Source organism: Apostichopus japonicus, chromosome 5 (genome assembly GCF_037975245.1).
Source record: "Apostichopus japonicus isolate 1M-3 chromosome 5, ASM3797524v1, whole genome shotgun sequence".
Taxonomy (NCBI): Eukaryota; Metazoa; Echinodermata; class Holothuroidea; order Aspidochirotida; family Stichopodidae; genus Apostichopus; species Apostichopus japonicus.
In genome coordinates, this window is record NC_092565.1 from 12,137,222 (window position 1) to 12,256,550 (window position 119,329).

The 119,329-nt window shown below is 37.5% G+C and overlaps 5 protein-coding genes and 1 pseudogene across 12 annotated transcripts; 2 read left to right on the forward strand and 4 right to left on the reverse strand.

The window, feature by feature from the left end:
• The first annotated feature begins 22,521 nt into the window (after positions 1-22,521).
• On the forward strand, positions 22,522-38,734 carry LOC139967677 (cytochrome P450 26B1-like). The gene is made up of 7 exons (XM_071971676.1): positions 22,522-22,991; positions 28,276-28,479; positions 31,798-31,941; positions 32,768-32,905; positions 33,943-34,158; positions 34,301-34,732; positions 35,317-38,734. Exons 2-7 carry the CDS (start codon positions 28,279-28,281, stop codon positions 35,668-35,670), a joined length of 1,485 nt encoding a protein of 494 aa, XP_071827777.1. The 5' UTR covers positions 22,522-22,991; positions 28,276-28,278; the 3' UTR covers positions 35,671-38,734.
• A 3,236-nt stretch (positions 38,735-41,970) lies between these two features.
• LOC139968162 (ficolin-2-like) lies at positions 41,971-46,681 on the reverse strand (annotated as a pseudogene).
• A 137-nt stretch (positions 46,682-46,818) lies between these two features.
• Positions 46,819-51,152, reverse strand: LOC139967678 (ficolin-1-like). Its single transcript, XM_071971677.1, has 5 exons — positions 50,937-51,152; positions 49,806-49,848; positions 48,968-49,113; positions 47,893-48,154; positions 46,819-47,581 (listed from the first exon to the last, which is right to left on the reverse strand). Exons 1-5 carry the CDS (start codon positions 50,985-50,987, stop codon positions 47,334-47,336), a joined length of 750 nt encoding a protein of 249 aa, XP_071827778.1. The 5' UTR covers positions 50,988-51,152; the 3' UTR covers positions 46,819-47,333.
• Positions 51,153-53,281: 2,129 nt separating this feature from the next.
• Positions 53,282-66,972, reverse strand: LOC139967672 (DNA helicase B-like). 2 transcript variants are annotated; one of them, XM_071971661.1, is made up of 9 exons: positions 66,818-66,972; positions 64,374-64,630; positions 63,378-63,764; positions 61,413-61,624; positions 59,434-60,664; positions 58,668-58,752; positions 56,706-57,327; positions 56,288-56,437; positions 53,282-55,096 (listed from the first exon to the last, which is right to left on the reverse strand). In XM_071971661.1, exons 2-9 carry the CDS (start codon positions 64,579-64,581, stop codon positions 54,389-54,391), a joined length of 3,603 nt encoding a protein of 1,200 aa, XP_071827762.1. In that variant the 5' UTR covers positions 64,582-64,630; positions 66,818-66,972; the 3' UTR covers positions 53,282-54,388. The 2 variants fall into 2 exon arrangements, with proteins under 2 accessions (XP_071827762.1, XP_071827763.1); XM_071971662.1 differs by lacking the exon at positions 66,818-66,972 and having other exon boundaries at positions 64,341-64,476.
• A 2,222-nt stretch (positions 66,973-69,194) lies between these two features.
• Positions 69,195-93,761, forward strand: LOC139967675 (uncharacterized). Of its 4 annotated transcripts, none has more exons than XM_071971667.1 (10): positions 69,195-69,465; positions 72,904-73,111; positions 77,622-77,764; positions 78,679-78,787; positions 79,448-80,641; positions 82,194-82,257; positions 84,334-84,464; positions 85,422-85,480; positions 88,626-88,709; positions 91,416-93,761. In XM_071971667.1, the coding sequence occupies exons 1-10, from the start codon at positions 69,411-69,413 to the stop codon at positions 91,553-91,555; spliced, it is 2,187 nt and encodes a 728-aa protein (XP_071827768.1). In that variant the 5' UTR covers positions 69,195-69,410; the 3' UTR covers positions 91,556-93,761. The 4 variants fall into 4 exon arrangements, with proteins under 4 accessions (XP_071827768.1, XP_071827770.1, XP_071827772.1 ...); XM_071971669.1 differs by lacking the exon at positions 69,195-69,465 and adding an exon at positions 71,377-71,544; XM_071971671.1 differs by lacking the exon at positions 69,195-69,465 and adding an exon at positions 71,563-71,704.
• Positions 93,762-94,810: 1,049 nt separating this feature from the next.
• LOC139967676 (uncharacterized) lies at positions 94,811-115,358 on the reverse strand. 4 transcript variants are annotated; one of them, XM_071971675.1, is made up of 10 exons: positions 115,178-115,358; positions 111,301-111,483; positions 107,435-107,554; positions 105,940-106,117; positions 105,092-105,274; positions 103,953-104,298; positions 103,418-103,492; positions 100,854-100,930; positions 100,421-100,587; positions 94,811-96,295 (listed from the first exon to the last, which is right to left on the reverse strand). In XM_071971675.1, the coding sequence occupies exons 1-10, from the start codon at positions 115,191-115,193 to the stop codon at positions 96,117-96,119; spliced, it is 1,524 nt and encodes a 507-aa protein (XP_071827776.1). In that variant the 5' UTR covers positions 115,194-115,358; the 3' UTR covers positions 94,811-96,116. The 4 variants fall into 4 exon arrangements, with proteins under 4 accessions (XP_071827776.1, XP_071827774.1, XP_071827775.1 ...); XM_071971673.1 differs by having other exon boundaries at positions 105,940-106,123; positions 115,178-115,355; XM_071971674.1 differs by having other exon boundaries at positions 107,435-107,557; positions 115,178-115,354.
• Positions 115,359-119,329: the final 3,971 nt, after the last annotated feature.

The following is a 119,329-nucleotide window of genomic DNA, read 5'->3' on the forward strand; positions in this document are numbered from 1 at the left end:
TTTTTTCGCTTCCGTACAAATCTTCACAAGAAGCAAAGCTCCAATACGTTCCATTTCGCTCCTGCATAGGATACTAAGAGTGAATAATTATCTGTGTAAACTGAATATCAAAGATTCTTCATTTTGTACCTTTTGTAATGATAATGAGGAAACATTAGATGACCTATTTTGGCTTGGTACTCAATATGTTAATCTATTTTGGAAGGAAGTAACTAATCTGGTTGAAAGTTAAGTACAACATTTATTTTGGTTTAATTGAGGATATTAAACACCCTATTCATTTCTTCATACTCCACGCTAAATATCTTTTTACCAAGATGAAAGAGCTATCAGCAGAAAACTCAACATTTTACAGCAAATTTAAATTTATTTTAGAGCTTGAAGAGTCCATTTGAAGGAAGCACAAACAGGGGTGAGGGGTGGAGTTAGGTATATGGGAGGGGTGAGGAGGACGCAATAGAAGATGTGGAGTGCGGATAAGACCATCTGTCCTCTGAACTTGGGTACCCCTTGCCTTCATCCGTATAAAGGGGATTATCAGGAGTCTTCTTACTACAGCATTTATTGCCACACACTGTTGTTTTATTGATCCGATCGGAAACCACATCATATCCAAAAATAGAGATGGATCCAGAATTCAGGATATAAAGAATGGGTGTGGCCCTGGGGAACATTGAATTGAACTGCCGTGGAGGGGAGGGGTGTCTGGATCATCCTCCCCCGGGAAAAACATTTTTAGACCGAAAAATTATGTTTTCTGAGGCAAATTTAGACTGGTATGAATGCAACTCTTGCATTTTGTGCGAGGTTGAAAGTCAAGAGGGCGGGTAACCCCCACACTCTCACTCTGTATCCCGTGCCTGCACATATCGTTTTCCCCCCTTTGCGGTACTACATCATACCCGCTTGGAGGCCATGTATATATATATATATATATATATATATATATATATATATATATAACTGCATCTATGTTATCTGGAAGGTCATGATTATGTTATATCCATGTTGTTTGCCCGTTGGGTGAACCCAATCAGCCTGTGTGTGATATGAATGACATATAGGCCTAGGCCTAACAGACGTGCCCATTGTTCTGCTGAACGATATCGATGAAAAATTCACAAAACTTATCTCGATTCTTCCGTTGCATTATACTTCATGAATTGTAATATTTATATAGGTTGTTTATCTGTGTGTATGTCATACGGTAAGCTATTTACATATATGCAGTTTGCAACCTGGTACGAAAATGTTTACTTTTATTATCAATATTCGAATGGATTTCCTTCTCTATAGTTCGACAAACTTTTAACACATAACAGTATGCAGACGACACCGTGATTGTATAACGGATGGTCCTTGAAAGTTCCAGTCAGGAAGTTGTCAAAGTATTGAAAAGGTTCTTTCAGGTGTCAGGGCTGAAGGTGAAGTTTGAAAATCGTTTTTATCCCCGATATGACCCCTTTATTGTATTCATCTATCCAGATTAATTTCCTAACTTTAACTTTTAGTATTTGACGCGTATTTTGGTATTTCATTCAGGCATCATAAAATATGATTTTTTTTTTCTGTTTTAATGATGCTCCAAAACTCTCGAGAGCAAAGGGGTATCCTTCAAAGTTCATCTTGACGTGATCTAACTCCTCTTATATAGGCAAAATTTTAACAATCAAGACCTTTGCAATCTCTCAACTTGTATAGCCTCCATATACTGTATTACCCCCCCCCCCCCCTCCCCCTGACAATTTTCTAAAACATTTCATTATGTTATTTTTCAATTTTATCTGGAGTAATAAGCGTGACAATGTTAAACGGACTGTGTTATGTGACTCTAAGAGTGTAATGGAGGTTTGAGTATGTGATATACGTAGTAACGTTCGCTGTAAGTCTCAAAACGACATGCAGGGTTTAAATGTTTCATGGAGATCAAATAGACCATGGAAAGATCTCGTTGGGTATTTTCTAAAACAGTACGGTGATAACTTTCTGTTTAAATGTCATTTTGCAAAAGGTGACTGCAAAACTTCAAATACGTTTATTAGACAGGTATGTGACGCCTGGTCATGTTTTAATTTGGTTAACCTCGAAAATAAAAGATGGTAACCAATATGTTTTACACAACATTAAAATTGGTAACAAAGTCACTGACAGTATAATATCTCGAGACAAAAGAAAGCCTTCTTAGTCTAACGATAATGAGGTAATGAGTTATGATAGCAGCATCAATAAATTTGATTTTTCCGTTCAAGAATTATTTCTGCAATCCCACGGCATTGGCAAACCAATATCATTAGCAATAAAACCATGTTTAACACTCAAAGCATAATGCAGTTTCCTACAGTACTTAGGTCAACGACTTATGTTTATAGAGCATTAATGAAATGTAAACTTTCTAAGCCTTTGCACCATTTAAAAATGTATATATATACGACGAGTCATATATACGATAAGACAATTCGAATACCTGCAATATGTTGCAATTGGTTTAACAGCTTAAATCCACACTCCATATTTAACAATGCGTTATCTGGAGAGTTACCATAGTTTGAATTATAACAATTGTATATGTAACACTTATCACAGATTTTACTTAGCATGCATTTAATTACAGAACAGTCCTTAAATGCTTATATCTGCAATATATAATGTCACATACAGAAATTAAGAAAAAAGTCCAAAGGGGAAAAATTGGGAAAATTTCTTGCATCAATAAAACAGATTTTCTCTCACCACCTCCACCTCTCTCTGTAATAAATAAACTGTCTTGAATGGAGAGAACAACGTTTATAAAGTGTATTTATTGTGTATTCCCCCCAGCCCCCCCCCCCAGGCGAACCCCATGCATATATGATTTCAAAAAGTGTATTTAGAAATATTCGGAGTTATTTAACATAAAAAGTCTCTCAATCTGGATCGCATCGGTTTGGCATTGAAACACGTGCTGGCGTTCCACATGGCCGAGGGAACTAACGGGCTCTCATAGCAAAGATCCCAATCTATTAGATTAAGCTATATAGTATATGATATAACCATGAGGGACTTGTTATGGAATAACAACTCCCCTGATATAACCTGTAACTAGCATTAGCTGTTTCTGAACAAAGATTTAAACAGACCAACTGTACGAAGCGAAATTTGAAGAAGTAAATTTCTAGCTCTATGAAAAAAATAATTTGAGCAAGGTGTAAAGTTGTTTTTCATTTTCAAGTAAACGACCAAGTCTAGTGTAACAATAAGATTGAGTTGACATTAGTTGTGTGAACCCTTACTGCTAATAAAATGAACCTATATGACATCATAGAGAGTCTAATGTGGGTTTACGCAGAGATAGGCTGCTTGATGAGTTGCATTAAACTTGATCATTTTAGCTAAAGTCAAACACAATGATACTGTTGTGATTTGGGAACAATGCTCGGAAACACTTGGGGGGTATCTGAACCCATTAGATTAAGAAATCACCGGTCCAGGTTGGACCGATGCCGCAATGCATGATGGATGGTTCATCAAATGATTCGAGTAGCTCCCTCCCTCCATACATGCAGCAATGTTCTAATTTGCCCCCTATTCATTCTTGTTTTGTGTGATAATCTCATTCAAAATCTGTTGACAGTTTTCGAAAAGCTCTTTTCATTTCCAAGATTTGAAATTTTCATAAATCTGGGAAACTCCTTAAACATGTGCAAATTATGACGTAGAGTATTTCGCTCATCAAACTTTCTTATTTTAGCACGTTATATGTTAACCTCTAATTACAAGCCCACATATACCATTTGAATAATGTTGATGTTCCTCTTTTCAAAGAAACAAATTAAATCACTCAGGCCACAAACCTGTGTTTAGTGTCCTTGACACGAAGGTTGTAAAACAAAGAAATAACATAACAGAAAATAAGACAGCCACTCCTTTTACATTATCAATGTGCATAATTAGCTGATGTTTATTCATAAATGAGAATAGGATTAAGAAAAATCTTGTAAAATGGTCAATCTCTTATCGATTTCTATGAGAGTTGCAGCTATATGCATTGTTTCTATAGTGCCAGTATAGACCGCTATAGCTATAATTATTGTAGTGCGCATGCGCCCTACAAAGTTGGGATTCGTAGCCCGCTCCCTCATCTACATGACTGGCTGGTGAATGTCAGCTGAACATACACTCTTCATAGCAATCTCAAATTCACAGGTTCGCTACGCAGGAAAAAATCTAGACTCAGGTTAGCAAAGAAATGTGGCGGCGAACAGTTTATTCTGCACACGTAAATAAAATAGATCTCCTTGAGCAACATTCTTCTTCAAAACAATACGTTAAATTCTCTACTTTGGTTCGTTATTTTCAAATTGAAAAAGACTGGTAACATTTGAACGCGTTTGAGTTCACAACATCCTGCAAAAATGTTGCAAGCAACAAATGTTAATCGTATTAAGCCGCAACGACTCGGCGTTATCTGTTCTACTTCGGTTATTGCAACTACTATGGCCGTGTATGGCATATACTACGTGTTTGGATGATGACAAAACCAGGGCCAGGAAATCGACGAGGCAGTTTTAACAGACCGGAGGTTGTTACATTTTCAATGATAGACAATATGCCTACATGTATTCGTTAGATTAATCGACTTTTAGGCCTTCGGTGCAAATCACCGTATGTTCGTAAACTTTTTATGTTCGTAAACTTCGGCGGAGTGTATAGCCTAGTGGTTAACGCCGGCGTCTCCCAGTCATGAGATCCCCGGTTCGATTCCCCGCCCCGCCGACAGCAAGGTGTGTCGTCTGGCAAGGGTGTTGTTCAATAACAACTTCCCGACATGGACGTTAAATGGATGTGTGCCGAGAGATTGGCTTCGGTCAGCTTGCGCAGTCTATAAGCCTCCATGGCTTCTTTCGCGAGTTCCTGCTTGCGGGAAGATCACATATACATACATACATACATACATACATACATTCGCTAACTAGGAGAGGATACAGTAACGTAAACATGTAGTTCAATTTGGCCAATCACTGTCCAGGACTCTGCGTATTCTCTATCACGTCCGAAATAGGCGTGTTTCGTGATTGGCAGCTATAGTTCTGATGGTTTTAGACATCATTTATTCGTTTATATTGCATACACACATGCTAGCTAGACTTTATTATAAACATAACACGATATATACTAGCCTCGGTCTACGTTGAGGGACCAAACGCCGAACTGGCTTCTTCGTGACCGAAAAACACTTCAAAAGGGTTGAAATAAAAAAAGACCCTAATTCCATTAATTATGAACAACTAACTAACGTTGACCTACACCACGCACTACAATGACATGTGTTTGTATACAAATACAGTTGCTCTAGTTTATTTTGTCTTTGCTATATAGTCCATTGACCGTTGATATAATAATAGACCTGTTATCTACAAACGTTACCGTATCTTTTAAATTTAATCCATCAAGGAACGGGAGAAAATAAGAAAAAAATGTATTGTTTAAGTACTCGATAATTAGAAACAACCAAAGGATTGCAACCTTGCACATGTAGAGATGACTTAGTTATAGAATGAGGATTACAAATATACATTCATATTTTATGATTTGAGCAGAAAGACATATATTTACAAGCCCCAAAATATGCCCAAATATCCATCATATTGAGAGGATCTACATGTATTTAAGCAATAAGTCAAAATAATAATAATAACAACAAAAACAATAATAATAGTACTATTAATAATTATAATAATCAAAATAATAAATAAATTAAATAAAAATCATAAATAAATAAAAGTAATAAATAATCATAATAATAAGAAATAATAAAATAAGAAATAATTTATTTGTGAATAGTGGTCATAAAACACTTATTGCAGCTTATTTTGCAGCATAGTTTTGACGTGTTTTCTTTATCCGAGACACCAGGGACATCTGATGTGATATTTAAGAGGTAAACAAGAACTTCAAGGCCAAAAATAAAAACTGAACTAATACACATGTGATAAATCAATTCAATGTATGCACATTGTCTGTTCGTTTCCATTCATGTAACAATTCATAAAAATAAAAATGCTTGGTTGACTTTGACCCTGCCTGCATGGCAAGACAAACAAAATGTAACCACTGTTAATATATAATTGTTTACGTTACATAGATAGCTGACGCAGTCTAACTATCCGTTTAGTACGTCAAAGTTGAAAATACACAGAGAACGCATAGTAATGTTATGAAACTTCTTCGTCTTTACACATTAAGCAAAGAAAAAGGCAGCCTAAAAGGATATCTTCACGATTCGCAATGATGGGGCGGGCGGGGGGGGGGGGTGGTTTTCGGATTCAGTACCCTCTCGGCCTATACGCAGCATATAACTCAATATAAGGAATAGTGAGATTTTGAGTTTCTGGCCTCTTTACTCTAATCAGGGAGTTATTTTGGGTGGGGGGGGGTGCAAAACATATAGGTTAGGACGTTCTTGCAAGGTAATCACATACTGAGGGATACTTCTACACTGTCGCAGCGGTTTATTTTGCGTTTGCAACAGTTCACGATATAGAAGTTCCTTATGTATGAAAACTGTCTATTCTAGACTGATCCACGATATATATAGTAGTTCCTTAATTATGTATGAAAACTGTCTCCTCTAAAACTAGTCCACGATATATACAGTAGTTCCTTAATTATGTATGGAAACTTTCTCCTCTAAAGCTCTATGACGGTGCTTGGGCGGTTGTATAACCATGGTTGCTTTGTGTAACTTTTGCTCTGGAACAGGGCAGGGGGCTTGGGGAATTACAAGAACCAGTTCTATAAGTCGTTGGTTGTGATTATGATTCTTATCATAACAACGTATGAAGAGTTGTCAGAGAGATCTCTTGTTTTTCTTTCATCGATAACTACCAACCTGTTCATGCACGTGAACTTTTTACCTTCTACGTTGTTTATCTTCTGCTATGTGAAGGATTGAGGAAATAAAAGTTGTTTGTTCCACCCTTCGGGACCAGTTCAACAATCTCAGGATTAAATTACATCGAATTATAATGGCGGAAAGCAACTATGGGATTGTAAATAATTGTCGATTTGTAACTTCGTTCTATAAAGTTTAACCTTCACAGTTGTATTGAGGGGTTAAATCGAGTGTCATATCGAGGTTACAGAATTACAGTACATCTTTTGCTGCTTGTTTCATCGTAAAATTTGCCCCACCCCTATCCAACTTAAGTTCCGGTTTACTCAAAGCTACATCATGTAACAATATATCCAATATTTTCTGTAATTATCAGTCATACGAAACTAGCTTTGCTTTTTAGATCATGCATATAGAAACTTTAAAAACGATGTATAGAGCCATATATACCGCGGTACGTATACCTCTGAACATTAAAGTGTAACATTTGATAAACTGACCCCCAACAAATTCTGTAAAGTGACAGTTCTTCTGGAAAATTAAAAATGACCGATATCATGTGTGATCCTAATGCAGGCTGGTTACATAAAAAAAAAGTTTTTTTTCCGCCTTTTAACCCGACAAAAACCGGTTCCGTTAGGTTATGTATTGTTAGGGTCTATATATTGCGCCCTCAGACAGTGGCCTTTTTAGCGAAGTTGGTATTTTTCCCCCATAAGATTTGGAAATTTACCAAAAAAGTAAACAATAGCTATTATAAAGCTATAGAAATAGTGCATTCTCTTTGCCTTTTCATGGCATAGCAAATGACCCAAATAAGAAAAACAAATTATGCCAATCTTCATTATCAATAGATATTGTTTTTAAGTTATCCTTCACTGTAATATATTTGAGTATTAGTCTTGTGCTATTTTCACTCCTTAAAGAGACACGAATCGTCTAGTGTTATCAGCCAATAACGAACGGCTATATGGAATATCATAGTACTTACCAGTCAACTTTACGCTTTCCGTCCAATCCGTGGTCTTCAATGATAAAGTTCAAAGATAGGGAACTAGGTCATATTAATTGCAAAAGGGTTACCGAAACGTTCTACTGAAATTAATGATTGATGATACGCAAGTCGCAACCAATCACCGCACGCTATTCAAGTCGTCTGCATACATGTGTGATAGATTTAAGTCAACATTTACTTAGCTTGATGAGTAGTACTTGACGAAGCGCGTTCAGCGTCTCTAAGTAAACATATAGCAACAGTCTGCAGGTTCCACAAATGACATTATCTATCTTCTCAACACTCATCTAAATAGAATAAACATGCAGAGATTGACATTTTTTCAATGCGAGCTATGTAAAAATTTGAAGTTTGTCGGGCGGGAGAACTCACCTCGCCCTAGATCACGAATGGAATACTGCTGTGAAATTCTCGGGGAGCGATGTAGTCACGCGTGCGCTCTAAATTCCTAAATGTACTAGTTTTGTTGACAACCAAATTACTAGGTTAGTAATGTACACCATGTGAATGGATTTCCAAGGAGGGCTACTTTGGACTGCTCAAGACATCAGACAAGTGAAATATCGACAAAAGACAACATACAATATTGCGGAATATTGGTATAACTCGATCGTCTGTTATCAGGCTTAATTTAAATATGTAGGTCACGTGCCGATGAGCGATGATGTGAAAAGCAGACTCCCTGCGGCAATAGCTCAACTGTAGACATCCCAGTTTTGTTTTTGAACGAATTTGTTTTTGAACGATATGATACACACACTATACTAACATCACAGATTTCTGCAAAGATGTTGAAATAATCTTCCAATATCATAGTTGGATGGACGGATGGACGGACGGAGGGGGGGGGGGATGGACGGACGGACGGGCGGATAGACGGATACGACACAACTATATATATGAAGATCCGCACTGTTCATCTAAGGAAGTTGTGGCTCTCAGTTTGATCACGACCTCTACTACGACAAGACGGTAAACTGCATACTGTATCGCAGGGAAATATGACAACTTTTACAACAACGTTGTTCTTCAAAGGTCATGATAAGGTGACTAGGTTTCGTAACTTGAGGGGTTATCTTTTGCCTTTGGTTGAAACCTTTCAGATAACTGTATATGATAACTTTAACATTTTTCTGTATACAACTAAGTTAACCCAACAGTTTATTTATTAAACCCTCGTTTTTGCAAACAAAACAACCCAAATAGTTTCCTTCTTCGTGTCTACAAAATTTTACGCCCACACTACGGAAAGGTCATCTGTATAATAATTATATTGGTTGGCGTTTACTACGATTTATGGGCTGCTTTAAATGGTGATCAAGAGAATTCGTAAATTGTTCGGTTCATTCTAGGTAACTTTTGTCTTTTCCTTTGCTAAAATATGTGAAAACGGAGATTGTTGTGTTCAATTAAGTGTATATTACTTTAAAAACTTAGAAACACGCATTGACAAAGACCTCCGGTATAGAAGTAGCAAATATTGTACTTTATGAAAGTAGCGGTCGTTGACTGTTCAACTTGGTTAATAGTGGAATGCGGGGGGAGGGGTAGGGGCTTGGTGGATTGATCAAGTGAGAGGTGCGGTGGGGAATGGGAGAGACTCTCGTACAATCCTGTACAAGAGACAATGATATACAGGTTAATTTGGTTGGTTATGCAACAGCAATAATGACAACTCTGCGATACTTTTTATACTTATTCATAATGCCATTACACCTGCTATGAAAAAGATCGGCCCATTGTGACGACTCTAATTTCAATTCATAATTGTTACTTTTTATGTCGCTTAATTTTAATAAATCTGGCAACACTTTGATGCAGATAGCATAATTACGTTTTCAAATAAACAATTAATACTGGGAAATAACATATAAATATTGCACCATCTTACATCCAGGGCCTTTATAAAATATTAAAGTTTACCCCGACCAGTGCCCCACCCGCCCACTTTCAAACATCAAATCCCTCCCCGCCCGCCGGACAATGTGAACACCACCGTTAGTGCATGGTTCTGATTTCAGAGGTGTCTCTTGAGGTTGTATGGTTTTACTGTAGTCATAAAACGCACCGAGCAGCTGATTCAATCTTTCAAATCTCTCTCTCTCTCTCTCTATTTATTTTGTCAAGCAGCACTGTGAAATAATCCAACGAGTGTCAGTAGAATGTCCCGTAGGCTACACTGCTACGTATAAAAGTTGCACTTCTTTATGAGGAACAAACACAATAACATGCAGGAATGTCCTAACTCCAGCTGCTTTTTCTTTTTGAAGGGCTCCTTATAATAATGGGAAATATTCCCTTTTAAAGGTCACAACCTTTGCACGCTATGACGCAAGTCTTTAAGCCACCCCATCCGCCACATGCTGTCCGCTAATCGACCCGATCTATGTTTTGCACAGCAACCATTCTGATAAATGTTTAGAAGTTATTCGAAAACACCATTCATGTTCTTTATTACAGCTTTTCTAGTAAATAATCATTTCAAATAATGAAGCAAATAACAACATGAAAATGAAATTTCGATATTATTCTTAAATGTGTTTTATATTCTTGTGGAAAGTGTCCGGGGAGCAAATGTTGTAACTCGGGAATGGATTGATTTCATACTTCAGATTAGCATTACTCTCATGAGACAAGATCAAAAAGGTTTTATGCTATTTCATTTAAAATCCAGTACAATTCAAAATACAAACAACTGCTTTCAAATCATTTTATAAGAAGTATGTCTCAGGTCTCAGATAAGATTTCGATAACAGGTTGTCAATTTTTCATGGAAAAAAACGGTGTTGAAATTCATATTTACCGTGGGCATTCGTGCTTTATGATTATAAGGTAGTGATGGGGGGGGTATAGGGTAGTGATGGGGTGGAGTCATGGCTATAACCCCGTAGAAAAATGTTGAAGTAGTACTCGTCGGTGCTTCTGAACACAAAATCCCGTGGGTATTTTCTTTTCTTTCATTATTTTCTTTGACCATTGTGTTACTTCCGTCTTCAAAGTAACCACTTTGACATTTTATTGCTATGTTTGTTATTTTTATTCCAGTTACATTTACCTTTCAGAGTCATCTTTCCTGGTGACATAATTGTCAAGTACAGCTGAATCAGCATGATGATACTTATGCATACCTTACATAATAATAGCCATTGTGCGGAAGACATTCCTTTGCGTGCTAACACTTTACCTAACTTAATCTTTACCCCTCTTTTATCTTCTTCTAGTCTCATGAACTTTTCAACCTTTACAAGAACAGTCAAGCCCATGGATATGTTCTTCGCATTTTTTTTAAAAAACTTTTGTTTCGTTCTACGTCAGTATTCACCGACTTTCTTTCTCTTCGGCCTCCCAGCAGACGTAAGAGAAATAGTTCTACCAGCATCCTATTTCAATAAATTCTTGCCCTGTCTCTGAACCTTTTCCTGCACTGCTTCCAATGAATAACATACTTACATGTATGCATGGGATTAACATATATAGTGCCAATGTCCCATTCAACCAAGCGGCGTCCTTGTTATCGTAGAATGGCTAAAACATATTTCCCTCGATATGATTATCTATTATAGGTCACAGATATATCCGGCCTGTTCTTTTTTTTTTTTTTTTTTTTTTTGCTAATGTATTTTCTTGGAGGGAGGTTCGCACCCCTCCATATTAATCAACGCAGAATGTTCAGGGGAATCCATAAAATGTTTGTTATTCCATCGGTGATATCAGTGGCGTAGGAAGGTACTTTTCAGTGGGGGGCTGAAGACTGATGGCCGGCCTGGGGGAGGGGTCTAAGGGGAGGGGTGTCCCCCTCCCCTTTGGAATTTTTTGCATTTCCAGGTGGCCTCAGATGCAATTTGGTGCAATATAGCACACTTCAACACCCACTCCATTTTGTAAACTTAATTTTGTATTTTCACCTGGCCTTAGATGCAATTTGGGGCTCCAAATGAGATTTTTTTCTCATTTGGAAATGAAAAAGGGGTTTTCTGACTTGCGGAGCGGGGGGGGGGCGGAATGATACTTCCGCCCCTCCACATTTTTCACTGGGGGGGCTGGCGCCCCCCAGCCCCCCGGTTCCTACGCCCTTGGGTGATATTAAGGAGGCAATAGGATGATGCAGTAATAGCCCCTCTTTGCTGTCTCAGTTGCCATAGCAACGGTTGTCATTTCCTTAAGTAGTGAGTTTCGGTGGCAGGCTCACAATAGAGATGTATGACCCAAACAGAACTGCAGAAAATAATACGTTACAGAGAGCAGTACTGACATGATGGCACCAGCACTACAGTAAATATATAAGCGCTGGCAATTGTCACGGAAATCAATTACGAGATTTCCAATATCTAAGCACAAAGCTGAATTAAATTGGAAATAACGACTTAAGTTCTAAAATATGATTTCAAGTTAAGATTTCTTTCTTTCTTTAAGGCTGGGCATTCTAAAATAAAAAGAAATGCATCACCCAATTTGTAACTAATCCATAAATTACATATCCGATCATGAATTACAATATATATCCTGATATTTTCCTGAAACGATCGGAATATTAGTATTTCTGCAACGATATCTGCTTAAATAGTTACGGCCACGGTTCCGGAAATCGAGGCTTTTCAGAAACTTTTCGAAATTCAAGGCTGTTCTTAAATATTCTGTAAACTTTACAATGCGAATTACTATTTACGTCCGGCGAGTCAATTCTGTTTATATATGTTACTTAGTCTTAACTTAATTGCATTACTTAACCATGTTTTGGATAGTATAAGGTCAGCAGTGCCATGAACTTGGTGTGCTTTGTTAGGCAGATTCAAAACATACGACATATCGGCTTCTTCAAGAATACTTTTAACGTTACTTAAACCAAGGAGAGGAATAGATATACTTTCTTCGTATAGAGAACCTAAAGGAACTTGTAAATCAAATTGCGATGATAAAGTGGTCTCACTACTATTTGCGGTTCTACACCAAAAATTAACCATTCTTGCTTCAATTGTTTTAGTCAGCTTATGGCGTCCCTTATTCACTACATGCAATACAATTCGGTGTATACTTGATAAGTTTCAGAATTTGTTTACAGAGTTTTATATGAAACAGCTTCAACTTGACTAAAATGACCACAACTCCAAATCTCGCCGTATTCATTGAGTAGATCAGGGAGAACTTCCAGTTTATCAAATATCTGAACTTGTAAATCCAATGGTAGCTGTAGGTTCCAAGATTTACTCAATAGACTGTAATCTAAGCTTGGTTTACTTGTTTATTAATAGACTTTGAAAATCTATAATTATAGTTAAAAGTATACATCCCAGATAAGAATAAACCTCAACAACGCCTACGTGTAAGAACGTGGTTTAAACCTAATTTTGTCACTTGAAAATGCAACTAGTTTAGTTTTAACTGTGTTTACAGTCATTGCCAGGTATCGCAATACGTCTTGACCCCATGAAGTGCATTTTAAAGTTTGGTCTCACTTTCAGCTTATACAATGGTATCGTTTGCATATATAGTAGTAGTGTAAACAGTTTTAATAAAATATCAACATCGTCAGTACTAAATGCATATTTCATGGACGAGGAAAGGATGTTTTAAACCATTGTAACAGTGAGTAGTGACTCAAATGTCTGTCCAAATCATTGAGAAATATTACTGAAAGCTTGCGCAGATGCTATCTCACGACTAGCTTTTTGTTCATGAAGGGTGTTTGCGATGATATATACGCAACTCCGTGGGCTGCCTCTGGACTAGAATGAACATCATGCTATTGTTACAAGGAGATTGGTGAAAGACATATGTTGTGGAGAACGAATACAGGAGAACAGTAATCTGGGTTGTTGGGACTCAGGAGAGGGTGGTTAAAATACGGGCTATTTGGACGCTCGTGGTTTTAAAGGCATTGAAGACTCACCCCAAACCGCGTGCCGCCATCTGAAAAAGTTAACTTTCCATTGCTTGCAAGTGAAGTTTTCTTCTTGTCGCTACAATTTGCAGACAGTAATGAAACGTGTTACCTTGTTATCTTTCATCTGGACGTGAGATGTATATCGCTGCTATGTACACTGTGTTGTGGGTATTGACCGTAGCTGCATATATTGACTGTACACTAGTGTCTAATTACCGACAGTAGCAAGTTGTGTGTGTATTTTCTGGGATCGATGGTGGTGTCTAACAATTCTGTTACACCTCATTCGAAACTAGGCAGATTACCGGCATGAGACGTTACTCTGTGCGCGAGTCTTCAATCCTTTAACGGCATACCGTGACGAAGAAGGCTGGTAGGCCAAGGAGGGGGGGGGGGTGCCAATCTGGAAGTTAAAGATCGGCGGACGTTTTTACAGTTTGTATTCCCTTATTAATTGATATAGGCTACATGTAAATATTAGACCATATATTTATGCGATATACGCATATCACTACTATAGTATACCGGCAACTATAGGCTCACAATATTACCACGATGTACCATGGTGTCCTGGGTGAATGAGTACAATTTAATTTCCATATAATTCTCCAACACCAGTCTAGCACCCACCACCTCCTAGTTTACTGGCTTGATCCGCTCCCCTGGTTGGCATCTTTTTGGTACTGGCATATTTGTGCGCATTTACTGATGACAGCGTTAACTCTAGTACGTATGCTACGTACATTTCGTATTTATACGTATAGAAAAAGAAATAAATAAAACCTCCGTCTCTGATAAGTGGTATTTCCCCCTTTGCTCACTTTTCTCCCTCTTTTACCCATACCCCCCCCCCCTTTCCACTGAACCACAATGAGTCTGTACATTTTCTACATTGGAAAGATTTAGTAAATGCATGCGTCATGGAAATGAGAATACAATATTCTTTATCCCATATTTTCTTAGACCCCTGCGTATATATCCGACCCCCTCGCCACTCGAGGGCTATACCCCCCCCACCTCTCCTGACTATCTCTTATCAGGCGTGTCTGGAGATTCATTAATGCACGAGGACTTTCCTTTCTTACTGTAACCTCCCCCACCCCTCCCTATCCCCCACATCCCCTTTGGGAATATGTAATTAGATAAGAAATCAAAGCTAGGATTTAAATTTCTCCATCTTTGAATTGTTGGTTTACTGTATCTTGTAGTGAAGGCTACTGACTGTATTGATGCGTATTTATCACGCCACAACCGCTTGTTTGGATAAACTTTGATTGTAATGGATGACCTTAGAAATAAACTTAGTTTCGACAGTTACATGATGACCATTCAAGTGAACTAATATCAGCATAGATTCTCTGTAGAATGGTCCCCAATTTAAATACAGTTCATTTAGTGATGCCATAAAATGAATCGTTCAATTTTACACACACACACACACACAAATCATAGTCGTATTCCGCGATAACAAATTCTGAGCGATTTCTCATGCCGAAAGCAATTAACTAAATCACATGTTGACCCACATTTCTGCCCGAACCTTCTTCATTCAATATGGTTACGTGCCTGAACAAAAGCAAATGCGCAGATTCTTTGACCCTAAAGTTCACTAGCAGACTTAAAACGTTCCGCCACAGACACTTTTGGAACAACTCCTGAGGAGAAACATGTGGATTGATAACAACTCTGGATGCATAGAACCTTACACCCCCATCTTGGATTTATGGATAGCCTCCTTTCAGTCTTCTTTGAACAACCTCCTTTTCCTTTCGACCTCTGTGAGCCTTGAATCCGATGTTGTTCTATAGGGTATTCCACCCTCCCTCCCTTCCTCCCTATAACAAACAGCTAATATGGCGAAAAATGTTTGTAGTGTGCATGTTACTGTGACACATGTGACTATAAAATATGATGAACAAGCGTGCAAACGAGACTATACATAGGCCTACACAAAAGTCCAACCAGGGATTAGTTCCCTATATGGTCCAACAGAACTGAGCTGAAGTTAGTCGTGTTTCACAGACAGTAGATTTCAACTTAGTCTTAACTTTCACAAGCGGTTCCATAACACTGCATTCACGTTTTGATATGTGTAAAAAAAAAATTAACCAAACCAGCCTATTAAAGAATTACTTAAATTTACGGCTGTTTCTGTTTCTTTACAGACTTCCGTTTACAGTCATCCATGAACAACAACAATTTATGAAGCCAATGTTCTCTGGAGGTTTATTATTTACCTCTAGGAGAAGAAAGAAAGTAGCATTTAGTGATAGAGGTCTTGCATGGTTGCTCCTGTTAATCCAAGAGTTAGACATGAATCAAGTACAAGGCTAGGCTTACAATAATTACTAGACTGTACATTTCCTGGTAATTGCCGCATTAAACGAAACACTGACAAGAATTTATGGAGCAGCAAATATTCTTATCAATATTTATTGTTTGTCCTGATAAATGTGAAATCACCGGCGCTTTCTAAACGATTTCCATGGAGTGTTTGAGGCAGACGAGGAGGGGTTGAGAGGGGGTGGGGGTTCGGGATGGTCCAAGGTGGTTACCTTGGAAACGATGTAGGTGCAATAATCAAATCACCTCTAATTTATAAATATTATCATCATCATCATCATCATCATCATCATCATCATCATCATCATCATCATCATCATCATCATCATCATCATCATCATCATCATCATCATCATCATCATCATCATCATCATCATCATCATCATCATCATCATCATCATCATCATCATCATCATCATTATAGTTTTCTTATCCAATGTGATATTTCTAACCTGTATTATCCTAAGAGAAAAGGAGGAAGGAGGGGTTGCGGGGCGTGGGGGGGGGGGGATTGGCGGTCTGTCTACTGACTTGGTAGTGGGTCTATTTTCCACTTTTGGTGCTAAATTCACAGCGGTCTCTCAACATGTAGTAGTCGTGACCGGTATCCCAAACTCATCTGACTATTTGGTACGCCCATTACGATGGGAAACCAATACCTCCCCTCCTCCCCCTCATCCCCATCCCTTCCTAACATCCCACTCCCGGCCAGTGATATGACCTTTTCAACTCCCCAACCGATATTATTTTAAAGCATGCATGCCGAAGACCTGTCAATGAAGGAATAAACTATCGTTCGCTTCTTGGTGATGGTTAACACCTCCTATACCAGTGTAAATTACCAACGATTCGAGTGACATGCATGGCTGCTGTGTTGCTAAGAGCTCTCCCCACTCCTCCCTCTCTCTCTCTCTCTGTCTCTTTCTCTCTTCCTCACTGTCTCGCTTCAAATACACATATACCACATGCCTATATATTTTATATTTTGCATAATATTCTCAAGTACAATTGAGTGAAATATACACAATTGTAAAATTTATGGTTTGTTTACGATTCTGTTTTTTTTTTCTCACAAGGACATAACCTTTGTAGGACAATAGCAATTCCGTAAACACTCATCTATATGTGCGATGCCAACTAAATCGAAAACAACACAAATAATGCGACAGAAGATATGAATGACTGTCTACGTGTCAGAATCCATGGTATATCGTTAACGTCAATAGTACCTTGTATCAACAAGAAATAGAACAACGAAGTATTCAAGTAGGGGGTATACATTTGGACTGAGTGGATATATCAATGCTCATCCCCATCCTCACCCCTCCCATTCCCTTCCCCTCCCTGCCACCCAATGTCTCACTCCTTTCATTGCCGGCGTATTTTAGTGTTTCAAGCCCTGGTCGTTCCTCTCTGAAGCATAATGGCAAAGAAATGAAGATGTTTGTAAACTTTCACATATAGGCCAATTGATGTACGTTATAGGCCTAGATGTAAATCTTCATGTCCTCATATATTGGTCCAGTTAGAACAGGAAAAAGCGCTTAATCTGTATCTGAATTATTTTATAAAAGTATTTGAAATTTGTTTATATTCGATGGCATGATTTGTTATTGTTGTTGATGATGATGTTTTTAATGCATGTGTTTAATGTTTTTCTTTGGTCTGAAACCACAGCTGTTGTCATTAATAGCTATATCAACTAAAGGAAGGACACATATTGTTAAAAGTAAACTCACATTACTCGATGAATCCAATGCTTTTACAAGTTTGTTGGTTGGTTTACTACTCTCCCCCCCCCCCCCACCTCTCCCCCTCTCTCTCCACCTCTCTCCCTCTCCGCCCCTTGAGTCGCAACTATACCGCGCTTCCGATATAAGTGATCAACTAACCGCAACTTGAACACGTGTCTTTCATCCCTACAGATGAACAGTTGACGTCATGAATCTGTAGGGAAACATCAACAGATTATATTGAAATACCACGTTCATTACCCCATGCACGTTCATCTACGTAAGACTGTTTGGTGACGGACAGCAGACATAAACCTTAAAGGAACAGTTTGTGATATAGTACTGGCTTGACCGTCCGATTAATGTTTGTTTGTCTGTTGTTTGTGCGTGCGTGCGTGCGTGTGTGCGTGAGTGTCTCCTTTGTAATGTATGTTAACTTGAAATTACAGCTATAATTATCGATCCAAAATTAATTGATAAATGCAGACAAAATGTTAACGTTATATTTTCAAATCATCAAGTCAGCATTATTAATCCACGATCAAGAGATATAAGTTTGGATTATAGATATAAAAAAAACGCTATCATGCTGTTCTTTTGTTATGGTTACTTAACAGTTCTAGTCATTTTATAAACCTATAGCATATAAAGCTAAAATGTACACTATGTACTCTCAAATTGGAATGACTCATATTTGATTAATGTGTCAAAATAATTCTCCATTTTGTCTCAACCTTAGCTTCTCAATGGCCCATTTTTTCTTGCACTCTTGGAAAACTTAATTCAAGTCTATAATTCTTTAATTACAACATTCAACATCAACGACAAAGCTTTCCTCCTTTAACATTGTTCATTTCTCAAAGACAAATCAACTGAATCTGTCCTTTATATGACCCGGCCTTAGATTAACTCGCCTCTGCATTGATCCTCATCGTGGGGTGCAAATATGCAAACATAGGTTCTCCCGGTTTGTCAGTGATGCATCGACAAATGCGCGTCAAGGGAGTTTCCTACGTTATTCACATGACAGCTATCAGCATTTGTTATTCGACTGACATTTACCGACTCACTGTGATATTTGGTTTGGACTTTCCTTCGATCTAATACTCCATTTGAATAAGATAATTTCATTGCGTCTCTGTTCTTACCTCTTGTTTCTCAATTAACATATTCAGGGTAGTTCGGCTGGAAAAAGAAACCAACTAGGAAGAAAAAATAAAATAATAAAATAGGCTCATTCAGTTCGCATGTATGGTGATTAACGAAAACACTATATGAAAAAACCTTTCTATGTTTATATATTAAGCGAGCAACTTTAAAGGTGTTTGTATATTCTATCCTACAGTGCTGTAGCTGCATAAATGAAACATTCATTGGTTTCCAGATATAAAGGCAGCCAGTTGGGACAAATTATTTCCTAATGCTAAGACCTCTTTAAATTGTCCTCCAATATCATGCTCTCAAAGCACTGGTATCGACAGCACAATCAGTTCCTTACCTTGGTCTGATAGAAACATGATATTCATACTGCTGGTACTGACAAAACGAGTGCTCTGAAGCGGGACATGACACTACAGTATAGAAAAGAATTGTCCCAACTGGGTGTGTAAAGGATACGCCACATGATACGTATCAGTGGTCACGGAGCTAATACAAACATGTGAACAATAACTTTTGTATCAATACATGTACTAAGAGTGACAACAACAAAAAAATATAAAAAGAAACAACAACAAGGGTGCCCTCTCATAAAAGACATAATCAACTGCGAATGAAAAATAAAGATTAAATTCATTAATTAAAACCAATATTAAGACATTTTTATTTTAAAAAAAATTGCAAGCATCCGACCGGGTTTATTTCTAGGGACAGAACAATATTGGAACTGTATGTATTTCAAGTTGATTCGATTATATCAGAAGTGAACTTGAGGCACGTCCTACTACCACGCTCTCCACACCTTGAACCCCCCCCCCCCCTACACCTCCTGATGACATTTAGCCTTCAGTTTTTCAGTTTAGAGTAGAGTATTAAGTTGGGACTAGAGTGGGGTGAAATGACTTACTTTCCCCTTATTTTTTCTCTTTATATATTTCCATTTTGAAAGTAAACAATAATGTTACTAAAAGTCAATGCATGCAGTCACTTCAGACTTACTCAAGTCGTTGAACTGAATATATTGAAGGAACCCACTCAATTTTGTATTTGCTGTTTGCGGTAGTTGTCGCTTACAGTGTGGATGGTTGAGCTTGCCTGCAATTTAATCAGCTGTATTCAACAAAATATGCATGGATGTCTCTCTTGATGCTTACTACAGTTAGAAGCAATGTTCTTCTATAGTAATTAAAACAGAGTCCATCTTTTCATCTGAGAGGAGGGACCTTTGCAGAGCCATAAATACGCACTCCCCCCCCCCCCCTTAATCTCAGTGTTAACTAAAGACAACATTACAAAGTACTCCACACAAGTAGGTCTATACATATTGTTTCATTTTCAAATAAAGACTTTGAAACGGGCAAAGAATTTTCCCCAGTGAACGTTGTTTATACTTATACAATAAAACTTGACAGATTTACCAAATGTCAATACATCCTATTATCATGCAAACATTTTGTCAAACCTTCCATACCTATATCGCCGTGTAATTTGACACCCGAGGTCGATAAAAAAGTTATTTGATAACATGGTGTTTCTATTTAGTGTTTTGATTCCGTTGCTTAGCACACCGTTTGATCAAGGCGGTACCTTATGCATACTTTTACACTGCATGAGAATAGTTCACAGAGAGGGCAGAAGAGGATCAAGCGGTTCACTGTGTAACGTCGAACAGGTTCCGATGTCAAAGCTTATTCATGTCACACGCTGACTGTCTGTCATACTACCCTTCATCTGCGCATGTCCGACACCTACTACTATTAAGAATGATCGGCACCCAAGTATTGACCTCCACTATTGTACTCCTTGTAACCGCGTAACAGCGCTATGACAAGACAATTTCACAGGGACTCTCATAACAAGAATAATTGAAACGTTGCAATATTGGAGTTTTGAACTAGTTTTCAAGTATACCAGAAGTGAAAAAAGTAAAAACTGAAATGTACTTTTGATACAAAATGTACAACTGCAATAGGCCTATGCATGTACGGGAACACAAAAAAGCAAAGAGCAACACACGGGTCATCCAAAAAGGGGCACAAAAACACCCGTTTGTTAAACACCTATGCTGTCCGAAATCAATGTTATTATAAAGAGAGGCGGGTGCCTGGGCGGTGAGGTATCAATCTGTTCTTGAGAAGTTGAGGAGTTGATATACTTGAACTCTGACGTAAACTTGGGACCAATGAAATCTTACAAACAGATCAGGACATCTATAGTATGAGAGCAATATAACCTTTTTATATCAGTTATACTAAGCCTTGTTCACTATACAGTATAGTCTACATAGTAGCTTATATTGTCAAATTAATTGTGGACACTCGAGGATGCCAAATAAATAGTTTATCACCGTCCTCATAGCACGTACATGATAACTTAATGGTTTTGAATATGATGCGTTTAGGGGCTTCACTGACAATATGCACTGTAGGGCCTCACAGTTCATTTGCAAGGATTTCAATAATCAATAAGTCTCTTGTAAATTTGTGCTAATGGTCATACCGTATGTGGGCCCTTATAAGGCATGTGGCGTCAGCACTCTACATTCCCAATCCTGTTGTAAGTGTAAAATAATAAGAATAATTCGGTCTATAAACCTTTGTTCAAACTGATATTTTACCGCTCTGAACTTACACAGTAGACTATTAATTGAGAGCCCCTGCAGTGTTATAGGGTGCTCTCACCTTCTGTAATCGTGTTACGATCCCTCTCACTCGACTGAGATCATTTGCAATAATCGAACTTTCCCAAAAGTTTGTACGTGAAGCGGCATACTGCACCAATTACATATAGACCCCCCCCCCCCCCTTCTTTTCTTACAACTTTTCTAGACATTATATCTTGACAAAATGTTAGCATTGTGTCGATAATACAACCACCCAATATCCCATCTGACTGTTAGTTTATGTCGATTCAGTTTACAAAAAGACTATATTTGAACATAAAGCAATCATCAGTTCTGATGTGCGTTTAAAAGCCATTGCTCTTAATGTTTACAACCATTCACCACTACTCACATATATATTATAGCAATGATATTGTCGGGAGAGGAACATAGGGGGTCATAAATATTGAATGATTAGTCAAGTTGTTTGTAGTGCACTTTATGTTCCCATCGGCTTGTCTTCTAGTTTCATATCACATATCAGTGACCTAAATCGCTGAACCTTCGGGATGTCAATGACTGCATTGTATCTTCATGCACGTTTTACTTTTTCTGTTTTCTCGTGTTACGTTAACAAGACGCTCTTGTTACAGATTCAAATCGTGATCTTGATTATTTTTATACACAATCTGGAAGTTGCATATTTTTTTTGTTGATGTTCTATACACAGCGTTGTCTATACGCATCTGGTATCGTTTTTACAATTATTTTTCAATGGTTGAATTCTTCTTTGGAGTTTCATGGTTCTCCATAATTATTCAGCATTTTTCTGTTTCGTGTTTTGTAACTCCGCCCACAATCAAATTGACAATCTGTAAGCAAACAATGCAAGTGATCGAGTTGTAAGTACTCTATCAGTAGCGGTCATAAGGACACAAGTTCACGTACATCCCCCGTAAATAGTACACACCACGTACCACAACTTGCAGATTGTGAATATTTTTGTTCGTTCGTTCACTCTGTATAGTTTTATTGAATAATATAAGATAGAGTTTATTATTTTCTATTCACATTTCTACTCGACTGCAGTTGCCGGTAAACATGTGGACAAGTTGAGTTATATAAGCCTGCCCCCGTTTAGGTATAAATTGGAGGTTCACAATATCCACACTAACAGTGCGGTCTCGGCTCTCACGGTGGCGTGTCAAACTTTGTCTGCATGCAATACAGGAAAGAAATGCAATAGCTATCGGGGACATTCACAAGATCGCTGAAACTGCTGTTCACACTTCATTACCATTTGATGAAAAGTCGATATTGCCATCTTCATCCTTGCTGCTTTCGGAAGTGTTCTTGTTTTATCGACGGAAGAGTCACGTTCTAACAAAGTAAGTACACTTGTGCGTATTGTAAACCTGTATCCATATAAATTGTGGTACTATAGGCCCTACATATATAGGCCTACCTATTCCAGAGGCAGCGGATTTTCATTAATCTACTTGTTTTATTGTTTGATGAAAATATCTTCATTAATTTGGAAGCACAGACTATCATAGTTAGATGTGCTTTGCACTTGTTCAAGGTAACGTTCCTTATATATGCATCATGTAGCCTACATAAGTTTCTTCCCCGTTGTGCCAGTCTTGTTTTTTGCTGTTGTTTATTTTATAATTAGGAGTGCTTTAATGCGAAGTGATACGGTCTTTTGAGACTTTTTCTAATTTCACTTTCTTTCCAGAAATGTCAAAACGTCAGTAGATCTACAAACATTTGCTTCATTTTGTTGAGAATTTTCAAGATGTTAGAGATGAAAATTTCGCAGTAATGGTATAATCGATATCATACTGGAGGTAGGGGAGGGGAGGGAAGGGGTACACTCTATTGTCAAATAATATTGCCAGTTGCAATAGTCACGTGGTAGTTTTAGGGTACGTATGTTGAGGCAGAAGGTATAAATTCATTAAAAAATCAAGTATAGGCTGCGTTTTGTGACTTTTACAGCTGACTTTGCAATTGTAAACTCCCGGACTTATATATATGTATAAATATATATATATACCACTTGCCCATATTTGTAACCTATCATTTAATACAGGTGTCTTTCCAGACAAGTTAAAAATTGCTAAAGTCTTACCAATATACAAAAATGGCCAGAACAATGCATATGAAAATTACCGGCCAATATCGTTACTCTCTTGTTTTGCGAAACTTATAGAAAGACTATTGTTTAATCGTATTTGTAGATTCTTGGACAAACACAACATTCTTAATAAACAACAGTACGGATTTCGATACAATCACTCCACTGAGCTCGCCCTGGCAGATGCAATTGATAATCTCTACAGTAAACTTGATCAACGTAAGACTTGCATTGGTGTATTCCTAGACTTAAGTAAAGCGTTTGATACCATTAATCATTCTATTTTACTGAATAAGATGCACTTTAATGGTATAAGAGGTACTACTCTGAATTGGTTCGACAGCTACCTATCTCACCGTTACCAATTTACTGCGTATAAGTCACATAACTCTGATCTTGCCCAAGTCCCTTGTGGTGTACCACAGGGATCTATCCTGGGACCTCTGTTATTCATTATTTATGTAAACGACATATGTCAAGTGTCCAACATTGCAAAAGTTACTTTGTTTGCTGATGACACCACTATTTTTTTTGACTCTGACAACATTAGCATCCTACCTATTACTGTATCTAATGAACTAGAAAAGTTTAGTAACTGGTTTCGGTCAAACAAGCTTTCTATCAATGTCAACAAGACACACTACATTGTTTTTAATTCATCCAACAACCCTCCTCAAGTTCACAACATTAATATGAATGGTAAACCAATTAACAATGTTGACTACATAAAATTTTTAGGTGTATATATTGATTCAAAACTAAGTTGGCAACAACATATTTCAGCAATCTGTTCTAAGGTCGCAAGGAACATTGGTATACTCGCTATAATAAAACATTTCCTACCGACACACATTCTAAGAATGATTTATAATACGCTCATTCTACCTCATCTGTCCTACTGTTCTATTATTTGGTCTGGTGCTAACATAACTTGTCTTGACCGTCTCAATAAACTACAAAAAGGCGCAATACGTAACATAACACATGCTGCATTTCGTCAGCATACTAGTCCATTGTTTAAAAGTCAAAACCTGCTGAAATTAAATGATATTATAAGGCTACAACTTGCTGTATTTACGTATAAAGCATGGCATGGGCTACTTCCGGGTTCCTTTCATAATTTCTATACAATTAATGTAGAATTATACAATTATAATACCCGAAATAGACAAAATGCTCATTGCAACTTCTATCATACGAAATTAGGTACACGCAGCTTTCGCAACCGGGCAACTAAGTTATGGAACTCATTAAGCAATACCGTTAAATCTAAGGCTACAAAGAATTCATTTAAGAAATGTTTAAAAAAAGAATTGATATCATCATATTAAATTATGTAAATGAGTTATTTACTTCAGCAGTTTCTGTACATAATGTAACAAACATTCAATTTGTATTTATTAATTTATTTTTTTTTTTCTTTAGGGAGTCTTCCACTTTGTTAAGCTTTTAAGCTTTATGGAAGACTTCCCTCCGCTTTGTACTTCTGTGGAAAAACAAATAAATAAATAAATAAAATAAATAAATATATATATATATATATATAGGCTATATATATTTATGTATATAAATATAAATATATATATATATATATATAATTGAAAATTTAATGAGTTGGAAAATCCAGAACAGTGAAAAAATGTTCTAGCCTCCACCGTGATTCGAACCCGGGCCTCCCGCTTTATATGCGAACACCCTAACCACTAGGATATGGACGCTGATTGTATGTCCAGAGTTTCGGAACCGGTATGTAAGGTCCTTTTTCCATTGTAGGCTGTATACACACACGCGCATTGATTACTGTTTCGGAAAGCATATATGTAAAAACCTAGATATCACAATATGTCGCAATGGCAATAGCTAGTGACTTATATGAATAAATCATTCATTTATCAATTTACTTCCCTTCCTTCCTTACTCTCTTTTGGGGAAATTCTCCAAAATTGGTAAACCAATGATGATTTGACAAGAAGCGCCCTTCGCATCAATATTCTATGGGCTTTCGTGTAAACTTGAATTCAGACACGTGTTTGTCGATCACGTGGCATGTTACAAATAATATTACCAAGGCTGCAAGTGAATTAATGAATAATGCTTTCTATACATAGCTGTATTATCAGGGTTTGTGTGCAATGGTTAGACGGAAGGATATCACAGTGATACACACGTAAACACAGACACACGCGTAAATGCTGCGCAAATCATGTCCAAAGAGATACATGTGATAATAATAATAATAATAATTATAACACTTATATGGTGCCCATTATTGCACGTAAACATACATTCAATGGCACCTTACAAAATTACAACCCTGGTCATTGGTAATTTGACACACCTACACACCAAAGTGTGCACAATTCAATCAATCTCTCCTGGGGCACCACAGTGCACCACAACCACGTGTCCCCCGGGGGACTTCCCATAGGGTGCAGCCACAAACCGGCGCACGCAACTATATTTACAAGTTACCTCGTAGGTCCCCATTTATACACCTGGGTGAAGGGAGCGATGGAGATAAAGCGCCTTGCCCAAGGACACAACGCAATGATCTGGCAAGGGCTCGAACCTGTAATCCTTAGATCACAAGTCACTGCCTTAACCACTTGACCACAACCCCCCCCCCCCCTACGCGTGTTTATATAATGATACATCATTATATAAACACGCGTAGGCATACTTATATAAACGTATACACACACACATATATATATATATATATACAAGGGCGTAGGAACCGGGGGGGCTGGAGGGGCGCCAGCCCCCCCAGTGAAAAATGTGGAGGGGCGGAAGTATCATTCCGCCCCCCGCTCCGCAAGTCAGAAAACCCCTTTTTCATTTCCAAATGAAAAAAAAAATCTCATTTGGAGCACCAAATTGCATCTAAGGCCAGGTGAAAATACAAAATTAAGTTTACAAAATGGAGTGGGTGTTGAAGTGTGCTATATTGCACCAAATTGCATCTGAGGCCACCTGGAAATACAAAAAATTCCAAAGGGGAGGGGGACACCCCCTCCCCTTAGACCCCTCCCCCAGGCCGGCCGTCAGTCTTCAGCCCCCCCACTCAAAAGTACCTTCCTACGCCACTGTATATATATATATATATATGAACATGTCACATAATAACACACGTACATAAGCATGCCGGCACAAGAGGGTGAGGTTCGGATGAACCAGCACCCCCCCCCCCCTTCATAAAAAAGTCGCCAACACCAAACCACTTTAATGTGTATAGATTGATCGTTCAAATCACTTTAAAGTAATTTTCAGATAAAGTCTGCCATTCTTCATTCGGCGGCCGACTATACATGAGTACGTCACAAATTTCATTGGTTACACAGAAGTTTGTTTACATTGAAGCTTAAAACTTTTGAACTTATATACCTATATATATATATATATATATATATATATATATATATATATATATATATATATATATATATATTTATAGCCCATTATCACTTAGCCATATGTGGATTTACTATGTATTATCTCATTCAATAAGGTCAAAGTCCTTTAAAATCTATATTACTAGGATAACGACCTGGGCTAAGCTACCATGCTCGTTGTGCCAACACGTGTCTATATAAGCAGAGACTAGTGAGTCCCACCCAGTGTTATAGAGATTTCGATCAGCGAATGCATGGTTTATGTATGGGGTTGAAACATAAATTATCAAAGAATGTTCACGCGTACTTCGGCGTGTGAATGTGGATAATATACACTATATCATTACAGTGGTATGACATAGCACTTTTTCGACAATGGATTAGTATATAGGTGAATTACATTCTATGAAGGCCTATAATAGTTCGTTTATTATAGTTTGTAGAGTAATATTTTTTATAATATAACTATAGCTATAACCAGGGAGTTGTTATGGACTCCCTGCTATAACTTGCATTTTTTTTATTCTCTATACCGCACATATTGAGTTGAACGGCGATCTGAATTTCACAACTGGCGGGGAAACGCAAGAACCTTTAATTGTATATAATTAGTTAAGACTAGGCCTATATACTAAAACCGTAAGCACGGAACTCCGTGATCATTTCTGTTCCTACTAATGACTCTTCATTTGGTATGATGGATATTTCTTGTACAATAATTGCTGAATAATCGTAAGATAGAGTATGACTCGACGGATCAGAAATCAGCACGCAGCTGCATGGCCGTGACGACATCAAAATACTACATTATCATCATACAAAATGACCAGCCTAGCTGACGAGGGAAGACTTGTGTTGGTGGGTGCATTTGGGTGGGGGAGGGGTGGGGTTGGTTGTGAGAGGGTAGGGACCGACAGGGAGTTCAGAAATGTCACTTGAAAGGGAGGACGAGATTATGTTCTTGTAACTGACGAAGTTTGTGACAACTTTAACCAACGTTTTCGACTATATAGTCCATATTTCTTGATGGAAGCAAATTGTCGCCATTCTCCGCTTTATTCTTTCCCTATTGAGTAATCATGAATACAATGTATAGTATAGTGAGTATAGGCTAAACTCGTTTATGCGTCTACCTTACAGTTAATGATGACGATGATGAGCATACTGTCAGCCTTACTGGACACTTGCAAGCCATTGGTTTTGACATCATTGCTACTGTGGCTAGTCACCCGTCTGTGGCATGAATATATCATTGCGACCAAGGATCCCTCCTGCAGTGCTCCCCTTCCACCCGGTAGCATGGGGTTGCCATTCTTTGGGGAGACACTGTCATTCCTAGCAAAGGTAAGAGGAACATTCATGTTTGTAAAAAAAATGGGTGTATATGTGGATTGCGACTATAGGAGGTTGTGTGACATAATACTCAGCTTTTTAAATCCAATGTTAGCTGACAGGTCCACGCAGGGAAGGAGCCAATCAAAGGGAAACTTTCCCCCTATATATACTTAAGCCCCCCCCCCACGCCCATCCCACCGCGTCCTCTAATCCACGAGAAACGACCCCCTTTTATATTTGTATCAACTTGAGTGACCAAAGTTTGTGATTTAGTTTGTGTGAGTCGATCCACAATTTCTGATAGGAGCAAACCTTCGTTTGCGCAAAGACACATTTAGAAGCTTTGCAGTAGCTCTTTGCCTTTTAAAAACATATTTCATTACTCATGAAAAAATTACTTAAGTAAAATGGTTAATGGACTTGTGTGTGCCATTTCTGCTCGTCAAATTATAAAGTCTCAGTTAAAAGGCCGGTGGTTAGGCTCAACAGTTAATAATAATCATATATAAATAATCAGCAGTTACTTTTACGACGCATAAGCAACCACAGATGTGGGAGAAACCAGAAAGGGTTTATGGATTACAACTTACTTCGTTCGGGTGGTTTCCAGTTCAACATTTTAACTCAAATTTGGAATCTTTTCAATTTAGGAAGTCATTTCAGATAGGAAAACCCGTAAATTGCTCTTGGATGATAAACCCATCTTACTATTACCCGGCCGGGTATTGAACCCGGAACCCCCCCCCCCCCCCCCGTTTGCTAAGCTTATACTTGCTTCAAGTGCCAGCGCCTTTATCCACTCGGCTAGTGACAGCACCGGTACAAAATCAAACTCAAAATCAGTTCCACATGTTTAATGTCAAATAGGCTAGGTCTAGGATAAAAGTTGATGTTTTGTTCTGAATAGAAGCAGTCGATCTTCAAATATTAATTATCTCTCATAATAATGCCCCGAAAAATTCTTAACAAACCCCTATCCCTACCCCTCCCTCCCGTTGATTGTTGAACCGTTGAGGCGCATTTTGCCATAGCAACCAACTATACTCTGAAAACACATTGAACAATTCTGCTGCTTTGAACGTAACAATTCATGAATAAATATTACAGAAATAATTGGGGCAAAACGAACCCAGTTAAACATAACCCCTGCAGTATAGCTCCATCGAATTCCCTCCTGCTTCGCCATCACATGCTAACTTGGACGCCACGCAACGGATCTTCAAGCCAATAAGATTAAAAATAAAGTCTTTACACAACCAGACAAAACAAGAAAAGGTATACACAGCTGTTCAGAAATGATTGCAAAAGAACATGCTTGCCAAAAAAAAAAACACAAATCTCAAAGGACTAACAGAAGGATCAATTTATAATTCCCCGGCTTCGCATCTAGAAAAACACAGTGTTTTTTTAAATATTTATTTTATACAATTTATACAATTTTTAAATACAAAAAAAGAAGAAATATTTGTCTGAGAAAGCACAAACAGACGAACAACAAATAGACAAGTTGGGATTTGTAATAACTACCACATGCTTCTTCTTTTTCTTGTTTATTTGCTCTTATTTGTTATTGCACTTGACTTTTCGATCGTTAGATTGACTGTAAATGAAGAACAGACTAAATAGTTAAAAAACAAAGTGTATCGTAAAACGATAGTGAATGTCTAATGACTTTAACCTCATTCTTATTCATGAGCTCATGACCATGAGCTCCCTTCCCATCCACCTCCCCCCTCCCACCCCGCATGTTCTCTCCTATCTGTATTATACTGAATCAGTATTATTTTTTCTCACAATCTCCATCGTGATCCCCATCGTTATATAAACATTTCCCTTAGCCTTTATACACGTCTAACCTAATGTTACTGCAAGGATATTCCAAAAGATATATATTGCCATTTCTAAATATATCTTCAAAAATGGCACCACTAGAAAATCTTGACCTTTCGTTTTACACCAGTCAGCTAAAATACGTGCTTCCACGTAAGTTCAAATGGCGGTCAAGATGGCGGCAGAGCGTGACCGATTAAACTATAGTACGTCAGAGGATATCTTCTCAGAGCGGTCAATCGGAAGTTGTTAGACACATTCTAAAACTAGTATTGAAACGGTGACGGAATGAGACGGGAAAGGGAATTCTGAAAATTACATATCACTGTCTAGCCTTTAGATTAGTTTCCTGTAAAAAAAAAAGCTTCCTGTAAAAAAAGGGACATAGAGAACGTTGAAAACAAAATAGAATTAACTTGTAGTAGCTAGCTGAAAGGCGTACACAATATTTTGACCACGGTGGGGGATAGAGGTGAGGGTGTAACGGCCAAAACAAAAATCAAAATATGCCTACTGCCCCTAGATATATATGACTCCTGGCAGAAGATCTCCTTTTTATGTGACCAGGAGCGCAACTACATATATTTCTGAAGGAGCCCCACAATAACACAGGGGATCCGTATACCATGCATTTACGCTGTGCAACTTAAATTGACAAAAATTCTTCAATGTTTGTAACACATTTATCACAGGGGATGGTTTAGCCCTTCTCTTAGAACCCTCCCCTCGACGGCACGGATATCTAAGCACCCCCCCCCCCACCACCAAGTATAAACATCGTGGTTGCGCTCCTGTTTGTTAACAAGTTCTAATAGAAGCTTGCTTTCCTGCCCATGGAGCAAAATAAGATTAATAGAGTATTAAAAGCAAAGTCAGTAACAAGAACCATCGAGAACAAATTGTGCCCCATCAAAATATATATCACCGGGACTGTACCCTGTCTTTCTGCACCCGTCCTTTTCCCTTCAGTTTATATTCAAGTGGGGAAAAACATTACTCTTTAATCTATCTATATTTTTTCCGGATTCTTCAGTTTTCCGAGCCCCTCATTAACGCCGGACCCGGGGCTATGTAGCATTTCATATGTATTTTTTAACATAGCCTATACATATAGACAAAGCCTATAGACGAAAATGACCTATATTGTAAATATTTATATATAATCTCTGTCTTGCGTGTTGTCTAGAGCAATGTCTGAACTTATTCTACACGTTTCCGCCCTTCATTGCTTCACGTTCCTCAAGTGCATCCTCTCATTTAAAAACCGTTCTTAGATTTAGGCGACTTAAATTATTACTTCCGTACGTCACCGCATGCTGTTTGAGTACACGTAGTTGCATCTATTATGACATTTCCAGAATCATACTTATATCACATTAAATGGTTATTTCATTTCTTGTTTCTTGTTGATATATATTTATACATATGTATATACGTACATATATATATATATATATCAATATATATCAATATATATGGTATGTTTTCTTTGCCCAGGGTTCACAGTATTACGAGGATAAGTTCAAGATTTACGGTCGTCTATTTATGACCCATCTCTTGGGTGCGCCTACCATTCGAGTACGGGGATCGGACCACCTGCATAAAATACTTCATGGCGAAGATGACATTGTGTCTTTTGAGGTAATGTTACATCATTCGGTTACCTAATCGTAACACGATTCATTTATTTCTATTCAGAAGCTGTTCAGGTCATTTGAACTAATCCTTTGATGAGAACAACAAAGTTTGCCCTGATTCTTATATGCAAATTAGGTTCCACCATGATTATGTCTACATCCGCCGTGAGGTTGCAAGCGTTTGGTTTAGCCTTAGGTTATATACCGTGCATCAATTTATCAGTTATATTATGCCACAATTCTTTTACGTGTTGAGAGAAACCATATTGGGAACGTCGAGAGGGTTCAGCACATGCAGCTTGCGAAACTATTCTATCCGTCCATCATGCCAGTGAATTGACACGTGACAAATATAAGTTTATCAAAAAAAGTTTGTTCCTACAAAATTGTACGTTGCATAACAAGGTTGCATTTGTTAATTGATATTCAGAATGCAGCGTCGTATAGGCGTGTTTGGAGCCCAAATTTGTTGGTTTTTGTAAAGAGGAGGTGGAATAAAAAAATTGTAAACAAAAATATGCCCTTAAATGGAAAATGTGGATTCTCTCAATCTCCGGAAGCCTTACAAAATAGTTTGATTTTATAATCAGTTTCCTTGAAATTATGGCCGTAGGAGAGGTAAAGGAGGATGAGAGGAAGGGTTGAGAGAAGAACCCTTCCTTGGTTTTCACCTCAATAGTCTCATTTTTGTAGCCCACAATTAACATTTAAATAATTTGATATCTAAGATTGCAAATGAAAAAATAAACAGGGGGAGAAAGGAGAACGGAAAGTTTCCGTGATTTCTCCGTTCTATGTTCTTACCTGGAATATATTTCTCTTTCTTCTAGTATCCGAAGGCTATCACGGGTATCCTTGGTAAAAACACCCTAGTTCAGGCCAGAGGACAACACCACGTCATTCTACGTAAGAGGGTAGCAACTGCTTTTACCCACTCTGCCTTGGAAGGATACCTACCTCTTATTACAGTAAGTACAAAATAATGTTACAGTCAAGGCTAGTATCTAATGAAGAAACATCTCCACCCCCTCCCAATCCCTCCCCTCCCTTCCCTTTTTACAGCACATTTACATATACTAAATCGCTCATGCGTTTTCTGTTGTAGATACTCCCGGTAAGCGAACTTTAACAGGGATTTATAATTCGTGATTTTTTATTGTTTTTTTTTGGCATAGCTTCACACACTCTGTCCTACTGGGAGATGCTGGGGGTCAGGTAGTATAAGTTGCCGCAATACCATGCAGCCAAGTCTTTGACACGCGAGTAAATATACTACGATGGTGATCATTGGGCTGTTCATTATCACACAGTTAGCCAGGGGCGTCAATCTCATATTTGGAAATGACTAAACAAGGATAAAACTGAAGGAGTGTGCGCCTAGCGCACACTGTTAGTGCGTTGGCTCAAAGCCTTTTTGGGGGTGGAGTTCAGGGGCCAGCTTTATGGCCCTTGATGGGGTCCAGGGACCAAAGCTCCTGCGGGGGCCCAGGGGCAGACTCACATCTAGAAATGTTCAAGTTTGCTTGTGTTTGGTCCGTGCATTCACAATTATGTCAGTCATAAATATAGTTTAACCAGGGAGTTTTTCCATAACAACTCCCTGGTTTAACAAAAGGCCCCATCTGACAAGTAATTAGACTTAAAATTAAAAAAGACTTATCTATTAAACATCCGGGTGTCATGATTTATAAAATTGAAAATTTTTAAGCAGTAGTCGAACTCTTCACCGGAAGCATGTAAAAAAATCCCCCACCCTCATCCCCACGCACGCCACACCTGATATGTATTTCAAAGTGTGTTGCGATGGCAGAGGGAGAGAGAGAGAGCGAGAGGTGTAGGGAGAATAGTTTTTCGTTAAATATGTTCTCGAAGTCACAATCAGTTCTAGCCTTGATACAGATGTAACCACATCTCATAAACAAGCACATTTATGAAGGTTTAAGTTTCCATACGCCAATTTAGGGTTTTCTCACTTATTGGTGAATTTGACTTCATTTTTCTACAGGAGCCGATAAAGGACGCTATTGAGCACTGGTGCAACCAGCCACGCACCATCACTTACCGTTCGATGCAGGAGCTTGTATGCAAGTTGAACGGCTCCATACTATGTGGCTTTCATTATAGCGATACCGACGTCGCCGAGATAACGGAGCTATTATTTCAAATCGATAACGGTATATTAGCTCTACCAATCGACCTACCGAATACAGCATACAGAAAGGTACGTAATGTCCCGCACCTCTCAATATCGAGTCCTTTTCAAACCGCGATGTGTGACGGTATCTATCTCGTCTGTGTCCATATTCCAATCCTAATTAAAGTCATTTGGAAATTGTTTTTCTTCTATCTATTGAATTACTTAGGCCATGCAAGCAGGGAAAAAACTTCGAGAAAAGATCGCCGACAGGATACGAATGAAAGAAAACTTATCAACCCAAGAGGACGACCAAGATGTTCTACGGGTGCTCATGGATGCCGACTTGTCTCACTTTGGTAGTAAAGGAGAGAGTCACGAAATCGTGTCCGACAATGCATTCGATTTGCTGATTCTCGGCTTCGGTACCTTATCAAGTGCATGTACTTCGGCTGTATTACAGTTAGCTAGACATCCTCATGTAGTTGAGAAGATCAAGGAAGAGCTGGAAGCAGCCAGGATCTTAGACCCACATGTACCCATTATCCACAAAAGCCTCACAGACTGCAAGTATGTGAATAATGTAGTCAAGGAAATACTGAGAAACAACCCACCAGTACCGTCCAGTTTCAGAAAGGTCGTAAAAACCTTTATTTTAGATGTGAGTTTAATCCCGCTTTATAAACAACCATATAAATATATATATATATATATATATATATATATATATATATATATATATATATATATATACACACACACACATATATATATATATATATAATATATAGGCCTATATATCCTATTTATATATATATATATATATCCTATATATATATATATATATATATATATATATACACCCATATATATATATATATACACACACATATATATATATATATAATATATAGGCCTATATATCCTATTTATATATATATATATATCCTATATATATATATATATATATATATATATATATTTATATACATACATACATATATATTTATATATATATATATATATATATGTATATATATATATATATATATATGTATATATATATATGTACATATATATATATATATTATAAATAGTTATATAAAAATATTATATCAAATTGTCTAAGCTATGATTTAATCATAATCTGTTGAATATTTGGTGCTGTGCAATGACGATGCCTGAGTACTGGTCAGGTGATGACCAGTGGTTCCTCATCGTGCTTCATATTCTTGGTCTCCACAGGGACTCCAAATACCAAAAGGTTGGACGGTTCTCTACAGCATTCGAGACACTTTGAAGTTTTCAGAACACTACAAAAACAAAGACATTTTCGATCCAGATAGGTATTCACCAGAAAGGAGGGAGGACAAAAAAGGAGGGCGTTACAACTATCCTGTATTTGGAGGTGGGCAACGCGCATGTCCAGGAAAATTCTTGGCGACCATGATTTTGAAAGTTCTTATCATTGAACTGGTGCGTTCTACAAAATTTGAATTACTCGAACCTGAAAAGGTTAAGATGAGAAGCATCCCGGTTCCTCATCCAGTCGATGGACTGCCAGTTAAATTTACAAGCACCCGTGATCTGGTTATTTAGTATAGACGTATATCAAAATATATAGAAAGTTCCAACCAGCTGAATGTAAAAATATGCACAAGTGTCGAAGTTCAAAAGACCGCTTTCTGAAATAGGGCGAGGCGAACCAATGTTCAGACTTGGGTTCAATTTTTGTCCAGCAGCTATAATGTAACCGGCTATACGAAGCTGCTTATTCAATTTCGTCGTCTTACAATGATGGCAGTTATGCCTGGCTTGCGGTGCTGCGGAGTCAACATGCAGAATATGTCATCGGGTTGTGGCGAATACAGACGGAAGAATATGAGGGGCAAAATGTTAGAGCAGGACCAATGTTCATAGAACTATAAACGTATGTTCGCTCTCTCCCGTCCCTCTTCCCGAGAAGGGGAACTTCACCTCCCCCCCCCCTTCTTGCTGGTTGCAACAATGCTTATATAAGTTTGTATATAAGGGAGTGGCTTTTTCTTTTGGCTATAGGTCCAAATGTTTTGGTATTTTATTAACATACCATTATTGTTGCAAATGAAAAAAAATCCTTCAATATTATAAATCATGGAATATTATACAAATAATGAATGGTTATGAGTGCAATAATGCAAATATTTCATGAGTTGAAAGATGGAATGTTCCATTCAACGAGGCGAAGCCGAGTTGAATGGAACAAATTACATCTTTCAACTCATGAAATATTTGCACTATTGCACGAATGGAAACCATGCATTATTTGTTTTATACAACATATTATATTATGATGGGTAAAATGCACTCATACAACAGATTGTTTTGAACAGACAGGTTTCTCTGCTCTCTTACCATTGAAAAACGTGCTACTAAAAAAGTATAACCCATGGTTCTATTTCATAGAGTGGAGTAGAGCGGATTTTGCATGCAATCAATGAGCAATTGACCAATGAAATGACCAGAATACAATTAGGTGTTGTATAAAGGCCTATTACTAATGCATTCCAGGTATTTCTCGACAAAAATTTCATTGGGAGCAACCGTGGATTTACGATCATCGGTTAACGGAGACGAAACCAACCTTATAGGCCTAACATGTGGGCAACATATACAGGATAATTCGCCATTAAACCGAAAAGAAACATGATATATAGCCACAACATGTGCGGAGCAAACTGATCCTCGAATAATCGAACTGAAAGAATTACTTTCGTAAGGGCTCAGTACATGTGTTCGTAAGTTAACTTCGTAACCTACGGGTCGTCTAGGTGTCGGAAGAAACCTGATATTCAGCCCAAAATATGTGGTATGTAATGCTTTTTAGGCTGGTCCAATCATTTAGGGAAATAAATTTGGCAATTGGACAAGAAAAAAAAATTCTAAAGAGATACTGTGCCAAATTATGTAATTTTGTGTTTAGTAGGACCTATGCATAATTTTAAAGGAACGGGATAGCGGGAGGGACATTTCGCCATGCAGAGAAGTCGGTTTGTTGGCGGTATATTGTTTTACCCAAGATAATAAATGATATATGTCGACATATCCGGGAAACTGTTGCTTTAACGCAATTAAAAGATTTGAATTAGTCCGCGTAGATTAAGCCATAGTAATTTGGCCTAGTAATATATGTACACATGCAATGCTTTACCAAATCACCAGCCAAACAAATGTTGGTGGTCGACCAACAAACCACCCCCCCCCTCCCCTGCCTTCCCATTCCTCGGGCTTAGAGACTTATACTCGCACTGCTATACTCATAACAACATTAATCTGACTTGTATTTGTCGTTCTCATGATGTTTAACCCATCCTACAAGTCTGCGAGTTACACTTTTTGGTTCCTTTCCGATGTACTTGCGATCTTTCATAAAATATGTATGTTACTAAACATGAGTTTCAAAATCATCAGCTTAATCCTCCAGTTACTCCAGTTTTAAGTATGTATACATAACAATTATATTTAAAACATTGTATTCGAGCTTTTTTGGTAGCATGGCATTTTTGTTTTTAGGATTTCAAAATTTGAGCTTAAAGAAGGTTCATTTATAGACTCTAATATGTTGCTGTTTTGTATTCAGAAATCATGACGATTATTATGTCGGTGAATAAAACTATTATCAATTAATAGTATGAAAATATCTTTGAGGACATTCACACATTTGGTCGACTTTGGGGCATACAAAAAATAACAATAGATGGGTATAAATAATTTTACAATCATTTTAGGGGCGATATTTTCGTTCTGAAATGACGAACGATCTTCGAGGACTGCTCCCTAAAAAATGAACTATTGATGGCTTCATTTTAGACTAAAATAAAAGCTGTGCTCACAAACGGACAGTAATAATTATTCGATATTTTGAATATATTTTACCTTAAGCTATGTACTTGATTTGTATAACTTTTGGGCCAGATAAAGATAAATAATATTAACATATATTTTTCATTTTTGCTTTTATTTTGTAAATAAGCCATATATATATATATATATATATATATATATATATATATATATATATATATATATATATTTATTACAGGGTTATAGCCACGCCGGCCGGCGGCGGCCGGTGGTAACCGCCACTCACGCCTGCCGGCCGGCATTGGAAGTGAATAAACAGTCCACTGGCCGGCACACAAAAATAGTAAAATGCTTGTGAAATACAACAAAAGTAACAAATTTATCTTTCCCTTGCCGTAAACCATGATAATAACGTCACCTTTTTCTGTTATTTACCAATTGTAAATCTGAAAAGTAGCAAAAATCCCACCAGGACCCCCGGCCGTGAGATGCGAGAGCTTCGCTCGCTACGCTCGCTACGCTTCGCAAATTTATTTAACCAGCACTCACAATCTCCTAGCTATAACCCTGTATATATATATATATATATATATATATATATATATATATATATATATATATATATATATATATATATGTGTGTGTGTGTGTATGTATGTATGTATGTATGTATACACTGCTCAGAAGATGTAAGTTTAATTGTCCATTATTCATTATTGTATTAAATATGTGAAGGGAATCGATTATATATTGCTTGTATACCTTTGTCAACTTATATATTGACGAAAGAAAAAATATATTATACTATATATTTTCGTTACATTTTTGTCGCGACATGAGCTTTCTATTTTTCTTTCCTGTTTTTATTTTTGTCATTTCGCTACTCACTGTCCATGACGTCACTTAAAGACATCGTTCATATGCAATTGGTAGGGAGGGGTAGAATCTCAAAGAAGTCAAAGAAACTGTTCTCTCGTTAAAAGTGGAGGGTCAACCTCTTCAATTTTAAACTGGTTGATATGTTAATTCTTTGGACTGTTAACCGTTAATCGAAAACCCGGAAATTGCTTGCCCATCCCGATCCCCTCTGGATATTACACCCCCCCCCCCCCCCTCCCGTGCGAACGTTCATAGATTCCACGACCTGTTGTGTCATTTCACTGGATTTTCCTGCACGAGTCTCCAATTTCATTTAGAAGCGCAGAAATAAACAGTTTTGTTTTATCGGCGCTATGTTGTTATCAACATTTTTGATGACGTATTACTACGGTAGCTGCTAGCAAGCATGTCTTGCAGGAAGGTCAAATGAGCGATGATTTAGGCAACATATGGGATAAAAGACCAGGTTTTAAACTGTGGCTGGGTCTTTGAATTTGCAGTCTATTAACTCGGCCCTAATGTGTTACACACCCGTCTTCTATAGATTCCACAGCCTGTTGTGTCATTAATGAGTTCCGTACACTGGATTTTCCTGCACGAATGTTCAATGGCGTATGCGGTGTCGATAATGCTAATGCATGAATACAGAGCCATGCTTGCTTGTACATTATTATTATTGAACAGTTAATTGCGTTAACTTCGCATAGTTTTACTTTATAGTATGCAAATTGATCGTTTTGGGTATGTTTTATCGTTTCCATTATAATGAAGTAAAACCCGAGGGGGGTAATGATCATATTCCATCGTCTCCATTTTGATTAAAATGTCGGATATCTAGCAGAAAACAGAGCCGTATATTTCTGGCAGGAAACAGAGCTGTATATAGAGATAGAGACCCTATAGTAGGAAGAAACAAGTGAGAGCGCCATCATTTCAGTAACTTTCCCTGAATCCCAAAACTTGATTATGACGTAATATTTTTGGGCAAATGTCTGCTAAAGTGGGAGTGGAATGGACTTGATCCATTGTGCAGGGGAAACAATGTATGAAAAGGAACACAGGTATTACGTTTAGTCTATAGTATAATGAACGTAACTTGAACAAAGGAGTCAACCCAGTCAAGGCTGGAGGTGTGATAACGGCTTTCACTGCCGTCTGACTCATGTGTAGAAAGAAAAGAGCTTAACAGACCTGTCCACGGACGTCGATCTTAGTGAATAGAGGGATCAGGGGCCCTGCCTACGGGTAGCACCGGGGCACTTCAAAAATTGCTAATTGAGGTATATAACCAATACAGTTGACACGATAGTTTGAATAGGTTATTTTTCCTTCAAATTATCGAAAGCATTACATGTCGAAAGAATAAGAAAACATCAGTAAGAATTTTCGAACATCATTGTTGAAAAGTTATACACATCGACCGTACTCATAAAATTATTGGAATAGGTACAAATAATTCGCTTCCTGAAACGTAACAATGATAGGAACAGGCGAAGAAGGGGGTACGTCTTACAGCAAATTTGTGTATGCTTCTAGTCAAGCACACTGCATTTGTATTCATGGTGAGCTTAATTGGTATTGGTAAATAGCCCCTCCAATCCGGAGGACACGGATCGACGTCCCTGCACAACAGGGAATTTTTATACTTCAGTTCTAATTTTCGACTATTTTATCCCAAAATTTCCACGATATTTGTAAATCTGTACATTATAGGTCTAATACAGTGCAAGTTGACCCCCCTACACACACACACACACACACACATTTGTGAATTCTTAGAAAAGGCCCTGCCCAGGATTGTAACACCACTGAAAGTGTGCAACGTTTGTTCATGAATTATAAATCTCTTACAGAAATTCAAATTTTCTGACAAAAGCCGTCCATATTATTATTACTTATGAGAAAGCACGACACATTGTTCACAGTGTGTCGCAACTATGGAATTTTTCGGCCACCGTATCTAATATCTGCGGGGGATTTTTTGGTACTATATTTAACTTTCACTTAACTATGCGATAATAGACTAGAGTTCACTAGACATTTATCACTCCTTGCAGAAGAGGAGCCCATTGAAACAACGGTGCCACAAGCAAGTGATTATCGCATGCAGTAACCTATTTGACCTATTCGGACAGGACGCATCGGGTAACACTTTGTAAGTTTAAGGTGGAATAAACTAAGGGATTTAGTCTATTTGGTCAGGATAAAGCACACGATCGTGACTGTTAAATATATAGTCAAATGTCGACCCAAAGTTTTAGTCTAACATTAACAGTACAACAGCAACATTTAACATAACATAACATAACAATTAATATTTATATAGCGCTATTCCATCTAGATCATAGCGCTTGGCGCATTTATGTAGGCCAAACGGTAGGCACATTACAGTGGCATGCTAGGCTACAGAAGGCCTCCCGAATTTGAATAGTACAGCTATAGGAATAGGTTCATGATATTAACAGGGGGTTAAGCATAGACAGTACTAGCCATGCAGTTTGTTGCAACTTACATTTATCTAGCGTTATACTTCATTGTGTTACATATTATACTTTTCATTCGACTGCTAAGTATTGCTGACAAAGGTCCCAGGGGGACCGGAAATTTCAAAATATTTTCTAAAGCTTTACACCTTATTTGTCAAATTATGAGTCATATCTTATGGTATATATATATATATATATATATATATATATATATATATATATATATATATATATATATATATATATATATATATAAATATATATATATAAATATATATATATATATATAAATGAAAATCGTAATGAGTTGGAAAATCAAGAACAGTGAAAAAACTTCCAGCCTCCACCGGGATTCGAACCCGGGCCTCCCGCTTTGTACGCGGACACCCTAACCACTAGGCTATGGACGCTGACTGTATGTCCAGAGGTTCTAAACCGGCAAGGAAGGTCGTAATTCCACTGTAGGCGTTTGTCACCTGTATCGAACAATACTAGTTCTGTTTTCGGTGACATATTTTGCCTTACTCTATAGAGATCAAACATGATGCTAACCAACTCGAAAATCATTTGTGATTCCTAAAGCCGGATCTCGAAAGGATATATATATATATATATATATATATATATATATATATATATATATATATATATATATATATATATATATATATATATATATATATATATATATATATATATATATATATATATATTCATTGTAGAATCTACTTCTAGTATCATTACCATGGAACTGAAAAGTATTAAAATAAAGAAGTAAGAGCATTTTTAGAAAGAAAACTGCACATCATGATATCATTTCTAAACAAGTTGTTGTTGCTTTAAGGACGACGTATCTTCATCTCGGTTACTTGAGGGAGTAATGATTCCTCGCCACGCATACCAGTTAATGCCGTTGCCGTAGGAATCATGTTCCCCTCCAAGGTATAGTCCATTCAGATTTGAGGAGTGGCAAGCATTATACCACCAGGCACCGCTATACGCCTCTGCACAGTTATTGCCCGCCGAAGGATCGTTGTCCGAGTCTTTGGTGGAAAAGGCTCGGCCGTTTTGCTGAGAGAATGAATCACCTGGATGTTGGAAAGGAAAAATCGGAGAGAATGTGAGAGAGATATTTGTCATTCATATCAAAACAGTACATAAGAAAGAATAGAAACAAATATTTCTCGTTTATTAAATATGGTGTTCAGTCTTGGCAGCTAACCGATTAACCTGTTAATATATTTTTTTAATTGTAAACGGAGGTTTCCTTTCCTCCTTTTCATTTTGTCTTTTTGCAGACGTCCATGCTAAGGATGTTAACAGTACAGCTTAGTAACTTGTCTTGGTCTTACCTGCGGTTACACTGAATCCGCCAAGAAGTAGTTTATAGAGATTTGTCTCGTCTCCAATACGAAAAAAGTTTGGCGAAACGAGTTTCTCCATCAAAATCAGCCACATCAACCCGCATCTCGTATGATCCTTGTGCGGTCAAATAAAATAGTTTCTCGTTTCCAATCTAAAATTCAGAGTTGACGTTCCCGAAACCTTCTCGGTATTCACTCCATCCTCGAAAAAGATCCAACCGAACCGTCAAGACGTCTTTGAAAAACCTATCAGAAGAAATCTACAAATATTATACCCTTTGCATATAAAATGTTATTACCATGAAGTTTCATACATATGTAGCCAATATGGCGTTCGTAACGATTGTTGAGGCCAAGAGATTATTGCGAAATCAGTAGGTATGACGTTTCTGAACCATTCAAGAAATCCATAATTGCCAGCCTAACACTGTTTGTTTGACCAGCGGTTCCCAGCATGAGGATATGGAGCCCCGGATTGGGGGTTAATGAGCCGATTTTGGGAGGCTATTGGACTGTTGCTGATAGAACTAATTGGTAGAAAGGAAGTAAGATTCACTAAAGCTATATGATGGTCTTATCGTCCAGCCACCCCCGTCAGTGTCCATGTCACAGTATATATAGAAGGGTTCGGGATAGGTCGATGGCTGGATGGCGTAAACGCCACTCTTACACACGCCTTTATCTTTGATATCCATACAGTCTTTGGGGTAACGTTGATGGTCGCCTTGCAAAAAAAGCAGTAAATGTATTCAGCCAAAGAAGCAAAATGTTAATGCGACATAATTAATGTAAACCTTTGCGAAATTCTTTACTTATTAAAGGAAAGAATTTTTACACCACATCTCTGACTAATGGACAAGGTTGGCTGTATGAAAGATTTGTAACGAACAGTTACTACAACTGTACAGGTAAAGGTAAATAGGCTGCAGCCCGGATGATTTTTCTTTCTTCTTTTTTATAAATCTATAAGTAAGAGGGTTTGTTGATGAGGGCGTAAAGACAATGAAGTATTTCCAAATGTCACAGCCTTCTATGGCAATTTACAGTAGGATTATTTGAATGAAAACGCTGGTCTTTTACAGAAAATTGTTGTTTAAGTTTTGCAGGTTGGTTGCGGCTTATAATGACAAGATTAACGTTAACCATTGTCGGAATTCCACCGGTGTCGAAGGGTTGGCGATACAGTTTATGAAAAGTTGTGAAAATATGTCTCAATTGCTCAAAACAATAACAGTGGGAGTTAAATCCAAAACCTGACCTCAGATGACCTTTCACATGTACAAACAGATAAAAAAATAGATTGTTGTGTTTACAGTGTCAACCTTCTCTGTTTGAGGCATATGTATGCGTGTACAGTATACTCGTTGCTTACATTGTAACAGAAATTTCAAAAGAGGTGTACAAAAATGTTGAGTAAATCTGTCCCCACGTTTTCAAAGTTAAGAGAAGTCAAAGAGAAGGTATTCGTTTCGATATGAAATAAGATTTGGAAGATGAAATGTTTGAAGCTGTTTTTCCTCCCTTACTAAATACAAGAAGACGTTAACGTTAATACCAAAGTGTCGCCTTTATTGTTGTCACCGTTCTTTACCGACGGGCTTACCCGTTACATCCCTCTCCCGTTTGGCCGCGTCCCAAAGGGGTTGCAGCTTTGAACTTCTCCACCTCATTGTAGTTAATGAAATGTAACTCAGTTGTGCCCACCAAAATAAGCTCCACCAAGCGGATAAAAGCGATACGGAAGCTTCGTATGGACTTTGATATAATGAAAATCTTAATTGGTGTTTCTTTCTACAAAGGGGTAAAAACTCTATAAAAAGGATTATGTGTTTATTCCAGAGTCTGTTAAAAATACTTTGTATTTATTTCAGCCATGTTTATGGACAATTAGGATGATTTTCGAGGTTAAAACTTGGCTTCCACACCACGGAGTAGCAGCTCAGTAAGTGATTGAGTGTGGAACTTTTATAGTTTCGTTTTTTGATGGAAGTTTAGAATTACATATCGATAACTTATGACTCTAATAGACCTGTTTATTTATTTAAGATTATGTTAAGTACCCTATGTATGAATTTCAGCTACATTTATAGACAAATAGGGTGTTTCCCGGGGTGGAGACATTAGTTTTATTCAATATCAGACATTTATCATATTAGAATAAGTTAGGATATAGCAGAAGTTTGAAGCCTTTTGCAGGGTGGTACTGAAGCCCAGCATCCTTGCATAAACCATATGAGCCAATACAACATTGGGACATTTAATTCAAGTAAATATCAGACAATATCAAATTAGAGTAAGTTAGGATATAGGATAGGTTTGATGCCCTTTGCAGGGTGGTGGTGTAGCCCAGCCTCCTTGATCATCGGTCAGGTGTGTAATACAGCTGACCTACAAGGGGAAAATAATGGTACATATGATCTTAGGTAGAAGCCTGAGAAGCGTTGCTGTATAGAAAAATGTGCGAGGGGTGACGATGAGTGTGGGAGGGGTGACGACAAGGGCGAGGGTGTCGACGAGTGTGGGAGGGGTGACGGCGAGGGCGAGGGGTGACGACGAGGGCAGGGGGTGATCACGAGACAAGGGCGAGGGGTGACCACGAGGGCGAGGGGTGACGACGAGGGCGAGGGGTGATCACGAGACAAGGGCGAGGGTGACCACGAGTGTGCACGGGTGACCAAGAGTGCGAGGGGTGACAACCAGTTCGAGGGATGATGACGAGTGCGAGGGGTGATGACGAGTGCGAGGGGTGATGACGAGTGCGAGGGGTGATGACGAGGGCGAGGGGTGACGTTCCAAAGAACCATGTCTTAAGTATCAATTGTCACATACTCTCAAGGCTAATAACTTAATTCCTCTGTTTGGAAATGTATGCGAGGCACCCCTAATTTGATTTTTTATTGCATTGTCGTAAAACTGAAAGAGGAAACTTCAACCAATTACACTTCATAAAAGTTTCAGCGGGGGTTGGTGGGGGGGGGGGCATGCCTACCCATTTACTGGATCAGAACTGGTGTGTTCATATTGGGTCAAGGGCATCCATTTGAGAAACCTGAGGTGTCAATTCAAATGGTGCTAGTTTTAGGGTCCAAAAAGCTTGCTTTTTCCAAACCCCAGCCCTGCCAGTTGGTTACTAAGCCAGTAGATAGTGTTGCCTCAGTCCGTCACTGGCTCCAATCAGATTAACTCAAGTTGCTTGATTAATGGTCTATACAAGAGGTCCGCAATCTTTTAATCTTGGACTGCTGACTTGATGTTGAAAAAAAATGATAATAATTATAGCTGCCAAGCACCGGAAAATGTAGATAAATTTAGGCAACTTCCTGAAAAAAATCTTGTTGTTGCTGCAAGCTACCAAACTTTGTTTGCAGAACATTTTCCATCCACGGATTGCAAGCAACAATGTAGAAATGTTAACATCCATAGGGAGTATCACCACAGAGTCCCATAATGGTTGAGATCTCTGAGATCAGCAAAATGTCAGGTCACTTTGTCAGAGATGGCACTCCTCAGGTTCCTCACAACTCTCTTTACAGCTTGTGTATTTCGGTAAAATTTTGATGGTTGTGGTTAACTTTTTCGGACCCTTATTGTCTTAATGCAGATCCCCTTAACAGACAGCAACCATATTGCACGGCTAATCTAGGGGTCTACTGTCCCTGGGTTGAGAAACATGGGTCTTTACAAACACGGCATGCAACTAATTTCATGTGGCCAATAGTAGGGATACATTGATGACACTTTTTTTATGAAATTTAAATTTTGATAACTTGTGAAAGGTGATTGATTTTATGCACATTAAAGATAGCTCTACAATAGTATTACATTCTCTGCCGTTAATAGTTTACGTTATGCACAAATATTAAAGTAATACAGATTTGATGTGGATTCTGCCTTTATCAATGTTTTTCGCCGTGTGAATGGGTGCGTAAAATTATACTGTGATATAGAGCTAATTTAGTTGCCCCCAATGAGATTCAATGCATTCTCACTGGTAACTTGAACAAATTTGCAAGTATAAAAGCTTCCAATATTTTGTGGGAGATGATATTCAAATGGTATAGAAGGCAGAACTAGGAATGAACTGGCTGAACACAATTTTAAGTACTATTCACACATTTGATGGGGCACGATGTATACTGTACGCCTTTGTTTAAATAACAACCGAAGGCAAGGCATCATTTAGAAATATTTTATTGATTTGTGTTTTGGTTTTATTGAGCAGACGCTCAATATAACAGAAAGTTCAATTTATCTTTAAAATTTCATATTAATTTTTAACTACAGTTGAACTAATGTAACGAATTTTCACATTGTGTACCCATTGACGCTTCACCATGTTGTCACAAGGTTCTTTAAGGAACTATGCAACTGTTAATACCTTAACTATAGGAAGCAAAATATGGAGTATCAAATGTTATCCCATCAGTTACTCATGTAATCTGGTTTGGAGAAATGTTATGTTTCTCTGTCACTTTTTTGAGACAAATATACAGTATGTAAATAGTACCTAAAATTTAACACATAGGTCATTGTAGAATCTACTTCTAGTATCATTGCCATGGAACTGAAAAGTATTAAAATAAAGATGTAAGAACATTTTTAGAAAGAAAACTGTGCAACATTATATCATTTCTAAACAAGAAAAAGGAGAGAAAAGATGGTGTTTATTCTGGCTGTTGTTGTTGTTGTTTTAAAGACGACGGATCTTCATCTCGGATGTCTTGAGGGAGTAATGATGTCCTCGCCACTCGTACCAGTTCATACCGTTGGCGTAGGAAGCGTGTTCCCCTCCAAGGTATAGCCCATTCAGATTTGAGGAGTGGCATGCTGTATACCACCAGGCACCGCTATACGCCACTGCACAGTTACTGTCTGCAGTATCGTTGTCCGAGTCTTTGGTGGAAAAGGCTTGGCCGTTATGCCCAGATAATGAATCACCTGAATGTTGGAAAGGAAAAATCGGAGAGAATGGGAGAGAGAGAAAGATTTGTCATTCATACATTAGACATCGCAAAGAGGAAAGTGGCAGGGAAATCAATCATAACAGTAAATAAACAAGAACCAAAACATATATTTCTCGTTTATTAAATATGGTGTTCAGTCTTGGCAGCTAACCGGTTAACCTGTTAATTTTTTTTTTCATTGTAAACCAAGGTTAAATTTCCATTCCTTCTTTGCATTTTGTCTTTTTGCGGAAGTCCATGCTAAGGATGTTAACAGTATAGCTTAGTAACTTGTCTTGGTCTTACCTGCGGTTCCACTGTATCCACCAAGAAGTAGTTTATAGAGATTCGCCTCGTCTCCAATGCGAAAGTAGTCGTATCTGGCGAAACGAGTTTCTCCATCAAAATCGGCCACATCAACCCGCATCTCGTATGATCCTTGTGCGGTCAAATAAAATAGTTTCTCGTTTCCAATCCAAAACTCAGAGTTGACGTTCCCGAAACCTTCTCGGTATTCACTCCATCCTCGAAAAAATCCAACCGAACCGTCAAGACGTTTTTGAAAAACCTTTCAGAAGAAATCAACAAATATTATACCATTTGCATATAAAATGTTATTACCATGAAGTTTCATACATATGTAGCCAATATGGCGTATGTAACGATTGTTGAGGCCAATAACAAACTGATGAACATGGCTCGTTCCGGAAATGATATACTTGGTCGTGATGATTACTTGCATCACTGCAGGGTCTGTTCCAGTAGGAGGGGGCAGGGGGAGGGGGCAGGGGAGGGGGTGAGGTTACTTAGTGCTTCCTCGCTCGGAAAATGAATAAACTATTTCTAAATGGTTAAAAAAGACTTCTTGATTAACAATTGTATCGGAACCATCAAAATGTAACAAATGAGAATTAAGTCATGGTAACAAATTTCATATCACGGATTTACCTTTTATAGTCCTTTTGACCTTGTTCGTTTCCAAACCTGGTTCTTCTGGATCTCTACTTATTGGGGGGTTTTACATCTATATTGGCGTGTATTGCATCAGCCTTTAAGATATTATTAACCTCTGAAAATAGCAGGTGACATTTCCATCCATGCCCATTTCCTCCCTTGCCCCTCCTCTCCTCCAAACGAAATTTAGAATGGAAAAGATTATTGCGAATAGCGAAATCAGTAGGATTGACGCTTCTGAACCATTCAAGAAATCCATAATTGCCAGCCTAGCACGTTTTGTTTGACCAGCGGTTCCCAACATGAGGATATGGAGCCCCGGATTGGTGGTTAATGAGCCGATTTTGGGAGGCTATTGGACTGTTGCTGATAGATATAATTGGTAGAAAGGGAAGTAAGATTCACAAAAGCTATATGATGGTCTTACCGTCCAGCCACCCCCGTCAGTGTCCATGTCACAGTATACATAGAATGGTTCGGGATAGGTCGATGGTTGGATGGCGTAAACGCCACTCTTACACACACCTTTATCTTTGATATCCGTACAGTCTTTGGGGTAACGTTGATGGTCGCCTTGCAAAAAAGTAGTAAAAGTATTCAGCCAAAGAAGCAAAATGTTAATGCGACGTCATTAATATAAACCTTTGCGAACTTCTTTACTTATTAAAGGAAAGAATTTGTACATCACATCTCTGACTAATAGACAAGGTTGGCTGTATGAAAGATTTGTAACAAAAAGTTACTACAACTGTACAGGTAAAGGTAAATAGGCCGCAGGGATATTTTTTTAGTATTATTTTATAAATATATAAGTATGAGGGTTTGTTGATGAGGGCGTAAAGACAATGAAGTATTTGCAGGAGAGAAGCAAAGATTTCAAATGTCACAGCCTGCTATGGCAATTTTACAGTAGGATTATTGAAGAGAAAACACTGGTCTTTTACAGAAAATTGTTTTTTAAGTTTTGCAGGTTCGTTGCGGCTTATAATGACAAGATTCACATTATCCATATTCGGAATTCCACCGGTGTCGAAGAATTGGCGATACAATTTATGAAAAGTTGTGAAAATATGAATAAGAAATAATCATCTGAACATATATATAAACATCACAAGTACTTTACAGGGCAAATTTTGAAACCTATCATATAAGATACATGATAACATTAACATAAGAATCAGTATATTGCAGTTGCTGTTATTTTTCATTATTATCTTCGTCATCATAGGCCTATTATAATTATTGGAAACATGTAATAGACTTACCATGATCACTCCCGTGCCATGACCCACAATGATCCGCAGTACTCTGCCAGAGAAACATTAATTAAGATAAATATGGGTAATATGTCTGTCTGGGAGATGGAAGAGGACCAATGTTTGTCTCAGTGTTTGTGTGTGTGGGGGGGGGGGAGGGGGCTAATCCGTCAATGGGCATTGGGGCACGTGGCTTTGATAAGAGAGAGGGGGCCACAAATGAACCCTCTGTGGATACCGTGGACACGCATTTCCAGATATTTAAATATATATATTTCAAAATTCAAATACACGGACACAAATGACTCAAACTTGGACTTAAAAAGGAAAAAAGCCATGACTTGGAACCAGACGTGAGTACCGAGGATTAGGACTTTCGACTGCAACACTGGCTCCTAGTGTAGTGAGTACTCGTAATCACTTTTAAGAATCTCCCAAACCTAGACTTCATGGTAATTTCTTGTGATATATAGATTCATCCACATCATAAGTTTACAAACTATAACCAGAATAATGAAAGTTTACTAAAGATAAAGGAATATGTTTTTTTTTACAAGATTACTACAGATAGCTCTTTATAGACTACATATTTCCATATTATATTATAAAGTAAAAATAAGGTTTTCATCAAAGATAATGAAAGATAATGATATATACCATTAGAATTGGCGAAATATAGCACCGGACCTGATTGAAATGATATATACCATTAGATAATGATATATACCATTAGAATTGGCGAAATATAGCACCGGACCTGATTGAAATGATATATACCATTAGATAATGATATATACCATTAGAATTGGCGAAATATAGCACCGGACCTGATTGAAATGGCTCCAGCATAGGAAGCCCAACAATTAACGTTTATTTAGTTATAACACTAATTTGCAACTAAACGACCAACTGATCAGAATTAAATGTGTAGCCCTTCTCTGCATTAAAGATTCGACAGAGACCGTAAAAGTATGACATTCATCTTGTACCCCTTAAGCGTATGACGTGCATTGCAGAGTAACAATGATGATGACCTAAGGAGTTGGGGTGTTTACCCCAATCCCATCCCATGTTGCACCCCAGCATGAATAGCTCTAGACAGTAGACTGAGTTCACTTAAATGAAAACGAAAGGTCTTACCTGCTTAAGAACAAACAGGATACCGATAAAGACCAGTCCAAATATCTCCATAATGACTTTAGAGTTCTTTCTTTTTCACGGTCTTGTGAAACAGGCTCTCATGTAGTTTACAATGATATTAACGGTGACTATTCCTCAATCTTATACCGATCAAGAAATGAGAAAAAAATATAAATAACCTTAGTCAATCTAATTTGTTCTCAAGTTCCTTTCGCTAGGTGTCACTAACCCGTGAATCAGTGACACAATATCCATACAAAGGAAGTAGATATATGTCATTTGATGCTCTTAGCACTGTAAACGTATCCCACAATGCTTGTAGATCCATAAATGACATCTGATACACTATAACACTAAAAGAAATATGATGAATTCAATAACTTAGTATCAATATTTTTAGACCTTGTCCTTGACCTGTTTTCATTGGTTTCTTCAAAGTTCTGTTATCGAGTTTCTTTGTTTCAAACCCGCAGAAAAAATAAGACCTTGCTTCAAAGGTTTATGTTTTGGGTTTTTTTTTTCTGTGGAAGACCCCATCGCTCCACATGGGTTTCGCCTATAGTGACCAGAGTGCAACACCGCCTCCTTTATCAAATCCTAGATTCCTTCCTGGTTTTGTCCTATTGGGACTCATCAGGCGAAGGAAGGAATCAAACCCCGGATCTTGTGTCACAGACCGAAGACCGTACCTCTCGACCACAGGGATTCTACTGGTGTGTGAATGCGTATAAATTGGCTTTGTATAACTGTCATTATTGAGAGCGTATTACCCAAGTGTTATGATTTTACAGAGTGCTTCTCTGGAGTGTTATTCGTTATTTATTTACTATATAGCTGTCATATCACTTGCTACACATTCATTTCTTATTTACGACTTGCCTTGTCTATAAAGAGTGGTTATTCTGTGTAGATTGTCAGATTCAAGCACCAATCATTTTAGATTGAAATAATAGCTGTGCTTACAAACGGACAGTGATAATTATTCGATATTTTGAATATATTTTACCTTAAGCTAAGAACTTGATTTGTATAACTTTTGGGCCAGATAAAGATAAATAATATTAACATATATTTTTCATTATTGCATTCTATTTTGTAAATAAGCCATATATATATATATAGCTATATATAATATATATATATATATATATATATATATATATATATATATATATATATATATATATATATATATATATATATATATATATATATATAGTTTAGGAAGAGTTTTACATTTGTAGAACCATATAAACGAGCAAAATAAAACGAAACAGTTGATGAAAGTCATGGTAGTGTATATTCAAACGTTTTCGAAGATTTCCCATCTTCCTCGTCAGGAAATAGATAACAATATAGTCACTTATGTATAGACTTTAGTGCATACGAAAGTTGTAGTATTAATGTTGACTATCCATGTTCAAAGATATAGGAGGTTCTAAAATAAGTTGAGTATATATGACGATCCATGTTGAAATAGTTGATTGTTTAAAACGGGTTTGAGTTTCTTGATGTACAGTGCCTCCTTAATTTTAATTTCAAAGTCTGTATAGCCGCTGTAAGACTAAAAGACATCTGGCTACAAGGGTCAAGGAGCACTTATCTGACAAATCTGCAATTTATGCGCATATCACTCACTGTATAGACTGCCGAACAGCTAACATCACCAACTTTAGTGTCATAGAGAATCATGGTTGCTTAGAATGGAACTATGGTTTGAATTTTAGACTGTTTAGTTGTGACACATATACATATTTAAGCTCTGTAGACTTTTTTGGAATATTATGTCTGCCAGTGGCGGGAGGGTGGGGGTTCAGTCCCAGATATATACGCCTGTTCTAAAGGATTGGAAAGGTCTGTATATGTCTGTCTGTGGGTTGGTCTCTCGTAAAGTATCAGTATGGACTTGCATTACACAATATTTCATGCATTGCAAATTAGGATTTGATGTTTCTGAGCTGCTGTCCTTTTTGCTGTGGCTGTTGTAAATATTTTCCAACATAAGTAACCTTATTTCATTCACTTGTGTGGTCTCACCAAATTGCTTGTATAAGTTTTCTTACACAGAACATATTGTTCCTATATGACAAACTGTTTACTATCACCTGTGTAATACTTCTATACATGATACAAACAGGACAACATTATACCCAATGCTTTAAGTTAACTCACCCCCCCCCCCCCCCCTCATGCCAACCCGTCTTTCTTTCGGTGAATTAGTTATCCACATTTATATATGAAAGATCCACGTTTCTTGGTGGACAATGGTAATGCTGACTGTGTCTCATGACAATATCTCATTGTGCCAGAAATATAATATCAAAATAAGCTCTAAAACACGCTGGTATTTTTACACAAGAAAATTGTATTGCATATAACAATTATTGCACAGTTACAATGATCGCCAATGGGCATATGCCGTTTAGTTGGCTTGAGAATTACAGTAAAATGTGACGACAATATTTTAAGCTTAAAATCACCTGAACTGGAGGCATTGATAACATCATTATGTGTCTATATTATATAGATAAAACATTGGTTTCTAAATTCTAAAGTAAGTCATTTAAGCATGATGGCATCACTCACTGCTGTTGCCAGGTGCAAATTTCATCAGACTTCATCATTTTACAATATCAAGCCTTATCTTATCATCTAGGTCCACCAGAAATATACAGCATAATTAATTCTGCAACAGAAAAACTTTCGATTACATACATTTTTATACTAAATATGAAAACACAGGTTATCTATGGGTGATTTCCTAGATATGACAAACATATAAAGAAATATGTAACTATTCTTTCTGCATTGGTTAAGATTTCAAAATTTATACAAAAGCAGCTATATTTATTTACTTGTTCACTACTTTATAACCATATATCAAAACGACACACCATGATAACTTAATCTTTGCGTGATTTTGTAGATATCATAATACATAAGAGAAAAAATCATATTTCTCATCTTTGATTAATGTTACAAACTTCATAAAAATATGTACTACCCCTTATATTTCTTTACTGTTTTTAATTTAAAAAGAATATAAAAAATTGAACATTGGAATACTTATTCCCAATCTTCCATCACAACAGTTCTTTATAATCTTCACAAAAGAAGAACATATCACTGCTTCGATCCCATTTAGGCTTAATCTTAATCCCATCTAATCTCATCTTAATCCTAGCCAATAGTTTTCTGTGCTCAAGCCATGTATTATTTCTCACACAGTTATTAATTATTATTGTTGTTAGTGTTCATGATTTATGTTTAATTAGATCAGCCCAATTAAGCTAACTTTAACAAAATGAAAAACTTCTGTTTAGTACAACATGATTATTTATTATGCAATATACAAAACATGAATGATGAATAAAAACAGAGTGTAGCTCTGGCTTTGTCTGTGAATGTGGCTGCCTTATAACGATAGGTGTCTTGGGAGCATAGTTTCTAATTTATGTCTTTGGAGATTTGTAGTTGACATATTCCTTGTTTAATTTATCACCTAGTCGCTTGCGTACGCCTTTGCCCTTCGGTGATAGCAGAGTCGGTCTTTCATGTTCTGAACCAGGTCTCGAAGCAGGGCCAGGACTGGAAGTAAGGCCAGGACTGGAAGCAAGGTAAGGACTGGAAGCAGGGCCAGGACTGGAAGCAGGGTAAGGACTGGAAGCAGGACCAGGAGTGGAAGCAGGGCCAGGACTGGTAGCAGAGCCAGGACTGGAAGCAAGGTAAGGACTGGAAGCAGGGCCAGGACTGGAAGTAAGGCCAGGACTGGAAGCAGGGCCAGGACTGGAAGCAGGGCCAGGACTGGAAGCAGGGCCAGGACTGGAAGCAAGGTAAGGACTGGAAGCAGGGCCAGGACTGGAAGCAGGGCCAGGACTGGTAGCAGAGCCAGGACTGGAAGCAAGGTAAGGACTGGAAGTAGGGCCAGGACTTGAAGCAGGGCCAGGACTTCCCGCACTTTCCGCTGCCAGAGCTTTCCTGAGAAACACTGTTAGACCAGTGTTTCTCTTGTAGTCGGTCTTGACAGCTTTTCTCAGATCTTCTCTCGAACCGATCACCACCACTTCTTCTCGACCTCGGGTCACGGCAGTGTACACATGCTTCCACGATTCTGTTGTACATCCTGACATCAGATAGATTACAGTTTTAACCTCTGACCCCTTTAAGAAAAGATACACAATTGGGAGTTGTTAGGTCAAAGGCTGCTGATTGACTCATGTTTGATTTAAACATTTTAATCTATAATTATTTAATCCTACAATGTTGTATATGTACAGTTAATATCCTGGTTGCTAAATCATTAATGTAGACCCATGAGTAGTGTAACTATCTTGACATCCCAGGTCAAGCTCACCGTACACTCCCGGAGGTAACTAATTCAGGTATAAAAAAATGAATAAGCAGCAAATTTACAGATGATTTCACAGGCTATTGAAAGTTTGTGAGAAAGGGGGAGTTTGTGGGAAAGGGGAAGTTTGGGGGAAAGGGGAGGTAGGGAGGGAAGCCGATGAGGCCATCAGTTGAACCCAAGCAATATTTAAATTGGCATCAATTAGTGAAAATCAACAAAGACAACCAAATTTTCTAATGACGGCTAGTATTGCAAGTATTTACAATCTTGCTTCTATTATGTACTTCTTTTTACTCTCTTAAAAGTCAACCATGCAATAAGAAGAAACAAGTCCTCCTCCTCACAAAGTCATTGCAAAAGCTGAATAAGCAGAATAGGTGAATTGTAATGGTATAAATGAATTGCATATTTTGACTGACTGTTCTAGATAATATAATCTCCTTGGTTGATACAGGGTGGAAATGAAGAACAACAGACTATTGCCCCCCTTCCCCCCACTCAAACTATATATATACATATATATATATGTTTTATATATATATATATATATATTTTATATATATATATATGTTTTATATATATATATATATATATATATATATGTTTTATATATATATATATATATATATATATATATATATATATATATAAATATAAAACATATATATATATATATATATATATATATATATTTATATATTCCTTACCGGTTTCGAACCTCTGGACATACAATCAGCGTCCATAGCCTAGTGGTTAGGGTGTCCGCGTACAGAGCGGGAGGCCCGTGGTTCGAATCCCGGTGGAGGCTGAAAGTTTTTTCACTGTTCTTGATTTTCCAACTCATTACGATTTTCATTTATATATATATATATATATATATATATATATATAGATTGATATATATATATATATATATATATATATATATATAGATTGATATATATATAGATATATATAGATATATATATATATAGATATATACAAGTAGAAATTTAATTACCTGGTATGTATGGATAGTCCTACACCAGGCATGCTGTGCTTTTCCCAGTTTACAGAAACTAGTAAAATCGACTGTCATCAGCCTATCATCTAGATCATCCAGCTCAGCTATCTCCTTTTTAGATTCCTTATTTCCTTGAATGCCATGCATCTACAAAGATTTAAAATCATTGATGAAAAGTTGCAGCTTTAGGGAGGTGATTCTTCACTTCTTAAAACGATTCATAAAGTACTGAACAAAAGAAAAGGAGAATGGTACATTTGAATGGAAAATGAAGTGGGCATTGACCCTGTAGTAGGGTCAGATGGGACGCAGTGCTAAAGTGTAGATAGGAGACAGGTAAAAGAGGAGTCAAGTATAAGATCATTCATTTTCTCTAAATTATCAAACTTTTCAGGTGGTGGTACTATTCACTTACCTTCTTTATTTTGAATATCTCTCCATTACGTAACTTTATGCTGTCATCATCTTTGTCTCCCAACCCCTGATTCGTCTTGAACACAACATTTGAATCTGCGTCGCCATTAGCTCCTTCCACCTTCCACCTTCCAGTTTCAACTTTCTGATCGTCATTAGGATTTGCTCCATCCTCATCCTTGATCGTTCTCTTGAGTGCTTGGGTCATTTCACTGTCCAAATCATCTGTGATTGGTTCCTGGTTCCTTCTACTCTGAATGTCTCCCTCTATGATCTGAGGATAATCCCTTATATCTGTCCAATTGTTGTTATCTTGTTCTTGACTCCAGTCTCCAGGATCATCCATTCCAGTCGTATCTGGATCATCTTCAAGATCACAAAACATCCGAGCTGCTTCTGCTCCATCAAATCTCTCCTTCTTTTTCTCGGTTGTAGAAATTTCAGTAGTGGCAGTCTTATTAGCTTCACATTTTTTCCCTTCCGGAAGATGAGACTTGGGGACCAAGCAGTTCTTACGACAGCAGATTTTATCGTTCGGTTGAAATATCAGCTTCCCGTTCTGATGAGGGTAGTGACCGTTGTAGTGATTACAACATATGTCATTAACAGTTGTCACCAATTTTCTGGTAAATGAATATACATGTGTGTTTGTAATCCACATAATGTTTGTACTGCACATAAACTGGAGATAGTATAGGTTTATTCTTAAACAGTTGCTTTCATAAAGCTTTTATCAGAGAACTATTTATCCAGTATCGCATTGCTGAATGGTGACGTGTTATACAAGTGTGAAGATGTATAGCCATTTTCTACACAGGAACTATGGTATTCAATGAGAGAAAATAACTCAGAGACTTCAAAAACGCTACACAGATCTTAAACGCTAACTTATGCCCAATGAAGATGACAAGCTTACCTGTCTCCTCACAACCTCAGCAGTATAGTTCTATCATGCCTAGAATGAATTGGTAACCTTTGGACACTGTGCGTCCTCTTTGTCCATACCTCTCTGGTCAATGCCCATGACCCTTCTCCCTCTACCACCCAAAGTGCTTAAACGTGCTTACAGCGAAGTCAATATTGCAACACCAAATTATTCAGATTGAAGATGACCAATATAGTACGCTACGTAAAATATGGTACATAATAGTTGCACCTACCCCCACCCACCTACCCCATAACACCCATGAACACGATCATTTGATTAAACAATTCTGTTTTGTAGAAACAGCATTCTTAAGTTTCTCATTTTAAGTGGTTCCCCACTCATTAACATGCATGCTATCTTTACCAAATTGATAGATATCACCACTGGAACTGAGACTTGGATATCATTGTGGCAAGAATCAACTCAAACCAATGTTACAGTTCTTGAGACTTTTGTGCTTACCAACTAGTTAAACTATAGCAAAAATCTCATTTGGCCATGGCACTGATGAATCTTTATTCAGCCGAACTGAACAGCTGGACTGACACAAACTACCAATATACCTATCCCAAATATGTAGTCAATACAAACTGGTATAACAGTGTTTTCGTTTTTCACTTTTTAATTCCCACCCGCTCATATGTTGTATTTCTTCTCTGCCTTTTGGCCAAGATGTTGTGATCATGTTTAAAGGGTACACTGTAGGACACTCAAAACACTTTAACCTGATCATGTGTAACATCTATTCCCTTTCCAATGGACTGGTGATGCTCACTTGTTGATCATATATACGGTCAAACAGTCACGATGTGTGGGGGACTGTGGGTGGAGAGTGGATCAAGTTCTTTGGTTTTCATAACCATAACTGCGGTCATAGGGGTATCGTTCATTTAAGCAAATACCACCTTTAAAGGCTTGCAAGTTACAGTTCTTTAGATTACATGCTTACAAGCATCACACATACACACACACAAACACACATGATAAAAACTGTCCCTGATGCCTTCAGCATGTAGGAACTAAACATTGACATACCTCGTGAAGGTTATTATCTGCGAGGTAGCATCGTCTTTAATGCCCTCCCATTTACTGTCTAGAAGATCCTGGAGACGAGACAAAGCTATGGAAGAGATAAATGGGAAAAGAAAAGAATAACAATTAAATAACATTATTAACATCTCACTTACTGTCTAAATGGTGCTGGAGATGTTAAGAAGTTATGGGAGAGATGAGTGGTTGGGTGGGCAGGAAAATGGGAAAATATGAAAACTGAATGAACTTTCTGTACACTGTACAGGATAGTTTATTCAGCTATCAATGTTAAACGAGAAAGCCTTTGGAACTAGTAGTCACATCCTGTGTATACTGTTTTTGTATATTTTTTAATATATTCAATTTAGGGTATATTTTATCCACACTGTTCTGATTCCTTGAATGATGACTTGAAAGAATTAATTCCGTTGCAAAAGTTTTCAGACTTATTAATTTTGATTTCAAATGGCCTTTCACTATCAAAATCAAAATGGCAATTTAGCTGGTAATTAGCTTCAACAGTTTCTTACATACAAAATTGCTATGTCTACATACATACATACACACACGCTTAAATAAACACATACACGCATACATGTACACGCTTATACACCCACACATACATACACGCATACATACATCTGTCATAAACACCTAGGTCTATGGGTCAGGCTGGTCTATGTTTACTTTCAAAAGTAGCTGACTTTCTCAACATTGTACACATTTGCTCTGACATTATAATTAAATTGACTACACCAAACAAACTTACCCTCCTCCTTGACATCACGCACATCTGAATCAATTCTCAAAAGATGAAAACGACAGCCACTTTCTTTCGGCAGTGTGTATGTCTCTTCGTCAAACTTTGGCATTTTCATCCTACTGATTCTCTTGGCATTCTTCACGATACTTTTCCCCCCTTCGTCGACGCGGTGATTCGTTTTCAAGTCTACGCCCAAGCCTTGTTCTTCGGCTATTTTAAACGTGTCTTCGAAGAAATTTCCGGGCTCTATGGACGGCAGCTGCCGAATGTCTCCGACCAGTACTACCTTACAGAGACGGGAATCTTTGAGCAGGATTTCGAGCAACCTCGCAATGATTGTCACGGCAACCATGCTGCACTCATCAACTACTAGCATTTCAGTGGAGGCAAATTTCCATTTTGCCTCACTGTACTCATATTTGACTGTTTTCTTCCAGACCATGTGACTGTATATGACACTATGAATGGTATGAGATGATAGGTCACACTTCTTACCCAGAAGAGAAGCAGCCTTACCAGTTGGTGCTGTGAGCAGAATTTCTGGCTCTTCAGAGATATCGTCAGGCGACAATTTCCTATCTAGCTCTTCAGAGCTGACATTAGGTAACAATTTCCGTTCTAGCTCTTCAGAGCTACCATCAGGCAACAATTTCCTTTCCTGCTCAAGTTTACGGTGCTGGAAGTATGTTGTTACCAGTTTTGCAATCACAGTCGTCTTCCCACAGCCACCCATACCCGACAGTATTGTCAACGGTTTGGAGCGGATATATTCTACAGCTGTTTTCTGGCTATCATCTAACCCCTCCCAGTCTTCGGCATCTAACTTTGGAAGATACATCCCGTCATGTGACCTATCTTCACCGGTTATAATCTGTTTCATATATTTGGCAACTTTCTTTTCAGCATCCCAGTAGCGCCAGAGATAGAGCGACGGCAAATCTTTTGATGTCGATGTGTTGTGTCGTGGTTCGCACCTTGCTGCCCTGACGGTGTCACGGCAGAGAAACATCTGCGTCTTGCCTCTGTCTTTACATTTATGCTGAACGAGACGAGTCAAGTTTTTCTTGCCGGGACAATGAATAAATGTGTGTCCATTTCTTCTGCAGTAGGTCTTCAACTTGTCATACACAGTAAGGTTGTCCTGCATAACTTTGTCCAATTTTAAGAAGACACCGGACCGTTTAAGATCGTTTAGCCTGGCTTCACAACCACTAACATTGTACTTGCGGTGGAGAACCTGTCAAGATATACCAATAACATAATAAGATGCATTAATATCTCCTTTAACACCTTGTGACTGTTGACTGTTTTTAGTCATTAAACACATCATGTTGACATGTTTTACTTTAAAAAAACATCATATAATCATATAATTAAAGTGTCTTCTATGAAAAGATCACAAAAGAACCAAGAGAAGGCATCTTTCCAACAGAAGAACCTTTTGCCTTATTTTCTCTCTCTCTTATGATGTGACAATTACTATATAAAAATTTTAAAAATAAACATTTCCACATAACGTGGATCTCTTAGTCCATGTTATGTAAGTAAGGTAGCAAAAATCACACATACAAAAGAGAAAAAAAGAAAAAAGCAGAAAAACAAAAATGCCTGGAACAGTTTCATAAATCTTTTCAAAATATCTCTCCCAGCTATTCTAATGTTTTGTTCTTTCCTCTCAGGCAAGTTTGAGCTAGCAATTAAAGAATCGTAAGTCACAGAAATTTACATGTGACACTAAAAAAACCATTAAATATTGTTGTTTTCTATAAAAACGTGGCACACTGGCAATGTCAGTTTAAGTAAATTTATTCACATGAAATGGATAACATTCGTGTACAATCTGGACATTATACGGACCATAAATGATGAAAGATTTCAATAGCAAGATAATCCAAATAACACCTCCCTCCTCCTCCTCCTGTAAAACTTTTCTTCCAAAATACTAAGAAACAGGATTTTTATTATCCTTTATGGCTAGTACTCACATAGCTAAATGCAAATTCCCAAGGGGTTTTCTCCACAGCTTCACTCAACGCTTCAAAGTTTGGTCCATTATTAGACATTTCCCTTTTCTCCTTCTGAGGCTTTAAATTAAAATTATGAGTTAAGATGCTGAAAGCCTTCTTGGGTAGGATAGATGGCAGAGTCCAGAATAACCGAGGATAATCTGTTGCCCGTTTGATCAACTTTGTGTGGTCTGCCAGCAAAGAAAGACCACATAGTTTAGATATACAGTAGTAATATCCTAAAAGCCATCAGCTTAGAAGGCAAGAAACCCTTAAAGGGTGTGAAGACTCGCGCACAAAGAAATGTCTCATGCAGGTAATCTGACCTAGTTTCGAATTAGGTGTAACAGAAGTGTTAGACACCACCATCGATCCCAGAAAATAAACACACAGCTTGCTACCGTTGGTAATTAGACACTAGTGTACAGTCAGTACATACAGTTACGGTCAATACCCACAACACAGTGTACATAGCAGCGATGGACATCTCAGTCCTAGATAAAAGATAACACATTTCATTACTGTCTGCATTTAGTAGCGACAAGAAGAAAAACTTCACTTGCCAGCAACGAAAAGTTAACTTTTTCAGAGCGCTGCATGCAGTTTGGGGCGAGTCTTCAATGCCTTTAAAGCAGCATTTTGCGTTTGGTCGCCGTTTTCTACTTTTTTGACATGTCCATCCATTTTTTTACATGTATCAATCACAAAACAGCAAACTAAGATATTAGCCAAGTTTTTTTCTTGCCAACAATGTTACTTGGCGAGTAATTAAGGATATTTGCAGATAATGAGAAGAGTGTCCTCGACAGATTCTACAGTTAAAATTAATCGCATACAGTTCCGCCAAACCCACTAGTTTGAATTCAACCAATCAGAGATGCAGGTTTAGTTGTGAGCCGTTGCTAAAAATAGATTCAAGACTTTGCGTTGGTACAACCAGGGAGATGTAATGGAACTCCCTGGTACAACTGCAATATAAACTGTACACGAATCAAGCATGGTGTTGTATTGGTCGATGACGTTTCGTAGTGTTTAAATATTCATATTATGGGCGAGGTTTATTGGGTTCTAACAGTAAATATCTTGGAGAAAAACAAAGTTGAAAGTTGCAAATTTTTCGACTTTTATGCCACCATGTGAAGTAAGATTTAAATAGATAAGCTAGTTATGTATGTAGTTAGGGCATAGTGGAGTCAGTGAGGTTGAGAAAAATCATAGAAAAGGACGCAAAATGCTGCTTTAAATGGATTGAGCAATGAATAAACATTCAGATAAATTGCTAGACAAACAAGATATGGTCACCATCTGCTGTTTCTTCATTAACACAACTGCATGCCATTTATATTTCATGATATCAGACAACAATAAAATACAAAGAAATTGAAAAATAACAAACATTTTTCAGAGCTGTTTTTTTTAAATTGTGTTGAATATACTGGCACAAACTTGTGGTGTAATTCTCCATCCCTACAGTTTCTGGCAAATTCAAAAAAGCAATGATGACGGCATCAGTGTTGCAGTATTATTAACATTTTAGGAAATAAGGAATCTTCAATTCAAAGCCTCGCTACGCATTCCATTATAAATACGGGCAAACCGATATGAACGTTTGCTTAGCTACCAAACTAATTTAACTGCAAGGCATTGGCAAGGGTTGCATTGGTTATCAATTTATGTGGGTGAGGGGTAGGGGGGTGTTAAGATTCATAAACTCTGGATTAAGATTAAACACAATAAGAAAGACATTTTCAGCATCATAATGACATGTGTGAAATTCAAAGCAAACTTCTGCCACCAAAATTACCCTCATTAATATTTGAATTCACCCCCCATTTCAAACTTTTATCTCTATAGCCTGTTTGTTGCACACAAATCATTTAAAAGATGATGATTTTTATTTGACCACACACATTTGCAGTCTATCCTACTAACAACTGTACATACCTGATCTGGAGGAGTACTGCGAGAATAATTCAACCGCAGAGAACTCTTGGTCTGTTTTACACACCATCTGTTTCAAAGACTGTGGTAACTCCAAAACTTGTTCAACAGTCAAAAATATCTTGCGGCTTTCATCGTCTTTCTTGGACACCCTTACAATGACATCTATGATGCTCTGGAAAGGTTGTTGGTTTTCACTAGTCATTAGCTTTTGTACATACTGAGATATCATCGGTATGTCCCATGTCTTCTTTATTCTGTACTTTGGAACGTCCTTCACTTTCTTTGTCTTTGAGTTGATATTTGCTTCAATCTCCCACCAGGAATCCGTAAATAGGAATGGCCCGATGATGGTTATCCTCTTCTTGGCAATTTGGTCATAAAAGTCAACTGTTTGAAAACAGAAGAAATGTCTCAGTCTACTTTATAATGCGGTGACTCAGGATGAAAGTTTTAATTCCATATATTACAAAACCTTTAAAACAGAGAACTACAAACTGTGCAGGTTTAATATGCAAGACATAGAGTAATATTTATAAAGTTTGGTCCATCAATCGAAACGATTTCGACTGAGTAGTTAACACAAGAGACCGTTGACTGTCAGATCCTCAATTTATTCAAGAAAAAAACTTCAAAGGTGATAGGAAAACAAAGACCACTGCTGTGTCAGATAACAGTACACTTACGAAATGGTATCTGATAGTAGATCCTACTATGATAAAGGGTAATTTATACATCTAGGAAGGTAAAGAACAGTTTTTTTCTTTCTTTATTTGATCAGAGATAACACTCTGGTTACATTTTAGTCTTCAACTGAAGTGTTTTTTTTTTTGGCGTGACCATTTACTAGTTGCTACATGTAACCATTTAAGATCCAGAAAATGTTTCATCTGCTATTTGAAGGTAAAAAACAAACAACTAAGAGGTATCTCATGTTTTGGCTAAAAAAAAAAATTTTATATTTACTTTGAGCACTAGCCATATTTCAGTTTACAGTACCTTCCCTTCCAGAGACAAGTTGTGACTTTGACTGGAAGGCACCATTTTCAACAGCTCTGATATCATCCATTTCCATGAAATCATCTTCAAGTTCTTCCTCGTCATCAGCATCATCACCCGACTGATGACATTCAGCTTCCGAAACTTTGGATTCTTTCTGGACAATGCAGATGATAGACCCACAAATTGTTTGCAATGACTCATTCATCCTGATTAAATGACTTTACTAGACCAACACCAGAGTAGAAGATATTCACCTATAAAAAGAACAAAGGAACATCTGTTAGAAATATATTTTACATTTATATATATATATATATTAATAAGAGCTCCAATTAAAAAATATATACAATATATATATATATCTATATATATATATCTATAGATATATATATATATATATATATATATATATATATATATATATATATATATATATATAATATTGAAATTGTATTGAGGAAAATCTAGAGCAGTGAAAAAACTTCCAGCCTTCACTGGGATTCGAACTTGGTATATAATTGAAATCCTAGTGTTGGAATATCAAGAACAGAGAAAATACTTATTAATTAATTAAAGTATAAAACCCTGACAGCTCTCACATGGTTACTTTGGTAAAAAATTGGCATCAAACCCCTACCTCATGCGGAATCGCAGCATGTTATAGCAAATTTTAGAGTTGCACAATTTGCAAATTTATTATAGGAAAGCATTGTAATTATTATTATGTATTGTTTGTACTAGACATAATAACCTCTGAAAGAATCAAGTACCCTGAAGCAATGGTTTAGGAGCAATTCATCACTAAAAATAGCACATTTTTTTAGTGAAAAGGACAAAAATTGAATATTTTGACACTTTTAAGTTGACCTAACTCCACAAGACAATATTTTTGTAGCCTAATTTTTTATTTTCCTGTTCTATGGGATAGACTCTATAAGCATCTGTAATAAAAAGGTAGTAGAATGTTAAATTGCTGAGAAATGAGACTTCAAAAGTCAAGAAAATGCCAAAATGCCACAGTGACGACAAATTGTGGAATTTCAAGGTGTGATATATCGGCCAATTGTAAAGCAATGCAACTGAAATTTTCAGAATATGCTTATTTCATGGTGGTCCAATCATACAAAAAATATTTTGGAGAGGGTGCAGCAACAGCCATCCGTGATTTGACACGGAATGACCCATATATATATATATAAATATATATATATATATATATATATATATATATATATATATATATATATATATATATATATATATATATAAATATATATATACATATGACATTCCAACTCACATGCATTTTGCGTGTGACACATTTCCAGCCCTTCACACCCTACTGTATGTGCACTTGATCACATGCAATCCACAAACAATCTCCGAAAAAACCGTCCTGAAAGATGCTTATAAGGCTACATAGGCCTACCTCTACAACACAAAGCAACTTTGAGTACTTACACTTACAAGAGTAGTGCGCTTGCCATGGTGGAGGAAAACGCTGGGTGGGAGAGGTGTTAGTACTAGAGTTTGAGAAGTGCGCTTCAATTTTTTAAATGTTCAATTATGTTGGCAAGTGATTACTTTCATCGATTCAAGAAAAGTCTTTGTTGAGACATGTCATGCTTGTTGAGTTCAATAATATATGTATGATGAAATTCTCAATATAAAATTACTCAGAGAAACTGAAAAAGAATGCACCATTTTGCATCTTGGCAGTGAAATATACGACAGGGGGACACCCCCTCCCCTTAGACCCCTCCCCCACTGCCGCTCTTCGTCTTCGTTACGGTGACACATCCGCAAAACGGGACAATATCTCACCACACACACGTCAAGAGAGTAATTAGTTAAATCTGACACGAGCTGATGACACTCATAAATTTTCCTCAATGTTGGAAAGTCTGTATATATATATATATATTTATATATTATTAGAAAAAAAACCAAAGAAATAAGATATGACTCATAATTTGTAAACTAAGGAGTAAAGTTTTAGAAAATATATTGGAATTTTCGGTCTCCCTGGGACCTTCGTCAACATTACTGAGCAGTTGAATGAAAAGTACAATATGTAACACAATGAAGTATGACGCTAGATACATGTAAGTTGCAACAAACTGCATGGCTAGTACTGTCTATGATTATCCCCTTATTATCATGAACCTATTCACCTATTCCTTTAGATACGCAATGTACTGTTCAAATTGGGTAGGCCTTACTTTCTGTAGCCTAGCATTCCAGTGTAATTTGGCGTAGGCCAAAGTGTAATTAATTTAAGCCTATCGTTTCATTCGTTTGGCCTACATATATGTTACTTTTGTACTCTGTTAGACTAGAACTTGGTGTCGACATTTGACTCCATATTTAGCAGTCACGATCGTGTACTTTATCTTGACCAAATAGACTGAATCCCTTAGTTTATTCCACCTTAAACTTACCAAATTTTACCCGATGCGTCCTGTCCGAATAGGTCAAAATAGGGCACTGCGATAATCACTTGCTTGTGGCATCGTTATGATCGTTGCGGTTTCAATAGGCTCCTCTTCTGCAAGGAGTGATAAATGTCTAGTGAACTCTAGCCTCTTATCGCATAGTTAAGTCAGGGAGCTGCTGTTAGAGTAGCAGCTCCCTGGTTAAGTGAAAGTTAAATATAGTACATAAAAAATCCCCGCAGATATTAGATACGGTGGCCGAAAAAATCCATAGTTGCGACACACTGTGAACAATGTGTCGTGCTTTCTCAATCGCAATAATAATATGGAAGGCTTTTGTCAGAAAATTTGAATTTCTGTAAGAGATTTATAATTCATGAACAAACGTTGCACACTTTCAGTGGTGTTACAATGCCGGGCAGGGCCTTTTCTAAGAATTCACAAATGTGTGTGTGTGTACGGGGGGGGGGGGGGGGCGGGCAGTTAACTTGCACTGTATTATACCTATAATAATGTTTATATGATTTACAAATATCGTGGAAATTTTGGGATAAAATACTCGAAAGTTCGAATTGAAGTATAAAAATTCCCTGTCGTGTTGTACAGGGACGTCGATCCGTGTCCTCCGGATTGGAAGGGCCACTTACCAATACCAATTAAGCTCATCATGAATACAAATGCAGTGTGCTTGATTAGAAGCATACACAAATTAGCTGTAAGACGTACCCCCTTCTTCGCCTGTACCTATCATTGTTACGTTTTCATGAAGCGAATTATTTGTACCTCTTCAAATAATTTTATGAGTACGGTCGATGTGTATAACTTTTCAACAATGATGTTCGAAAATTCTTACTGATGTTTTCTTATTCTTTCGACATGTAATGCTTTCCATAATTTGAAGGAAAAATAATCTATTCAAACTATCGTGTTAACTGTATTGGTTATATACCTCAATTAGCAATTTTTGAAGTGGCCCGCTGCTACCCGTAAGCAGGGCCCCTGATCCCTCTATTCACTAAGATCGACGCCCGTGGTCAGGTCTGTTAAGCTCTTTTCTTTCTACACATGAGTCAGACGGCAGTGAAAGCCGTTATCACACCTCCAGCCTTGACTGGGTTGACTCCTTTGTTCAAGTTACGTTCATTATACTATAGGCTAAACGTAATACCTGTGTTCCTTTTCATACATTGTTTCCCCTGCACAATGGATCAAGTCCATTCCACTCCCACTTTAGCAGACATTTGCCAAAAAATATTACGTCATAATCAAGTTTTGGGATTCAGGGAAAGTTACTGAAATGATGGCGCTCTCACTTGTTTCTTCCTACTATAGGGTCTCTATCTCTATATACAGCTCTGTTTCCTGCCAGAAATATACGGCTCGGTTTTCTGCTAGATATCCGACATTTTAATCAAAATGGAGACGATGGAATATGATCATTACCCCCTCGGGTTTTACTTCATTATGATGGAAACGATAAAACATATACATGTACCCAAAACGATCAATTTGCATACTATAAAGTAAAACTATGCGAAATTAACGCAATTAACTGTATAATAATAATAATGTACAAGCAAGCACGGCTCCAGTGTACGGAAATCATTAATGACACAACAGGCTGTGAAATCTATAGAAGACGGGTGTGTAACACATTATAGGGCCGAGTTAATAGACGGCAAATTCAAAGAGCCAGCCACAGTTTAAAACCTGGTTTTTTTTATCCCATATGTTGCATCATCAAAAGTGTTGATAACAACATTGTTATATAGCGCCGACAAACCGGAACTGTTTACTTCTGCGCTTCAAAATGAAATTGTATTTTATAATACCAACCACGCCGATAGCTGGTCTCAGTAATTGGCTACATTGGAATATAGGGAAAGGGTCATTTTAATAGCATCATTCTGCCAGTTCATTTTTTTTATATAGGTTTCATTTAGGTATATATTCTCATGTCAGGTTTATGTTATGGGCTATATAGTGTTATACAACACCTAATTGTATTCTGGTCATTTGATTGGTCAATTGCTCGTTGATTGCATGCAAAATCCGCTAGCGGTTTCAATTCGTGCAATAGTGCAAATATTTCATGAGTTGAAAGATGGAATGTTCCATTCAACTCGGCTGCGCCTCGTTGAATGGAACATCCCATCTTTCAACTCATGAAATATTGCACTATTGCACTCATAACCATTCATTATTTGTATATTATTTATCGTACTATAACTAGCAGTTATCATGTATCCTGTCTGCATGACTATATCACTACGCTCTTTACCAGTAATAATTTGGATTTGAATCTGTACAGACTATACATTGACTAAACCGTCAATTCTTACAATTCATAGGTGCATGTTATCCGCTCCCAATGACTATAGATTGAGTGTCTGGTTGCATGAACTGAAGGCAGACTAACAGAGAGAGAGAGTGACCCGGGTCGAGCAACAGCTGCAAACCTGTCGCCATTTACTTTTGAGTGTTCCGATTCATTTACATTTATACTGGTATTACCATGACGTGCTCGTATATACATGCAGTGTTGGTAGATTTATATTGATACTGTTGGTATTTTGGCACAGACCATCGGCATGATACTATGGAATCAACACATCAACATGAACACATGATGGAACTGACTAATGCTTTTTCATGTAAGTATATATCAATATATGAATCATTTTTCAATCGATGCTAAGATCCCATAATAATGTATTTCGTTAGCTTGATTGTATATACCGATGTAGTCAAGTTTAAATGTGGAAAATCTTGAACTCAACCATACACCTAAGCCCCGTCTGGACGTCTGCTTATATAAATTCCATGACCACCCAATCAGATCGGTCGACGTGTGAAAGGTCCAACACCTGTGCTTGGAGGACTATATATGGTTAGTGCACCTTTACAATCAGTACAGTATATTCAATAAAATGTCTTCAAAACTGACTCTTGACAAGTTCGACCAGGGAATTATACGGTCCGATTGACCAACCTATACTTGTTCAAAGTCGGTTAAAACGTTCGCCTCATGGTACCCGTTCCCGTTAACCACACAGATGGAACCGACACACATCAGGGGGGGGGGGGCTCCTTCTCTTTAAGGACGCTGATAAAGAATCTTCTGACCCTATTTAAGGCTTAATCTTATATTCCCTCACATGGCTATATTTTCAATTGGTCAAACATAAATAGATTCAATTAGCCTTTTCGAATGAGTTTAGTTTAACACTTCTGTATGATCTAATGTTCTGCAACTTTATTACGCTAATCATTTATAATTTTAAATCCTGATATGCAACAAAGACATTAACAAACAAGAAGTTTGAACATCTGTCTCTAATTTACAATGGATTCAAGGTCATCATCAACGCCGTGGTTGTATGTCCTTCGTTGGATGGTAGTATCTCCATGTTTGATATGACGTCACCGTGAAGAGGAATAGGCACGTGGATCTCGGCCTTCTGGCTAAGATCATGTGTAGTATATATTTTCCCTTTCGAGGGGAATGGTGATGCACACTCGACGATGATGACACAGTCACAGTCCCAATGCAAGGGGACTGGGGTTGAGACTGAGAGCGGATCAGTCGTTCGGTAGTTTGGTTTTTGTGCCCAGGTTCTTTCCTGGCCGACCTTTTTCTTAAAAAGTTTAGACACATAGTTCTGAAGAGGCAGGGAATCGAGGAGGGGGAGGGGTGAAAGCCCAGTCGTCTCCCCACTATATTGGTTTGATACATGCAAATTTAGAAGGTTGTTCAACGATGAAATTCATGAACTCGTCGCGCAAAATTTTTTTTTTTGCTTTTTTTTTTCTTTTGTACTAAATAGTAATTTACTAGGATTTTATCGTCCATTCCTTCAATTGACAATATACATAATTTATCAACCAGAGTGGGCCATTATACCTTACTGTCACGCATCCATCATTATCTGAGGCCACCTGGAAATGCAAAAAAATCCAATGGGGAGGGGGACACCCCCTCCCCTTATTACCCTCCCACAGACCGGCCATCAGTCTTCAGTCTCCCCCACTCAAAGGTACCTTTCTACGCCAGCGTAATTTCCTACTTCTACTTCGAAAGCTAAACATTTTTATCTTGACACTGTGTCATATCGTTGCTACCGTAGCCAATAAACGCCCTAATCAAGTAGGCAATTTTAGCATTCTGATTACGTTTTGGTAAGGACATTGGAAGTGTATTATCCAATAGTTTGTGGGTTCTTAAAGATACGTCCAGATCATTGAAACAAGGCATTTCCTCCTTTATTTTTTCTAAAATTGCTAGACTATATATGTTTAAAGAATTCCTACCGAATATAATCATGGGAGCCATCACTTTCGTTGTGTGCATCCCTAATATTATAACGGGGCATAAACAGCACTTTCTCCACCTTTATTAGTGATGGACTCCTCTCGCTCACCCAGGCCGAACCCCTACGATATTTTCCCGATTTTAACCGTTTATTAAATGCAACTATGTCTTTTCTACGCTTCTGTATAAGTTGAGTGTGGATAGTCTCATACCGATTGCGTCATGACAGCATGCTGCGTAGACTTAAAAGAATTTACACAACACAAAACATAGGTTGGCACATGTTATCTCAGCCTCAAGAATCACAGCAGCTTTGAAGATGTGCAGTAACGTTATTACCATGCTTTGCGAAGACCAACTGCAGTAGCAAAATATGCCAAAGAAGAATTTGGCTTTGTGTATTTTGTACAAGCTTCTTCACGTAAGACGTGTTGCAAACTATCTTTCTTTCAGGTTCATGAAGAGTGCTCCTGGGTTATTCTATGTTATGTTATGGCTTAGCCTAACAGTACCTTACGCCTAGCCCACTTTAGGCGTACTGAAAGTGCGGAACCAACGTTGGCCTAGGTGGAAACCGTAGGGTAGTGCTTTTACTTAGTATTAGTAGCCTACTGCACCATCTAACATTGCGATCGTAGTTCTCTTTATCGGAGAAACGGTACTACACGAAGTGTTTTCATATCATTTGTAGCACAGTAACCAAGCTCGTATTTGTAAGCAGTAAGGCATGTACATTACTTAAGTTAGGCCTAGCCTATAGATGTCAAGCATGGTGAGCATGCTTGTATTATGGGCATACAAAATATAGCCAATTAATAGTATCATGGTGTGTCAAACAGCCTGCTGCTGGTGGAATGTCAGTTAACCAGGCTTCAACTGTGGTTTTCTCCTATGGTTCACCAAAATTTAGTGTTCAGTTTCATATTTAAAGCAAATGTTCATGTTCAACATGTAAAGTGTGCCGTGCTATAAATTACCTTCGGCAATGTATTGCCTTTGTCAGTATGTGACCATTCATACTTTGTTAAGCTCAATATCATTTCTGTTGAAATATCATTGCAAAAAATTGCACTATTTTGGTTCATATCACAGTGTTAGTCTAATTTTACTGAGTGGAATATATCTGAAATTCAAGAGGTCAGGAGTTACAAATAGTCTCATTTGTTATTGTGCTAATTGAATTTATGACAAATGGAACTGTTTACATAGAATAATTTGTAAACGTTCCTTTTAATGTTCTTTCTGTTAGACACTCTTTTTTCTCTTGGCATAGATTTTTGTAAAAACACATTCAGTTGTCCAGTATTAACATATACAAATCATAACTATCTATGCCTAAACTATTCTCTTCAGTTTTAACAGGTTCCTTATAATCATATTATATTGGGGTGCATTCTTCCACTAAATTGATCCCTTTGGCAATGATTGAACAAAAGAAAGTTATGTTTTTCAACATTTACAGTGATACAGGCTTGCCTTTGTAATACAGTGCTGCTCTGTAAGATTTAGGAAGTACTGTATGTCTCTAAATGCATGCACTAGTATGCATACAGTTACTTTTATTCCTCTCTTACCTGTCTCCAGAACCACAAGTGTTACAAGTATTTTTGTTAAAAAAACTATCCTATGCACAATATTAACACATATCCTGTAGCACTTGTGCTATCTACTACTGAATATGTGTCCATCTACAGCATCGTTTCCATATTTTGATAATTTCTGCCCAATGCAGATAGTCATAATCAGGCAATTTGTCCGTCTCTCACTGTACATATCACAGACTTTTCGATAATGATGGAAGTACCAGGGTTCAGCAGTGCTGACATCAATGTGTTGAACATCGATGTTCGGAACTTTCCCTCTAACTTCAACTTGGAATTGGAGGAATCTGTTGATCTCATGCAGCGAGTTGATGGAAGCCCGGAGGAAGAAACTGTTGACGTGGAGACCATCGGTGATGAGCTAGGAGCAGACCCACAGCAAGATCGGTAAGGAGGGCACCACTATATGCCTAGCAACTAAAGCAACTGTTCTTTAATGCATTATGGTCAAGGGCGGCGGAAGCACTTTTAATCTGGGGGGGCACCAACATCGAAGGGCACTTTGCAGAAATTCGATTGGACTGATGCAGCCTGACATTTAGTACCCTTTATAACTCTTATTGTATTATCTTATTTGTGTATACACATCACTTCATCAACGCCACCCCCCCCCTCCTTTAGTGGCGGAGCTAGAGGTATTGGTCAAGGGGCGAGAATGGTCTGTAGGGGCGCTTTCGACACTATCTAAGCGGAGCGCCACCACAGGTTGGCGCGTAGCGTACAGACATTTTTTGAGTAAAGGTACTCCCTAGATCGCCGGAAATGACCCTTTCCGGGCCTTGCTAATTTGCAGATAATGTGACAAATGTCAATAGGTAGATGAGAGCGCAATAAAAAATTCAATATCGCCAATAAGTAAAAAGTGGTCAAAAGCTGAAAAGGGCGCCAGCAGTCCATTTGAGTCCGTCAGGGGGGGGGCATCCGCCCCTGACTGTATGGACGCTCCGCCACTGCCCCCCTCAAGGAAGCAATGCATACTAGCACTGCAATATGTAATGTGCAAATTGGGAAACAAGGAACCAGTTTTCTTTCGAGACAAAATGAGGTGAAATCATAAAGTCCAAGTCCCTGCACACGCGATCGATACATGCATGAAAGCAAATGAAATATGTCAAAATACGAAAGGATGGGGTAGGTTATGGGATATTAAAACTATACTCATTATTCATAGTAGGCTATAAACGGCTTCTGCTTACAGCTTAGTACAAAGTTACAATGTAATAAAGCAATGCATTTTTGGAAATGCATTAAGATTTTTGTGGCAAATTGAATTGTATAATGGCACTCACCAGAATGTTAGAAGCCTTGTGGTAGTAAACATAGGCGTAGGAGCCGGGGGGGGGGGGGCTGCAGCCCCCCAACCAATATTTTTTTTTGAAAATTCGGGCAATATGCTGATAATTTTTCGGGCACCTACTGTTTTTCAATGGTTAAACTGATATTATTATCATCATTATTATTGTAATGACTTTCCCAATAATTCTAACCAATATGGAATGGTAATAACACGGCAAATGATTGTATGTTATTGGCATGCGATGTAATAACCGACGCATGCCTATATGAGATGCATATTAACATGTTGAGCGCGCGTGAAGCGCGCGACAAATTTTTGGAATATTTTCGGACAAGTCGTTACAGCCCCCCAAATCAAATTGGGCTTCTACGCCTATGGTAGTAAAAATTTAAAACTTCCCGAAATATTTCATTCGACGTGGGTTTCGCTTTGTAAACTCTTTTTTTATTTAGAAATTTGTATGTAGAAAAGGGCACATTTTTAACCTGAGGAAAAGTGGGGGGGCACGTGCCCCCTGTGCCCCCCCGGTTCCGCCGCCCTTGATTATGGTCACAGAGCAGCTGGTTGTGTTTATAGTGTATTCTGTTTTTTCATAAAGTATGCTTGAACAGAAACTCTTGAATTCTGCTGGTTGGTTGAATGAATGTTATCACTACAAAATGTTTAAGTTATTGTCCATCCATTTCCAAACAAGCGTCAACCTTTATCTTGAACTGTCAAACTTTCATGCGCCGATTTACCAAACTTAGTCTTCAGTACTTTGCTGGGAAATTGGTTTTCAATTATAACTGCAATTAAAGCACTCTTGTGTTAAGACTACCTTCCAATTATTTGTAACGATTGGACAGTTACTGTAGAAAAAAACGTCATGGACTTTGAACAGAATATTCCTCTTGAGTGAACATGGTGAGGAAATACTACATATGATTACTGTGTGCATGGCAACCTGCTCTACTGTAAGAAATAACAAAGAATACCAGTCAGTAGCAAACAGTAAACAAATTAAATTTTGTGTCCAACCCAATCCTTTTTTTTGAAGGGGGGGGGTGGGGGTAGGGCATTTTGTCCTCTTAAGCTCATGGCTAATGCCTATGCTTGTCCTGGCCTGAAAAAAACTACTGTAAAGTGTAAACCATCAGGTTGAAAACTCAAGAAGTTGTTAAGAAGTAGAAAACAGATACAGTAGAAGCTTGTGGTATAACATTATAGCATACTTTACCATGACTATGTTATAAATACGTAAACATTCACTGACTAGTACTACGGATGCTCTGTGTCAAATGTTGTTACATCGGCTGTCCCATCAGTCTCTCTGTGTAAACCAATAAGAGTGTAAGTTATTAGAACTGTCCAAACTATCCATGGACCAGCATCTACTGTATCTTGCATTCTCCCACTTCTGCTCATAGCCCTTTTGCAACAGAGATTGCAAAACAGCTTATAATCACTCCAGCTTTGTTTCTTTGCAACCATTAATTAAAAGATGATTAATCAGATAGTGAGCTGTATTAAAATATGTTAAATTCAGTGCAGTGGTTGCAGCATAACCAGTACATTGCATGTGTTGTAGCGGAAGCATCTGTAAATGAAAAACTGTAATTACAATAAATGAATAACCCCCCCAAAAAAATAGGAACCAAATATAAATTTGCACTCTGCTGTAAGGCTAATTAATGTTGGCTCATATGTGTATTAAACATATTAGTACAGTATAGTGTATACTGCCTATATAGTATTCCATTACCCTAATCTTGCTACATATAATCATATTATCTACAGTGAAATCTTCCACTGTCAAGTTAAATGATCATAATCAAGCAGTTCAGATAGATAAGTGCTATACTGTAGAAATCAGTGTAGTGATTGCAGGGCAACCAGCAAACTGCATTTTTGTAGTGATAGCATCAATTTATGAAATTAAAATAGTAATGATAATTAAAGAAAAAAATAGGAATCAAGTATAAATTTGCTATACTGTAAGGCTAAATAATGTATTGTTTACAGTAGTGGGCTCATACAGTACAATTCGTATGTACAATATATGAAACCAATGCTCAACTCTACGCCTGTGAATGTGTATGTAAACAAGATTGCTGTGAATTCTAGCAAATTTAGCAGGTCTGGCTTGTACATTATCAACCACAAATAAAATGATAAAAAACAGTGACAGTCAATTTAACTTGTTTTATAATGTAAACCTTTGATACCTTCAGTTGTCTTGAGCAATGGTAGCTGGTGGCATTGTGTATATTTCAATACTATGGTAGGGTGTAAAAGGGGAAAAACAGGTAAGTTATTTAGTTTTGATGAAAGAAAAACTTGCCAGTTATGATAGGAACACAGGCCTATAATTTCACAAATTTTGTCTCTTGAAAAAAAAAATCAAGGTCTCACTGGCATTTTCCTGAATTACTGTACAGCATACATAGTGACTCCCTGTACACATTGCGCAGCAGCCCAATGATATTTGCCGATAATATACAGTAATACAGGGAGTATGTTACAGTACAGTAGGTATTCATTTCATTCCGATTCTTTTACCAAAGATTGTTATTTAACTGACTTACTGTACCTTGACGTGTGTTAATATACTTAATGTATACTGGCAGAGAAAGCCTGTGCCTGTTTGGCGAATGGCGATATACATTGGCATTTAGCCATTAAATACTGTATACTGTAGCTTGCGTTTTGAGGCCTGAAACAATGGATTGACTATGATATAATATTAGTGAGATATACAGTAGTACTGTTGCTACCATTACATGCTGCTTCAAAAGTTAAATATGTGGGTAATATGATCCCACCATTACACAAGGACTTCAAATATGAAACCATAGTAACAAGGAGTACTTTGCTCACTACAACTGTTCCTGTTTGCCTTTAGTCAACTGTGCTGGATAACTACTTTAAAGTAACAGTACAGTACTTCAACTTTTGAGTAATTTGTTGTGTAATCCTAAACAATTGTTATATTATAATAATGTAGAAAAATGCCCAGGTTGTGTGGTGCAGTGGACAGTTTATCCCTACAGGCATGCTGTATTGATGCCCTAGCTTCCAATAGCATGCCTCTTGCAGGATGAAAAGCAAAATGGCTGTAGCGCTTGTACTGTAGATTGAAGGCAATGCGCCAGGAAGTGGATTGTATAGTGTGAAGATGTGGAATATTGCAAACAGAGCTAGAGTGAAACCTCCTGTAATAAACAAAATGGACACAGTGAATACCAGGGATATTATGTAATATTGTCTGTCACTTGGCTTTTTGCAACATCATTAACTTTTAAACTCACTCTAACTTAAACTTACAACAAAGTAATTGATTTCCTGTCTGAATGTTTGATGGATGTTGGATGGTTGATTTTAACAAGGCAGCATTTAATACTCAGTGTACAAGCAGAGAGATGCCGCTCTTTTTCCATGGAAACAAGTTTAATTGTGTTTAACCATTTGATTAGTTGTATAGATTGTATTAATATGGTCAGCTCAATGACTTCTCCAAAACAAATTATGAAATTTAATTTGGAATTAGTCTGCAATAGCCTCTATCAGTTTTACTGTAAAACTGACTTTCATTTTCCTTTTTTTTCTTTTTTACTACAGAAGTGTGGAGACTAGACTAGATGTAGGTAATTACACCATTGAGCATGTCCCTCCCAGTCAATCAAACACCCCACCCATACAACTGCTGGAGACAGCACAAACAGTCAATGAAGATTCCAATGAGGCTGACAAACTGGTAATTGGTGAGTTCTCTGATCCCTTTCACTACAGTACTTTTACGTAAGGTAGATTGATCACTACATTGTCTTGAATATGGGAGAAGTTGGGGGAAAGAAGAGTAAGATGTAAAATATACGTTAAGGGTGGAAGCAATGATCTTAGACACTATCTTGAAAGGTGCACATGTTCAATCTTGTGCTCCATTCTATACAAATGCACTCAAATGGAGCTTTCCAATTACTATGCACACCCCCCCCCCCCAGTCTTAAGTCAACTATTCTGTTGCCTTAAGTCAACTGTTGCCTCAAGTCAACTGTTGCCTCAAGTCAACATTTAAATTTCGCAAAAATGACTGATGTAAGGCACTGTACGGTATTTGCCACTCCGTCAGACAGAATGTTTAGGAATATAGAGAATGATATTTGTCATTTTCTTGCAACTTCACAGAAGGGTTCCCAAGAATATTTTAGTCTTCAAATTTTGTCGTAGCAGTTCTGGAGGCTATGAATTTTGTCTCATATAAAATATGTAAAAGGTTAATGTGTAAAAAAACAGCTATGTACAGTATGTACTGCATAGTTTGACTTGCATAGCAATTAGTGATGCTGTTCTGGATTACTTATTTCCTGGAGCTGCACTAACTGCAGAGTGTTTGCCCTTGTCATGATGTTAGTTACTACATGGTGGTGTATGAACACTTGCAAATTACATGGTAATGCTTTAATTTCTATCATAATAGTCAATCATGATGTTCTAGTAGACAAAATGTATCTAAACTGTTCAACACTGTAAGACTTTGGTACACACTAAGCTCTCTCAAGTGAAAAATGATCTGAAACTTACCCTTGTCCTCCCCTTTATTTATTATTTCTTCTTTCTTTTGTAGTCTTTTCCTCTTTTCACACATATTTTTTTAATTTTTTTATGTATTTCAAAGGTATTGAAGCCAGCGATGTTACAAGTTTGCTGGAACAGTTTGAAGAATCAGAGGCTAGTCTGCTGGACAGTCAACCAGAAAATCCTACAAATAAATTCCCAAAACAGAAGTGAGAATAAATTCCTCTTAATATATTGTGATATCTTCTGGGATTTGTTTTTTTTCCCCCTTAGTATTTCATCCAAGCAAATTTTCTTATCTCCCTTGTGATTGTTGACAGATTGTGTGCGAAGAAAGAAAAACTGATTCATAGTAATTTATTTATTTATTTTAGATGAGAAAAGATCCTATTTGTTTTTAGTATCTTCCTTCAACTTTTAAGTGATTTTCTGTAAACTTAGTCAGATACCTACAATGCTTAACTGATACAAGGATGATGGTATTAGTATAGTACCCATCTTCTGGAATTATGGTTGAATTGTTAATGCATATCTTTTGATTAGAAAATTTTGATTATGTCTCCACAATATGATCAACAAGTACAGTAATATAAAATTCAACATCTTTATTCCTTTGACAATCATCTAAATAGTTGGGCTCGAGGCCTGGCTTTGATTCCCTACATGGTTGGGCTCAAGGCCAAGGCTTGAGGCCTGGAATATGATTCCCAACATGGTTGGGCTTGAGGCCAGGGTTTGAGGCCTGGACATGATTCTGGTAAGTTTAATAGCCCTGTGAGTTTGCCTGTTGATATCCACCTATTAATGTGCATACAACCACCACAAGTCTTTGAATGGTAATTATAAAGTATTGCTTCTCTGTTTTACAGAGCACAACCCAAACCAAGGAAAAGTCTGGCCGACCTCGATCCTGTCGAGATTGCCAAGAAAATAAACCCTGCGAAAAGAAAATCAGCCATTCTGATCGATGTAGATGTACTACCTTTCAAGAGAAGCCGTTTGAAACACAGCAGTGTTCATCGAGTTCAGGAGAAAGCTACTAATCCTGTGCGGAGTCTTCCTGGGAGTCGCTGTGCGAGCCCAGCTACCACGGCCGGAGATGCCCACAGCCAAGTCGAATACCTGAGCCTGGAGCACGATTACTGCGTGAACTGGGATAATAGCAACCTACTGAAGTCATCTCTCTCGCAACAACTCGCTCAAAATGTTAAACTGACAACCGAACAGAGGAGAGAAGTTTATCGCAAGAAGTACAAGGTACGAAAGAAAACCGGTTCCAAAACTGGTTCTAACTGCTCTACGCCTCAGAGCCTTTCGCCACTCAGTAGTGCACCCGCTAGTCCATCTTGTGCCAAGGAGCCAATCGACGAAGCCAAGAAGGAAGCAGCACAAACTCAAAGTAGTAAAGAACCTCTCTTTGATAAGATCCCCGATTACTTTGCCGGCAAACTCCTCATGGGGATGTACAAAGAGAGAGACACGATTCAGGAAAAGGAACCCGAAAATGACCAAAGTAGGACAGAGGAAAAGACAGAGGAGAAAATAAGTACTAAAACGTCTCTCTGGAAGACTTCCAAAGCAAAATCGGACAAAAAATCTAGAACTAGATACAGGAGAAGGTCATCTCGAAGTCCTTCGTATCATTCCTCTGACCACTCGTCCAGGTCATGCAGCAGGTCACGGTCCAGGTCACGGTCCAGGTCATATTCGTCTTCCAGGTCACGGTCTAGGTCCGTCGATTCCCGCGGAGACGACGACAGGACCAGCCGTTCCAGATCATCTTCGGCCTGCAGCCGGGGGTGTTCACACAGCCCTTCCTCCCGCAGGAGATTACGCTCTAGGTCCAGATCTCGATCTAGAGGACATTCTCAGGATCGGTCACATTCTAGATCACGGTCTAGGTCACCGCCGGTGTCCAGATCCCGAAGCCAGAGGAGAGGCAGCTCCAGAAGAAGCAGACATCGAAGCGGCAGCAGTCGGTCTGCTTCCAGATCACGGTCCAGGTCTCGCAGTAGAATACGTTCCAGTTCAAGAAGTGCTCGGAGGAGATCCCTGGACAGAAGGTTTGTCTTTTGTTACTTTTCACCAAATGGTATTTGAGTCTCTTTAAATCTGGCATTAGAAGCATAAAATGTGATAAATTCAGAGATCGGACAAGCGGCTTAAAGTAAAGCCCTCGTTCCTGACAAACCAGGACAGTTGAACATTTGAAAAAGGTCCTCCAACACTTTGAACAATAAATATGTATCAAGAAAGAGTTTTGCAACGTCACAAAAACTTTGGTGTTGATAAATGTTTTTTTGCTACCTCATCACAATGTTTTGGATGTACTGTATCTATACAGAGATGCACACTTTATAATCCAGTACAGTTTCCAAAATATTATTTGGCAGTTTGACACAAAGGTTGGTCATATACTTAACATAGAAAGAATTACAAAAAAATCGTTTGATGGGGATACGTTTAATGTGAGCTTAACCAACTCTGTTAAATGACAATGGCTATATTTGCTACCAGTTGTATCAAGTCTCCATGATCTTGCATTAACTGCTTCCCTTTAAATGCATGTTGTTTCAATTTCGTCAAATTGCAGTTTCAAATCATGTACAGAATCATTATAGCAGTGTTCGGGCTGCTGCTGTTTGCTTATTTGTGACAAGTGTCGAAAGACCTTTTGCAGTTCATTAAAACTAAAGTGCATCCAGTAAATTTCATATACACTTTAATTATGTTGGTTGTGTACCACATATGTCAAACCAGCACCTTTCTTACCTAATATATATTTATACATATTTGTGGCATTTGTATCAGTGCTGAGCTGCTCTATGTAAAATGTACAGTATTCTGTATTTGTACAGTTGGCAAGTTATTTAGCAACAGCAGAGAGAGAGATTCATAAAAAATTTATGAAAAATAATATATCTTACATCTTTTATGCATGCAAATCAGTCTTTTAATATCTGCTCATGAAGTGAGGCACAGTTTAAAATTACCAGTAGGAGAGGTGCAGGTTTATATGGAAATATTTAAGCACTGTCAAAAATGTTAAGTTTGGTTTTTCTGCAATTTGCTGCAATTTGCTGCAATTTGCTGCAAAATGTTGGAATGATTACATTTCAATGCCAGTGTACTAAATGTTTTTGGTTCTTTGCTTTTTGGTTCTTTGCTTTTTTCATCAATTTATCATTTTGCTAAAAATTGTTGATTACTCTGTGATGTGATGATAAGGATTTTTGTTTTGCAAACTGTTGATGGTTTATGGTTTTATTAAGTGGTTTATTTATCAGTTTACTGCCAAAAATGTTGAAATGATGATTCTCTGATTTGAGCATAATTAGTAAATTTGTTGGCAAAATGTTGAATGGGTGGAATATATTAAGTGATCAATTTATCATATTGCTGTAATATGTAAAAATGATGACATTGAATATTTAATGTGTGTGTTTCAGCAAAATGTTGAATTCCTCACTTATTACTGTAGGTTGAAGGAACGTGTCATTTTGGTTGCAAATTGTTAATATGTTAATAGAAATTAATCATTGTGTTGAATATTGCTATTGTACAGTACTATATTTTATATCAAAGATTTCAATGACTTTCACTTATTGTTTACAGGAAACGAGACCAAAGTCTGGAGAGAAGACAAAGACAGAAAGAGGAAGAGAAGAATCAAGACTGGGTAAGTTAAAATCATTGTCTGGTGGCAAACAATGTGAAACTATATATTGAAGAGAAAAATACTACACACTGCTAGGGTGAAAACTCCATCTCAATATCTGAATCCTAACTAGAGATATGGTTGATTGAATGTAACCTATAGATTGACTGGCTAAACCTTAAACTAATCCAGGAAGTTAAAATCATTGTCTGTTGCCAAACAATTATTTTGAAGAAAAAAATATTCTACACTTCTAGTTGAAAACCCTTTCTCAGTATCTTAACCCTAACTTGAGATATGATTGATTGAATATAACCTATAGATTGACTGGCTAAACCTTCAACTAATCCAGGAAGTTAAAATCATTGTCTGGTGGCAAACAATGTGAAACTTTATATTAAAGAAAAAAATACTCCACACTGCTAGGGTGAAAACTCCATCTCAATATCTGAATCCTAACTAGAGATATGATTGATTGAATGTAACCTATATATTGACCGGCTAAACCTCAACTACTCCAGGAAGTTAAAAGGATTTTATGTTGCCACAATGTGAAACTTTATAGTGAAGAGAAAAATAGTCTACACTGCTAGGGTGAAAACCCCATCTCAATATCATGCCCCTAACTTGAGATATGATTGATTGAATGTAACCTATATATTGACCGGCTAAACCTCAACTACTCCAGGAAGTTCAAAGGATTTTATGTTGCCACACAATGTGTAACTTTATTTTGAAAAATAGAAAATACTCCACACTGCTAGTTGAAAACCCCATCTCAATATCTTAACCCTTACTTGAGGTATGATTGATTGAATGTAACCTATAGATTGACTGGCTAAACCTTAAACTAATCCAGGAAGTTAAAAGGATTTTATGTTGCCACACAATGTGAAACTTTATATTGAAGAAAAAAATATTCTACACTTCTAGTTGAAAACCCTTTCTCAGTATCTTAACCCTAACTTGAGATATGATTGATTGAATGTAACCTATATATTGACTGGCTAAACCTTCAACTACTCCAGGAAGTTCAAAGGATTTTATGTTGCCACACAATGTCAAACTTTATATTGAAGAGAAAATACTCCACACTGCTAGGGTGAAAACCCCATCTCAATATCATGCCCCTAACTTGAGATATGATTGATTGAATGTAACCTATATATTGACTGGCTAAACCTCAACTACTCCAGGAAGTTCAAAGGATTTTATGTTGCCACAATGTGAAACTTTATAGTGAAGAGAAAAATAGTCTACACTGCTAGGGTGAAAACCCCATCTCAATATCATGCCCCTAACTTGAGATATGATTGATTGAATGTAACCTATATATTGACCGGCTAAACCTCAACTACTCCAGGAAGTTCAAAGGATTTTATGTTGCCACACAATGTCAAACTTTATATTGAAGAGAAAATACTCCACACTGCTAGGGTGAAAACCCCATCTCAATATCATGCCCCTAACTTGAGATATGATTGATTGAATGTTACCTATATATTGACTGGCTAAACCTTCAACTACTCCAGGAAGTTAAAATCATTGTCTGTTGGCAAACAATGTGAAACTTTATATTGAAGAAAAAAATAGTCTACACTGCTAGTTGAAAACCCCATCTCAATATCTTAACCCTAACTAGAGATATGATTGATTGAATGTAACCTATAGATTGACTGGCTAAACCTTAAACTAATCCAGGAAGTTAAAAGGATTTTCTGTTGCCAAACAATGTGAAACTTTATTTTGAAGAATAAAAAATATTCCACACTGCTAGTTGAAAACCCCATCTCAATATCTTAACCCTAACTTGAGATATGGTTGATTGAATGTAACCTATAGATTGACTGGCTAAACCTTCAACTACTCCAGGAAGTTGGATCACAGTTGGGGAGGGGGGGGGGAATGTGATGTCATCTGGGCAAATGATCTTCAAAAGCCTAGACTATTATATTTACTTCTTGATCATCTCCCTTTAACCGCTCACCAGTGGTATTTATATTTTGTTTTCATTCGGTATGTAACTTTACCCATCCCTTTGTTTAAAATTGTAGCAAATCAGAAATGTCTTTTTCTACGCTGCCTCCATTCCTTCAGGAGAATCGAAGAGTTGTCTACGTCGGTGACATCCCATTGGACACCACCAAAGAGGAACTCTACAAACGTTTTTCGCGTTTTGGAGAAATCAAGAAGATTACACTTCATTTCAGAGACGAGCAAACACAGGGGTACGTTATCTTTTTTGATCTGGTTTTGAAATGTTTCTTTGCCTCCTTTTACTTTCAAGATTTTGTTGAATATTACCTTACATATCATCAATGGATTAAAAGAATTGAAACTCACATTAGCTTAGTATGTTTGAAAGTTATATGAATGAAATTGATGGACTTCTGTTGAAATTGATCAGTTATAGCTACAAAGTGAAATGTATCCTATCTATAAAATTACAGTTTCTGGTTGTGCTCTGTGGGTATCAGGCCAAGAATTTTAGCCTTTTGCTTAAAATAAAATGCAAGTGCTTTAAAAAATCAACTTCACACATGGCATTTTTCCCAAATTACGATATGCATCAGTTACTGCACTAGCTTTTTAGAACGGATCAATAGTATTTGTTGATAACATGCATTAATAAACTGTAATTTGGGGTTTATGTTAGGTACTGAAGTCAGGCCGATTCTTTGACTGACTATTGTCTACCGAAGTAGCGTGTGTTTAAAGTTCTTAATGTCTACTGGCAAATTGCAAACTTTTCTGTCCTTAATAAATTCCAATAAATTGTGCCAAATTTGAAGCCTGCATATTTGGTTGTGAGTGGTGGTTGCCATAGTTACTATTTGATTATTGAGTGAATGTTGAAAAGAATGTAACTTAGTGTTTTATAATACATTACTGTAAGTATGATTTCAGATGTTCATTGTCAGTGAAACACTCTCAAAAATGTCATTTTCTGGTACCTTGATAAAACCTTGATTTCTCATGTAGTAATCTTTAATTCTTTAATCTTTAATTTAAAAAAAAAAACAGTTGTTATTCTGTCGCTGTGAATGAGGCAGTATCCCTGACTTAAGCAAAATAAAACACGTACAAACCCACTGTCTTCCTAAGCAATTTTTCAATTCGTTTCCAAACATAAATGAGTTTTGAGCCATGTCATGAGTTTTTTTTCCCCCCTTCTATATCAACAGCGATCACTATGCCTTTGTAACCTTTGAGTACACCTGTGATGCTTACGCCTGTATCAAAGGTAAGAACGACACAGATTTCCAGATTTGATTTGACAATCTACTGTGTTTTCATTGAGAGTCTCTTAACTTTGGACAAATATGCATTGCAAATAGACAGACAAGGATGGTGAAAATATGGCAACTTGTGGAATAACAATATTTTCTCCACTTCAGCAGGAAATGTTTTTTGACCAGATTTGTCATTTGAGTCAGATCGGACCAAATGTGAAGGATTAGCCCAATTTGGCTAAAAAGGAAATCTGTCAGGATTTGTCAGATTTTGGAAATTAACATAATCCAACAATTTTTCTAGGGTAAAGATGGGAGGTGGGGAAGGTGGGGGTGAATGAAAAAGTCTTCATACCATTTTCTGTACTATTTGTGTAATTCAGTGGGTGGTAATCAACAACGAGATCTTCCTTTGAATGACTTTGTAGAAACAGTAACTTTTCTTTGAAACCCTACTGTTTATGAACTCCTCAATATAGACACTGGCTTCCTAGATCAATTCTCCTGGACGTCGGGTTTTGAAAAATCATTTGCATCTCTATGTTATAAATCTTGAAGTTTTGCAGATTGACTTTGGTATGTTTTTTTTTGACACAGAAATCCTGTAACAGACGTAATACTTACAGCTTGCCCCGTGCAAAATGTGAAGGAAAAAGGGGATATAATTTTAGCGACTTTTTGCGTGTAAATGAAACAAAAAGTCTGGCAGCAAGGTCAATGGAATAAATCAAATATTAACTAAACAATAATCTAATCTGTTATTCTTAGTTTGATCAGTTGTTAAACCTTACTTTCTGGGTTACTACTTGGGTTGTAAAACTGCTGAAAGCTGGATTACCAAACTCAAAAAGCTGTTCTAAACCAAGTAGCAGACTTCATACCTTCCTCCCTTCTTTCCTTCCTTCCCTCGGTCGCTATTAGCTTGTTGCATCGTTCCGTCTGTTCTTGCATCAGAAAGTTGATCTAACATCAAACTACACTGTGTTATAGTTTGTTGCAGGAACGTCATAGCGGGCGTGTAAAGTCTCTTACGTTTTAAGAACGGTCAACACCTAACCTAGACCTGCCGCACACTCAAAGGAGAGGCGGTGCCTACTGTAATAGTAAGCGTTCCACGAGAGAATCAGGTCCTAGATCAGTGTCCACATGAAATGACGAGGCCAGCTAAAGTACCACCTCATTGTGACATTTTGAATGAAAAAACTCAACTGACTCAGGTTTATCTGGTGAGAAGGGGAACATGGATGATGAAGTGTCAAAAGTTGGATAAAAATGCAATCTTTATTTGCCCTCAGGCCTTTATTATTACAAACTTTCTTGGTCTGGTGAAATGCTTTAGATTTGGTTTTCAAAATTAGGCCAATGTGGCAGTTGTGCCTTTTAAGTTTATTTTCAGTGATCCATTTGTTTGGAGGGGCTGAGTTGGGGGTGGAGGGGGGCATTGATGGAGGGAGTGGAGGGGGGCAGTGATGGAGGGAGTGGAGGAGGTTCCTTTTAAAGCTACCAATGCCACAGCTGACTGGTAACTGTTACTTTAGTGACTTAAGAACATCTCAAGTCTAATTTGTGTTCAGTATTTAATCTATCTTCTTTGAGAATTTGAAAATGCATTAACAGACTAGATAATCTTGAGATTCCTTCCTTCCATCCTTCTTTGGGCCTTAAATTTGACAAACTCTGTTTCATGAATTGTCATGGTTGGGGGAGGTTGGGGTAGAATTGAGAAAAAAAATTGGGGCTGTAGCAAGGCGATGCGTTTGTATTTGACAGCCGTTTGGTACATGGGCATGTCTGGAGATGCATCTTGATAACAATATGGCTGTTGGTCATGTCTAGCCCTGATCCTATCTTAGATTGATGCTTCCACTTGCAGTTCTATCGGTAAACGTCCCCAATCATTCTGGACATGTTCAGAAAGTGTTGACAGCTGTCGCATTCAAGAATACTGTATGCAATTAAGTTTCAAATCACCCTTTTACTTACTGCACGTTTTGAGTGTTATACTTTCCTTGGCGGCTGTTTTGCTCAATGAAGCTTCACAGAGTGTTTTGAAACAGGAAGTGACTAATAACAGAGAGAGATGAGAGTAGCAACACCACAAAACAGCATTGTTTTAACCTCTGTCATGATTGCTGCTTAGTTTATCTACCGCCTTCAGAGAAAATAAACTATATACATGTAAAGAAAAGAAAATGCTAAAAGAGAGCCCTTTTCACATGAGAGACATCATGGTTTGTTATTCTTGACTTACTGATTGATACAAGTGATGTAAGACTTGATCAAGAAGTCTAATATGTTATCTCATCCAATAGTGTATTAATATTTTATAATGTTATTCTTAATGTATCTTAAGTTTCTAACATTACCTACTGCTGGCTGAGCTTTGGCATCATGCCATGTATGTATGTAATGTTACGGTTAGGACTGGGTTCAGTGCTGATATTGTATGTATATGTGATCTTCCCGCAAGCAGGAACTCGCGAAAGAAGCCATGGAGGCTTGTAGACTCGCAAGCTGACTGAAGCCAATCTCTCGGCACACATCCATTTAACGTCCATGTCGGGAAGTTGTTGTTGAACAACACCCTTGCCAGACGACACACATTGCTGTCAGCGGGGAATCGAACCGGGGATCTCATGACTGGGAGACGCCGGCGTTAACCACTAGGCTTTACAATCCGCATATATATTATGCATGAATAGGCTGACACTTTACAAGAGTAATCCCCCTGTCAAATAAGTAACGGATGAAAGCCCAAGGGTTAAAAAGCAGTCAGAAATATATGAAGAAACTCTCTTTAGCCTAAGTTTCCTCCTTTTGGCTAACATCATGTGTAGTATCTGTTCCCTTTCGAGGGGAATGGTGTTGCACACCCGACGATGATCGCACAGTCACAGTCCCGATGCAAGGGAACTGGGGTTGAGAGCGGATCAGTCGTTCGGTAGTTTGGTTTCTGTGCCCAGGTTCTTTCCTGGTCGACTTTTTCTTACAAAGTAGTTTCCTCCTTTTTCATCCTGGTTCTGATGCCAAAAGAGATGTGTAATTTACTTCATATGTTAAGTGCTTGGCACAGTAAACTCTGTAGTTGCTGAAGAGCTTTCCCTCTTTGTGGTAAAAGGTCATTGTACAGAAGTTTGTCTTTTTTTTTCTACGCAGCTGGTAATCCCCCGGATGGCATACAGTATGACCTCTGTTTTGGAGGGAGAAGAAACTTTTGCAAAACTGTGTACGAAGATTTAGGTAAGATGCTACAATTCATACTTGATGTGTTTGTAGTGTGTTTGTAGTATTTAAGCAATTACAAGAATATGTGTGTGTGTGTGTCTAGCATCCAAGTAGTAAGAACAGTGTGAGTATGTACAGTGTTTGTGTGTATGTCTGGTATCCGAGTAATTGGTACATCATGTGTGTTTGTATGTCTGGTATCCGAGTAATCTGTACATCATGTGTGTTTGTATCTCTGGTATCCAAGTAATTGGTACATCATGTGTGTTTGTATGTCTGGTATCCAAGTAATCAGTACATCATGTGTGTTTGTATGTCGGGTATCCAAGTAATCAGTACATCATGTGTGTTTGTATGTCTGGTATCCGAGTAATCTGTACATCATGTGTGTTTGTATCTCTGGTATCCAAGTAATTGGTACATCATGTGTGTTTGTATCTCTGGTATCCAAGTAATCGGTACATTATGTGTTGTTTGTATGTCTGGTATCCAAGTACTTGGTACATCATGTGTTGTTTGTATGTCGGGTATCCAAGTAATCAGTACATCATGTGTGTTTGTATGTCTGGTATCCAAGTAATTGGTACATCATGTGTGTTTGTATGTCTGGTATCCAAGTACTCGGTACATCATGTGTTGTTTGTATGTCTGGTATCCAAGTAATCGGTACATCATGTGTTGTTTGTATGTCTGGTATCCAAGTAATCTGTACATCATGTGTTGTTTGTATGTCTGGTATCCAAGTACTCGGTACATCATGTGTTGTTTGTTTGTCGGGTATCCAAGTAATCAGTACATCATGTGTGTTTGTATGTCTGGTATCCAAGTAATTGGTACATAATGTGTGTTTGTATGTCTGGTATCCAAGTAATCTGTACATCATGTGTGTTTGTATGTCTGGTATCCAAGTAATCAGTACATCATGTGTTGTTTGTATGTCGGGTATCCAAGTAATCAGTACATCATGTGTGTTTGTATGTCTAGTGTCCAAGTAATCGGTACATCATGTGTTGTTTGTATGTCTGGTATCCAAGTACTCAGTACATCATGTGTTGTTTGTATGTCGGGTATCCAAGTAATCAGTACATCATGTGTGTTTGTATGTCTGGTATCCAAGTAATTGGTACATCATGTGTTTGTGTGTATGTCTGGTATCCAAGTAATCTGTACATCATGTGTGTTTGTATGTCTGGTATCCAAGTACTCGGTACATCATGTGTTGTTTGTATGTCGGGTATCCAAGTAATCAGTACATCATGTGTGTTTGTATGTCTGGTATCCAAGTAATCTGTACATCATGTGTGTTTGTATGTCTGGTATCCAAGTACTCGGTACATCATGTGTTGTTTGTATGTCGGGTATCCAAGTAATCAGTACATCATGTGTGTTTGTATGTCTGGTATCCAAGTAATCGGTACATCACGTGTGTTTGTATGTCTGGTATCCAAGTAATCGGTACATAATGTGTGTTTGTATGTCTAGTGTCCAAGTAATCGGTACATCATGTGTTGTTTGTATGTCTGGTATCCAAGTAATCAGTACATCATGTGTTGTTTGTATGTCGGGTATCCAAGTAATCAGTACATCATGTGTGTTTGTATGTCTAGTGTCCAAGTAATCGGTACATCATGTGTTGTTTGTATGTCTGGTATCCAAGTACTCGGTACATCATGTGTTGTTTGTATGTCGGGTATCCAAGTAATCAGTACATCATGTGTGTTTGTATGTCTGGTATCCAAGTAATTGGTACATCATGTGTTTGTGTGTATGTCTGGTATCCAAGTAATCTGTACATCATGTGTGTTTGTATGTCTGGTATCCAAGTACTCGGTACATCATGTGTTGTTTGTATGTCGGGTATCCAAGTAATCAGTACATCATGTGTGTTTGTATGTCTGGTATCCAAGTAATCTGTACATCATGTGTGTTTGTATGTCTGGTATCCAAGTACTCGGTACATCATGTGTTGTTTGTATGTCGGGTATCCAAGTAATCAGTACATCATGTGTGTTTGTATGTCTGGTATCCAAGTAATCGGTACATCACGTGTGTTTGTATGTCTGGTATCCAAGTAATCGGTACATAATGTGTGTTTGTATGTCTAGTGTCCAAGTAATCGGTACATCATGTGTTGTTTGTATGTCTGGTATCCAAGTAATCGGTACATCATGTGTTGTTTGTATCATGTATGTCTGGTATCCAAGTAATCCGTACAGCATGTGTTTATGTATTTAGTGCAATATATGTGTGTATTCTAGTGTCTAAGTTAGATTTGCAAGCAGTGTGCATCGCATGTCTTCACACTCAAAGGATTGAAAAGTGAAAATGAGATGATACAGAGTATTGCTAATGGATAACTGTTTGTCTGCTGTCTCGGCTAATTAGATTCTTTTGGGTCAGTTCAGTTCCTCTTTTGTTGGAGGCACAGCTTTGAAATCCACAGGGATGCTCGCCTACGACACGAAACATCCAAATTTGAAAGAATTATAATGTTTAAATGGCAATGTTGGACCAAGCAGGCCCCCTCATTGGGCTTTTATATTTCCATCCATCAGCATTGAGTAGCGCGATATATAAACGAAATGACAGAGCACTTAATGTGCAGTCTAGGCAGAAACTGGTAATGGCCATTTCACACGTATATCTGTGACAGTTAAAGTTTGACAGGCCGCACACAAATTCAGTTTGCTGAACCGATTTCTGAACTGTTTGATTCCGCAGATTCTATGAACAGAGAGGAAGTCAAACACGAGTTTGGTTACAAAGCGGCAGAGTGCCCCGAAGAAGAAGGAGGCATTAACGACGACAACAACGACTTTGACAATCTTCTAAAACAAGCAATGAAGAAATTGAAACGGTGACGAAACGCCCACGTGGTCAGTGGTGCACTGGACACCCATTTTAACCTGTTAGAGATGCCTACGGTAAATAACATCTCGCCGAGCACTAAGAACGGGACAAACACGCCGGGCAAAGAGGACCACCACGGAGATCGTCGGTCGTTGAACCCTTGGCAGTCGTGTTCACGGCTAGCTGAAGATGAGGCTCCACCAAGGAATACATAGGAATCTAGTATTTGAAGATTTCTCAAGAAGCGGCTTAACCCAATGAACAATATACATGTATTGAAATGTGGCGGGCAATATTTTCTGGTTTATAGCAATTATGATATTGTTCAGCCTTTATTATTATTATTTGGTCATTTTTTGTTTTTTATTTCTTACGCTATCAGTGCACAAGCCAAAATATGGTACTAACAATACATTTTGGAATATTTTTTTTGTAAGAAAATCACAGCATCAAAAGGAATTTATGCTAGTTTTATGTTCAAAATGCCCAATAATTGTCCATTCTTTGAATGTTTAAACAAACGGATGAAGCTTTAAAGCAAAACAAAAAATCATTGTAATGAAGATTGAAATCTGTAAAACCAGGTTTTCTGTTCTTTTCTATTTGTTTATGAAGGCACTTGACCTAAGCAGGTTGATTTTATTCTAAACTAACACCAAATAGTACAAGTCTAGCCAGCCCAGTTAGGTTACATCATATTTCTTGAAATATTTGTGTTTGTATTCCAGACACATAATACTACAAGAGAAGTCAGGCATGTATCTGCTTGTATCTTATTTCTTGGAACATCCGTATTGTTTGTATTTCAAACTAACATCAAATGCTACAAGTGTAGCCAGCCCAGTTAGGTTGTATCTTATTTCTTTAAATATTTGTGTTTGTATTCCAGACACATAATACTACAAGAGAAGTCAGGCATGTATCTGCTTGTATCTTATTTCTTGGAACATCCGTATTGTTTGTATTTCAAACTAACACCAAATGCTACAAGTGTAGCCAGCCCAGTTAGGTTGTATCTTATTTCTTTAAATATTTGTGTTTGTATTCCAGACACCTAATACTACAAGAGGAGTCAGGCATGTATCTGTTTGTATCTTATTTCTTGGAACATCCGTATTGTTTGTATTTCAAACTAACACCAAATGCTACAAGTGTAGCCAGCCCAGTTAGGTTGTATCTTATTTCTTTAAATATTTGTGTTTGTATTCCAGACACCTAATACTACAAGAGGAGTCAGGCATGTATCTGTTTGTATCTTCTTTCTTGGAGCATCTGTATTGTTAGTATTTCAAATTAACATCAAATGCTACAAGTGTAGCCAGCCCAGTTAGGTGGTTTGTATCTTATTTCTTGAAATAGCTGTGTTGTTTGTATTCCAAATTATGGCCAAATACTAAAAGTGTAGTTAGCCTATTGATGTATGTTATTGCTTGTATTGACAAGAATTATTTCATACTGGTGATTTTTTGGTTTCGATGAATATCGTAACCTATGCATTCATGATGGCATATGTGTGTGTATGTGACGCCCAGCTTGTAAACACAATATCTCAAGAAGGGAATGTTAGACCAACTTCATGTTTGGTGTGTAGATGTACCACATCGAGTACAAGAAGCTTATTGTTTTCTGTGGAGGTCAAAGGTCATTTGGGGTCACCAGGGGTCAAATTTTGAAAAACTTGTAAAGACGGTATCTCAAGAAGGAAATAATTTATATTATAATAGCTGTTTCTGGTGAATAAGAAGAAGTCTATTGCAATGAAGTAATCGAAACTTCAATGCATTTTTGCATTCTGGTTCGTTATAAATTATTGGAAAACTTTTAAGATAAATTTTGCATATATAGAATCATGAGATGATGCTGTTCTATGAAGTGAAAGTTTAAAATTAAAGTTGCTTTAGTGTAAGAAGGAAGAATATTAGGATGGATGGAAATCCACATGAAGGTCTTGTTTTGTAATTTTATTCAATAATTGTGCTTGTTAAATTCAAAGTTTCAGTTCTGGAAGGTTGGTAGGGAGCACACTACTATATATTGTTCCTTTTTGCCAGTTTCAAAGTCTGTTGTTTGATTATGCAAGAAGTTTGGATAAGTTGGTGTTTGTTGATTGACCAATGGAAAGAAGGAAACGGGGAGACTGTATCCTTGAAGAACACAATTTACAGAAACATAACATGCTAATACAGACAAATTATGGGAATAAAGAATGAAAAACTATCAGGCGGTATAAATTGTTACTTTTTTTTATTTGAAATATTACCACCTCATACTACAACGTCTGCTTTGCATTATATGCACTTTCTTTTTCAGAGGCTGTGCATATTAGCTCAGGAATTTATTGAGAAATGTAATGATGAGTGAGCCCATGTGTAATAATAATAATCAAATCTGGATTAAGCTTACCGCCTACCCTGAGCAATGTGAATGTGGGACCCTTTCAGGCTTCCAGCATAACAGCTGTAATTTAAGATGCTATGCTTAAATGCAGATGTGTGCAACATATATAAAGGTAGTGCTTGCTTGTTCATCCTGGACAGTATTGAGATCACGATTTGAAATGTCGAAATATGTGGTGATCCAAAATGTCTGTGGGGGGGGGGGGGATGGGGACAGGACGACCTTTCCTGAAGCCTGTAATAGTAAGATTACAAGAACACCCACTGACACCAGTAGTTTTGGATATATGTAGGATTCAAGTGTAGCTGAACATGGCATTGTGCCCATCCTACTTGATGCAGCAGATCTGAAAGGTTAAAGGCATACGTTTGTTATTTTTACCCAGTTAAAATCGGTCAAGCTTACAGATAACTGTTATGAGGTAAAACCTTTTAGTGTCATGTCAGCCTCAGAGGAATTGACAAGGTAAACAAAGCGATGTTCTGCTTTTAAAGCTGTTAACCTCTTCTAAGCCTCAAAATCATACGTCTTCATCCCCGCTTTACCGACAGCAAGAAAACAACAGAGGTAAGAAAGAAGAAATAATAATAGCAGCAGCCACTGATCTGTTCGTTATATGAACTTTCTACCAAAATGAAGTCTTTTACACGGATCAGTTCCGGACCCTAGGATATCTTCTTAATTAAATGGAATCGTTCAATTCAATCATAATGGTGTATCCTTATAAGGATGCGTTGATAAGTGAATTAATATTCTTTAAGGCTGGCATAGATTCATGTCAGAACCTTGTAAAGAATTATTGCTTATCTGGAGAAATTTAATCTTGTAGAACGATCAGCTAGGAGTGAGGCTGGAAGGGGAAACGGATGAAGTGTAAGATCATGATTGTATTTTGCAGGCTGTAAACTTTTGAAAAACATAAATGATTCAAACTTTTGAGAGAAAAAAACTTAAACGCATAATTCAAAGCACTTTTGCGTCACACTATAAGGAGTTCACCCATTGAGGTTATTTCAAAGTAAAATCAAGTCTCCAATCATTCAATATGTAGATAGAAATGCGTATAGAGAAGTTCCTTTACTAAAGTGTAGGCCTGTATGACATATATGGACTTAAATTGAGTTTAAATGTAATCTCGATCGGTGAATATATTGTAATCTTGTAAATTCCCTCGTAATCTTACATTTTAAATTATTTCAATGAAACACTGCCCAAATTACATTTAAACCCCGTAAGTGGTTGTTAGACACGCCTTAAACCAGCTCATTATATTTAAACTAAGGCTCAGTTTCGTTAAGTACTTATTAATGAATTATCTTGAAATTTTCTAAAGATTTCGACAAAAATTCAATATTAATAATAATGCGGTATAACAATAATGAGTATTACAATAAATCCACTTTCATTGCAACCAGTGCAAAAGGAAAAAACAAAAATAGAATTAAACCATTACAGTTTACTAATGGTTAACATAGACGGGCCTGTCTTAACAGCATAACGCCAGGTGATTGAAAGGTCCCGGAGCCTTATGGTCCAAGAGTTGTATTCTAACGAAACACTGGTTCAATCTCAGTGCTGTATCTTAAGAAAATGTACTTTATCTACAACAATTTTTTTACCAATGTAATTAAACCTATAGACCTGTTCCCATTTCGTATGTTTCCTTATTCTCGCGCGGCAATTTTCGGCTTTCCATTGTTTAGACATTGAAAATAAACAGTATTTGTCTATCGTAAAAGTACAGAGATAATTGTTGGACTTCTAGTACAATAGATCCTACTGATAAAGAGGTAACTAATAGATTAACAATATACTTAATTAAACTGTCAGCACTCAAAGGGGTCACTTGGTAATATACAAACACGCACACATAAAGACTTTTGGCCCCTGTGAATGGTTGCTCGCTTAGGGGCCCGTCTAATCCTTGGCCCTCAGATGATGCCCGGACCTGTCTCTAGTTCAATGGCGATGCAATTACAATCTTATTGTAGTTATTCAATGTTAGGTCAACTGTGGCCAATTCAAAAGAAGCGATATGCTTTCAGGGACCTTCCATCAGTACTCGAGTGGCTTCTTGTCATCCCCAAGGGAGGAAAAGGTACCCAATGGTTCCTAACTTGGATTGTTGATATTAATAACAGATCTTTCAACAACTTCAACAACATGAACTCGCCCTTAACAACTTGAGATGGAATCCTCACTTTGATCTAGTTTTCTACGAAAGAAACAACAGAACAGTCCTCCACAGCACCCGGCACCGTCGGTCGAATCGTCCAGGCATGCATCGCTTGCTGTACTCCGGCTACTGTTACTGTCACTGGTGGTATTAGTACTGATGCTAAGATACTTAGGACCTGGTAAAGAAGGATAAAAAAGTAGTTGCAACTGATTTAATTACATTATTATTTATAATATTAAATACGATATATGTGCTTCATTGGCTTCTACATATTTCACTTCTCGTTTAATTCAATTGCTTGTTTGTTCGAGGTTTCTAGAGGCACCTTGGGGTGGTGGAGGGGTGGAGACATCGGGACTACTGCTTTGTTATTGTGCGAGTGTGACAGTCACGGCAATGTACAGGTCTAACTTGTACAGCATTTCGGTGGTAAAAACGAAGCAGAAGAGAGCAGCACAACCAAGTTACCATGACGATAACAAAGGGCTCCAAATATGTGTAAACAAAATATTCCAATCCTCTATACATAAAATGAAAACCAAACTGAATATTTACGAACACGTTTTATCACTGCCCCCTCCCCTCCACCTTCCCTCCCCACCCCCACCTCCCCGCCTCTCCCCGCTGACCAACTTCAGAGTCATCAGACACTTCTTTCTTCCTATTTAAATCAATTCCAATTAGATCACATCCCAGTCGACCAACACTCCAATCAATGTTCTTGTATCTCATATCTTTAGCGTGTATATCTGTTCCGACACTGTTGCTGATGTGTCCTAAATAATGAGTGGTGTTCTTTTCTTAAATCAATCATTAGGGTAGGAGGGGCGGGGGGGGGGGAGGAGCTGTCAAATCCCAAATTCTACCCGACTGATTTTGGTAGGGGCATTAACCTTTACGCATGTGCTGTCAACAGATGCATAAATTTCCGAATGAGGGATGTGGACCTAGGGCCCGTTGAACACAGCTCCCTTGTACGGGGGTCGCGTGGTCCTCCCAACAGAAACATCTTTTGTAAACACTAAACATGCCAACCGGTAACCGTCAAAATGTGAACCTAATCGCGAACTCAGTCTGGTGTTCTATTTAGAAATGTAACACCTACACATGCCCTGCGCTGAAACGTGTCAACTCATAAATGAATAGGTTATGACGTATGATAATTAACTATATAGCCATTCAGTCACCACTAGCGGTATACATCCTTACACTCTTATTATTTATAACGTAGTATATAATTATGCTTGCAATAAATAACAGTTATTCGAGGCACTAGTCCTCATATAATGAAACGCATATAATTATTTGTGAATATTCAAGTTTTATGAGTCCACTGCTATGGCAAACAGAAGAGGAAATAATTTACGCGGAAGGTGAAAAAATCACACCTTCCGCCTTAGCAACGAAAAATCGTCCTTATGTTTCACACCAGCCGATCCACACAGAGATTACAGTAACTACAGACTGTAAATCTTAAAGTTTTGCACCACACAGTAAATACTTGGATTGTGCTGAAAAATCTGATAAACTTGGTAGCACGTGTTATTAGGTTTACAGTAAGAACTGAGGATAGGCCTACTGTGTAATTCCAATGAAAAGCATCAAACTGGTTTTGTTGGGATTACATAATCCTCAGTTCTTACTGTAATCCTAATAGCACATGCTACAGATTTATAGCCGCAGTTTTTGCTTTGGTACATAACTTTCAGATTTACAGTAGTAACCGTGCTTTCATGTGTAGGCCTATCGGGTGTTCACACGATAAAGCCTTCCCATTGTGGCATACTCTAGAGTCTATATCCATCCGCTCGATTGTTTTCCTGTGTCAGGAAAAGTGCCAAAAAGCAACATGAGAACATCTTTTTTGACCTGTTATCAATCATGATCTAGTTTTGTTCTTGCTTGCATGTTGAGGAGCATGAATGGAAGTACATGTGGTGAGAAAATTGGGTAAATTGAGGCAATTTTAGACCCCTTTAGGCCTCCCAGGAGCAGCGTAGGAAAATTGTTTACTACTGAGTGAATTGGTTTGTTTACAAGTGATGAAACTTCCGGCTCGGATAGCAAAAAATCTGCGCGGTCATGGTACGGAAAATTGATGGTGCCATTAAAGGCCAACTAGTCAGCTATCCGGTGATGGGTAGCGTTTATCTAGTGAAAACTTCTATCTAGACTTAGAGACCACATTACTTTTGTGATTTAGTGTGTTAGTCAATGGGGCTTTTAATGGGCGTATGCTACCCCATGTGCTAGTTAGTTTTATTGTTAATTTTGTTTCGTTGAAATGGTACCCGTACGCATTTGAACTGCTTGCTAATATCGGAGGTCTTCATAATCAAAATGCACAAAAATCATTTCTAAATTATTAAACAAAAAGATAATTTATACCGCCTAATTTTCACGATACCATTAATCTTCATCATAGAGTGTGTAATAATTCATGCGTGTCGTTGAGCTAAAAGTATGTGTTTTTTGCACTTGGCAACTTGGTGATAGGAGAAATTCGCATTACAATTAAAAAATGATCAACTACTGACAACAAACAGGAAATAGACTGATTTTGCTATGTCGCCGACGATAAAACTCCCCCATGAGTATAATAAGAGGATAGGCGAACGAGGCTGGGAATAGTGCAATACATTTTATACTTGTTTCTTTTTGCAGTTTTTTCTTTAATTATTCTCGAATGACATTGATGTATTGAGAGACTCAGTTCATTTCAATTCCCACTACTATAATATCGATCTTGTCGTCTCTCCAAATATATATGATTGCTATTCAAAAGCTGCCGTGAAAGTTGTCATAAAAGAATATATATCTTTATCTTTATATCAGTTCACTGTTAATCCAAAATGAGACCACGAAGTACAGAATCCACTCAAAATGAGTTATGATCTTATCAAAATATCTCATTAAGCAAGCAATCAATCTGCAATATGAGTTTTGATATTGTATAAATTGTTTCCTTCCAGGATTTAAGGCAACAGGATATACTAGGAAAGTTGATTACGAAAATAATAAGCATGCAGTGTTCGTAATGGATAATTGGTTTCTTCATCTTTAGCAGAGCTTTTGAGAAAAACTAGCTCTTCTTTTAGTGCATGATCACCGAAAGTGACAAGGAGAAGCAGGAATTTCAAAAAGTTTCAATTCCTAGTTGAAGGTAAGTATCAAACACGATGTACGCACTGCGCAATATCAATCGGCGTAAGCCAACATCGATTTACTCAAACACGCACATAGTACACTGCGTATGCAGTCGTTTTTTCAAAGCAAGGTATTCCAAACCATAATGTAGTTTTTTTTTCAAATTTCCTGAGTCGACTGTCATAATGGTATATCTGAATCATTTTTGAAAACATCAGCGCTGCTCGGAAGTGACGTTTATATTTACATACGCTGAACTAAGAGTGAAGAGACTATACTTAAGAACATTGTTCCATGCACACGTTAAAACAAAAGGAACAGATTCAACTAAAGTAATGTAGACCTGGCTAGAATGTTATGCAAATCGGAAATCAAGATAGACTTTAATTAATTGAAGACTTTAATTAATTGTGCTTGGTTTGTTTTGAAAAAGTAATACTTGGAACTTCCTTTGTTCCATTAATTGCAATATGCTTTTTTGAACATTTTCTGTGTTCTCATCTGTTCAGGAAACTTTGTATCGGTAAACACTGCGCCGGACGAATTTAATTGCAGAATGTTTCTACAAGACTGAGCACTGGCGTTATAAGAAGATCTGCACCTCGCTGGTAATTTCATTCTTAACTTTATGTAACCTATGCCTTGTCCTGCATTAATGCGTTGGGCAAGATTCATCCAGTTTTGACTTTTGAGCATGGGACGCAGGACCTTGTCATTTCACGGTGACACATATGGCGTGCCATATTAATTTCACCGTAAAATAGTATCGCAAATCGTTGCAAGAAGTTGCAATAAAAGTCAATAATTGAGTGTATAGTTTTGTAATGTCACCCTCATTTAATTGAATAGTGAAATCAGGATATAACGTTTCTTCTAACCAAACATATTAATTATCGCTACGCTTTTACTCACAGCTCTGTGATCAGTTACCGCAAGACACCTCACACAAAAAGCCCACCCCCTTCTCCCACACCCTCACTTACCCCTCCCTCTTCTTCCTAATTCTTCCTACTTCTACAAACAAAAGTTTAGGGATAATTACAGACAAATTCGGTTCTTCAGAAGGATAAGCATGGAATTCAGTTTGTTTCAATTTCTTTCTGCTTTAAGAGGGTAGATGTTACTAGGTTTTTTATTTTCCATGCAGTATTACCTTTTAGATCAGATGGTACCGTCAGTTTTCTTTTCCCAGATGACATTGCTGAGGGTGATTGCGTCTTGGCGGTGGGCGTGGTTAGGTCCTCTCTGGTGAAATTTCGTTTACGTCGTTGAGCGTAAGAAGATAACAACTGCGTGTCCGGTGTAGAGATATCTGTAGAACTGTTTTTTTTTTGAGACATATAAATCAAACGTATTTAATTTGTCAAGAGAAATTTACGATATTTATTTAAAGACAGACTCATTTACACCATCAATGGTGGACTCTGCTTAAATGATAACTACAACTCGTTTTTATCCTCGAGAAATAAAGACACGTTTCAGCAAGACTTTTTGAGTTATCTGGGTAAGTTTTTTTTTTAATTTCTAAAATGAAAACAATATGAAAAACAAACATTTTCAAAAATGAATAATGTGGACATTTTCACCTGGAATCATCTGAATCGCTGACATCTTTCTCGGGACTTTTCATAATAGTGTCGTGAAAGCGTGATACAAACAGCCCCTATTAATATGGAAAAATCAGTAGCATCAAAATTATAATATATATATATATATATATATATATATATATATATATATATATATATATATATATATATATATATATATATATATACAGACATATTGGAATCTGCTAAACTGAGGATATATTACAATGGAACACTGATGCAATGTTACAACAACAACAAAGACAAATATATATCTTAACCTTGTCTATATTAGTTTCATTAATCGTATTGATTTACATTTTCTGGCTTTTGCTTTGATATACTTTATTACTTTTTTAATCTTATATTTTTACTTTTTAAGATTTCTTCTGCTCTAGTCCCATGTAAAAGGCTTCGAGATATTCGTTTATGTCATATATGTCGCTATATATATATGTGTGTTATTATATGGAATTGAGAGAGGATCTAGTTTCATGGCAGCAGATATTTTCATTGTATATGTACTATGTATTGGACGACGTGACGGCCTTCGGATCTTTGGCCAACCACGAACTCAGCAAACCATTTCTAGGAAACAATATTTCCCGACAAACATATAAACTAGCCTGTTATGGCAGGTGTATCCATTACCGTGTATCTAGAACGAATGAAAGAAGGAGAAGAATAAGGAAAAAATTACCGCTACTCGCAGAAACCGACACCTAGTGTCAATTTATTATTGAGGTGTCACAGATCGGGAATTGTTTTGACATTCAGAAGTCACGTTGTAAACCATATGGGAATTAAATGTGACTGACCCTCAGAGCAAAACATCTCCCTTATCATAACGAACAGCTCTCTGAGAGTTTTTATCTGGGGGAGGGGGAGTGGTTCTAAGGTGTGGGCGTGCTAAATGTAAAATTGGGGAGGGGGTATAAAGACTTTTGCGATCTTCTCAACGGAGGAGCAAACGTAGTTTGCATTTTCTTTTCTCTGCAACTAAGTATGTTATTTCTCTAAGGAAAAAAAGTGTCGTTATTATAGATGACCCCCAAATCTAACTGGTTTGAGTAAGTCCATATTAACAAATGACACGATAGTTACCTGTCTTCGCCTAAATTATGCACTTTCTCATCTGCCTAACCTGTGAGGTGAGATGTAAATGCTATTGTTTCAGCATTGCGCCCCCTATTCTGACCTATGGTACCTTCTTCATCTACCATTCTCAAATAAAACACCTGCGTTAATGATTTTCTTTACAACTTTTCTAACTGCACGAATCTTCTTGAGTTTTCCATATTTTTGCACTCTTTCCTGTTTGATCACGTGTGAACTGGGACAAGTTGACCAGGAAATATTCAACACTGACTATATATATAAGTACCATGAGTAAATCGAAGTTGAACGGACATAGGTCATATAGTATATATCATTTTTCATTTTAATCATTCATTTACTTATGCATTCATATCTCAAAAGGACAGTGACATGTGTGTGTGTGTGTGTGTGCGTGAGTGGTTGCGACTCTATCAAAATAACGGCTGAATCTGTTCAAGTGGTACATATGCGCATGCATTACTTTTACAAAATGTTGTATTGTAACTGCATGAGGGAAACAATGTGCAACGTATTCTCATGGCCATCGACTCGGTTACCATTTTCGCAACCGCATAGTCTAATTTGGTTTCTCACTCATGCATTTCCAACTGATAAGCTAGGTGAATTTTGAAAACGTTTTGGGTGTTTCGATATTGGGTGCCCATATATGAATGCCGGAACAATGTCATTATTTTGAGCTGTTCGAATGAGAGGAAGAAAAATCTTCACAAAATGATGCTCTCCAAAAGATTAAATGGGTCAGCGGATTTACTCAGGTATATGGAGCATTCTTTAGAACGGTCTAGTCCCAACGCACATAAACTGAAGTGTACTTCGATGGCGCCGCCATCTTAAATAAAATGACGATGTTCGCCTGAGTTCCTTCTGTTGATTCAAATGCGAGCCTTTAAACTTTGCTAAAGTAATTTAGCAATTAGCTAGTGGGTCGTGCAGGATTGAAAGTTCAAATATTTCACCTCCCATAGAGTAGGTTCCTTTTAGTGGCTATTTTCAGGGAGTGACGGAAGGTGGATTAGATCTTTCGTTGAGTGGCGACTGGTGAGAGAAACGGGGGGGGGGGGGGGGGAGGAAGGGGAGACAATGAACATATCGATTGCTGAACCTTTATCATCACCATAATTTGTTATTTCTTTAACAACAGAGAACAGGTTTCCATGAAATCAAACTAAGCTCAGTTAGATGTTTGCCTTTCGTTTCTGGTTGCCTCTCAAAATAAACAAACTAATAAAACAGTTTATCCTTCTCGTGCAAGCCAGCTAGAAATATCAACTACAGGATATAATATGGACGAGTTGATGAAACATAACGAAATAAACGAGAAATAAAGGTCGCATCATGCAGGCATCATAGAACGGTAGTGCCTCTTATAACAGTTTGAATGAAAGGAGCTCTATGAAAGGTTGATGTCAAGTTTCCTGTAAAAATATCAGAAATATATTTACCTTCGATTCCTTCTCTTTGACTTGCTCGTAGGTCAGTTGTAGTTCTTGACGTAACGCGTTCACTTCATTACCAAGCTATATGAAGTATTCACCAAAGAGAGAATGTCAATGTACAATGTAATGAGAGGTATGAAAGAAGGAATTAGTAAAATGGTCCGAGACTGTCTTCAATCACTTTCCAAAATTTGAGTCTTTCGCATGAAAATTAACACTTAGCTAGATACCAAATACGTATAAACTTGTCTGCCATAACTTTAAATTAAAAGGAGAAATGGAACCAATCATCATTATTGGTCTTTGTGATACAGATAGCAGCCTTAAAAAAAAAAAGGAGATAAGAATTCCATTTGGGAGATATCAAAGAGTTAGTGTTGCTTCACACAAGCCGACGACTTGATCAAGTCTAAATATGACATGTAACGCACTCGCGCACGCGTGCGCGCGCGCTCTCTCTCTCCCTCTCTATATATATTTATATGTTATGCTCAACGTAGGGCTGGACTGCGTCAGTATTAAATGCAGCCATTGTATATACCTGAGCATTCTCCATCGCTAATACACTGGTCGCCAATGCTTTATCCATTATGACGTCATACATGGACCCTGCTTTCCATTGGTCATTGGTCGCCTTCTCGTATCTGATTTGCATCTTTCTGACGTGTTCCCGTAATGATTCAGTACCCAAGTCGTCTGTGTATAGAGAACTTAGATTGGCGAGTGAATCTCGAAGTTTCTGGTCTACCGTTATCTTCAGCTTCCGTACCCTACCCACAATATCATGCTCTTTGTGTGATGATGAAGAGGTCATTGGAAGAAAAGAGTCATCTTTTGCCTGACTTACGTCGTGACTTTGTCGATAGAGAGACGCTGATTGAAAAGGACTGTAAGAAGAGGAGGGAAAGACAGAGAAATTGAATATTAAATTCATCAAATAATGTCCTCTTGTAATGAAATACGTTAACCACGACTGCATTAATTTGAATTACAATGGTTCATATATAGTTTGAATCGCATCTGAAATTACAGAAAATTCTCCAGTAATTGAACGTGGAAGGTTCAATGGGGCGTTGTTAGAACTCAGAAGGTATTAAACCAGGGGCGTAGCTGGGCTCCTTTTTCTAGTAGAGACAAATGGTTTCGAGAGGGGAGGGGGGGGGGTGAAGGTAGGTAGAATCCATTCTCTAGAAAAATTCTGATAATTTGTTTAACACCCACGTGCCCCTCCCACTACGCCACTAGTTTAAACAGTCTTTATTAGCATTTGAGTGCAAATAAGTGCACTCCACACGTTCATCTTGGAACTGAATTTGTCTAACATTTATCACCCTGGCCAAAGGAGGGTATGCAATGAAAAGTCAACGACGCATGCATGCACACTGAAGGCGAGGGTCAACCATGCACGACTGGATCAGTCGCATATTAAGTAGTTGGTAATTTCTAACATAGGTTTACATTTTTTTTTTTTTTTTGTAACTTGCCGACATTGAGTTGTAACAGGTTGATATTGAGTTTTAATATGTTAATATTGAGTTGTAACATGTTAACGCTATTTCTGCTAATATGATAATGAACATTTTACTTTTAATATCGACATGCTGATGCTGTGAAATTGTAACAATCTCATATATTTTTTGTGATACAGATGGCGTTCCGTAGTTATAGTCTTGCTCTTACCTGGCTATTCCACTATCTAAAGTAAGTAGGGATCTTTGGTCCAGGTGGCTCAAGGAGCGAGAAGATTCATTCCCATCTAATTTATAATCCATGGTACTCGAATGCAAAATGGCCTTGCCGTGTTGATCGGAGTAACTGTCCCGTTTGCCTTTTTGGGGACTTTGTATTAGCTGCTCGCATGATCTGTAAACCATAACGAAAAATAATAATAATAACAGAATGAAAAAAAAACATGGTCACATGGCTTCGCTCTTCGTGCACGCACTGACACTTCTAGTACCAGATTGCATATATAACCCAATTATGTCCCCCCCCCCCCAATGTCGATCTCATTTCGTTGTGACCCCCCCCCCCTCATCCACCTCCGCCCACTTCCAAACGTCTAGCGACGTCAATGAGGGTAATATAGATTGGAGTGCACTTGTTGTATGGAGACAGGTGAAAAAGAAGTGAAATATATCTTCAAAATCCAAAACAATTCTTACACAATAGGAGGGGGATCAACAAGGATTATGTGCCTAGGCTTGATAGGCTAACAAGATCAAAGAGAAGAAAATACATGTAGTCAGAGATATCCTTGTGGAGTCCTGATATATACCCTTCATATACAAGCGGGAGTAACAATAACCTTGTGTGTCCGGGGCCAGGGATTACATGGGGGGAGGCTAGAGGGCGAACATTGCGGGACCGCAATACAGCGCAATGAAGTTGGTGAGTTTGAGCACAAGGTACTGGTATACACCGAGAAGTTTTAAGCTCTTTTTAACCTTCTAATCACCTCCGCTGTCATAAAAACATAATAATTTTGATTTAACACCGTAGTACTTTTCGATGGAAATAAAACTAACCTGTACATTTCAAGAGACCTCGATAGTTCGGATTCGCATGAGAGGTAATCCCCTGACTGACAACTGGTTAGGCTAGTACTGAGACCATCGGTCGACGTTGACTTCTCTATACCTTTCCCTTCAGTAATTTCGGTAGGGACACTCTTCACAAGAGTGTTCTCCAAATCTGAAGGGGGACCTGCAACTGATAAAACCAAATTATCGACTCCAGGTTAGGCTTTTTTTTTGGGGGGGGGGGCCTTTTTTTTCTTTAACTTTTTTTTACATTTCAGAATTGTAGATTCGAAAGAAAGGGGAAGTGGGTAATGATAATGGAAGTGAGTAAAAGAGGACGTGCAAAAACGCTACAAAATGTTTGGTAGGTTGATGATAAAGGTAGATATCAGAGTGCATGATGTAAGAGACAGGTAAGGGCGGAGTGAAGTAAATGGGTTATCTCAATGTTTTTTGGTTGTTTTCTCCTTAGCATTCTAAGGTCCCCCTCGTAGCTGAGTCTTAGTAGCTTAACAAGTGGCTTAGTCTTTTCGAACATCTCTGAAAATCTTTACTTTTGCCCTTCACCAAATTTAACTCTTATAACATTAACGATACCACTATAGCGTGTGTTTCCTAAGATACTTTCCCAAGTCAGTAAGCAACCTGATTGGTTGCAGTAAATCACTTATTTTATCCTACCCAGTGATGAAGAAAAACGACATTTAGAGGATGAATGTTGACAGTTGTTATAAGAACGTCGATATTTCATGATAAAAAGTCGAAAGTTGGAGATAAAAAAGTCGAAAATTGAAATTGTCATCTCAAAATTTCGACAATCGGTATGGACATTGCGACAATCGATAATCAATATAACAAGGAACAAGTCAAAAATTCGAGATCAATTTTTGAGATAAAAATTGCGAGATATAATTTTTGATGAAGTCACAGTCACAATATCTGTCAGTCACGAAGCATGCACGCCGGAACTTCGAGAAAAATACCCCGGAAAGTTAACGATAAAAATCCTGGAGATTTTCAGATAAAAATCAAAATTGTAACGTGAAAAGTCAACTCTTGACACAGCGGTTCGTTAATATGACATTTTCCTAGAAATTTCAACTTTTGTGGAAAAAAACTCGACTAAGAAAGCAACTATGATAGTCAAAATGTTGCGATGAAATAGTAGCAATTGGAGAAAAAAAATCCGTTAAAAAAGTAGGAATTTCGACCTGTTCTTCGACCCAAAAGTAGCTAAAAAAAATTATTTCGAGAACATATATAGTCGTAGTGTGTACCTTCAAAATTATGCCTTCCTTTGAAAAAAAACCCTGTTTTTTATTTACGAGTAAAGAAGTTTCAACGTAAATTATAATAAAAAACTTTTCATCCTCTACGAACAAAACCAAAGTTGATCGTTAGTTACATATGCCTAGCCTATTACAAATATCAAAATCAACATGCATCAAGTATAGCGAGTGTATACTACTTCTTGTTCAGTATGAAAGTAACTATTTATTACCAGTGGTCTCTTTTTCCAGTAGATCGTAAAGAACATCAATTGTTGATCCGGCAGCTTCCAGTAGCTGGAAGGTCTCTCTCTTGCTTCCTGTAGGGTACATATCCGATGGATGCTGTTTGTCTGCTGCAAGTAAAAATAAAGTAGTAGAAAGAACGAGCATTGAGATGGATTGAAGGTGAAATATTGCTACAGATAATGGTCCTAATGGATAGCAGACGATGGGCCATGGAGGACGGGAGGTGGAGGGGGGGGGAGAGAAAGTTTGTAATCCCGACCTCATTATGAAGTCTTCATTTTGCCTAAATAATGAACATTAGAATATATGATATTATACTTTATTCTTCATCCCATATTTCCTGACTCATGGTTGTATCCTCATGACCTCTCTCTCTCACCATGTGCCAGTCAAATGATTTAAGAGGATGTCTTAGTTCCATCGATTGCAAATATAATATATTTTGTAAATATCGTAAGTTCTATGAAATAACCACACAAAGGTATATCCAAACAAACCTTAGCGGCCTTAAGTCATCAATGATATTAATGTTTATCATCTTCTCTTTTTTCCATCTCTAATTGGCAAGGGAGATTTAACAAAGTTCAAAAGGATTCGATATGGGGTGAATTGATTGCTTTGAAAAATTGCCGAATATCTATATCTATAGTCGGAAACAACATCATCATATGCATTTGAACGGTGAAGACATGAATTTTTCAATTTTCTTGTGATATTTCGTAAATGCATCTGGCAACAGATGTCAATATATATATTGTTTTTCACTGTCCTTGATTTTCCAACTCATTACGATTTCAATTTCATATATATATATATATATATATATAAATATATATATATATATATTTATATATACTTAACTTATATATATACTTATTTATGTATATTTATATATACTTAACTTACTGCATAGAGCTAATAATACTCATAATAATATCTCATAAAGCTGTAAATCCCCTTCAATTGGAGTCACAGATCAACCATGCACTTACGGTATCCATTAGCCTGTGAAGGCTTTTGTGGTAGTACCGATTAATGAAACATCAGTATAAAAGTAGGAAAATTCATCCAGATAATGTATACTTTCAAATGTAGCCCATCAAAATACGTCGCCAAGGTTTTTTTCACAAACCGCGTTTTAAATTATGTTTTAGCGCAAGCGCCCTGACTGTCCGTATTCTACCGTAAAAAAAAAATTGTGTGTGTGTAGCAAGTTTCTTTTTACAGCCTCTTCGCCGAGTTCACTTTGTGAACCTGGCCTGAACTGAAGTAATGGCTTAAATGATTAACAAGATGAGAAAACTGGAGACTTCTGGTACTCTCGCAAAGTGCAATTCTAATCGAAGGGATCAAACGAATTTATCGTAGGTATACAGTAAAAAATGGGAATTTCGTTCATACTCTGCTGATCGTTGCTTAATCTCATGAAAGAATAAATACTGAGATATTTTACCCAAATAGGCAAGAAGATAAATAAAGCGAGCTGAACAGGAAAATCACAAAAACAACAAAACACAAACGAAACAGACAGAAAACTGGACAGGAGGTTCGAAGCTGAGACCTCCATCATAAAATAATTCTCTTGCTTCGAATGAAAAGTAAAAACAAAAGGTCACACACAACATATTGTACCTTCTTTGCTTTTTACCTCAAGTAAAAAACTGGAAGGTAATACTCCGACTTCGTCTGAGATATTTGATATCATTCGAGCAGGATACCATCAAATATTTCGGATTATTCAAACGAATGGAAATATATCAGCTCGCCAAGATTTGATCAGCTTCATTTATTCATTATTCTTGTAAATTATTGAGCAAAGCTTCATGCAAATCTCTTCCCATGCAATGCAAATTGTCTATGACGAAGTCTCGTGGATCAACCTTGTCACACTTCTGAGGCATCCCAACCCTTCTACAGCATTTATCTTTTATATCTTCATATAAATTGACTTCGGCGTCTTGTTACGTTTTGGTTTCCTCATACAATCACTCTCAAAAAGTAACATGCTTTGTCTTATTCATTTCGTTTTACCAAAAAAAATTGTGTCCATAAAAAAAAAGATTATCGTCAAAAATGAGATAATCCCATGCACTAACAATTATTGTTAGGGATATATAATAAGAAGTCTACCGACTGATCGAATAACATCTAATAGGGATTTTAGATTACAGAAGCGTGAAACATGACTCAACGTTTGATTATGATATCTTGAATTTATGAATGTCTTTAGAAAACAGTTATGTGTTAAGTTGTGTTGCAGTGGTGAGCCGTTTCTCTTTTTCCATTCTAAAGTTTGATTGATTCTCTTTCTTTTCACCTGAGAATGAAAGGATAGATATTTTCCAGAGTTCTCTTGGTGAAACAAAGGCTGATGTTAATCATCAAAGCCAAAACGGAAATTATAAAAGGGGCCCAAATGCAGTGAAAATGCAGTGAAAATTGTAAAAGACTGATAAATTTATTCTCCAATGATCGTTAAACGGCAATCGATCATTAGCGTGTTTGGAATCCCCAGTAGACATGTATTAGCGTTGAAACAGGGGGTGAGGTGGGGGATTGGTGAGGTGGGGGGGGGGGGGGGTTCGGAGTGTTACACAGACTGACTTCTTGGTTTGAAATTATCTATTCTGTGAACTATCGGAATAAACTTTATTTTCTGGAGAATAGGGAAAATTATTATTGGTATAATTTCTTTCACATAATGATGGTTCTGTCAATTAAGAAAAACATGAACAAACTTGATCCCGTTTAATTTTCTAATGCCCTGTTAATAAGTAACGCTAAGCATATATATATATATATATATATATATATATATATATATGTGTGTGTGCGTGTGTGTGTGTGTGTGTATAAAGCATAGCAATTAATTGACTCATTTTAGTCCGAGCTACTTTAGTCCCTGGACCTTTTTATGAAAACATTGGGAATGTAAACGTTGAATAAATTAGTCAGTCGTCTGTATTCTTAAATGAGTTAATTGTCATTCATGCATGGTACATTAGGTAAAATGAGGGAAGACTTCAAAGATCCCATTGCACGCATACATCGACATTAGTTAAAAGCAAAGGTACCAGCTTGCCGATATCTCAGGGTAGTTCTGAAAGAAAATCATTACCGTATAATGAGAATCGCGTCGTAAGCTGGATAGATTCCCAGAATCAAGGAAATTTGCTTTTGTTGTCATTACCAAATGAAACATAGTTAATTGTAACTGGTATTGGTTCGTATATGTTTGTTTCTGTTTTTACCTCCATGGTTTTGCTAACAGTTTTCTTGGTTATAATATGTCAATCATGCAGAAACTGGTACCATTTTGGGAGAACAGGGTTTAATAACGTGAAGTTCTCCCGTGAGTTGCGGGGTGTGGTATCAAGAAGGTCTTCTTGACGTACAAGAAGCATAGAAGAGACTATTCTATACCTCTACTACTATAATGATTGGTTTTTCTGCCAGTATACCCCTCTCCAACACCTTGGTTAGGCTACTCAAATAAATTATTGAAAGTAAATAAATTATTGAAGGTAACTTTACAATAATGACTAACGCTATACCTATAGTTGATTTGCGGACCCCGCCCCCCCCCCCACCCCCACATAAAAATAAGAAGTCCCGACCAAGTGGCCTCTCATCGTCACCTTCCATTTTCCGACCGTATATACACACCTCATTGCTCTTTTGCCAAATCTAGAAAGCTGATTTCACGTTCCCGATTCAACTACAGAGACGTTTTTACGTCGTATAGTGTTGTATATTCTCACTGACATTGTTGACAAAGGCAGACTCACATTTGTTTTACCACTAAGATAACCGTTGTGGTTGGTTTTGTTTTTATTTGCAATTGACTCACCTTTCTGTAAGAATTTTTCTGTTGATAAACTTAAGAGAATGAGGCTTGTAATATCGGACAGCAGCAATCCAAGACTGGAGTTTTCTGGTACCTTTGAGGTTACCTTGGTAGTAGCTCCGTTTACTTCTGTAGTTTCTGGCGATACACGTCGTGTAGGAGGTATATTACTGTCACCTTCTTGACCTATAAAAATGAAATTAGTTTACATCATTAATATCGTAACATTAAGGACGAATCTAAGTAATATAGACACGACATTGATTTAGGAAGGGATAGAGGGGAGACGGGGGGTGGGGAGGAGACGAAAGTATAAATGTAGACTGACTAGCCGTTGTATCCACTACTTGTATATCTCTCCTGTACCCAGCTGTCGGTTTAAAGTAGATAAAGTACTTTTGAGTGGGATACAAAGTATGTCATTTGGGAAACGAGACCGATCCCGAGTCATTAGATTCCGAGTCCGAGTCAAGGCCGAAGACATCACTGTCCTTGTCGAGTCGCGTCACAGAATTCGACAATGTAAATTACAATGTATTAAGTACCCGAGTACTATTTTTGAGGTTTTAATGCAAGCAGAACTTTGTACTTAGTTACATCGTTCAGTAACTTGAATCCATTAATGCTAAAATACTCATTCTCGATTTAAAGTACTTGATACACACTCGTTAAAACAATAGTGATTCGTAAATGTTTCTATCCTGTTGTCTTGTTATAGAATTCCTTGGCAGTCTATAAGTATTACTTTCCATCTCTCGTATATCTCTTGTATATCTATATATATATATATATATATTTATATATGTATATATATGTATATGTATATATATATATATATATATATATATTAGAGAAAACCAGAAAAATAAGATATGACTCATAATTGACAAATAAGGAGTAAACTTTTAGAACTTATATATAGGAATTTTCGGTACCCCTGGGACCTTCGTCAGCAATACTTGACAGTCAAATGAATTATGAGTCATATCTGATATATCAATATATATATATATTAATATTGTGTATTCTTGCCGTATGTTCAATCTCTAACTGTTCACTACCCTGAAAAAGTTAGTTTTGCGATACTTTTTCCTTTATATTGTCTTTTTGTTTGTTTTTTGTTTCACGGTCACTAGCTTTGGTAAACAGTATTGTGTCTTTCAAGTGTCCATTATATGTAATATAAATTCTTTGTGTATACTACTTTGTCAGTGAGTTATAAACATATGAGAAAAATGAAGCTGCAATACTTATATTAGATCATAACATGAAAGAACAAGTAATGATTTATTCTCATACAATATCAACAATGAACTCATCTATACGTTTCTGTGCTTTAAACAACCGATTCACACAGAAATCTTAAAACTTTGTACCCCAGTAAAAACTAGATGTGCTGACTAATCTGCTTATTCGGTAGCATGTGCTATTTAAGTTTACGGTACCAGCACGATCCAGCTTTTACTTTGGTACAAAACTTTAAGATTTTCAATAGTAACTGTGTTCTTTATCTGTATCGGGTGTTTTAAAGGTAGCTTGGTGTACCTCCTACAAGCTACGGAGAGCTATTTGATCGAATGAAAACATAGTTTGAAAGAAGAAGTCCAAGAATAATGAAACAATCATAATACTAAATATGTATGTCGTTTTGCAATGTTGACATTTGTTATTTGTATCGCAGACAAATGGGGTATTTTATTTGTTTGTTGATATATGTTCATGCTGTTGTGATTTTCGAAGTTCGTGAAATAGCTCTCAAGTGGTAACACGTAAACAATTGAGTAAATATTTTGTGGGTATAAAGATCAAACAGGAAATATTGCTAAGCAAGTAATAAAAAAATCATCAACCTTCTCCGTCTAACCCCCCCCCCCCCTCCCTCACAAACTATTCCCCATTCCCTAAAATGAGCTCCTTGAGTCTCATGCGCATGCGCCCTGGATACAGAACACATCGCACCCGTTACGGTCAATATAGCTTTCAATTATACCAGTTGTCGCAACTGCTCCAAGGAACTTATGGAACGCCAAAAGGAACAATAACAAATGTTGTAAAATGACGTAATTCCTAAGTAACCACCCAGTGACGGCCATTTGTGATTTGCCACTAATAATTATAACGCCTTGATTTTCCCGACGATGTCTCCCATCCGCCTCCGTATTTCATTCACGCTGCTCAAGAAAGTTCGACTTACTCGATTAATTAGCATATAGGTCTACAACCGAGCGGGTACATGATCAACTCAAGATAAATGGAATCTCCCTAAAGAGCTTTTCCCCGAAAGGAATAAATACATAGCTGAGCACGAGTTCGACTATATATACATAATACAAGGGTGAATGATCTGCATGTTTTTTGGAGGAGTTCTTTAAAAAAAATGTTCCCCTCTTCGCTGGATGTACCTCAAGTATTTCAACCTGTTTACAATAAATAATGGAATGGAGCCGAAGAGCTGGTTAGAATCAAATTTCAATAATCAAACCTGCAGGACCTGTGACTGTATGCTATATCATAAAGCATTAGTATAATGCGATGAATTTCACTCAAATTTCAGGGCAAGAAAATAACCCGCCGGCGAAACATTTTTAGTAAGTTTTAATAAATAGAAAGGAACCGGACTTATTCTGACCGTTTGACACTTATCTTCTACTGAAATGTAAAATCTTCGAAGTTATTTAAGTAATACGTTAATTAAGTAATACATCATAGCAAACAAAGCTTAAAGGAGACATGCACACACACTCAACCATCGTCATCATTGGTTTATATGATACAGATAACACTCATGAACAACACCCCCAAAGCAACTAAGAAAAAGAAAGAAAAAACTTACTCCATTTGGGAGATATCCCAAAACTATTTGTTTAGTTTGGGCAATGGAGTCACTATAGGAGCAAGGGGGAGGGTAGACATGGCGCTTTTGTTTATTTAATCAGGAAGAAATTCAGCTGTGTCCGAATGAACGATGACACCATTACGAAAATATTTTTTCATCGAATATTTGGTAAATTGTTGACCAATATACATATCATTTCTTTCGATTTCATATCATCAATTTTAACAGAGTCAATAGTTCTATCTCTCGTCGAATAACCGAACCATATCCTGACCTTGCTCGATAGAACAAGCTTTTTTCATCTGCAGTAAAACACCGTTTATATCCGAGCTGGTCAGTACCACCGATAGTTTGAAAGATATTTCATAGAATTGACCGTTTCTGTTTGGCCAATTTCGGCGTCAGATTTAGCTTATGTTCGTGAACACGTTTGTTGGTCGTGTCCACAGAAGAATTTGTATTTGTAACGATGCTATTCGAAATTTTAACTTTCCATCACGTACTCGTAAATGTTGTGTCCTGAAAAGTTAACGTCTTATCTTTCGAAGTTTTATCTCATATTATTGATGTTTATTTTAAAGCTTTAATACGTTAGCCCAATATTTTGACGTTTGGTCTCGAAACTTTCAAACGTTTTACCTCAATATTTTGACAATTCATCTCCCAATTTTGATAGCTTACCCCCCCCCCCCCATCCCCCCTCAAAATATATTATTTTATTGCGAATTTTCTTATGTGATATGCAAAATACTACGACAATCATATTGAAATTGTTTGACATCTTAGCGCAAAACGTTTGACGCTTTTATCTCGAAATTTGAGCAAGTTTGATATTGAAATTTTGTACTTCTTATCTTGTTTTACCTTGATATCCCAACGACATTTAATATTTCTTTATAAGGGCTGATAGAAAGTAGGTGTTCAATAAGAGTACGGGTTTCGCACTACCTCCTCCATCACAGAAGTAAAGGCAAGTTCTAGTCAAAGTTATGTAAAAGACCACAAGTCGGTTCTGTTATTTGGTACAAGCATTATAAACTTTACCTCTAGCAGCTTCCATTTCTTTCACAACAGATTTCCGATTCGCTTAGACCTTCCCTTTCTTATATTTTATCCATTTTCAAATCTCTGGGCGATACAGTTCCGCCATCATCTTGTCGGCCACAGCGTGTATGGATGGTTGTATAACCCACTCAGTACAGTCTCGGTCGAGCTTGACTTGACCCTTGACCTAATCTGCTATTGTACGTGTGTTTTATTCAATTACGTAACGCCAAATGCCGACCACATTCCTTAACCCCGTACACTTAGTTATATGTTGAGCCCTGATGCATTGGCTTTTACCAATACGGTGGTTTATTATGGGTATGGTGCAATCAAAAACTCAATCAAAGAAAATACAAAAGTCGAAATGCCGACGTTTAAATCTTGACTTGGAATCTCGAAATTTGTTGTTTTTGTTTTGTTCTTTTAATTTCGAAATTTTGGCCCTTTTATCTCTGTTTTCCTTTCCTTTATGTTTTATTTGCCTTCTGATTTTCTATGCCCCGGGTACTGGGTCCGTGTCCATTTTGACCTAATAGTTAATCCGGCCCATGCCCATCTCCCCGCCCATATCAGCGATTTAATCGGTAAATATCTTAAAAATTAAAGAACAACAAAAACAGTGGCGTAGCTAGGACTTCATGGGCTCCGGGTAAAGAGTGAGAGCCACGGCTCCTTACCTTACCCTTTACCCTTACTTGATTAAAGCTGCACTTTCCTAATGAATTCCAAAATCCGTGAATAACGTTTACTATAGCTTCTAAATAGTCTTAATAGAGTCTATAGAGATAAACAGATGAGAGAGAAGAATGCTTAGTGTGTATGTGGGTGTGTGTGTGTGTGTGTGCATTTAAAACAACTTCTCCTAAATGCCCCTATAAACTGTACACTTTTTTTTTTCATTCATAATACTAAAAATTACCAAATGACTTCTTTTTTTTACACTGCTGACGAAAAATCTCTACCTGTCGATGTCAATAACTTTTTCCTCATTCTGGCTTGTGGTTATAAAGCCAATTATCAACGAAATAAGACATACTAAGGTAATATGCAATCATTGAAATAATGAAGACTGGCACATGTGATTCATTTGCTCAGTGATGTCGGAACCAACGCTTGTGGGCCCCAGGGGCATCGAGGGGGCCAGGTTCAACGAACTACTTGAATCGCCTATCAAACAATATAAAAAACTCTATCAGAAAACGATGGATTTTGCATTAATCTCAACACTGAGTAACAAAATGTGTTTCAGTTTGGAAAGCCTATACGTCGGTATTTTGTCCAAACAGTGAAAATGAGGACACTCAGTAGGAAGTTTAACATAGTGATTATCTGGGCTCCTTCTGCATGCAGAAAATACCGTATCTAGCTGGCCAATCATATCCGCGTATAGAGCTAGTACTAGAAAAGCCACCCACCCCCCCCGCCCTCCTCCACTCCTCGACGGATATCTCGTTTAATGTTCTTCTATATCCGTGACTATGTGGATAATAAATATTTAAGTGACCCTGATTAGTAAAATTCCTACCTTATTTGCATTTGCCGTGAATTTCTCGTTGTCTTGTTTGCAATTTTTCTTATCTAATAATGTTTACTCCTGGTAACATTTACTGCTTATGAGTAGCGGAGTCTCTAGTGGTCACCCACGGTACCGAGTGGGATCAGAAATCCATATCTGGAAGTGGGGATAAAAAGCTATCCGCGTAACTGTTTGTGTCTGTTACATCGACAATTTTGTGGTAACCCCCCCCCCCCCCGGCTCCTAAACGGCTGGACCGTTCAAACTTGGTTGAAAGGTACCCCATGACATGAATTTGTGTCTCGCTGAGCCTCAGAACGAAAGGTCAAAGCCAGAGGTCAAAGGTAAAATGATGTAAAAATGCCTTTTTGCTATACATTTGAGTTGACATGAAATGTTCAGAGGTATAGCAGGAATGCCAATTACATTCAAAATATGTGGTAACCGTGGTAACAGGTCAAAATTTCAAATGCTTATTTTTTAGAGCAAAGTTGTGTCAAAAACTCCTCTGGTACGGCTGGGCCGATATTCTTCAAATTTGATAGGAAGGTGCCCCATAATACCACCTCTTGCCTCGTAAACCTTCAGAACAAAAGGTCTTTGTCAAATTAAGTGAAAAGTGATGTTTTGCTATCACTCCAAGGAGAACATTGTTTCGACCTGCAAGCGTCACATATATAATGGGAATGTCAAGAACTGTTAAACATGTGGTTACCATGGTATAAAAAAGGCACAGGTCAGAGGTCAAGGGTCAAATTAAGCAAAGACCGACTTATTTTCAAAGTATATAGAGTTACAATGGCGACTGGGGTGAATACTCATGTGGTAAAAGTACAAAATGCTGTATTGTTTAGTGTGGCGTTTATGAATGAGGGGGTGTGAATGTGTGAATGAACATGTATAGTCCACAAGCAATTATTCATCAAAGATGTGAAAGATGACGTATGAAACTCCGTAGATTGCCAGGCTCTTGATTTGTCTTGCATTTGTTTCTTTGCCTTAATTCTTCGCCTCTTTGACCCAGAAAATGAACAGCCTGCAATAAACAAAATAAAATAAGAAGTGAAGGTAAGCTAAGTAAGAATCAACTGCTCCCCCCCCCCGTGACGTCACACATTCAACAACATATCAGTTCCGCGATGTGATAATTAAGTTAAATTATTCCGTAGTGATTGAATCAAGACCTTTCAAAACGCACTGATTCGTATGTGTAATTTATCATTTCCATGGATCATGCCCTACAAATGTCTGAAAGAAAGTCTCAGCTTTTACCGGTTTTCTTCTTCTCAGCAATCGCTCGTTCCACCCACACAGAATTAGAGCTACGTTAATAACAGATAAGCAACGAAATGGATCTCAGGGGAACCTAAATAATAAGGGCGGCCATCAAATTGTTCAATAACTGAATTAAGCACAAACCCTACTTTTCAGCCTTTACATCGATGCCCAAAAAATAAACGAACAATTAAATTACGTTCGAAAATAGTTTGTATAAAGGAATAACAGAAACTAATATATTTGTAGAGAATAGTTTTAATTTGATCAAAATCTAGGACAAAAATTAGGCAAGGAAGAGCGTTTTCTCTAAAGTTCACTAAAAATTCATTTGGTTTGCTAAAGCAGTATTGAGACAACAGTAGTATGCAACAGTTCTGTGACCTGCACCTTGATTAATAGTTCATCACGTTATTGTTTTATTAAAATATCTAAGGCAGATCCTAAAATATAGAAAAGCCACCCCACGTAGCATACTTTATTTCTGGTATTTTTCCTTCCATTGCCCCTGACTGAGGAAACATTTTAAAAAGACTCAGTCTGCGTATGCAGCTAAGGACAACCTTAACACTAAACACGACAAACAAATGCGAAAGTTGTAACGCTCCATTGAAAACTCAGCATAATTTGTGGTTTTGAAAGTCGGCTAAAAGGAATTGAAATGATTTCAAACACGTGTTTGATCTTGACGTAATCTACAGACCAAGATGCAAAGGACAAGTTTTTATAACCTGAATCGATAGTAAAATATCATATTTCCTAAAATATGAATTTCATAAGTTCAAAACTATCCTATCTGTCTTGGAGTTCTGCTGTTCTTGATTACCAGCTGTTATCACTTAACCTACCTACTAAACCACGATCAGAAACAGCCAGAATTAAAGATGCACTGCACTATTAGCTATTACTATGGACGCCAAAGAGAGATATGGAACGCCAAAAGAGAAACAATTCTATCTATTCATAGATACCGAGGTTGTTTCGTAACTTTCAACAGGTGTTGTAGAGACTCATGACCCGGGTCACAACACATTGAAGTAAAGAGACTCGAAGAACAATGTAAATATTGTCCCCATAAATCAATACAGTGACTAGAGTCATTGACTCGAGTCTAGGGGAAAATATCACTGGTATAGTGACTCGACACGTGACCGTTTCAATTCTGCCTTCAACACAAATATACGCTTATAGTAGCATAACGTTCCGTAACAAATAACACTACTTATACTTTCAACAGGAACGTTTGAAGATAAAAAACAAAGTCACAAGCAACATCATTGTTACATCATTACGTCAGGGTACGTTACGCAAGGAAGACATGGTAGTCCATTTGATAATTTTAATTATCTTTATCTTGC

Bases quoted from the DNA above. Each gene is read 5' to 3' on its own strand.
- LOC139967677 (XM_071971676.1), top strand. From the start codon at position 28,279: ATGATGACGATGATGAGCATACTGTCAGCCTTACTGGACACTTGCAAG. The intron at 31,942-32,767 runs GTAATGTTACAT...TCTTTCTTCTAG, and splicing joins ATGACATTGTGTCTTTTGAG to TATCCGAAGGCTATCACGGG. The intron at 32,906-33,942 runs GTAAGTACAAAA...ATTTTTCTACAG, and splicing joins GATACCTACCTCTTATTACA to GAGCCGATAAAGGACGCTAT.
- LOC139967678 (XM_071971677.1), bottom strand. From the start codon at position 50,987: ATGGAGATATTTGGACTGGTCTTTATCGGTATCCTGTTTGTTCTTAAG. The intron at 48,155-48,967 runs GTAAGACCATCA...TTCTTCTGAAAG, and splicing joins CTGACGGGGGTGGCTGGACG to GTTTTTCAAAAACGTCTTGA. The intron at 47,582-47,892 runs GTAAGACCAAGA...TCCAACATTCAG, and splicing joins TGGATACAGTGGAACCGCAG to GTGATTCATTATCTGGGCAT.
- LOC139967672 (XM_071971661.1), bottom strand. From the start codon at position 64,581: ATGAATGAGTCATTGCAAACAATTTGTGGGTCTATCATCTGCATTGTC. The intron at 58,753-59,433 runs GTAAGTTTGTTT...TCTCTTCCATAG, and splicing joins GCGTGATGTCAAGGAGGAGG to CTTTGTCTCGTCTCCAGGAT. The intron at 55,097-56,287 runs GTAATTAAATTT...CTTTTCTTAAAG, and splicing joins GGACTATCCATACATACCAG to GGGTCAGAGGTTAAAACTGT.
- LOC139967675 (XM_071971667.1), top strand. From the start codon at position 69,411: ATGGAATCAACACATCAACATGAACACATGATGGAACTGACTAATGCT. The intron at 82,258-84,333 runs GTAAGTTAAAAT...CCATTCCTTCAG, and splicing joins AAGAGAAGAATCAAGACTGG to GAGAATCGAAGAGTTGTCTA. The intron at 85,481-88,625 runs GTAAGAACGACA...TTTTCTACGCAG, and splicing joins TGCTTACGCCTGTATCAAAG to CTGGTAATCCCCCGGATGGC.
- LOC139967676 (XM_071971672.1), bottom strand. The intron at 104,299-105,091 runs GTAAGAGCAAGA...CTCTTCTTACAG, and splicing joins TTAGATAGTGGAATAGCCAG to TCCTTTTCAATCAGCGTCTC. The intron at 96,296-100,420 runs GTAATACTGCAT...CTTCTTTACCAG, and splicing joins GGTACCATCTGATCTAAAAG to GTCCTAAGTATCTTAGCATC.